Raw genomic sequence first — 144,179 nt, 5'->3', positions numbered from 1 at the left:
CTATCCCTCATTTGTCCATTGGGTTTTGAAATGCAAGTTCTGCTCTACTTAAAATTAACTGCGTTACCTAAATCACCATCCTAAAAAATACTTCTCCCAAAATAGTTTTCATTTCACCTAGTGCCATAGCCTCTGTGCTATGGTCTTCCGCTGTCTTGGGTTAGAGTTCTCTTGCTTGAGGGTACATTCGGGCATACTATTCAATCTAATTTCTCTTACTCTTGTTTTGTTAAGTTTTTATAGTTTATATAGGAAATATCTATTCCAATGTTACTGTTCTTAAATTATTTTATTTTTCCATGTTTCATTTCCTCACTGGGCTATTTTCCCTGTTGGGGCCCCTAGGGTTCTAGCTCAGCAAGTAATAATAATAATAATAAAATGTCTTTATTCTCCCTGTTGGGGCCCCTAGGGTTCTAGCTCAGCAAGTAATAATAATAATAAAAAAAATGTCTTTATTTTCCCTGTTGGGGCCCCTAGGGTTCTAGCTCAGCAAGTAATAATAATAATAAAAAAAATGTCTTTATTTTCCCTGTTGGGGCCCCTAGGGTTCTAGCTCAGCAAGTAATAATAATAATAATAAAATGTCTTTATTTTCCCTGTTGGGGCCCCTAGGGTTCTAGCTCAGCAAGTAATAATAATAATAAAAAAATGTCTTTATTTTCCCTGTTGGGGCCCCAAGGGTTCTAGCTCAGCAAGTAATAATAATAATAAAAAAATGTCTTTATTTTCCCTGTTGGGGCCCCTAGGGTTCTAGCTCAGCAAGTAATAATAATAATAAAAAAAATGTCTTTATTTTCCCTGTTGGGGCCCCTAGGGTTCTAGCTCAGCAAGTAATAATAATAATAAAAAAAATGTCTTTATTTTCCCTGCTGGGGCCCCTAGGGTTCTAGCTCAGCAAGTAATAATAATAATAAAAAAAATGTCTTTATTTTCCCTGCTGGGGCCCCTAGGGTTCTAGCTCAGCAAGTAATAATAATAATAAAAAAAATGTCTTTATTTTCCCTGCTGGGGCCCCTAGGGTTCTAGCTCAGCAAGTAATAATAATAATAAAAAAAATGTCTTTATTTTCCCTGCTGGGGCCCCTAGGGTTCTAGCTCAGCAAGTAATAATAATAATAAAAAAAATGTCTTTATTTTCCCTGCTGGGGCCCCTAGGGTTCTAGCTCAGCAAGTAATAATAATAATAAAAAAAATGTCTTTATTTTCCCTGCTGGGGCCCCTAGGGTTCTAGCTCAGCAAGTAATAATAATAATAAAAAAAATGTCTTTATTTTCCCTGCTGGGGCCCCTAGGGTTCTAGCTCAGCAAGTAATAATAATAATAATAAAATGTCTTTATTTTCCCTGTTGGGGCCCCTAGGGTTCTAGCTCAGCAAGTAATAATAATAATAATAAAATGTCTTTATTTTCCCTGTTGGGGCCCCTAGGGTTCTAGCTCACCAAGTAATAATAATAATAAAAAAAATGTCTTTATTTTCCCTGTTGGGGCCCCTAGGGTTCTAGCTCAGCAAGTAATAATAATAATAATAAAAAAATGTCTTTATTTTCCCTGTTGGGGCCCCTAGGGTTCTAGCTCAGCAAGTAATAATAATAATAAAAAAAAGTCTTTATTTTCCCTGTTGGGGCCCCTAGGGTTCTAGCTCAGCAAGTAATAATAATAATAAAAAAAGGTCTTATTTTGTTGTCAATTCTTGAAAATTCAGACCATGGCAAATACCATAAACCTTTATCCTTCTTGAAATGATAAAACATCTCTTTTTTTATTACAGATAGCCATGTTTCATTTCCTCACTGGGCTATTTTCCCTGTTGGGGCCCCTGGGCTTACAGCATACTACTTTTCCATCTAGGGTTCTAGTTAGCAAGTAATAATAATAATAAAAAAAGGTCTTATTTTGTTGTCAATTCTTGAAAATTCAGACCATGGCAAATACCATAAACTTTTATCCTTCTGGAAATGATAAAACATCTCTTTTTTTATTACAGATATTGTCGTGGGTGCTATTCACAGCTCTAATGACTTACGTACGAGTGGAAATAGCCAACTTAATGAGAGAAGAAGGGGCGCATGCGCTGTTCTGGTGTGGCGCTGTGACGCAGATTGGCTCGGCTGGAGGAGCCGTCATTGGATTTCTTCTCGTCAACGTCTTCCACTTATTCGCATATTACGATCCCTGTTCGTAGTTTCGCGTATTTCCAGTATTGATACAGGAGGATATATTTTTTCTGTAACGGTGGCGTCGGGAACAGATCGGCACTGTACAGTAATGGGTGATCTCACAATTAATACGAAAGCTGATTGTTAAGATAGTCGTGAATTTCAACTACTGATTTTAAGTTACAAGATTTTGTCCTATGAATATCGAAATGGTATATGAACTGTGTTAATAATATTAAAACATTACGGTTTTTATAGCCAGTATATATGAATTGTGTTAATAATATTAAAACATTACGGTTTTTATAGCCAGTATATATGTAATATTTAAACCCCAGGCTTCGAATCTGGGTAATATTCTAAAATTTCACATTTTTGTTTTCACGAGCAGAAAAAAAAAAACTTATGTTATGCACGTTATTATTTAACTTTTTCCGGATGGTGAAAATTTTCATGATTTTTTCTTTGTAGTTCATGTGATTGGTCATTTTAAAAGGCTCTGACAAGCTTTGATACGCGTCAGTAACTTATAAAGCTAATACCTTCCCAAATACATTTGAGTAGGCTTTGCAGTTACAACTTTATACGAATTTATAAATGCTTAAAAATCATAAAAAAGAATTCTAGAGTTTAAATGCCAGATAGCATAGCATTGCTACATGCTAAATGATGTTTCTCATAGAAAGCACTGAAGCTGTACTTTCTTCCTTAGAGATGACAATTTCAGAACAACAGATATTCAACTGTATTTCGGATCATTAGTCTTGTCAAGTTCCATATGCAAATAATCACAAGCTGTACTGTATAATTGCTGTTGAAATAGTGTCTGCGATGCTTTTACCCCCACCATAAGGTTAAATTTCGAGCACATTTTGCTATATATATTTTTTTTAAAATGCTCTAAAAAGCTTAATTTTTGTCCTAGAGAGGTCAGGTTGGTCTCATTCTTTTGAAAAATGCCTGAAGTTTCTCATAAAATTATCAAAAATATGTAATTAATAGTGTTTTGCAAGAACGTACCGGTACGTCCTTTGGGGGTGAAAGGGTTAAAAACAGATACGATGCCACAAAGTGAAATTGGTTCCATGTTAAATAAGGCCATGTGATAAACAGGGACTATAATGGGAACTGGACAGATAAAAAGGAATTTTCATTATGGTACATTGCATAAAAAACCCCGTGGTGGTCTGGCCATGTGGTCGTTTGCCAAAAATGAAAAGCTCAAACTGTTTTACTCAAGAAATTTGTATTAGTTAATAAATGCTTGTATTTTATATAAAAGATTATATCAATTAAAACGTTAGATTTTAATACACATTTCAAAAGTTGTAAAACATGAATTCATGTGGAAAAATACCTTCGTGTTGGTCAAAACAATTATCAATAATTTCCTACAATGAAAAAAGGAAAATTAGTCATATCATAAAAGCTAAGTTTCTTAGGTGTTAATACCCATCATAAAAGACAAAAATTGGGCGTATATCAAATAACCTCGGTGCTATGTAACAGTTGCTATCACTGAGCTGGGTTCCTGCATTAAGAAGCTAGTGTAGTTACTGCAATGAGTAATACTGTATATCTTTTGTTAATAACAGATACTTCCAAGAATTCGAGTAAAGCTCATTCTTTAAAGTGGATGTTGGCCTAATTGCTTCACATTTCGTCATTCCAAAGTTCAGGAACGAGGACCAAAATCAATGCACACCCAGATCCTTTGATTGTTGTGTGTATGAGAGAGAGAGAGAGAGAGAGAGAGAGAGAGAGAGAGAGAGAGAGAGAGAGAGAGAGAGAGTTTGGATAAATGCGTGTAACATTTTGAAAGAAATATATACTGTATATGAAAAGTTTGTTATTTTAGATGATATATAAATATATATGTCTATTTTATGGATACACTTTTAGCGAGTAGCAAATTTTTATGTAGATTGTGTTTAATAAAATTTGATGTAAAGAATCGTTTCCTTTTACCAGAACTTTTAATCGGTGCAGCACCAGTTGTATCGGCAAAGGATATGAAATTAATCGTAGAAGTGGCGTATCAATATGAAAATAGACAATTAACTGAAAGGTCTGGATCTCCTGAGCACAAATATCAATGTTAACATTGAAAATTTGGGGATGCAACCCAGTTTATGGTAAAAAAAAAAACTAAAACCAATCGGCATGGTTTTGAAAATATGGATGCTCGTTTTTTAGCTAATATGTCAATACTGAAAGTTTTTAATAGATCTTGTAATATACCAAATGAAAGCCCTGAATATTCTATATCAACACATATCAATCACAGATTTGCAGAACACAAAATAAGGATTTAATAATCAGCTCAAAGTGAATATACTAACATTTTCACTAAAAAACACCTTCTGTGCATTGTATTCCTATCATTCACAAGTATCATGCAGATAACTTTCATTTATGCATTTAATATTATTGTACATTTAAACAGCTTTAATTTGGTCCCAAAACACGGATATATTCTGACTAGAAGCTTATCTACATATTGGGTGTAGCATTATCAAAATTCCCAGAAACATAAAGAAATTAACATTGACAAAAGCAAGCTGAACTATTGACAAAGGTATATGTAATACCAAAGAAACATAACACAATAATGGAAAAAAAAAAACCACCATAAAAGTAACATCCAGAAATAAACAGCAAAAACTAAAAGTCACTCTCACTGTCTGAACTCTAGCCACTCTGTTCCCCTGTGACTGCAGCAGACTCGTCCTCATCATCTGATTCTCCAGAAGAATGATCAATATGTGTGAGCTGTTTTGGAAGCTTATCTCCATCATACCATAAGAGCTCCAGATTTTCATCAATTAATGTCCAGCCATGACTCTCAGTTGCAGCATGAATATCAGACTTTCCAACACGTGATCTCTTCCTGATCCAAACTTGATAATTCATATGTCTAATGTGTCGTTCCAAAGCTTTTCGACATGGCGGAATTGTGGCAATTTGTGTTGCGTGAAGTTTTGATAGGCGTGTCACTATCCTTGTTGCACAGTTCACTGATCTACAGGATGCACAATTCATCATCACTCCGTGTATGTGGTCTTCCATACAGGGCACATGTGAATCATCAAGTTTGTCCATCAGCTGTCTTGGGATGTGCCAAGTATTTCCCAGCTTCTTAAAAATGGGTGCAAATCTGGGCATTTGTAGAAGTTGTTTTTAAAGGGTTTCACCTTTCCAAATCTCTGAAAGCACTGCTTGAGTCACAACCTGTGTATGAGTGAAGTGCCATAAGAGCAGTGCAGTGCTATTTGGTGTATTGCTGCGCAGCTTCATTTACATTAATGAGTCTTTTCATATTTCCACTCCCTATGTCAAACAGAATGATAACATTGTACACTGATGGTGCATAATAAAGCAAAATAAAATACACATCAGTGTCAGGACTATTGATTTTGAGGTACTTGTAAATTTTGTTCCAATTGTGCTGGCAGTACAAGATGATTCTGGAATCTGTTTACTTTTACGACATATATAGTGCTGGTACTTCACTGGCTTAGGTTAACTGACCATCCGTAGAAGCCAAAAGGTGAGCTGACCCAACATAGACAACAGTAACTTCTCTATTTTGTAGTTTGCTGGCATGAGCATTTGTACTCCACAGCCATTTGATAAGTATGATGGACTGTTGCTTGTTTGAATCATTAGCCAAGAACCCTTTCTAGTCAGCAGGCTTTTTTTGTCTTTTTGCCATTGATGATCAGCTGCTCTCCAGATCCGCGGTGGACTCGTTCCATTGCTTTGATAGAGTTAGCAATGTAAGAATCTGTGCTGAAGGCATCTCCTGATTTTTGAAGCATTTCAAAAACCTTTGCACAAATCTGACTGAAGTTTCCAGGTACTTCTTTCATGGTATAAAAGACAGCATTATCATCAATGATGACAATAGTTTCTTGTACTGGAGGGAGACTGGTGTCTTTCAAATCTTTTGCCAGGTGATATAATGGTTTATACTTGACAATTTTGGCAAGAAAGCCATCCACAGTTCCAATACTATATGGTACAGGAGTTAGGGATTATGTCATCATTTCTTTGAGATCGAGTTGTATTCCTTGCCCCTGAGATTTCATGGGAAACTGGAAAGCAACATTCCCTTGCTGTTTATACCGGAGAACTTTGCTTAAGGGTACACTCGGGCACACTTCTATCTTGTTTCTATTTCTCTTGTTATTTTCAAGTTTTTTGTAGTTTATATATGAAATAATTATTTTGATGTTGTTATTGTTCTTAAGCTTCTTGCAGTTTTTCCTTATTTCCTTTCCTCACTGGGCTATATTCCCTGTTGGAGCCCTTGGGCTTATAGCATCCTGCTTTTCCTACTAGGTTTGTAGCTTAGCAAGTAATAATAATAATAATAATAATAATAATACTTTCATGACCTTAAATTTCTATACTCGTGTCTCCAAAGATCTTCAAGTATACATACTTCACAGACTCAAAGAAGTTTTTTCCTCTTTTCAGACATTGATCAATAAAAGCATCTCATGCTCCTTCACCAACTTGTTCTATTTTTATGACATCTGCTTGGACATCTGAAGAAGTAGCTGCACCAGATGAGAGAATGACTATAGTCCATTTCTTTTAGCGATGCATATTTGCACCGACTCGCAGCGGTGCCCTTTTAGCTTGGAAAAGTTTCCGGATCGCTGATTGGTTGGACAAGATAATTCTAACCAATCAGCGATCAGGAAACTTTTCCGAGCCAAAAGGGCACCGCCGCGAGTCGGTGCAAATATGCATCGCTAAAAGAAATGGACTATAGTTGGTTCTTTCTTTCCACAGCAAAAGGATTAACAAAAATTTCAACGGCTTCTTGTAATCTGGTTACAAGCTTTTCACTTTTGAGCACCTCAGTTGTTTTATTCCCTTTTTCTCTCCAGAGAACATGTCTGACATGTGTAGTGTCACGTTCACATACTGTGATCTGGCATGAGTTGTGCGGACCCCTCGTTGATAAGCATCATGGTTTTTTATGTAAGGACATCAGATACACCAGCACCACCATGGGATTTGGCGTGACGCAGGAAGGTCTCCTCTATTGTCTTGTCTATGTCACACCAGTCCCCAGGGATGAATGACCACGTAACACTTATTGCTACTTGCTTCAGCAGTTCTGTGGCTCCTGGATGAGAAGTGTCAACATTAGTAATGAAGAGTGAAAAGTATGTTAGGTACCTTGCATAGTTTTGCCCATTGAAGCTGAAGAACAAGGTGGCCATGCGGTGCAAGCAGTTTGTATAAAGAAGGAAATCACTGAATTCACTGCATGTGTTAGTGCCAGGGCCAGCTACACATGATCTATGTACAACTGCCAAAGTTGTGCCGTTTTTCCAAGACCTCCCATCTTTGCATCTTCATGATACTGAAGAAACTTCTCCAAATACTGCTTGAGATTCACATCAGATTGTGCCTTCATCAACGTTTTTGGTTTGTTCAGGTAGTGAAGCAATAACCTCAGTTTCGTTGTTTTGTGATCATTATAATTGGTTACTGTGTTGATTCTGGATTTAATGGGGGTCTGAAGGAAAATTGTCCAACTAAGGCGCAATTTTCATTCCACAACAGCACAAGACAACTGTGATTTATGGACTGTACATCCTGACTAAAAGCCAGGATATACCCATGATTTTAGGTATCAAATTAAAGCTTTTTAAATGTGCAATGATATAGAATGCATAAATGAAAGTTTTCTGCATAATATTTGTGAACAATATGAATACAATGCGCAGAAAGTGTTTGTTATTGATTGTTCGTTGAAAATGTTGGGGTACTCACTTTGAGCCAGTTATAAAATCCTTATTTTGTCTTCTACAAATCTGTGATTACTACTGTATGTGTTGATAACAAATATTCAGAGCTTTCATTTAGTATATTAAATAATATATCAAATACTTTCTGTATTGACATAATAGCTAAAAAAAAACATCCATATTTTCAAAATTGGCATTTTAGAGTATCGTTAGTTTTTAGACAATAACATGGATTGCATCCCTAAAGTTTCAAGGTTAACATAGATATTTGTACTCAGTAGATCGAGACTATTCAGAAAAACCTAAATTGGTTGAGTTGTGGGGGGGGGGGGGGGTGCATGGTACCCACAACTGCCAGTGGCCTATAAAACTTTCTCAGAAAATCAATAAAAGTATACTGTGATAATATAATCAAAAACAATTTATTTACGACATGGGCATACGGGAGCAATTTTCCCTATATATTAGAGCAAGTATCTGGTCACACACACACACACGTGTATACATATTATATAAATATATATATATACATACATATATATATATATATATATATATATATATATATATATATAAATCTGGTCACGCTCAGCTCTCCGTCCGCCAGGAAGGGGGAGAGTGAGTAGTCATACCCTGAAGAGAGAGGGGTGCATGACATGTGCATGTGTGTGTATATCTACCTAAATATTTAGTCGTTATTTATGACCGGTCGCGTACACTAATGTATAAACAGTATAACCATCAAACGATTATAATTAAGAAAAATAGCCTAACTAATGTGCAAAGTACAGTCAACTGGCCACTTCTTTTCTAAGTGAATATCTGATAGCCACAAAAGTATCACTTGGAGGTTAAAAACCACACCAAAACAAATTGACCAGCATTCCTATCTTTTATCACTGCACCTCGCGCATTGCACTGTAGGCATAACTCAAGGGTCTTTGCCGCAAACCTTCGGTCCCTAGCTACACCGACCTTTGAATCTTCTACTTTACCTTCGTTACCAATTCCCTTGTCTTCCTTGTTTGGCCTCACTAATCCAGCACCGGGACATGTAACTCAAATGTTATGAATCATATCAAAATATTGCTCTTGCATTGAATTGAATATAAAATTTAGGCCTTAAGCCAAGCTCTGGGGCATCAAAGGCCATTCAGCGCTATATAATGCAAATTAATCAATCATACCTGCACACTCACAAGATCTGGTTATAACTTTAACCTATGAAACCAATCACACAACTTTCAGACAATAACATCTAAATGCGAAATAAGAATGAATTAAAAGGATTAAAAAATATATTAATAAAATTAATTAGAGCTTGTGATATAAACCAATACTCGGTATAAATTTTTTTTCTAGTTCAGGGTATTACAATTTTCCTCCAGTATAGCTCTTTAAGGTTTTTCCGGGAGTAATTGCGTCCTCCTCTGAAGATTAAAAACAGGACAATCGACTAAAATATGTTTAATATCTATTGTCACTTGACAGGTATTACAAAGAGGGGCCTATCTCCCTTCCAATCTCTTTATTAAATAATTGTGGGATGTATGTGTATGGCCAATATGCAGTCTAGTTAAAATGAGGTCATCTCTCCAACTTGCAGCATTACAAGATGACCATTTATCCACCGAAGGGTGGATTTGTTTCCATTTTGTACTGGTGGTCAGTTCAGACCATTGAGTCTGCCACTTATTCTTACAATGAAAATACATCTTACTTTTAAGGTCTTTGTAAGGAATACTTATGGGGGATGGGTTAAATAGCACTGAAGTTTCCTTGGCTGCCTTGTCTACCCTTTCATTCTCATTCACCCCAACGTGGATAGGGACCCAAGAGAAGTGGACACTGACATTCTTCCTAGACTGCAGAAGTACTAACCAGTCCTGCATATCTTGTACTAGATAATGACCTGGCATAATTTGTTTAATTAAGAGTAAAATGCTATTGGAATCCTTAAAAATATATAAAAAAAACTATTTTGATTGCCATTTCTAAAAATAAGCCAGACTGCAAAAATTACTGCATACAGCTCAGGAGTGAATACTGAACAAGAGGGTGGAAGTTTCTTTCTAATAACAATATCCCCCACCACAACTGCACTTCCAATTCCTGCAGCCGATTTGGAACCATCCGTAAAAACATATTTCCCATGAAGTTGAATAGCATGATTTAAAAACTCACTTCTCATTACCTTACAGGGCAAGGTATTTTTCCATCCTGCCGTAAAACATACTTTAACAGGTGGATTACACCAAGGGGGAGACTTGGGATATCCTACTCTGCTATCTTTGCTGTTAACAAGCCTACATCTCTGGCATCATTTTTCAGCTGTACTTCCAAAGGCTTGGGGACTCTTGATCTGTGAGGGGCTTGATCTAAAGGAGTCCTAACATATTTACTGTTGGGCTTGTTTCTAATAGCGAGGGATCTAGCTAAAAATCTCAAACTTAAGTCCTCTCTGCCGATGGAAAGGGGAGACATGCCAGAATCCACATACGGACTATCAATGGGAGATGTTCTGTATCCACCAGAGCAGGAGCGAAGCCCCATATTATGAACAATATCAAGATTTTCAAGTAAAGTATTAGTAGTTGACCCATAAATTTGACATTTATAGTCTAACTTGCTCAGACACAAAGACGTATAAATTCTAAGCAAAGTTGCTCTATCAGCACCCCATTCAAAATGCGATACAACTTTCAGTGATTTTTTAACCCTGATTGATAGGTCATTTATATGGGGACCAAAGATTATTTTCATGTCGAAAATTACACCAAGAAAGATGACATTATCCTCATATTGCAAAATACTATCATTTAAGAAAAGGGTGGAGATCTCTTCTCTTTTACAAGCACTAGTAAAACAAATGGCTTTGGTCTTCTGAGGAGAGAACATAAATCCCCAAAAATTTGCCCAAGCAGAACCAGCATTTATATAAATTTGAAGCTTTTGTCATGCTTGCAGTGCAGATGATCCAGTACAATAAATTGCAAAATCCTCAAGAAATAGTGACCCTTGTATGCCAGATGGTAGGTGACTCATGAGACTATCAATAACAACAGAAAATGAGATCACACTCAGTACGCTGCCTTGGAGACACCTTCTTGCATATAGGATGATGATAGTTCTGACCCTATTCTTACTTTCATCGAGCAGTTTGATAAAAATTCTTTAATAAGAGAAAACATGTCCTCATATTTCCCACGAGGCCTCCTGCCTTAAAATAACGCCTTTCCATGTGGTGTCATATGCCTTTTTGAAGTAAAAAAAAAAAAAAAAAAAAAAAAAAAAAAAAAAAAAAAAAAAAAAAAAAAAAAAAAAAAGACACCCACCACCTGGTTTTAATTAGCAAAGGCATTTGAAATTTCCCTTGATAACATCAGCAAAGGGGCTAGCGTATTTCGGTTTTTCCTAAACCGAAAATGACAAATTCGGAGATAATTTGTATTTTTCCTAACCATACAAACCTTAGCTATTTACATTGGGTTTACTTTCGGCGTAGCTGAAATGACGAGCCAATAGTTTTTAACGAAGGTTAACTACCCGCGCGCTAGTTAGCGGGGGAAGGGTAAGGGGTAGCTTGCTCCCCCCCCCCCACACCGGTGATTTGCTTCACTTCACTTAGAGGTAGGACTTGACTTGGGGGACAGGGCTGGCAGGCAAATATGTGTAAATAGCTAAGGTTTGTATGGTTAGGAAAAATACAAATTATCTCCGAATTTGTCATTTGTTCCGTAACCGAAATACAAACCACGCTATTTACATTGGGTGACTTACCCCTTAGGAAGGGCGGAAAGTCCCCAGCCTTACTGACTTTGGCTTTTACCCGGGGGCTCCACCTCCCAGTGAGTAGCACTTGAGAAAAGGAGCCCCTGCACCTCACAAGTTCCTTGCTTCGCGAGGAACATGTGGCCTACATAAGTTGTGTGTGGAGGAAAGAGAGTGACTCGTCCTATGAAGTTGACCTTGAGACCTTTAGACAGGAATCCAGGATAGGACGTTCCCAATACCACCTCTTCAGGGTATGGGGGACGCAACAGTATTAAACTTGATACTAGGAGCACAAGGAAGCATGGGTTACCTGCAGAGGTTGAGGTCAGCTATGCGGAGACCAGGATGCTGCTTCCCCAAGAGACGGGAGGATGAAGAAAGAAGTAAGGGTCAGACATACTCTTTCATTCACGCAGGCTAAAACCAGGTAACAACGCCCTCAACCTACTGCCACTTGTCCATAAAGGAGCCTGAGGTTAGACCAGCTGTTGTGCAGCCACCACAGGGCCGATAGAAAAGGTATCGAAGCTCCTGTGGGTCACGTCCTGCAGGTAATGGGCTGTGAAGGTCGTCTGACGCTTCCAGACCCCAGCTTGAAGCACCTGCGTCACAGAGAAGTTTCTCTTGAAGGCCAGGGATGTAGCAATGCCCCTGACATCGTGTGCCCTAGGGCGACGTGACGGAGGAGGGTCTGGATTCAAGGCGTGATGGATAACCCTTCGAATCCAAGCCGAGATGGTATTCTTGGTGACCCTCCTCTTCGTCCTGCCTGTGCTAACAAACAATGCTCGCACTTGAGGATGAACTGCAGCTGTTCTCTTCAAGTAATACCTCAGACTCCTCACTGGACATAGTAGCAGCTGGTCTGGGTCGCTTATTACAGAACGGAGACTCGCGATCCTGAAAGAGTCGAATCGTGGATCCGGCACTCCAGGATTCTGAGTTTTGGCAACAAACTCAGGGACGAACCTGAACGTTACCTCTCCCCATCCCCTTGAATGGGCGATGTCGTACGAGAGACCATGAAGTTCACTAACCCGCTTGGCCGAGGCCAAAGCGAGCAGGAAAGCCGTCTTCCAAGACAGGTGGCGATCGGAGGCCTGGCGTAATGGTTCAAAGGGAGGTCTCTTAAGAGCCCTGAGAACCCGAACCACGTTCCAAGGAAGTCTCACTTCCGACTGAGGGCAGGTAAGCTCATAGCTACGTATGAGTAGAGAGTTCCAGCGAGGAAGAAATGTCCACTCCTTTCAGCCTAAAAGCCAAGCTTAAGGCTGAGCGATAGCCTTTCACCGCTGAGACCGAAAGGCGCATTTCCTCCCGCATATACACGAGGAACTCTGCTATTGCTGGAATAGTGGCATCGAGTGGAGAGATACCCCTCCCACGACACCAACCACAGAAGACTCTCCACTTTGCCTGGTAGACTCCCTCAGAGGACTTTCGCAGGTGCCGAGACATTCTCTCCTCAACCTGTTGCGAAAAGCCCTTCTCCATGAGGAGACGCTGGACAGTCTCCAGGCGTGAAGCCGAAGCAAGGCTACGACCTTGTGAAAGATGTTGCAGTGTGGTTGTCTGAGTAGCTCGTGTCGTGGAGGGAGTTCTCTTGGGAGCTCCGTCAGGAGCTGCAGAAGGTCCGGGAACCATTCCGCGTGATGCTATAGCGGAGCTATCAGAGTCATCGAACAGTTGACCGATAGTCTGGTCCCGTTGAGTACCCTTCTCATCAGACAGAACGGTGGGAAGGCGTACACGTCGATGTTGTCCCACCGTTACTGGAAAGCATCTTGCCAGAGTGCCTTGGGGTCCGGGACTGGGGAGCAGTACAGGGGCAGCTTGAAGTTCAAGGCTGTCGCGAACAGATCCACGGTCGGGGAACCCCACAAAGTCGGGACTTTGTTGGCTATCTGAGGATCCAAAGACCACTCGGTACTCACTATCTGCGAAGCCCTGCTCAGACTGTCCGCGAGCACATTCCTCTTGCCAGGAATGAAGCGAGCTGATAGTGTTATCGAATGGACTTCGGTCCACCTCAGAATCTCTACTGCAAGATGGGATAGCTGCTGCGAAAAAGTACCTCCCTGCTTGTTGATATAAGCCACTACCGTGGTGTTGTTGCTCATCACCACCATGGAGTGACCTGCCAGGGTCCGTTGGAACTGTTGAAGAGCCAAAAAGACGGCCTTCATCTCTAGCAGGTTGATGTGCAGGTACTTTTCTGATTCTGACCAAAGGCCTGAGGTCCTCTGGTTCAGAATGTGCGCCCCCCCCCCCCCCCCCCACCCACCCTTCTTTTGACGCGTCCGAAAACAGTGTCAACTCCAGGGGGAGGACGAGAAGATCTACTCCCTTTTGCAGGTTCTCGTCGACCAGCCACCACCGCAGGTCCGCCTGTTCCAAAGATCCTATCGGGACCTGCACATCCGGGGAATCGGATCCTTGATTCCACCGGGACTTGAGCCGCCACTGCAGGGATCTCATCCTGAGACGGCCGTTTGGAACCAGACGAGCCAGGGAGGACAGGTGACCTAAGAGACGCAACCACGATTGGGCGGGAAGCTCTTCTCGCCTGAGGAAGGGTTCTGCCACCCTCCTCAGCCTTGCTCTCCAGTCGTCTGATGGAAAGGCTTTAAGGAGATTGGTGTCTAACAACATGCCTAGATAAACCAGTCGTTGGGACGGCTGCAGAGAGGACTCCTCGAGATTTACCACAATCCCCAGATCCTGGGAAAGTCCCAGAAGCCTGTCTCGGTGTCGAAGAAGGGTCGACTCCGTATCTGCTAGGATCAGCCAGTCGTCCAGATAACGAAGGAGACGGATGCCGTTCCTGTGCGCCCAAGATGAAATCAGGGTGAACACTCTGGTGGACACCTGAGGTGCTGTGAAGAGACCGAAGCACAGCACCTTGAACTGGTAGGTCTTGCTGTCTACGCTGAATCTCAAGTACATCCTGGAAGACAGATGGATTGGGATCTGGAAGTACGCATCCTTTAGATCCAGTGTGCACATGAAGTCTTGTGGTCTCACTGCAAGTCTGACCGTGTCCGCTGTCTCCATGCTGAACGGAGTTTGCTTGACAAACTTGTTCAGAGCTGAGAGGTCGATGACAGGTCTCCAGCCTCCAGACGCCTTCTTTACAAGAAAGAGTCGACTGAAGAAGCCTGGGGAGCCGTCGACGACCTCCTGGAGAGCATCCTTCTTGAGCATGGTCTCGACATCTGCCCGAAGGGCTAGCCCCTTTACCGATCCCATGGCATAGGAGCTCAACGACACTGGATTCGCTGTCAGGGGAGGTAGAGATATCGTGAATGGGACGCGATAGCCTTGGCCGATCACAGAGACCGCCCAAGCATCGGCCCCTTGTTGCTGCCACCTGTGCACGCAACTTTGAAGGCACCCCCCCACAGGTGGACACGCGGGGGGACTGCCACTCCAAGCATTTGCGGCCGCGGCCGCTCCCTCTAGGAGTCTTGCCTCCCTGGAGGACTTACCGCCCGTCTTGACCTTGGCTGGAAAGGGCTGGGGCTTAGACACCACTTTCTTAGCTGCCGGTGCCTGCTTTGGTGTCTTGCGAGGCTGCTGCTGCGGTTGCTGCAGAGCTGGAGGCTTATAGGGCCGAGATGTAAGGGCCCTTTGGAGGAGGGAGTCCTGGCTCGACTGCCTCCACCTCTCAGCTGTGCGATCCATGTCCTGTGGCTCGAACAGATTCCCCCCAAGGAGGGAAGCGTGCCTGAGCCTGCAGAAATCCACGGCGGGGACCTTCGGGTGAATCTTCTCGGTCACCGTGCCAGGAACTCGATGGAGCGAGTGCCCGAGAGGAGGAAGGTCTCCAGGGCCTTCCTATTGGTCTCCTTAGACAGATCCTCGGAGCGCAATAGGATGACCAGAGTCCCTAGCCAGATATCTAGTCACGAAGTGGCCAGCATGGCGCACTTCGCGACTTTCTCATGGCTCAGGATCTCCGACGCCGAGAACGTCACCTGCCGGGCGGAGAGCTTCTCAAGGGGAACTCCCCTAGCGAGCTCTTCTACCGAATGATGTAGGGGAAGAGCGAGGTTAGACTCCCCCATGATCTCGAAGTACTCCTCTGCTGGAGACGAGGAGGTGGGAGGAGTTTGTTCCCGGCAGAGGAACGACTGGAGGAGGCGAGACCCGCGAGTTGAGCATTGGCCCTGGCTCTGGCACTCTTTAGACCCTGGGACCAGGGCAAAGCCGCGCTGGCCTTGGGGGGCTTCTGAGTACCGAACACCTGATCCTGCCCGTGTCCTTGCCTTCCCGAGGGGCGATCACAGGATCCATGAACCCGTCGAGTTGCCTCATCAGGCTCAGAACTTGCCAGAAGGCATGCTCCGACTCTTGCTGGTCTTCTCCCTGCGGACTCGCAGCTAAGTCTCCCGTCCCCGGAATCTCTTCCTGGGGAGATGCGTGGACGTTCTTCCGGGGTGCAGCTGGAACCTGACGAATTCGCGAAGAAGACTTCGGAACTGTCTTGGAGTATTTAGGTTCCCTCCTGGGCTGGATACACGACCCCAACAAAGAGGCCTGGAAGGTGCCTTCCACGCGAGACGATTCCCCTCCATGAGGAGACGACTCCCCCCTTGGTGCCGAGGGGGAGACCGCTACCTCACTGGATTCTCCTGAGGACGGAAAAGCCTCGTCTCCAGGAGAAGGAGAAAGCGCCTGCGAAGGGGATGGAGCCTTCCTAACGGACCTCTTAGGAACCAGCTTCTCCCTGGGAGAAGTCACCACGAAGTCCACTCCTCTCCTTCTCTTCAGCGGGGGCGAGGCCGTCGTTGGTTTGTGTCCTTGATCGGCGAGTGCAGGCTTCATAGCCTTCACTAACGCCAGCATCAGAGGACCAAACCAGGACTGCTGAGTCACAGACACAGAGTCCGAAATTCCCGCTGGAGGGAAGGGGATCGGGCGATCCTTCGGAGTGAACACCACTGGACCTGCCTGTGAAGAAAAAGGGAAAGAAAGTTGTTCTGAGCTCTCTGATGAGTCTTCCCTATCCTGACACAGATACCTGCGCTTAGGCGGGGGTGATCCTGATTGCGGTCTGGCGACACGCGTCCCTGCTGCTGTCGCGAGCTGCGGAACCCGATGCGAACGGGGGTCGCGCTGATGCTCGTGCATAGGCGACACTAAGGAGTCACGCGCGAGAGGCTGTTGAAGCGCGGGTGCGCAAACGCGCAGAGACAATCGAGCGCGGGAGCGATCACGCAGGCGTGTAGGGGAGTGAACGCGTGGGCGAGTAAGCACGTGAGCGTGAGGGCGAGCAAGCACGAGGGCGAGCTGGCGAGTGAGCACTTTGGCGCGTCGGCGAGGGAACGCATTGGCGCGCGGGCGAACGAGATCGCTCCAACGACTGCTGTTGATGGTGTCCAGGGGACCTGTAATGCGTGGGAGATCGATGGCGAGCAGGCGATCGATGGCGCGTTTGTGAAGGCTGGCGCGTAGGCGAGCGATGGCACATTGGCGCATGGTGGCGTGTTGGCGAGCGATGGCGCGTAGAACGCGCAGGCGAGCGACCGCGAGCGATTGAGCTGGAAGGAGACCCATGTCTCTCCAGATCCTCTGGGCGCCAACGCGTAGGAGAGCGCTTGCGCGCAGGCGAAAGATCATGCGGGCGGTCAGGAGATTGCTGACGCGCTGGGGATCGTTGACGCGCAGGAGATCGCTGACGAGCAGGCGAACGTTGACGCGTCTGTGGTCGCTGGCGAGCAGAAGGGCGACGCGTGGAATCCTGTGTGGAAGCTGCCGGCGCGTTGCACAAAGGCGACCGTTCACGAACGGCCTCAGGAACAGGAGGAGCGTGGGAGCGAGGGCGTACAGTAGCATTAGAACTACGCGCAGGCGACCGCGAGCGTTGCTGTGCTGGAACAGGCTGGCGAACAGGATCGCGAGGGCGAGGAGAAGAAGAGTCCTTGTCCAAGACCTGAACCGAAGTTCCAGGTCACGCGGGCGAACGTGGGCGCACAGGGCGTGTGTCAGGAACTGGGAGCGCAGGTGCGCTCTGACGAACAGGAGATCTAGAACGCTCAGGAGACCGATAGCACGCAGGGCGCACAACAGGAACAGCAGGATGTTCGGAGTACTCAGGAGAGCGCTGGCGATCAGGAGAACGCTGACGAGCAGGAAAGCGCCTGTGCGCTAACACTGCAGAAGGGCGCTCAGGAGACCGCTGGCGCGCAGGGCGAACAACAGGAACAGCAGGATGTTCGGAGCACTCAGGGGAGCGCTGGCGAGCAGTGGGGCGACGATCATCAGGAGAGCGCTGACGAACAGGAGAGCGCTGGCGATCAGGGGAACGCTGACGAGCAGGAGAGCGCCTGTGCGCTAACACTGCAGAAGTGCGCGCAGGGGAACCCTGACGCGCAAGGGAAGCCCCCACACCGTGGAAGGCAACCCTTTGCCCCGAAGGAACCGTTGCCCGTCGGATGACGAGGTTAGACTGCTGTCCATTTGCACCAGGGGCGGAAGGTCTGGAAGGCGTTGGAGATCGATCCCCGGAGAGGTCTAAGGAGGCAGGAGCTGCAGGCTGCTTACGGCGAGGAGAGTCCCCATCGGAGGAAGGAGGAGAAGATTCAAAAAGGCGCCTCTTAGCACCCTTATAGGGAGACGGGAGGCCCTTACGACGCAGCGGACAGTGAGCCTTACGGCGAAGGCGGCCACGAGGAGGGTCATCAGGATCATCCGTCCTCCGAAGGGGAGTCTCAGTCAATGCGCTCCCCTGAGAGGGAGGCTTGGCAGCAGAAGAGCCCGTGGGACTCCCCTCCCCCTTCGAAGGATGTACAGAAGGGGGAGGAGAGCCTGTACAGAAGGGGGAGGAGAGCCTTCAGCAACGTCATCCTCATCAGGAACCGCAGAGGTTTGCCCCGACCCGTCGGAAGCCTCTGCCACCACGACGTCGACGATAGACAGAGGATCTACCTCTGCTATCACCGGCGACTGCTTAACAGCGGCCCCCAACTGGACAAGATCAATCAGGGCTTCCTTGGAGGGCAGGCCCTTCAGCCCCAAGGAAGCCCAAAGCTGAAAGATATCATCATGAGACAACGAATCATTATCAATAACCTCCTCCGGGGGAAGAGGGGGAGCCCGCCCCGCTATGGGAGGCGACGCCCTCTCCCCCAACCCAAGGTCGGGAAACAGAACTAGGGCCTGCGCTCCCACTCGGCGGTCTCTCCTTAGGAGCCGGACGAGGGGGAGCTTCGGAGGAGGTTTGGGCGGCGAAAGAAGAGCCCCGAGAGCCTTCCTCCTTCAAGGCAACCCCAGAAGGAGAACGGTCTCTCTTGGATTTCTTCTTACGCCGGCGGCCAAACTTCTCCCACTGGGAGGCAGACCACTCCCTGCACTCACTACAAGTATTTTCTATATCACACCGTCGGCCTCGACACTGCGGGCAAAGGGTGTGAGGATCCGTATCCACCGCAGACATGAAAGTACCACAAGGGCGATCGGCAATACCAGGGCACTTGCGCATGATGGATATCCAAGGGTGAGGCCAACTTCAAACGCTCACAAGCTGAGGAAAAGCAAAAAAGATTAAGGCTGTCAAACAAGGACGATGGACAGACACGTCTGTTCATCGCCGGAGCCAAAAATGAAGTGAAGCAAATCACCGGTGTGTGGGGGGGGAGGGGTAGCAAGCTACCCCTTCGCCTACCCCCGCTAACTAGCGCGGGGGTAGTTAACCCTCGTTAAAAACTATTGGCTTGTCATTTCAGCTACGCCGAAAGTAAACCCAATGTAAATAGCGTGGTTTGTATTTCGGTTACGGAACAAATACATTTAATATTACAAAAACTCCCCTTAAATGTCCTATCTACTTTTACCTACAGACTCAAAAAATTTCTTCTGTTATCATCTTGGTCTTCTCAACCGAGTTAGATGAAATTTTCTAAATTTCAGAGTTTATCATACAGTAATTTTACAAAAAGTGCCTTCTTCCCACTTATAACATACATAATTGGGCATCTAAGGGGTTTCCGTGTACCCACCCTTCGGACTAAATGAAATATGGTTTCTAGCTTCTTTTTGATATCCTGAATCACATTTCAGATGTTACCAGGAACAAAACTAAGGCCAAGTGGTAGATATTGAGCTTTATATCAAAGATCATCAAGAAAGCTAAACAATTGAAAGATTTGGATATTGATGGGAAAATATGTGAAAAATCTTTGAAAATAGCATATACAACAAACCTAATTAAAGCATTATACAACAATGTTATTACTCTAATTCAATTTTGCATACACCTATCAGCTGTCGGATCCACTAATTTTAGATATAAGTCATTTATGCTTCTAATACATAATCATGTAATTTTCCTTTTCTGGTTGATGCTGAATTTTCTTTTTAAGAAATAATAAACTAATTAAAAGAACTTAAACTCCAAAACAAAGCTCTCAAACTTGAAATGGAGCAAGCAAAGGAATTCAAGCCCCCCAGCAAGCAAATCTACTGCTAAACAACAGATATTGTATATCATCATACTCTGAAAATAAAACATGGACCATTTACTGCCTTTTAGATGTTAGTAATACCAGTAGCCCATTTACACGAGGTTTGAAATCATTGCCTGGCAGAACCTAAGGAGTTTGTTTCCAGAATGACTGAAATATGTCAATGAATTCCGAATGAAGTTCAGGAAAAACAAGAATACCACCGTGGATACTACAAGCAATTCAAAATGAATTTGCAACGCTTACAGCCATCCTCACCCTCAACCAGTCATCTATATCTGTTGGGAAAGCAGAACTCAAAGGAAGAGTAAATAATTGTTTTCTCCTAACTGCTTTTTCTGCAATGTCGGATATAATTTCCAATGTAAAGGCTGGTATTTCTACTAAGCAGGGCACAGTCTCCTTTGAGCGAGATGAGTAGCAGTGTATTCAACAGATAGCAGAAAAAAATAAACATGAGGTGCATCTCCCTTGTATAAGAAGTTATGACCTGCTTGCATGTGAAGCAAGGTATCAAGTCCAAAAAGAAACATACATCTGATCCAAAGTGTTGGAAAAGCAATGATACGGTAATATTATCATGTGTATTTTAAAGAATTTTTCCATATACCCTTTACACAATATATAAGAAAAGTACAAAAAGGGTACAGAACCTAACAAACCCACCTAACCTAACCTAGAAGTTCCCAGGTCACAAACCCAATATAATGTTCTTTGTTATATCACTTCACTCACGTTACGATAACGTAAGTACTGTTACAATAACATCATATATAATGGTTCTTGTTCCGCCATTAGCTCGCTTTGCTCACATGAAAATAAAACATCAAGCTCGTATGTACTGGCAAGCGGTAATGTTGAGCTTCGCACTCTAACAAAATATAGTAAAACTAACACATTAAAGTTAAAGAAATTAATGAATTACTTTTATAACCGTGACGACGTAACTTGTGGGTCACGGGGGCGAGGGGGGGGTGTTGAGACTGAGTCTGTGGCGTCTTAACTGTTTTACCTTAGTTTAGTACTGCACTTGGAACACTGTAAAAGTTGGTATATTACATTACGTGATTTAAGAAATTTATCAACAATGGAATTCGCCAAAATACTTTCAAGTCTGGATTACTGAAGTCGTTACAATTTTCTAAAAATTCGATCGTAAAATACGCAAAAAGACGTCACTTGAACTAACAAAGACCTGACTTGGGCAAAGGTTTCCACGGAAAAGGGATTGTTGGAAGGTGGGGGTTCGGAAATATTAACCCCCCTGTGCAAACTTTACATACGTATGGGTTTGTGATTAGTTAACAGAAAAGCAACGGAGTCTAGAGAGTAAACATGAATGACGAGAATGGGAAACTTGTCCAGAGCAAGTATTTATGTGAAATCTGGGAGTGACAAGGTAATAACAAAATGTATAAAAGTAATATATGAAGATAAAATGGAATGTATGATAAATAATATTTGATGGGTATATAAAATGAGGTGATTTTATAAGGTATAGGATAATACGAGTAATACTGGGGTCAAACGTAATATGTATTACATAACTAATCGAGTAATAGACTTGAACAGAGCTGGTAGAGAGACAGATAGTTACATTTGCCGATTAGAGAAGAAAAAATCCTATTGGTGGAGGAAAAGTCTCTGCGCAGGGAGGCGGGGTTTTTGCGCAGAAGGTCAAAACCTGCAATGTACAAACGAACGAACAAGAGCGACTACAACTGGCAAGTAGAATGAGAAAAATTAAATGAAAAACACTGCTAATGTTAGCATAATATGCTAACATTTTATCTACATCACACATTGGCAGCTCTGGTTACTGTATTTTTTCATGAGACATAACCTTTGCAACAGCGCCTCCAAAGTTTATCGTTATACTCTTTTGTCTTTTCCTCCGTTTATTATACATCCAAGAAGGTAATGTATAGAGAAGAAAAGGCTTGTTTTAAATTTATATATCGTTTCCCCAGTATGTTTTACCCACCCAAAACCCCGAGTTCCCACTGGGGGTCCCCAATTATCGTAGGATATAGATATATATATATATTTCTGAAACTCTTCATTTGCGACAGGAACAAGTGTCATTTTCGAAGAAAGCGTAATTTTTTTCTATAAGAAAAAGTAGTTTTTTTCCTAAGTTATACTCCCCTGTAATACAGTAAAATAATACCAAATAATCATGTTTGGCCGGTTTTCAGCCATTTACATGAACCATATATTTTTCCAATTGGTTATCTTGGGCTTATTTTACATTTCTGACCATTATTATTGCTGAAAATCACTCGGTTATGTCATTTCCCCACCCCCCCCCAAAAAAAAACAAAACAAAACGGGAGACCCATAATTATCTTTATATATGGGGTTTCCAAAAACAAGGTTCATGTATTTGGCTAGAAATTAAAGTATCATATATTTACCAAATGGTGTTTTCTTTTTTCACTACCATTGTTATGTATTTACAAAAACAAAAGTCCCTTAACCAATTCATAACTAGAAAATGTGCCTAAAACCATATTTCGCCAGATACATAGGCCTAGCAACGCTTGAGAGAGTGGGAAATTTAATCTACTTCTATGGCGAATACGGTGAAGTTTTTAGGGTATTATGGATATTTACAGTAGCCTATCCCACAGTCTTACCAAAAGCCATGTCCTCCTTCAACTATCAAAGTGTACTTACATTATTAGAAGCCGATGAAGCTTGTCTTCTGCCGATAAACACCTTTGGTTCACATACAAAAGATCATCACTGATACACGATTTTCTTAAGACGTTAACAACCAGAACATTTCTTATAAAGAGAACTAATACACGCAATTACTCGCGATCTTATTATAAATTACTAAGAGCTGTTTTTATTACTAAAACTCGTATAAATAAACCATTAATTACACTATTACGGACACCATCCACCGACGTGAAAATGGAGGAGGTGTAACTGATTGAAGGACAATGTCTAGACCTCGAATACTAAATAAAGATTAGTGATTGACTATGTCTAGACCTCGAATACTAAATAAAGATTAGTGATTGACTATGTCTAGACCTCGACTACTAAATAAAGATTAGTGATTGACTATGTCTAGACCTCGAATACTAAATCAAGATTAGTGATTGACTATGTCTAGACCTCGACTACTAAATAAAGATTAGTGATTGACTATGTCTAGACCTCGAATACTAAATCAAGATTAGTGATTGACTATGTCTAGACCTCGAATACTAAATCAAGATTAGTGATTGACTATGTCTAGACCTCGAATACTAAATCAAGATTAGTGATTGACTATGTCTAGACCTCGAATACTAAATCAAGATTAGTGATTGACTATGTCTAGACCTCGAATACTAAATCAAGATTAGTGATTGACTATGTCTAGACCTCGAATACTAAATCAAGATTAGTGATTGACTATGTCTAGACCTCGAATACTAAATAAAGATTAGTGATTGACTATGTCTAGACCTCGAATACTAAATAAAGATTAGTGATTGACTATGTCTAGACCTCGAATACTAAATAAAGATTAGTGATTGACTATGTCTAGACCTCGAATACTAAATGAAGATTAGTGATTGGCAAAGAGAGATCACTTGGTCAATCATTCAATTATAACCATGAAACACACACACACACACACACACACATATATATATATATATATATATATATATATATATATATATATATATATATATATATATATATATATATATATATATATATATATATGGTTAAAGATTCTTTAGGAGTTCAATATCTTTTTATTTTGTAATTCGCTCTGGTCGTTCATTAATACTGGAACCGACCCAAAATGTTTGATTATGTATTTCCCTCGTATTAAATAATTATTTTTGTAATAAACCTGTTAAAATATAGCTGTATTTTGTTGATTCCTGGAAGGTTTTGGGAGTCTTATCTCTTCAAGGTCTTGCTATCCGCCCAGAACATCGGGCAGATGTAATTAACTGGTGAAAATCACGACATTGATAGATATATTCCACAAAAAAAAAATGTCTGTGAAAGTATGCATAACTAAGGAGAAGGAGAATACTGGACCATATCATGATTAAAAGAAGACAAAATAAACAGATACATTCTGAAGTGGTCGAGAATGACGTCGCCGTATGACTAGATTTATAAATATATCGGACAATTGCATTGGCTTGTTCTATTGGGGATATTAAGTAAACTAATCTTTTTTTTTTCCAGGATAAGTTTCTTGTGAAAAAAAAAATCAATTGCTAAGAGATTGTACAAATAAAAATGTGTAGTTTTATTCATGTTCGGTTATGTTGTATGTCCCTGGCATTGAGCCTTGTCACAACCTTTGTATTGTCTACATTAGTTGGAATACTAGTTTCATTTTGATGGCATAGAGACTTATTGTTTAAATATTTGGTATAATTCTGGTTTTTATGGATATACGGTGGTGCTGAAGATATGCAATTTGCCAGTGGGCCCAGGCCTACATTGATCATTATATCTTGCATCACGGATTTTTCAATTTTAGTTGTAAAAATTTGCAGTCCCCAACAGAAAAATATATTTCTTCTCAACCAACTATAGCTATAACCTTGTTTTATGAATTTGGGCCCCATTTCCCTTAGCCAATTAGGCCTGGGAGGCCTGCTAGCATAAAATAGGCCTACAACTAAACTACTGTTGCACAGCAAAGCAAGTTATGTTATAACCTATTGCAAGGTGAAAGAAAGCAAGACCAGGCAATAAAAAAATAAAACAGGCAATGGTATCAGAGGTTTAGCTATGCCTACTGACAGCATTATCCGTATGATATATATTTCTGACTTGACACTGATTATTATACTGACCATGTATTCGAAATACAAATCTGATAAAACAATTCGGGTAATATTTCACCAACAGATTAATTTTCTATTGTTGTGGAATTATTGTCATGCATCGATGTAGCCTAACCTTGTCGAGTCTTTAGATATTTTTTTCCCACTATCAGTTATCAGTAATTAACCAGAATCAATTGAATTATGATTGGGTTTAAATTCAGTTTTCACACTCCTCAAGGGAAATTAACGTTGGTAGCCTCATTACTGAGTTTTTGTCATCTTCATATAAATTGGAGATTAGACATCTCTTCAAAGTTTATCAGCAGTCATATTTTTTTTTGGGGGGGAGGGGGGCAAAGTTAGTTCGAACAATCAAATGTTCTAAAAGTACATTATCCTTCATGAATTGAAAATTAACCAATTTCTACAGATAGAATACAACCATTTTTAACGCTGTTCTAACAACTTGGTAGCATATTTATTATTCTTATTGTGAAAAGAAGTTTCTAGATCTAGCAATAAATTTTCATGAAATCTAACTTCATGATATAACTGGAAAACCCTACGTGACTATAAATGATGAATAAAGGGTAGCAGAGTGCAAAAATGAATGTAAGTAAAAAAAAAAATTAAAAGAAAATGAATGAACCGTCTACAGAAGGGATGCTCAGTCCTTTGTCATCTAATATTTACTTTGTGCCACCTGAAGTATCATACCCACTATCCTCAAATGAGGAATTCAAAGTTGCTATCATCAATACCCGGGATAATCGACTTATAATAGAAAAATAAAAAAGTTGGCTTGGATATAATTTCATCTACTCTTTGCCAGTCACCCAAGCTCAGTTGTCAGTTTGGTTTGGGTATTCACAAAACATGAAACCAACCTATGCAAATACCTAATATCCCCTTATTAAGGAGCTAAAGATTAAAAACTTTCTTGAAACAGGTTTTAAAATTAAATATTACCCAAAAAAAAACAGCCAACAAATGTAAATGCGAAAACAGAAACAAATTAATACTAAGATGTATCAATGAAAGGTTTACTTAAGGAAACCACTAAGAAGAAAGTAGCACTTCTTGAGATTCAATTTCGTCACATTACGGTATTAGGTCACATCAAAAGGTTTAAGTGAAGCAAAAGAATATTGTAGCAATTTATTTCAAATTCTCTTATACTATTGTACTTATATCATAAGGTTACTGTACCTTGTAACTTCTTACGCAAAACCATTTTGTAAAGTAGCCTTCATGTGTACGATACAGTATTGTACATAAATTTTACAATCAAAATAAGAGAAAACAGGAACGAGAAAGAAAAGGTTAAGTAATTTTCTCAGGTAATTTTGTCTTATTTCGTGACTACTATAATGGTGTCCAAAAGATCTGTTCTTGAAAGATCAAAATCATTGGAGCAAGACAAAGTTATAGGAGGTAGATAATGAGGATGAAAAGAACAAAGATAATGAATCGAGATTAAAATTTTTAGGCAGAAAGCAATACAGTTGAATGACTATAGTCCATTTCTTTTATCGAGGCAGATTTGCACCAACTCGCAGCGGTGCCCTTTTAGCTCGGAAAAGTTTCCTGATCGCTGATTGGTTAGAATTATCTCGTCCAACCAATCAGCGATCAGGAAACTTTTCCGAGTTAAAAGGGAACCGCTGCGAGTCGGTGCAAACCTGCATCGCTAAAAGAAATTGACTTTAGGGAATGATGCAAGGGAGCAACAGTAATATCTACATTGCACCGCTCAAGGCATACTGTTAGCACTCCCCTTCTAAAAAAGGCTGTTAATTGCTATTTAGTAAGCTACCATATTTTCACATGAAATTGAAAGTAAAATTGTATTTGAATCAGATAATTTGGATAGTTAACTTCCCTCAACTAATGGTCTTTAATTCAAAACAGGTGTTCAAGAGAATGCCTAGCTTGTCAAGGAACCATTGAACTACGTAAAGTAATTATTTACGTGCAGGGAGTATCCGTTACCACGCACAGCACGGCTAGAGCAGTAAATTGTACAACATACCATGGCTTTCGCCAAGGGTCCTTAGTACCCACTGTTAACCCTTTTACCCCCAAAAGGACGTACTGGTACGTTTCACAAAACACATCCCTTTACCCCCTGGACGTACTGGTACGTTTCACAAAACACATCCCTTTACCCCCTTGGATGTACCAGTACGTCCTTACAAAAAACTGCTATTTACAATTTTTTTTTTTCATATTTTTGATAATTTTTTGAGAAACTTCAGGCATTTTCCAAGAGAATGAGACCAACCTGACCTCTCTATGGCGAAAATTAAGGCTGTTAGAGTAATTTAAAAAAAAAATGTGCTTGAAAAAAAATAACCCCTGGGGGTTAAGGGTTGGAAAGTTCCATATAGCCTGGGGGTAAAAGGGTTAATTTCCCTACACCTCTGTTCAATTTAACCTTGCTCTAATTCCATCTTTCATTCAAGAATTAAGTGCTAGCAAGGTTCAAGAATCTACTTCTGGTCTAATTATTAAGACAACATACCAACGATTCCTCACGAAATCAAGAATTTGAGTCTTAAGAGATAAAACAATATCATCATTAACAAGACACATTTACCAAGACATGACAACCTGAAAGGATCGGGGTATGTCTTGAGGGCCTTAAATTTCATTTTCAAAATGAGATACCAGTAAACAGTACTTTCCATGGGTCCCTTCTCACCTCACTATCAAACTTCTTTTAATTTTTTACCAGTTTTTACCTACAATTAAAGAACAGATCCTTTGAATGCTCCCTAGAGAAACAAAAGTGATTTATTTATCTCAATAAAATTATTTACAATTAATTATAACTATAATGCCATTAATAAAAACAGTATAAAGATGACAAGCACTCTCACAATAGTGTGGACAGCTCAGTAGTTAACACTTAAGTTCACAAGACTGTCTTTACTTGTTTCAACAAGGTTAGGAATGTAATATAATGCACACTTTAATCCTGTGCGTTTAGTAAAGAAAATAATGTTGGTAATGATAAATAACAGATCAAATTCCAGTATACAAGAGATGAGACCAGCGACTTCATACAATTTGTCTACATATGGTATAAAGAAATTTTGAAATAAAGCACTACAGTGATAAATGAGGATACAAGATACAAGGCTTTACAAATTACTGTAACAGATGATAAACTCTTGCAAGGTGAGTAATAATGGGCGATTATTAAGCAAGTGCTTTAGACGAGGAAAAATATGACAGTATGGTTGCACACAGAGTCAATGTGTTGAACGGGTAGTACAGTTTACCATAGCCTGATTTAGATTTCACCGTTGGATAAAAATGGGCGATTATTAAGAAAGTGCTTTAGACGAGGAGAAATATAACAATATGGTTGCACACAGAGTCAATGTGTTGAACGGGTAGTACGGTTTATCATAGCCTGATTTAGATTTCACCGTTGGATAAAACAAAATAGGAATTACATATAGTGTGAGCACTTTCTAAAAATGTAAATTCAACATTCTCAACCCTTCACGATGTTCAAATCTAAATTAGATGGCTTAGTTCTTTTTAATGTCACATATAGTGTTGTCTAATGTCTTTGAAAGCACCTTCATGCGGTACTGTGACTAGGTCAAGTAATTAAGCAAGTTCTTTTCGTTTATCATTTATAAATTGCTGTAGAAATGTGATTCACATCAATCAGCAACCAAATCAAATGAATTAATGTACTGCACTTGATTTCCAGTAACATTTCACATTCAATTAATTTAGATTTTCCTATTTTGATGGACTTGATCAAAGGAGGTGCCAACCATTGTGAACTTCTAGCAAAGGAAAATCCTCCGAAAAAAAAGTCATCACAGGAGACACTGGGTATTTATCATGACTGAGAGGCCTAAAAGGCCTATTATCACATCAAGTGGATTAATGATAGGTTATAGAGTAGCTATCAATGAAGTTCAGGATTTTCATTATTGTCCTAAAGAGAATTTTGAATAACATCCTAAACCTATTAGTATATTTTTATACCTTGCATCAATTTTCACATCCACTGACTTTATTACAGTACCAAATTAGTTTTTGGACAAACCTACAATAAATTCTTTACTCTTTGTCTTATATCTTTTCTTTTATTTCACAAGCAAAGTATTAAAAAGTGACTTAAATCTCTCTCACTTCTGCATAAACATAACTTTCTTTTTTCATATGAAAAGCTATAACTTTGGTTGATAATGTACGTACATTTGCTCTTGTCAAACCAGATAGAGTACAATACCTGACTAAGAAATTTTTAAGGTAGTGAAATCAAATGACAATGTTAACAGTGAGATTTATGTTACACATCATCTACAGTGCTATAAAACAAAAGCAAGTATTACACTCTACCTCTTACATTACAAAATACACTGTAACAGAAGATATGACTAAATCATAAATGCATAACCTCCTCAACTACATAATATAAAGGGTGTCTACGTAACACCAGTAAACATATTCTTTCTACACAGATCTATTAACAAAAGCTTTACAACTTTGCAAGCATATTTTCTGCTAAAGAGCAAGTGAGACCTTTTCCATCAGGTTCCACATTCAACTGTGTAACTTTGCCATCTTCAACAACCATAGAATAACGCTTTGATCTTAGTCCACCAAGGACTGCCAACTCTTGTTCCAGTCCTATGGCTTTAGTGAACTCAGCATTAGTATCTGCCAACATTCGAATCTGTGGAAACAATAAAAAAAAAAATAACGAAAATAATAAAGAGTGAAAGCAATGTCATGTGATTATTGATTAATGCTGCTAAAAATGTACCAATAATTCTATATAGTCCCATCCATCCATATACCAAGGCACTTCCCCCAATTTTGGGGGGTAGCCGACACCAACAATGAAACAAAACAAAAAGGGGACCTCTACTCTCTATGTTCCTTCAGCCTAATCAGGGACTCAACCGAGTTCAGCTGGTACTGCTAGGGTGCCACAGCCCAACCTCCAACATTTCCACCACAGATGAAGCTTCATAATGCTGACTCCCCTACTGCTGCTACCTCCGCGGTCATCTAAGGCACCGGAGGAAGCAGCAGGGCCTACTGGAACTGCGTCACAATCGCTCGCCATTCATTCCTATTTCTAGCACGCTCTCTTGCCTCTCTCACATCTATCCTCCTATCACCCAGAGCTTTCTTCACACCATCCATCCACCCAAACCTTGGCCCTCCTCTCGTACTTCTCCCATCAACTCTTGCATTCATCATCACCTTTAGCAGACAACCATTTTCCATTCTCTCGACATGGCCAAACCACCTCAACACATTCATATCCACTCTAGCCGCTAACTCATTTCTTACACCCGTTCTCTCCCTCACCACTTCGTTCCTAACCCTATCTACTCGAGATACACCAGCCATACTCCTTAGACACTTCATCTCAAACACATTCAATTTCTGTCTCTCCATCACTTTCATTCCCCACAACTCCGATCCATACATCACAGTTGGTACAATCACTTTCTCTTATAGAACTCTCTTTACATTCATGCCCAACCCTCTATTTTTTACTACTCCCTTAACTGCCCCCAACACTTTGCAACCTTCATTCACTCTCTGACGTACATCTGCTTCCACTCCACCATTTGCTGCAACAATAGACCCCAAGTACTTAAACTGATCCACCTCCTCAAGTAACTCTCCATTCAACATGACATTCAACCTTGCACCACCTTCCCTTCTCGTACATCTCATAACCTTACTCTTACCCACATTAACTCTCAACTTCCTTCTCTCACACACCCTTCCAAATTCTGTCACTAGTCGGTCAAGCTTCTGTTCTGTGTCTGCTACCAGTACAGTATCATCCGCAAACAACAACTGATTTACCTCCCATTCATGGTCATTCTCGCCTACCAGTTTTAATCCTCGTCCAAGCACTCGAGCATTCACCTCTCTCACCACTCCATCAACATACAAGTTAAACAACCACGGCGACATCACACATCCCTGTCTCAGCCCCACTCTCACCGGAAACCAATCACTCACTTCATTTCCTATTCTAACACATGCTTTACTACCTTTGTAGAAACTTTTCACTGCTTGCAACAACCTTCCACCAACTCCATATAACCTCATCACATTCCACATTGCTTCCCTATCAACTCTATCATATGCTTTCTCCAGATCCATAAACGCAACATACACCTCCTTACCTTTTGCTAAATATTTCTCGCATATCTGCCTAACTGTAAAAATCTGATTCATACAACCCCTACCTCTTCTAAAACCACCCTGTACTTCCAAGATTGCATTCTCTGTTTTATCCTTAATCCTATTAATCAATACTCTACCATACACTTTTCCAACTACACTCAACAAACTAATACCTCTTGAATTACAACACTCATGCACATCTCCCTTACCCTTATATAGTGGTACAATACATGCACAAACCCAATCTACTGGTACCATTGACAACACAAAACACATATTAAACAATCTCACCAACCATTCAAGTACAGTCACACCCCCTTCCTTCAACATCTCGGCTTTCACACCGTCCATACCAGATGCTTTTCCTACTCTTGTTTCATCTAGTGCTCTCCTCACTTCATCTATTGTTATCTCTCTCTCATTCTCATCTCCCATCACTGGCACCTCAACACCTGGAACAGCAATTATATCTGCCTCCCTATTATCCTCAACATTCAGCAAACTTTCAAAATATTCCGCCCACCTTTTCCTTGCCTCCTCTCCTTTTAACAACCTTCCATTTCCATCTTTCACTGTCTCTTCAATTCTTGCGCCAGCCTTCCTTACTCTCTTCACTTCTTTCCAAAACTTCTTCTTACTCTCTTCATATGACTGACCCAATCCCTGACCCCACCTCAGGTCAGCTGCCCTCTTTGCCTCACGTACCTTGCGCTTTACTTCCACCTTTTTCTCTCTATATTTTTCATACTTCTCTATACTATTACTCTGCAGCCATTCTTCAAAAGCCCTCTTTTTCTCTTCCACTTTCACCTTCACTCCTTCATTCCACCATTCACTGCCCTTCCTCATGCTGCCTCCAACAACCTTCTTGCCACATACATCACTTGCAATCCCAACAAAATTTTCTTTTACTAACTTCCACTCCTCCTCTAAATTACCAGTTTCTCTTACTCTCACCTCATCATATGCCATTTTCAACCTTTCCTGATATTTACTTTTTACCCCCGGTTTTATTAGCTCTTCAATCCTCACTACCTCCCTTTTACATCCACCTACTCTATTCCCCCACTCTTTTGCTACAACTAATTTTCCTTCCACCAAAAAATGATCAGACATACCGTTAGCCATACCCCTAAACACGTGCACGTCTTTCAATCTTCCAAACATTCTTTTAGTTACCAACACATAATCCAATAACGCCCTTTCTACTACTCTTCCATTTGCCACTCTTACCCATGTATACTTATTTTTATCTTTCTTTTTAAAGAAGCTAGCACTTATTACCATCTCTTGTTCAACACACATGTCTACCAGTCTCTCACCACTCTCATTTTCACCTGGTACGCCATACTTACCAATGACACCTTCTACCTCTCCAGCGCCCACTCTAGCATTTAAGTCACCCATAACAACTACATAATTCCTTCTACCCAGTCCTTCTACACACCTAGTTAAATCATTCCAGAACTCATTCCGCTCTTCTTCACTTTTCTCACTACCTGGCCCATACGCACTGACAAACGCCCAACATTCCCTACCCAACCTAACCCTTACCCACATTAACCTAGATGATATCTCCTTCCATTCCACTACTTTACCTGTCATCCATTCACTCAGCAATAACGCCACACCCTCTCTCGCTCTTCCCCTTTCAATCCCAGACACTCTACCAGACATTTCACCAAACATCACTTCACCCTTTCCTTTCATCTTTGTCTCACACAAGGCCAATACATCCATCCTTCTACTTCTAAACATACTTCCAATCTCACATCTTTTACTCTCTATCGTACTACATCCACGCACATTTAAACACCCCAAAACTAGAGTGCGGGGAGCAGTCACTCTCCCCCCAGCTCCATCTCCTTGTCGATGTCTCGCAGGAATTTTTTACAGGAGAGGGGGTTCCCAGCCCCCTCGTCCCGTCCCTTTTAGTCGCCTCTTACGACACGCAGGGATAACGTTGGCGCAATTCTAATTTTTATATGCCCCCGCGGCCACAGTACTGTACAGTATATATATTTTTGGGAGTGAAAGAGATTGATAAAGAAATGTGAAAAGAATTTTTATTCTAATGGGCTTGTGTGTAGGAGCAAAAGATCTCTAATCTTGTTTTTGCTGTTTTAATTCTCATAAACTAACTTGTACTTTGCCAACTGTTGGTCTCCTATTTCATTTCTGAGTTTAGCTTTACTTTATTCTCCTTTATTTTACCAAGTACTGAAAAACTGCCAATTAGTATTTTGTATCTGTCTGCTAATGTAATATACATGAACTGAAGCCTTGAAAAAAAATTACAATATGTATGAGACAAACCTATTATTGTAAGGTTAACCTTAATAAAGGAATTAAGATGACAGGAGAAACCAATATACAGTAAATGAAATACAACAAACTTAGTTTCAAAGTATATGGAAGACATACAACTAAGTTAGTCTGCAATGTCTGACACATATTACTAAACTCCTTCATGTGGGAAAGTTGAAAAATAAGGTTCTGAGAAACAGCAATATCCATATTTGAAACTGCACAAGAAGATAAATGAAAGATTACTGTAAACTTCTCCTTCTAGCGCAGTGGTTCCCGTACCACTAGTGGTATGCGAGAGCCTTCCAGGTGGTCATGAACGATTTTTAGTTATATTTTACTTCACAAAGATGTGTACTGCCTCGTATCCGACGCTAGCCCGTCACGCTGTTCCCCAGCCACTGATTTTCCCCTCGACGTGGGAGTGCAAGCAGGGGTTCTCAGCCTTCATGGCCATCAAGTCGAAAAGCCGGAACCGTCTTGCTGCGCCCGGGCATGATTTCCGATGTGCTGTGAGCAAAGTCATGCCCCGCATTGACCAGCTGGTGAAGAAGAAGCAGATACAGCCCTCGCATTGAGTTGTTGTTTTCTTAGTTAATTTGCGTGTTCTACTTTTACAATTATAGAAATAAAGTGGTATCTGATCGAATTTAGTTTCTCCGGAACCAGGTGGTACACGGCGACTGTACGGGACCTCCAAGTGGTACTCGAACACAAAAAAGTTGGGAATCACTGTGAATCTAGCGCTTGCACTATCTTATAGTGAAGGCTACCCTAGAAAATGTCTCTGCCTGCAAAATCTATAGATGTTGTTTTAATGGGAAACTGCCTATGTGGACCAACTTTTAAAAATGGTATTTTCATTTTAAAATAAATTTTTGAACATACTTACCCCGTAGTTATATATAATTAAAGTCCCATCCTCCTCCCCTCTAAGAGACTAGAGGCATGGAATATATGAGGGTTCCTGGAATGGTTCCTAGGTACCTCGCTAGGGTGCAGGGGTGGTACACCTGGCTATCCAATCGGCGATTGGCGCGAGATTCGAATTTTCTGCCGTGACGTCAGGGATGTAAGCTATATATATAACTACCGGGTAAGTCTTATGTTTAAAATACAAGAAGGCTACTTATACAAGGAAGAAAGCAAAGACGAAGTCAAAGTACAGTAATCAGTTACATGAGAGAAAATCAAGAGGTTATTGTGACATTGGTCTAATGTACTGAAAGATACAAATCAATACCTATCACGTCGTGAGCTCTTACTCATGTGCCTTCCGTGGAAGGTCAAGTGAAGCCTTGAGAGAGAACCCCTCTCAACCAAAACAAGATCGTATTTCTGGAAGTCTTCAACGTCAACCTTCCCATGCACCTCGTACGCTTGAGACAGCACCTCAGTGCTCTTACAGGACACAGTAAAAGCTGGTCAGGATCATAATTTAAAACTATAGAAATCTGAAATCAGGCACTGAAGGGTTCTGAGCTTTAGTGATGAAATCGGGGATGATGGAGAGCGGGACCAGCCTCCACACCCTTGAATGAAAGTCCATGGAGCTTGCTAACCTCTTTAGTCTAGGCTAAGCAAGCAGGAAAATTGATATCAGGGCAAGGTCCATGTCCGAGGATTGCCTCAACGGTTCATAGGCTGCCCCTTTCAGAGAACACACACTTCCACTAAATACCAGGATGGTGGACCCACCTCAACTGGAGGGCAAGTCGGTCAAAAAACCCTACCCCCCTGCTAACTAGCGCAGGGGGTAATATACCCTCGTTAAATTCTAATGGCTCGCCATTTCAGCTACGCTAAAAGGTAAACCCAAAGTAAATAGCATGGTTTGTATTTCGGTTACGGAACAAACCATAAGATGGCCCACTTGGTCTGGTAGACTACTGCCGAGGATCTGCGGAGGCATCCAGAGATCTACTGTGTGGTCTCTAGAGAAAAGCCTTTCTCAGAAAGATTACTGTAAACTTCTCCTTCTAGCGATTGCACTATCTTGTAATTATCGTGAAGGCTACCCTAGAAAATGTCTCTGCCTGCAAGATAGTGTAAGCGCTAGAAGGAGAAGTTTACAGTAATCTTTCTGAGAAAGGCTTTTCTCTAGAGACCACACGATAGATCTCTGGATGCCTCAAGCTCAATGAAGATAAAAGTGAATGTATTATTTTTGGAAATGAAAAAGATATAAAAAGAATGGAATGCTTCCAAAGAATTAAAATAGGTCAATCGATCATTGACCTAAAGAAATCTGTCAGGAATCTTGGAGTAATCATGGATGATAGACTGACAATGAATGAACATATAAATAATATGGTAAGAAATTGTAACTATCATATTAGAAACATAGCATTTATTAGTAAATACTTAGATGAAAAATCTATGGCCATACTCATTAATCACCACATATTTTCAAGAATTGATTACTGCAACTCACTGTTCTATGGCTTACCAAATTATCAGCTGAAGAAAATTCAGAGTACAAAACAGAGCCGCTAGATTATTAAAAGGACTACACAAGAGGGAAAGAGTTACCCCTGCACTAATTAAATTACACTGGCTACCGGTAAAAGCGAGAATTGAATACAAGCTACTCTTACTAACGTTTAAGATACTGAACCAAAATATCTAAAAGAATGCCTGAATAAACTAGAACTAGAAACAAATGTTAACACAATACACATGAGTGACAAACATAGGCTATCTGAACCAAGAACAAATAGTAAATTTGGTGAAAGGGCTTTTAGCTACTGTGCGCCTAGACATTATAATAACCTGCCAACTGAAATGAAGGACCTAAAGGGAGCAATTGAATTTAAGAAGAAACTAAAGACATTACTTTTCACAAGATCATATGATTTGGAAGATGCTACAATCAAAGAATTGTATAAGTTATAATGAAAATGTTTCGTTACATGATTAATATGGACCCGGTCGAGAAGTAGTTCACTCGACTTCAGTGGAGGGTTGGATTTAAACCCAAAACAAGTAAACAAGTAAGAAAGGAGATGCTGGATAACCTCCATGAGGGGATCCCAGTGCACTATGGTAGATCCTGGTGTAAGGCCGATGTAAAAGGTAGGGGAGAGCTCTTGGGGGGTCTGTTAGGAGGAGCAGCAGATCTGGGTACCACCCCATATGCTACCAAAGTAAACACTAGGTTTGGAGTGCAGAAAATAGTGGAAAAGCATGTGTTGGGACCATCCCATGGGTGCTGGAATGTGTCCTCAAACGCTGATTCTGGGTCTGGAACATGAGAGCAGATCGGCTGTTAGTGGTTCAGCGACGTAGTGAAGAGATACACCGTCAAGAGAATTTCACAAAGTCACAAGTGGTGTCATGATGGAGATTACCTTCACTAGTATGGACTTAGCCTACCCTGACTCCTCCTATTGGATTGTCCACGACAATGAAATGGATAGTTCTAGGCACCTCACCCAACTTATTCAGTTTTCATATGACCAACCCTTGGGAAAGACTTCCTCTCCTGGTTCCAAAGACAAGGACTCTAAGGGATCTATCCCCATCGGATCTGATGAATCACAATCAGTGGCATGCTTAACGGGAACAGGGGAGGGGTGAGCTGAATATGGCCCTCGAACGTGCTTGCTCGATGATGAAGCAGCAGTATCCTACTACTTGACAGGACTCTGACGATTCTTACACCGTTCCGAGATATCTTTCCTTTCTCACTAGACCTGTGGGACAGGAACATGAGGAGGAGACAGGGGGTCATCCTGCAGAATCACTTTATCAGGAGAAGCTGGGTCATGATATTGGACTGTGGACATACAGTATGGCTTCACATCCTCCATAACCTAAATGTAGATCTGGGGTTGCTGAAAACTTTAATAAGAGATCTAACTAAAATTATTGTATGGTGCAAATTATGGGGCATGAAGCTGAATCATAACAAAACTTAAAAGTATGATTGTAAGTAGGTTGAGGACAGTGGCTCCTCAACATCCGGATCTCAGCACTGATAATGTTTCTTTAACTCTGTATGTCCCTCTTAAAATTTTAGGTGTGATTCTCGACAGCAAATTTACTTTTGAGAAACACATTAGGTCTGTGTCTTCTTCAATTGAACAAAAAACTGGCTTATTGAGAAAGTCATTCAAGATTTTCGGTGATCAATCTATTCTGAAGTGGTTTAATTCTATCATTCTACCTTATTTTGATTATTGTTCTCCTGTCTGGTCTTCAGCTGCTGATTCTAATCTTAATTTGTTGGAAAGGAACTCACAACCAATTAAATTTCTTATTCCTGATCGAGATATTTATCTCTGGCACCGTCACTCAATTAGCTCGTTAGGCGTGTTGCACAAGATTCTTCATAATTCTGACCATCCTTTACATTCAGATCTTCCAGGACAGTTCCATACAGTCCATAATACTAGGCAAGCAGTTAATTCTAATAGTCAGGCCTTCTCCATCATGAGGCTCAATACTACAGTCATTTTAATAAGGCCTTCTTATCAAGGTCTAGGAGGTTTAATAAAGAAGCCCTCTTCAAGATGAAGGATGCTATTCCAGCTGTGATCAGTAGAACTTCCAAAGTTCAAACTTACAGCAAATGTTTTTATGTTGAACAGACTGGCATGTCTTTTTATAATTTATATATGAAATATCTGTTTTATTGCTGTTACTGTTTTTAAAATATTTCATTTCAATTGTTCATTATTTCTCATATCGTTTATTTATTTCCTTATTTCCCTTCTTCACTAGGCATTTTTCCCTGTTTGGAGCCCTTGGGCTTTAGCATCTTGTTTTTCCAATTAGGGTTATAACTTAGCTAGTAATACAGTAATAGGTAGAAGGTTGGCCAAGACACCAGCCACTCGTTGAGAAACTACCGCTATAGTTATTAGGTCCTTTGACTGGCCAGACAGTACTAACTTGGATCCCTCTCTCTGGTTACAGCTCATTTCATCTTTGTCGACACATACACAGAATAGCCTGGCCTCTTTCTTTACACATTCTGCTCTTTCCTCATATACAGTGAACCCTCGCTACTTCGCGGTTCGACCATCGCGGATTCACCACTTCGCGGATTCTTTCCATAACCCATATATATACAGTAATATATATATATATATATATATGTATGCATGTATTTATGTATATATGTAGGTATGTATATGTGTATACATATAAATATATATATATATATATATACACACACACACACACACATATATATATATATATATATATATATATATATATATATATATATCTAAAGTAGGAAGATGTGATGTAGTTCTAAGGGAAAAGTATGGGAAATATGTCTGGGTAATAAGCAAAGCTCTACCTCCAGTTTGTTTCTACATTATGATCAGAGATAAATGTAAACAAAACATTGGTTGCCATTTTTTATCGTGCTTTTTAGCATGTTTAGGAAATGCATGATATAAAATAACCTTTAATATTTGTGCCTGTTTTAGTTTAGGGTACTGTAGTACATGCATTAAGTGTTCTGTACATTAAAGGGTAGTTTGTTAACAGTACTATGGTAAGCAGCTCTTCTACGAGAAGGACACTCCAAAATCAAACCATTGTTCCCTAGTCTTATGGTAATGCCATAGCCTCTGTACCATGGCCTACCACTGTCTCGGGTTAGAGATCTCTTGCTTGAGGGTACATTTAGGCAGACTATTCTATCTTATTTCTCCTCTTGATATTTTGAAGTTTTTATAGTTTATATATGAAATATTTTAATGTCATTATTCTTAAACTTCCCTTGTTGGTTATTTCCTTTCCTTACTGGGCTATTTTCCCTGTTGCAGACCTTGGACTTACAGCATCTTGCTTTTCCATCTAGGGATGTAGCTTAGCAAATAATAATAAAAATAATAATAAATAATAATAAATAATAATAAATAATACCAACAATAATAACTGACGTGTTATCCAAATCAATGGGAATATGCCGATATTCCCCAGTGATACAAGAAGTTCTCGAAGATGAAATACCAGAATGTCTCATCCGAGGATCATAAAAACACATATTTCTGTCGGCTTCTAACGGTCTTGGGGGAGTAAGAGACATTAGGTCTACAATAACATCACAAATTTTTAAGTAATTTGTATTTTTAACATACTTACCTAGAACTACCTTCTTAGGAGTTACTGGTTAACTCTACCTAACCAACCAGCTTTTTGTATAGTTTATCTCCCTCTTCCCGTTTTCTACGGGGTCTACCTCTGGCAGTGTGGTATATGCCCCGAGGCGACCCCGGGGTCAGGCAGCGTGCTAGCTCAGGTTGAATCGCCAGTAAGTTTCTGGTCGCGACGCGATACACATCTCGCCGCGCTCTCTCTTACCTATGCGACTCTCGTGTCCCCCGAACATGAAGATTACCTGCTGAATTCTGAGGCTGGGGGACCACCCTTAGAAAAAAAAGAGTAAAGGGCACAGGTCACTGCCTGTCACAGCGCTGTTTCAAGGCTACAACCTCCAAGCAGGAGGTACAGCCACATCCACAGTCTGTTGGGCTCATTACTGTGGAGTCCATTCCCGAACATCATCCTCCTCAATAAAAACGACAGGAGAAATATCTTGATGGAATGAAGGATGCTCTTTGGAACAGGACATGAGTATAAAGAGCAAAAGCAAGAATTGGGAGAGAAAGCAGCGCTATCCCCTGAACTACTGTTTGGCAGACGTGCCTTGTGCTCCCCAAAACTGTGTAATGGCAGTTGCACATTGTGCTCCCTTAACTTGTGGGACAGCGGACATACCACCCTTCGAGCAACTCACTGCTGGCACTCCATCCTAACTGGCACTTCGACAATACTGATCCTGTTGAGCAGTGTACACCCTGTCCTTAGTCTACAACTTAGGATTAGGTGAAGACACCCTTAGGCCTTCTCTTCTTTGAATCGCCCACATAAAAGATATGTGAACCTTTAAGGTAAAGGGAAGCTCTCATGTTCCAGACCCAGAATCAGCGTTTGAGGACGCATTCCAGCACCCATGGGATGGTCCCAACACATGCTTTTCCACTATTTTCTGCACTCCAAACCTAGTGTTTACTTTGGTAGCATATGGGGTGGTACCCAGACCTGCTGCTGCTCCTAACAGATCCCCCAAGAGCTCTCCCCTACCTTTTACATCGGCCTTACACCAGTAAAGGGAAGCGTAGACTTCCTCGCTAAAGATAGCGAATATAACGGCTAGGGTAGGTGCTCAGCCAAGTTACTTGCCTACTGTGTGGGCAATACAGATGTTCAACCAGAAAACTTACTGTTTGACCCCTGATCAGATCAAATAAGAAAAGCTGATTGTAGGAGTCCAGCAAGGTAGTAGGAAGGGAAGGCAATGGCACAAGATGGCACTTTTACGCCGGTGTGCAGCGAGCTACAGTTGGAATGCGTTTAACATCTTGTAATAAAGATGCAGCAAATGGATTAACCTCTAGCAAAGGATCTCCTGCCTTGCTATCAAAGGCAGAGGAATCTATGTCTTCAGGAAAAACCTGATAAAACACTTGGGTGCCATCCTTTGTCGTCTAGTCCTGTGAAAAACTTGACGACGAAGGAGCATCACGGGAGAATTTCAGGAGTCAGAAGAGGAGATCTTTGACTTTTACTCGCTTTAAAAGCCGAAGCAGTTAAAGGAGAGCGATCCCTCCTATATTTCTTTTGATTTCTGCCGTGAAATTCCTTCTACTGGGAGAGCGGCCACTCCTTGCACATAATACAAGGAGACTCCGACATGAAGCCATGTATTCCACACACCAGCCACAAAGGATGGAGATCGACTTCCAAACAATTCATGTACGTCCCACAATGACATCCATCTACACCTGGACAAGTTCTCATCACACAAACAATTTTCCTTTACACTCAAGCTGAAATAAGACAAAGCCCTCAATGCAAAGAAGAAAAACTGCAAAGCCCAGATGCAACAATACACATCCTAACAGGAGAAAGGCCAGATACAACAATGCACGTCTTAAAAGGGGCAAAGGCCAGAGTAGGCATGTCTTGCCAAGTTCGATTCAGAGCCTCTCCACTCTACGCACTGGGAGAGTGACTGCCAGATCCTTGATGATTCTTTATCAGACATATCCAGCTCGTGCCAGTGTAACCCCTTTTAAATTATGAAGGTTTGTTTCACATAGGAATAAAAAGTAACTAAAAACCAAAAACTTCTGCCAATGGCAGAAGGTCTATTCTCACTGACAGCTGAAATCAGATATTAAAATTATCATCATTAAAAACATTATTACTAAAATTATTATTATTAAAATAATAACGGCCATCTATTTACACCTAATTATATTTGTATTTGTGGCAGAACAATTGTGTATTACTTAGGGTTAACATTAAAAAGATATACATGTACTGTAGTCTCACCTTATTAGATACTTTGTTATTTTCACCCCAAGCATTCATGACGAAGGGATCATTGACGGCAACACAAATAATTTCGTTGATACCTTTAGACTTCAGTTCCTCTGCTTGTTTTATGTATCCAGGTAGGTGAGTCTGAAAGAATGTTCCAGCAATATATCAGGCATTACAGCAGTATCAATTTTTTTTGCCAATTCAGAACATAGATTGAAATTAAATATGCTGTAATGTACAAGTACTGTACAGTAGAGTCATTCAATACCAGCTTATTACTTAACCCTTTTACCCCCAGGCTATTTGGAAATTTACAATCCTTAACCCCCAGGGGGTTATTTTTTTCCCAGCACATTTTGCAGTATATTTTTTTTTAAATTGCTCTAAAAGCCTTAATTTTTGTCATAGAGAGGTCAGGTTGGTCTCATTCTCTTGGAAAATGTCTGAATTTTCTCAAAAAATTATAAAAAATATGAAAAAAAAAAAATTTATAGCATTTTTTTGCAAGGACGTACCGGTACGTCCATGGGGGTAAAGGGATGACTTTTGTGAAACGTACCAGTACGTCCTTTGGGGGTAAAAGGGTTAACTGTACTCTGATTAGCAAAATTTAGTGCACCTGTATATGGATCAAATTTTAGTTACTGACTTTTGATAAAATGAATAACACTTCTACAAGACAGACATGTTAAAATGTATCATTTTCATTGCCCATTGCTGATTATTGCGTACAATATTTAAGAATAAAATGGTTTTGACTAAGATGCAAACACACTTTAAATTTGGAAGCAATGATAAGCATTGATCAGTCACTTCCTTTGTGATGGTTCTTTGCAGCTGTAAAAAAAAATTACTAGTCAATCACTAGCCTACTCTTACCAATTACTGTAGAGTACTTTACCATCTTTGATAAAAGAAAATTGCAAGTTTTAATTTACTGTTAAAATTAGGTAAAAATAAAAATATTCCTATACTGTATTTGTTTTCATGCAGAAATTTTAGTGATACATACATACATACATATACCAAGGCACTTCCCCCAATTTTGGGGGGTAGCCGACATCAACAAAGAAACAAAAACAAAAAGGGGACCTCTACTCTCTACGTTCCTCCCAGCCTAACAAGGGACTCAACCGAGTTCAGCTGGTACTGCTAGGGTGCCAAAGCCCAACCTCCCACATTATCCACCACAGATGAAGCTTCATAATGCTGAATCCCCTACTGCTGCTACCTCCGCGGTCATCTAAGGCATCGGAGGCAGCAGCAGGGCCTACCGGAACTGCGTCACAATCGCTCGCCATTCATTCCTATTTCTAGCACGCTCTTAAAATCTATCTTAGCTAAGGAAAGAAAACTACACAACACTACTAGTGTGCTCTCCTTGTGAAATTATACCCAATGACCTGCTGTTTATGTTCATGAATAAAAGACCCAATATATACTGTATTGGTTTTTTAACCCTTTCACCCCCAAAGGACGTACCGGTACGTTCTTGCAAAACACAGTTAATTACATATTTTTATATATTTTTGATAATTTTATGAGAAACTTCAGGCATTTTCCAAAAGAATGAGACCAACCTGACCTCTCTAGGACAAAAATTAAGCCTGTTAGAGCAATTTTAAAAAAATATATAGCAAAATGTGCTCGAAATTTAAGGGTTAAGTATTTTAAGTAATCAGAAAAAAACAAATTAAATAATTTTTCATATAATAAATGACATAACCATATTATTCAAGCACTAATTAAAAAGATGTAAAAAGCTTGGAATCTTTTAGTAAAACAAGAGATATACCTTAGAACATCCAGGAGTGAAGGCCCCTGGGACAGCAAATACCAATACTTTGCGTCCTGCTGACACATCTCGAAGGTTGACTGTGTTGGCAGGGGTCTCTTCATATAAATCTACACTAGGAATCTCATCCCCTACCTGAAATAAAAAGTTAAATACAACTGGTTAAAATGACAAATTTGGAGATGATTTTTATTTATCCAAACTATACAAACCCGAGTCCTTTACAGAGGAAAGATAACAGTGAAGCTGGAGTACATGACAGTTAGAACAAGGGGCTGGATATTACCAGCTGGGAGCGAGTTCGATTCCCCATGTAATGGAGATGAGAACTGCAGGATTGCATTATTTTGGTGTAAATGGAGAGCGTGGTGTTGTAAACAATTACCATGAAAACTATAAATACATCAGGAACACCTTTCACTTTCTTCAGAGAGGTTACTGCTTAGGTATTATTATAGTAAAACACAGAAAAAGCTCTACTAATAAAGGGATGTAGTTTTATATAAAAAAATTCCTGCTTTCTTCGAAAATGACCTTTACTTTCGTTGCAAATAAATAGTTAATAAGATATACCCTAAAATATACTACGGTAATGGAGGCCACCTATAGGGAACCGATGAGGGGGGAGTTTGAGTGGGGGAAATTTACTGGGGAATTGATAAATAATGGTAAAACTAACCTTTTCTTCTTTATACATTATTCCCTACGACGCATAATAAATCCACAAAAAATTACACGAAATATGGTCATCCTCTTTAGCAGAAATATTCATTTCACTCGTTTACATTGTACAAACCACACGTATCTACTCTTGTTCGTACTTTTGTGCATAGCTTCTTGTGCAATTACTTTCTATGTCCTGCACACTAGCCCTCCTTCCACTTTCTTTTTGCCCATGGAATTACTCCTGTTTGTTCGTTTTGTATGTAGCTCCTCCTCCTACCTTTCCCTGCCATGTGGTAAAGTTTACCATATTTGGGCATGTTTGTACACTTGAGTGTGACATTTTGGGTGTATGTATGATAGCGGCCACCTGTGTGTATTATTATGTCTAACTTAGAATACGGCAGTGTAAGGAGGGCCACAGGGGGCATTAGGCCCCCGTTAGGTAAGGACAGGGCTTGTAGGTTAGGTTAGGGGGAAAGTTTAGGTTAGTTGATGTCCATTTTTAATGAAAATGTGAGGAACTGGCCACTGATGTACAAAGGCTCCTGACATTTTCTTAGGAAGACTCCTCAGTTCCTTTGTAGATGCATTACGTGTTGGTTGTGCATTATGGAGCCCAACGTAACAAAGTGTAATGGCAGCCATTATGGGTGTAAGGATGCTATAGGCAATTTTCACGATAAATAATACTGAACACCTAGTGTAGTAAACAGTTTTTAAAAGCTCCTTGTGTTAAACCTCAACATTTAAAATGTCCCAAGTGCAATCCTGAGTTAGCTTTTAGGGAACACCACCAAATTTTCTACAATAACTCTTCAGTAAAGATTGCTAGGACAAAGTAAGACATAGGTGTCAATCATAAAGTAAGGAATTTGTGACCTAGGTAGGCATCTGGTGGGCTTGCTCCCCAGATAGGTCTGTGACCTGAGTAGGTTTGTGACCTGGGGGGGGGGGGGATGGGGGGGCTAGGTCTGTGACCTGGGAGGGGTCCAGGGGGCTAGGTCTGCGACCTGGGAGGGGGTACAGGGGGCTAGGTCTGTGACCTGGGAGGGGGGCATAGGGGATTAAGTACATGACCTGGGAACTGCTAGGTTAGGTTAGGTTAGGTGGGTATGTTAGGTTCTGTGACCTTTTACGAATCTCGATTGTTGAATAATCACACGATTTTCTCCTTTCAACCATAAAAGTCCCAGGTTCCCACCTGCCCCCCCCCCCCCCCACCCAAAGGGGAGGAGAACGGCTTATTATCGGTGAAAGTAAAGGTCAAATTCGTTAAAAGCACATTATTTACTGTAGTAAGAGTTGTTTTATCTCATGGAAATGTAGTTCTATGTTCTATAATTCTCCCCTTGTTTACTTCTTCAATATTAACCCCTGACCTACCCTAACACCTGAAGGTGAAGGTATGGCCTTGCCCTCCCTCGACGGCTCAATCTAACCTAACCAAAGATACAATTAGTCATAAAATGAAGAGTATGCTATTCCAACCTAACTTGGTAAGTGACAAATAAGGTCTACGGTAAAGTACCAAACCGGACGGTACCTGGTACCCTAGCTATGTTACTACGGTGTACCCACGGTAGTCCATAATTTCAGTCTCGGTTTTTCATACCAGTGGGGTATTATTCATTCTTAGTATTGACAATAAAATTCAAATATCTTTCGGCTACTCAAGACGTGGTACATCCCACCGGCTAAAATATAAGTTGCGTTTATGTTGGGTAACTTACTCTTAGACTATAACGTTTTAAAGTGCAGTTAAAATAACGTTTAAAAGATGGTTCTCTACTCTTACCAATATATCTGAATAGATAAAAGACTCACCTTAATAGACATGGCTCGACTGAGAGCTGTAAATATTCCTAAAGGCGACTTAGCACAAAACCGTGGAACAATCTGCGTCACTTGCGCACTGAGAATGGTCGCCATTGTTGGTACAGTGTTACCAAATCTAAGAATGCAGCAAACTCTTCTTTTTCTTCATATTCTTATTCTATCTTAGTAAGAGATCTGGGCCCTTCTTGGAGCCAATGTACTCCCCTGTAAATATGATACAAGATAAAATATTAGATCTGATCAATACAGTTGATAAATTTCAAGTGTTAGTCTGTTAGTAAACGTTAACTCCTTCACCGAATGTAATGAATGATATGTTCACTCACCCACATGAGGCTTAGTACCTTTAGTTCAAACAATATCCATGCTCCCCCCCTTCCATTGATATTGTTTTTATAGTGCAAAATATATATATATCACACTTTATTAAAACCATTTCCATTTAAATACATTTATTTATAGTCAAAACAACCTCCTGTGGTTTGTCTATGACAAAATCGTTGCATTAAATGTAGTCTCTTTACAAAAGAACATGTATGTGGGTTTAGAGACTAAATTTAATCCTAATTCCTCTGTTGGATAATTAATTCTTTTTCTCCATATTCTTCTATTTTAGTAGGAGATCTGGCCCCTTCTTGGAGCCAATGTACTCCCTTGTAAATATGAAATTCAATGAATTCAGTGAATTGTCTCAACTAAATTGTAAGACAGCCAGACTAAAGGTAAAATCCAGCCTTCAGGAAGCAGGGTGATTTGTTTTAACTTGTGCAAGAATGAAGAAAACAACAGAGAATAATCATCTGCAACTAATAAGCAGCTAAAATATAGCTGTAAAAACTAGTATTGACTAAAATAAACCTAGTTAATTATATTAGACAAACAATGAGCATTTGGTATCCCCCTGTGAAACACTAAGGATATTTAAAAATGTCTTTGGTTCAATACAAGGAAGACTTAACTTATCTTTGGTTGTAGCTTGGATAATAATAATAATAATAATAATAATAATAATAATAATAATAATAATAATAATAATAATAATAATAATAATAATAATAATAATAATACGCACTCGATATCTTCGAAGAGTAATCGGTTGCCTGTAAATGATAGGAAATAAAACACTCGGAAGAATATGAAAAATAGTCTAATACCGTGGTTTTATATATATATATATATATATATATATATATATATATATATATATATATATATATATATATATATATATATATATATATATGTGTGTGTGTGTGTGTGTGTGTGTGTGTTATGAGAAAGTTTCTCATTCTGTCAAGATTCAGCAGTAATGAAAGCCCATAAAGGAATGATTTAATCGTATATTAGAACGCCTGAGGATATATGTGTACGGAAAGTGAAGTAATCCTAAAATTAGCTTACATTAAAATAGTAATAAAATTCCAATTAAGAAATTAGTTAACAAGAACACCCCATCTCTCCTTAACTATTCACGCTCTGCCTAGAAACAGTTTTTTAAGAATTTATATTGGGAAAATGTAGAAATTAATATTAATGGGGAATACTTTAACAACTTGAGATTATACGTTTTCGCTCTGTATTTTCATTGGACATTATCTTAGTTTTACTCATATTCGTTTTCAGTCCTGCGTTTCTGCTTTCTCGTCCTATCATCTTTTGCAATTCTTCCTGTGATTCACTAAACACAACTATATGCATGGCTGATGATATACAGTATATATATATATATATATATATATATATATATATATATATATATATATATATATATATATACATATATATATATATATATATATATATATATATATATATATATATATATATATATATATATATATATATGTATATATATATATATATATTTATATGTGTGTGTGTGTGTGTATATATATATATATATATATATATATATATATATATATATATATATATATATATATATATATATATATATATATATATATATATTTCATATATATATATATATATATATATATATATATATATATATATATATATATATATATATATATATATATGTGTGTGTGTGTGTGTGTGTGTGTGTGTGTGTGTGTGTGTGTGTGCCCTGTCTGAGTGGGGATACCTCAACGTGGTGAAAGAGTTTGTGTACCGCCATGATCAGCAAAATTGTACTAGTTGGGGACACACATACTAGATTGGTTTGCTGTGAGCGATCACCACCTTCACCAATCAGCACTGGCCAGCGTGGTGATGAAAACTTGGCAAACACCTTACATCATGTCGGAGACTTTTATCCTACATTTCGTGGCCAAGTGGCTTAGTCACTGTCTATACAAGCTTGCCGACCAGGGTTCGATTCCCGGCCGGACCCAAGCTCTTGTCTTTGTGTGATTTCGCCTGGGGCTCTGATCCCGAGGTCGTTAAGAGAATCCAGACATTAATGTATCAAAAATATATATGGCTTATTTGAATATGAAAAACACGTAAAAAATGTGCAAAATTTATCATATATATATATATATATATATATATATATATATATATATATATATATATATATATATATATATATGTGTGTGTGTGTGTGTGTGTGTGTGTGTGTGTGTGTGTGTGTGTGTGTGTGTGTGTGGTTTTAGAGCTATTTTCTAAACTTATATGACAAGGTAAAAATCTAAAATTGAAAATATGTATGAAAGCACTCAACTGAGATATCAAAACAATTACAAATAGCAGAAAAAAATATTGTTGGGCGGAGGGATTCTCCTCTCCATCGGCACCTTGGTTTTCTTCTTTATTCTAATTCTTTTATTTTCTTCTCTCTTTTTTCCACATTTGATGGATATATTCTTTTCTTTTCTCTATTCCTTCTTTCTTGAACAGCACGTTTCCTATTATTTTCTTCTTTTCTTCTTCATACGGCTGTTGCAATTCCACTATTTTTCTTCTTTCGTCGCTGAGGTCTGGACACTCGAGAATAAAGAGCTGAATAATTGGCAACTGTCTTTTGGGTCCTGGGTAGGGGGAGATCGAAAATAAACAAGAACTATGACTCGTTATCAAGCTCTGCAGTTATAACCAGTCTGCAGTGACGTAGATAGAGTGAGCAACGATTAAACAGGAAGTGAATAATAATTAGAAATGACATTTTTTCAGTTTTAGAGCAACTTAAGTTACTGTAGATCATTTTCAAGTATAAATCTACTCTTATAAATTCCCTCTACAATTGTTCCACATTATTTCCTTTAACTATAGGTAGTAGGTTGGCCAGGGCACCAGCCCCCCATTGAGATACTACCGCTAGAGAATTATGAGGTCTTTTGACTGGCCAGGCAGTACTACATTGGACCCTTCTCTCTGGTTACGGTTCATTTTCCCTTTGTCTACACACACACACAACCACACATCGAATAGCCTGGCCTATTCTTTATATAGTATCCTCTGTCCTCTTACAATTGACAACACTGAGATTACCAAACAATTCTTCTTCATCCAAGTGGTTACTGCACAGTAATTGTCCAGTGGTCACTTTCCTCTCGGTAAGGGTAGAAGAGACCCTTTAGCTATTGTAAGCAGCTCTTCTAGGAGGACACTCCAAAATCAAACCATTGTTTTCTGGTCTTGGATAGTGCCATAGCCTCTACCATGGTCTTCTACTGCCTTGGGTTAGAGTTCTCTTGCTTGTGGGTACACTCGGGCACACTATGCTATCTTATTTCTCTTCCTCTTGTTTCGTTAAAGTTTTGATAATTTATATAAGAGATATTTATTTCAATGTTGTTATTCTTCTTAGAATATTTTTTCTTTCCTTGTTTCCTTTCCTCACTGGGCTATTTTCCCTGTTGGAGCCCCTGGGCATAAATATAGCATCCTGCTTTTTCCAACTAGAGTTGTTATGGAAGTTGAAAATAAAAGTAAGCAAGTTATGCTGCATGTGTAGGGGAGATAAAACTAATGACATTAACCCTTTTACCCCCAGGCTATTTGGAAATTTCCAACCCTTAACCCCCAGGGAGTTATTTTTTCCCCAGCATATTTTGCAGCATATTTTTTTTTTAAATGCTCTAACAGACTTAATTTTTGTCATAGAGAGGTCAAGTTGGTCTCATTCTCTTGGAAAATGCCCGAATTTTCTCAAAAAATTATCAAAAATATGAAAAAAAAAAAATTATAGCATTTTTTTGCAAGGACGTACCGGTACGTCCATGGGGGTAAAGGGATGGCTTTTGTGAAATGTACCAGTATTTAACATATTTCTTTGCAGATAGTAGTGCTTTGCACTTGCAGTAGCCTGCACTTGCAATAATTTCCCAACAGTACTATCATAGTGCTGTGAAATGAGCGACGAAGAACCTGGAACCTGCGAGGGTTAGTGTGATTGTCATATCTATGATAATATAACAGGAAATATGAAAGGGTTCAGTTTCTTCTTGAAAGACTTCATATAATTAACCCGCCCTATAAAAAGTAAGACTTTATTCTTTACTTGTACTACTACCATAATTAAGATAAATGATAATCATAACAGCAATAATAATTCGAAAAGGTGCTTTACATATTTAATCCATGCTTACAGGAGAGGATAAGGATAGTATATCAGAAGACGGTAATGTAAATTAAAAAATTAAGGTAGAGTAGGCCTACTGGTGACCATGATAAAAATATACTTCGAAATTCATTAACTTTATGAACTAAGGAAACTCAAGACATTGATCATCGAGCAAATTCGAATTAGAACCAAATTTAAGACAATAGAGACTAGCCTAAATTATTAATAATTGATAGAAATGTTAATGTTTTATAGTATAAGGCGAATTCTTCATTTGCGAAGTTTTGGATGTGGATATTAAGTAATCGTAAATGTTGATCATCTATCCTATGTTAATGTTTAAAACTGTTAAAACCATAACAAAATATCTATAGTTTAGATTCAGAAGTCTTTTGATATTATTGTTCTCCATGGTTATGTTACATACCCTAGTTGGAAAAGCAGAATGCTATAAGCCCAGGGGCTCCAACAGGGAAAATAGCCCAGAGAGGAAAGGAAAAAAGGAAAATAAAACATTTTAAGAACAGCAACATTTAAATAAATATCTATATAAACTATAAAATCTTTAACAAAACAAGAGGAAGAGAAATAAGATAGAATAGAGTGCTCGAGTGTACCCTCAAGCAAGAGAACTCTACTCCAAGACAGTGGAAGACCATGGTACAGAGGCTATGGCACCACTCAAGACTAGAGAACAATGGTTTGATTCTGGAGTGTCCTTCTCCTAGAAGAGCTGCTTACCATAGCTAAAGAGTCCCTTCTATCCTTACTAAGAGGAAAGTGGCCACTCAATTACAGTGCAGTAACCCCCTGGGTGAAGAAGAAAGCTTCCTGCAGTAAGCCAGTTTCGTAGGGAATGGTATCAGATAAGATAAACAGACCACAAAATAAACACCAATACAATGCTTGAAATTTTACGAGCATTCACACAGAATTTCACGTATTACTTACTGTTGTAAAATAAAAGAAATTTCAGGGTTGGCATGGAAATGTGTCTAACTTTAGTAAATGATAAGAGACGAAATACTAATCAAATTAATTAAGTATTGTGAAGTATATTTCGTTCTTTTTAAATTAAATGAATAATTAATAAATAAATAGATCTTATATGTAAATAATCGATTGTTACCGTTTAGCTCTTCCGAAAAACTAGTTAAAATGGGGCGAGTATTTTTCCTTCAGAGAAGTAGAACTAAAACCTCCGCCAGATAAACAGTACTTTCTCTAAAAAATTAAGTGATTTAAAGAATAAGAAGGAACCAACTTCTACAATTCCAAGGAGCCACCAATTTGGAAAGTTCAAAGTCGCTAAGTATATTTTATATTTTTGTTAACATGTAATAGTGAATAGAAACTGTGCGTCTTTGAAACCTTAGCTCAAACATGTTGATTTTTTGAAGGTTGGTTCTTAAATAGGTTCCTTTTATTAATTACGGTATAATTTTCTTTTATTACGCACTTGAAAGCGATAATCTATTGCACTTAAAATTACAAGAACCACATGGCACTGCAAACTTTAAAATGCCGTGAAAGAATCAATAATTATGTTTATTAGTTAAAGGGGTTAGTTTTTCTGTATTGTAATCACGATTATTACCAATGAAATTTCTGCCTCTGTTCGTAATACTAGGCAGGCAGTTAATTCTAATAGCCAGGCCTTCTCCATCACGAGGCTCAATACTACGCAGTACTCTAGAAGTTTTATTCCAGCTGTGACCAAGTTGTGGAATGATCTTCCTAATCGGGTGGTTGAATCAGTAGAACTTCAAAAGTTCAAAGTTGGAGCAAATGCTTTTTTGTTGACCAGGCGGACATGAGTCTTTTTATAGTTTATTTATGACATATTTGTTTTTGATGTTGTTAATAGTTTATATATGTCATGACTGTTTTGACGTTGTTACTGTTTTTAGAATGATTTATTGTTAATTTGTTCTCTTCATTTATTTATTTCCTTATTTCCTTTCCTCACTGGGCTATTTTTCCCTGTTGGAGCCCCTGGGCTTATAGCACCTTGCTTTTCCAACTAGGGTTGTAGCTTGGATAGTAATAATAATAATAATAATAATAATAATAATAATAAAGAAAGTTGGTAACAATGTTTGTGTTTGTTCTGCGCCTGCGTAAAAATCAGCTGATAGAATGTAAACAAGGTCGGCGCTTCAATGTCAAAAGGTATCTTCGTGGTATTCATAATTTGGGATACATATTTGTTATTTAACCATACAGTTTTATGGACATTTGCTAAAATTTCTAAATATTTTGATTACAAAAATATATCTTTGTAATATTTTAGCTTTAATTGCATTTCAATGTAATATCTCGACAGGTATTTAGATATCTACTTACACAGTAGAGTAGAGTTTTATGGACATTTGCTAAAATTTCGAAATAATTTGATTACAAAAATATATCTTTGAAATATTTTAGCTTTAATTGCATTTCAATGTAATATCTCGACCGGTATTTAGATATCTACTTACACAGTAGAGTAGAGTTTTATGGACATTTGCTAAAATTTCGAAATAATTTGATTACAAAAATATATCTTTGAAATATTTTAGCTTTAATTGCATTTCAATGTAATATCTCGACAGGTATTTAGATATCTACTTACACAGTAGAGTAGAGTTTTATGGACATTTGCTAAAATTTCGAAATAATTTGATTACAAAAATATATCTTTGAAATATTTTAGCTTTAATTGCATTTCAATGTAATATCTCGACCGGTATTTAGATATCTACTTACACAGAAAAGCCCTCGTAGAGAATGAAACGAATAACGGGAGCCTTTGTATAATAGCGGCCAGTTCCTCCCGCTTGCATTAAAAAATGGTCACCAACTAACCTAAACTTCCCCCCTAACCTAATCTACGAGCCGTGTCCTTACCTACTTACCTAACGGAGGTGCTAATGCCCCCTTGCGACCCCCCCCTACACTGCCGTATTCTTAGTTGGCTGTCACCATATATGCAGGTGGCCGCTATCATACACCCCAAGAAACGTTTTGTTCATCTGATTGGAGTTTCCGCTTTTGTGCTTAAAACCTATAAGGTGAAGAGATAACTTATTTTCCTATCTCAAATACATAGGTTAGTCCAACTCCGTGTAGAACTAAAATTTTGTAGACAATCTTAAAATAGCAAATCATGCAGACTTGTAAGCTACCGGTAGAATGGAAGGACTCGTCCAATCCCAAACTATAAATTTATTTGGAGCCTTTGTATATCAGCGGCCAGTTCCTCCCGTGTGGATTAAAAATGGACATCAACTAGCCTAAACTTTCCCCCCTAACCTAACCTACAAGCTCTGTCCTTAATTACTGATCTAACGGGGGCCTTACCTCCCGCCCTACACTGCCGTATTCTAAGTTAACCGTAATCAAACATACAGGTGGCCGCTATTATGCATACACCCCCTATAAATTTATTTTTAGGATGACTGTCGCCGTTAGGTTTACTTACTATACCCAATCATTTAATGAGGCACATTTGCACTGACTCGTGGCGATGCTCATTTAACTCGGAAATAGTGTCATTTTCAATGAGAACAGATTTTTTTCTACAGAAAGTAGTTACAATAATACTGGAATAATTTCTGTTCTCCCCTTATCCTCATCATCATCATCATCATTATCATCTCCTCCTACGCCTATTGACGCAAAAGGCCTCCGTTAGATTTCATCAGTCGTCTCTATCTTTGGCTTTTAAATCAAGGGGTGTATTTATGATAGCGGCCACCTCTATGTATTATTATGACTAACTTAGAATACGGCAGTGTAAGGAGGGTCGCAGGAGGGCGTCAGCCCCCCCCCCCTCCCCTTGTTAGGTACATAGGTAAGGGCACAACTTGTAGGTTAGGTTAGGGGGGAAGTTTAGGTTAGTAGGTGTCCATTTTTTATGTACTAGTGAGGAACTGGCCGCTGACATACAAAGTACCCAAATACTTCTCTATTCATCATCTTCATGCATTCAACATTTAGACATGAGTAAAATGCAATATTTCAAATGAAATACAGAAAAAATACTTGAAACTTTATTTTGAATTTCACAATTAGGATTAATGTTCGTCTACCTTTCTTAATAGTATTATGAGCATGGCTTTGGATCTAAATTGCCTTATAGTACTGTACTTTAAGTTTCTTTTTTCTAATTCTTGATGTTACAATAGTTACCTTTTTTCCACTATATCTTTGTATTTTATTTTTGTACCCCATTGTATTTTGTACTGTCATTTGCTGGCACCAAGTAGTGTAATTCTTTTTTCCTTTACAGATCCTCAAATCACTGTAGTTTGGGTATGTAGTGTCTTGAAGGCCCCTCATTTAGGCATCGTAGCTTCTTGGCATCTAAAGTTATGAGTTTCCTTCCCTCTACTGCAGTAACAAAGTTGGGACTAGCTTCAACTTTTATCTTGTGCGTATCTTTTTATCTAGGTATTTTTTTGTAAAAGTACTGTAGTGTGGAATGTGATTGAGAACATTATTAGAAAATAATTGTTCAAAAACTATTATTTGAAAACATGTATTTGAAAAACATTTATTTGAATGGAAAATTATTAGAATGAAAGTTATTCGGAGTGACAGTTATATGAAATGGTAAGTATTTGAAATGCAAAATTCTTTATAAAAACAAAAATATAAAAATAATTAAAAACAAATACACAAAAGATAAGACAATTATTTGTAATACAAATATCTGTATTGAAACATATTCATGGTAAGAAAATTTTTTTTTATAAATTCAAGTTGTGTTACAACTCACAAATTATCTACTACTGAATACTCGTTAAAGGTTGCCGCTAGTAAAAAAAAGACATCCATAACGAGAAGCTTTGTTGAATTCTTTAACAGCAGTTATAGTTACAAGTACAAAATCTGACGTTACAGTTGAAACTTATAAATTTGGAACCATAAGACCTAATTTAAGCAAAGAATTGTCTACAAATTTCTGCCCTTTTATCTGAAAGTAAGGCATAAACAACCAGAATGATTAACCCTTTTACCCCCCAGCTATTTGGAAATTTCCAACCCTTAACCCCCAGGGGGTTATTTTTTTCCCAGCACATTTTGCAGTATATTTTTTTTAAATTGCTCTAGCAGCCTTAATTTTTGTCATAGAGAGGTCAGGTTGGTCTCATTCTCTTGGAAAATGCCTGAATTTTCTCAAAAAATTATCAAAAATATAAAAAAAAAAAATTTTATAGCATTTTTTTTTGCAAGAACGTACCGGTACGTCCATGGGGGTAAAGGGATGGCTTTTGTGAAACGTACCAGTACGTCCTTTGGGGGTAAAAGGGTTAAGTTATTCATCACAACACGTACTATACTGTATATAATTGTTCAAAAAGCTGAGGTACAGTTTTAAATGTCCCATCTACTTGTAAATGTTCACTGTTCTCAAGTATTCAAATTATTTTGACTCAAAAAAGTTAGTATCCTAGCATTGTAAGGGCCTGAATCATATTGTATTGTAAAATTGCTCCCCTTTTCTGGGCTCCGACCTGTGCCGCCCAGTGAAATGCTCCTTTTACATCATTTCTAAGGTAAGAAATGATGTAAAAGGAGCATTTCTCTGGGCGGCACGGGTCTCTCGCCCAGAAATAGATTTTTCCTACGTCAAAATCCCTTTATTAATTTTAATCTGCTCATTAGTGAAAATAATTTCCCTCCTTTGAATAGGATTAATTACATTATGAATACAGTAGTTCTTCCATAGGCCTTATTGCTGGTAAAGAATGCGCAGGACTTTCCCTTGAATGCGAGGCAGCAATAGAAATGAGATAATGAGGACAGTCACAGGCTTCTTAAGCATCATTTTTCACTCTGTTCATAAAACTATGCACTTCGACATTTATGGCATCGCCAGAGTGATTATGTTCACAAGAAACTCTAATCACTTCACTGTCATGAGTAATAGTGTAGCTTTTTCAATACGATGCGAACTTTCAATATATCTTGTATTAACCCTTTTACTCCCAAAGGACGTACTGGTACGTTTCACAAAAGCCATCCCTTTACCCCCATGGACGTACCGGTACGTCCTTGCAAAGAAATGCTATAAAAAATTTTATTTCATATTTTTGATCATTTTTTTTTTTTTTAGGAAATTCAGGCATTTTCCAAGAGAATGAGACCAACCTGACTTCTCTATGACAAAAATTAAGGCTGTTAGAGCAATTTAAAAAATATATACTGCAAAATGTGCTGGGAAAAAAAATAACCTCATGGGGGTTAAGGGTTGGAAATTTCCAAATAGCCTGGGGGTAAAAGGGTTAACGTGTGTCTTTCATGAATGAGAAACCATGAATTTAAAGAATAGGCTTGCATTTTTCATCTAAAGTGTATTTAGCCATCTTTGAAGGGATGAAATATTCTGAGGAAATATTGTTTCGAAAAACTTTCTATTTGAATAACTTTTTTGAATGATTGTTTTAGAAAATCTGTTTTCAAATAATTATTGTCGAATGATATTCATGATACAGGTACGTGAAATCTATCAATAGTGCTGAATAGTGAACCATACATTGTAGATGCTTTTAGAAAACAGTACTGTAATGCCATTATGCTGTAAAGTAATTTGTTGTTGTAAAGTAATTTGTTGTTGTAAAGTAATTTGTTGTTATCCAAGTATAGATAGTAATTTTGCTCTGCCCTACTGCTCATTTGTTCCTATACATAATAAAAACATTTGACCTTTTATAGGAGTTTGACTTCAGTGAAGCTGGAACAGCTATCAAGCTTTTCTACTAGGTAAACACGGCTTACCCGACAGGTAGTGATACCTTTACTTTGACTGAGGCTTTGGTGGTGTATTGATGTACTCTTCCCCGTTTCCTGCTTTGGCTCAATTGATGCATTTTACATTTTACTTTCAGGTTACTTTTTTTTTTACTTGTGCTTTGATGATGTCTTCTCCATGGGCAGACATGTGGCTGTGTGGGACATTTATTTACATTGATCACCATGCTGGCCACTGCCCATCTCCCCTGATCCAAGATGGTGGCAGTCTTACTTTCAGGTTGCTTTTTTTTTTTACTAGTGCTATGATGATGTTTTTCCCATGGGCAGACATGTGGCTGTGTGCGACGTTTATTTACATTGATCACCATGCTAGCCATTGCCCATCTCCACCGCCTCAAGATGGCAGCGGTCTTCACGTATGCAGTACCATAGGCCGGTACGGGTCTCGCGGCATCTAGTGGTAGGATATCTATGATTGGCATCACCCTAACCTTCAATAAAAATCTGTCTGTAGTGCAAGTGTTGAAGGCAGGAGTCTGGAAGTGCCAGACAAGCTTCACCTCCTACTACCTACGGGAGTATGCCCCAATGTCCATGGATACCTTTACCTTCAGACCCTTGGTAGTAGTCGAGATCTAAGTTCAAGGATGAAAGGTAAGAATGACTGGCCTTTTTCTTTTCTTCTTCCTCTCTCTTGGGGTATAGCAGTCTTGCCTTTATGGAGGTAAACAAGATGATCAACAGGGTACCTTTATCTTTCATCATCATCATCTCCTCCTACGTCTATTGATGCAAAGGGCCTTGGTTAGATTTTCCTAGTCGTCTATATCTTGAGCTTTTAAATCAATTTTTCTCCATTCATCATTTTCTTAACACTTCTTAGTCCTCAGTCATGTAGGCCTGGAGCTTCCAACTATTCTAGTGCCTTGCTGAGCCCAGTTAAAAGTTTGGTGAACTAATCTCTCTTGGGAAGTGCAAAGAGCATGCCCAAACCATCTTCATCTACCCCTCATCATGATCTCATAACATAAGGTACTCGTGTAATCTTTCTTTTAGTTCCATTTCTAATCCTATCCCACTATTTAACTCCCCATATTCCTCTGAGGGGTTTGTTCTCAAATCCACAAAATCTGTTGGATATTGTTTCATTGTCATACCATGACTCATGCCCATACAGTAACACCGATCTCACTAAACAGATGTATAGCCTGAATTTTACATGTAATTTCAGGCAATTTGATTTCCAAATTTTACTCAACCTAGCCGTTGTTTGATTATCTTTTTTTTTTTAATCTTTCATTAAACTCAAATTCTAAAGATCCTGTTAAAGAGATCATAGTTCTCAAATATTTAAGTGATTCTACATCATTAATTAATTGAACCATGGGGTCAGAGATTAATATCAAGATCAGGATTAAGAAATTTAATAGACTACAAGTTTTTGTTCAAGAAATTAAGAGGGTAGTCAGGAACTGAAGACCATGAGAACAATGATTTTGTTTGAGTGTACCCTCAAGCAAGAGAACTCTTAACCCAAGACAGTGGAAGACCATGGTACAGAGGCTATGGCACTACCCAAGACTAGAGAACAATGGTTTGATTTTGGAGTGTCCATCTCTCAGAAGAGCTGCTTACCATAGCTAAAGAGTCTCTTCTACCCGTACCAAGAGGAAAGTAGCCATTGAACAATTGCAGTGCAGTAGAGGTCTACTGGTGGGCAGCATTCGACCCAATCACTCTAACAGCCCTCCTAATTCCAGGTGGCAAAAAAACATTGGGAGCAGACAAACTGAGCTGGAGGATGCAGATCATTGACCGGGAATGGTCTTTACATCCTTAGATAGCAATCATGACCCTGACTTGAGGGGTTCTCCTATAGTCAACCTGTTAGCAACCTCACTAATTGGAAACTTCCAATATTCCACTCGCCAATGTCAGACTGGGAAGCAGTGTTCAAGGATACCTTCTAACATTCCTGGAATTTCCTTGACGTCTTAAGCTTTCTCGTTGTTCTGCTTGATAAGGAATCTCTTGAATCGAGTCTTAGCCACTCAAAACTCAGTATGACTCTAACAGCGTCAAGAGGACCATGAGTAGAATGGTACCTGTGCCTTTTACCCCTTCTGGATAGAGACTGAGGGTATTGCCTCTTCAGCCTAACATGTTCCACCAGCCACACACCCAGATATCCCATGACTGTGGAATCACTTAAAATTTGCTAGGGGAGGTTATCTAGCATCTCTCAGAAGAGAGACTTTTTGCGCAACGTTGCACGAGATAAGTCAGGAGATTGCTGGGAATCACCTATTTCATTGTGCCAAACCATGTGCACTAACTGCACAGCTTACGTTTACAATGCCTCCAGAACGCTACAATAACCAACTACACTGCCAATTGCGCTTACTGCACAACCTTTACGCTGAAAACGCTTTCAACAGGCTAAGATCGTCTATCATCTATGATTAGGAAGTGGGCTTTTTTCTCGTATCCTCTATGGCAGAGTTATCCGAATATTTACTTTACCTCCAAAGACAAAAGCTCTTCTCGGGACTAGTGGTGAGAGCCCATCACTCAACCTTAAAGTCAGGTCTTTAGGCCAAAAGAAGTTGATATTGCCGCCTCGGCAGAGCTCTCCATACTCATATGGAGGTTTGAATAGACTTTTCCTCTGAGAGATCACCATCCTTGGATGGTAATAAGGTCTAGTGATCCTTGAAAAGTATCCCTTTGAGCTGTTTGAGTCTTACCTCACATAGAAACCTTCCCTTGAATGGGTTTCTTGCTCGACTTAACCTCTGACAAGTGAGTTAGTGAGCTTCATGGGCTCTCATGTAGCGTTGTTCATACTGAATGTTTGTCCCCTTTTTTCCTGAGCTTAGCAAAACCCAGAATCTGTCTCTTCTCAATGCCAGGATTCCTTCTTCTCAGACTAGCCACCCATAGAGATGTAACCAACGATCTTAATCAGATACTTTTGGATTTTTAAGGGTGCTTGACCACTACCTTAAATGTACCCAAGCAACTCAACCTTACCTGCAGTTCCTCTCCTTTAACACAAGGAGAGGGAAGAAGGTGGTGACTAAATAGGATCATTTCTTGGCTGAGAGAGAAGTCATTGACAGTATCCATTTGCCATTCTCACCACCTGCTCCAGTTAGAGCTCGAGATGAAAACTCATGATGTCAAGGGTCATAGGTACTCCTATAACCCTGTCATACCGTAAGAATTCCTCCCTGGTGCAGGTACTCTAGGCAGATACTTGGAAACATCAGATGATATTTACAGCCTGATCCTTTCCTTTCACTGTCATCTTCCCCTCTACTGGGGCACAGTATCAATAACCCTGTCAATTGGAATTGATTCGTTTGCAGGTAAATCCCACTTTATTTGTATCTTTTCTATTACATGATATAGAAGTGTCATTTCACACACTCCTTACTAGGGGGAGTGTGTAGTAACCAGGCAAACCCATTACTATACGTATGCCACATGGTGTGATGCAAGAAAACCTATTAGAATACGTATGCTACTTTGTTGGAACTAGACAAACCTATTAGTATACTGTACACATGCCTCAGCATTACAAAACAGAGACTTTCTACTCAGTGTCCTGTATTGCACAGGCCATAGACTTGATGGTATAGTCATACCCACTGGTGCATGAGGTGTAAGGAATCTGACCTCTCACTACCTAACAAGGTCTGAGTTTAGGAATCCTGGGATTAGTTTTTCATTGAGTTGAAACAGGAACTTCCTCCCACTCAAGAATGAGTCTTCTATGTAATGAATGAAGGTTTGTATTTTTACTGGAACAAATGAGAAATTTGGAGATAATTTGTATTTTCCTCTACACAAACCTGAGTCCTTTACTCATACTTCCACGCTATCACCTACCCCTTAGAAACTCCCTGTTGCAGTCAAAGTAGCTACTTAGTGAGAAAGCAGAGGTGCAGGGATACCCCACTCCCAGTCAGGTAATTGCCGGCCACCTGTTTACACCTCGATATAAAAGTGTTAACTTCTGTATTCTCCAGCTTGCTGTTATCTCTCATATGTAAATGATTCGTTTGTATAGCTAGGAAAAATACAATAATCTCCAAATTCATCATTTACTGCTCCTAGAAGGTTGTTGAAAATTTGTTGACTAACTTTCTCATATCTTTGTGAATGTGTTGAATTATTAGAAGCCTACTATCATCCCTAAACTTTTAGATTGTTCAGGATGTGCAAGAAGGCTTTGTGGAAGTAGTGGCTGTGTACTGAAAACATTCATTAAGACTTTTAAACTTTTTTCAGGGGTGTTGCTGTAGGAAATAAGCTGAAGAATCACATGAATACTTCATCTCATTTCATACATAAAGGTAGGAAGCCAATCAGAAGTTGTTGCCTTATGCTTCCATTAGAACAAATTTATGGTTCAGAATTATAACTTTAGTAAGGTAGCAGTACCTGCATTATTAGCTCACTTCACACAACAGGAATACATATTTGTTCCTAAACGAATTCAAACTTTCGTCCTTGAATTGATTGATTCAAGTGCAGTTGGAACTCTGCAGTTAAAGCTTATAGAAGTGTTGGCAGTAGCTGGCAATTACAGGCTGGTGGTTGGGAAAACATTCCCCCATGCCTGTACACTGAACAGTCACTTTCATTTCTACTGCTGAATAAGACATGCTTTTAAACTTGTCTTTTAGAATTTTGTTTCTTTAATTCTTGATCAAGTCTTGAGGCCAGGAGATTCACCCATTCCTTTAGTGAAACAAGTGAACCTCTCCTTCAGGAGGAGTCAGTAAGTTTTCATATCTGGTTCCCATTGATGACGCTGTACTGTGACTTTGGATTTAATCCCTCGAAGGGGAATAAAACTTCAACGTCATATGACTGAGCGGCCGGCTGATATTATATCCTTGAGTTAGACTTCCCCTTGTTTGTCCAACCCCCAACGAGTCCGAAAAGAAGATGGTATTGGGAGGAAAAAGTTCTTCTTGAAAGAGAGGCTGTTCTTCCTCTATATATGATGGGCACACTCATGAGAAATATGTCTTCGAGTGGCCAGTGTTTGGACTCTGAATCATTGTTTACGGATGAATGCCCTACACCAACTACCAGGAGCACACAACAACAGCGCACTCTCGTACTAGCATGCTTAACATTAATGAGCCTGTGGCGCACACAAAAACAGTGCGGTCCCACACTAGCGATCTCAACTCTAGTTTAAAGGTTTAAAGCCCACTCATGAATGACATGGGCAAAAGACAGTGACATTGCCCTATCAAGCAGGACAATGCCCTAGAGACTAACCATACACACATATGATCAGCACCCAATCCCCCTCTCCACGCAACCTAGGACCAAGGATGGCCAGGCAATGGCTGTTGATGACTTGGCTCCCCCTATAGGTTGCAGCGACCAAAGAAACTAACGAGTTTGAACAGGATTCAAACCCCAGTCGGGCGTTCACTAGTCAGGGACATTACCACATCGGCCACCCCAATGCTTCAGGCTATCCCATGGATCAAGGTGCAGCTCCTTTAATGGATTCTCCTCAAGGGGAGATATTTACTTACTTCTTGAACATGCCATTGCTATTACTCACACCCGTTCATCAATTCCAAGGGTAGCGATGATAACAAATTTGCTCATTTGAAGCACTTGCTTTGGCGCACAGTGTGAAAACATGCTAGAAATGCGTGCTCTCTTATTCCCTTCCCAGAATGACAGGAGATAGCTGATAAAGAACCATGCCAAGGCACAACTTCCACATGCATTCAGTTGGATCATGACGTCGCTGAATGGAAGGAAACTACTACTGTACGAGTATATGGTCTTATCATTAAGTGTGCTCGGTCTAGGCATGTAATTAGGTGTTTTTGTACATACTGTCGGTTGAAAGAAAACTGGCTGCCGCCCTTCCTTTTCGTCTATTGGACGACTAATCCTTTAAGACTGATCGATAAGAGTTTCATGTAAGTTACTCCTACTGTTACTCTCCCTGTGGGAGAGACAATGTTGTCAAATCCTTCTCTGAGGATGAAGAAAGAGACTACGAGATTATGCACATCTAGGCAAGCTCCATCTCGCATGCTTGCGATTGTTTGCTCCTAAGGGAGTGCCATCTCACCTATTCTCTCACCCATTAGAGTGATACTAGGAAGGCTCCTAGGTGTTCGCGCACTTTTAATAGAGCGGCATCTCACCTGTTCGCATTCACACACTGCAATATTAACTACTCGCCATTAACCAAATACCATCTAACCTGCTCGTGATCAATCATGCACCATCTCATATACTCGTGATCGATTGTGCACTATCTTACTTACTTACAATTGACTGTGTACCATCTTAACTGCTTGCTAGATCATGCTCTTATGACAGAACCTCTGCTGGCACTCTTATTTTTATTTTTGGGTTTATAGCACTCATTCATCTAACCTAGAGCAATCACATGCATGTGCTCTCCTATTTATTCACACACAAGTCTGCTTACTGGTTGGCACGCAAGGTTCAGATCACAATTACTTCATCATGCGGTACACACTCATCGATTTTTGGTCACACCTCTGCACTTAAGTTCTCCCTACTGAGGTGCACGTTTTCTAGATCAGCTACCCTATACTGGGCAACATTTGCCCTTTTGAAAGCTACTCTCATCTGATAAGAGCTCACATTCAACTTCTAGTAAGGCAAGAAACTTGATAATTCCTGGCTCACCAGTAAATTATCTGAGGGGAGAGAATACTCCTTCGAGTATAAAAATTGATAGGTGATACAAGTGTTTACACACCTACCTGTTCTCTCACAGAAATTAATGTGCACACTACGAGTAGGAGTAAGACCCTCGCCCTTATCTTCTTTCCATACAAAGTATCCTCTAGCTTTCAGGAGAGTGAGGCAAAAGATGCGTACAGTAGGGTCCCGAATTATGCGAGAATTTGGTCGATTAATGACCTCGTGTAAATGGAAAATCGCGAATTTCGAAACACAACTAACAGAAATAATTCCATTGTGGCCATGGCAACCAGCAATTTGCCTATTCAAATGTGTTTACTACCCATTTCCAATACTTTCTTTGTACTATACTGTATTTCTTTATAATATCAAATTGTTTTTGTAAATAAATAAAACATTTAATATACTTTAAAGTTCTAATAACTTGAAAAATGGTCAAAATTACAACCAGGATAGGTGTAAACACCATATATTTCCCGTTACAACACAACCCAAAATACAGACAAATTTTAATGTTTGTCATATCTATTGTATAATACAACTGGTGAATAGCAAAACCATCACTCTATAGACTAGCTTGTTGTATGATTGAAAATCCAGAATTATCAAAATAAAGGCGATTTTATATCATGCGTTTCCTAAACACGCTAAAAAGCACAATAGAAAACGACAACCAATGTTTTGTTTACGTTTAACTCTGATCACAACGAAGAAACAGACGCATTTATACATCTGTGTTTTTGAATTGACAGCAATTTTACCAAGTATAGATTATATGTTGAATTTGTTATTACCAATGTTCTAATTATTTTTTATTAGAACTTTCAAATAAATGAAATGAATGCCATTTATGAAATGTTTTTCTTTATGATGCCGCCTGAAACGGAAACCTTCCATTTGTTTACGCTCCATCTTCGATCATAATAAACAAACGAATGCATTAAACACACATGATCTAAGTCATAACTAATGATATTACAAACATTTAGTAAACATTATGTTATTACAAATATTTTACTTACCGTATCCATATAAATTCCTAAATTCGTAGCAAAGCTGGAATTTTTTTTTTCCTTATGCGTTTAATCCACAACAGCAAACTGCCGCTAATGACAGAGTGATAACTTACGATAATTCTAAACTGTTACGAAAGATAATTGTCCTTTCCATATCCAAAATACTTTTCCTTACTTCAGTTATAAGTCAACTTGTACCCACCTCAATTATGGATCTATATGCAAAAAAGGTAAAAGAAGAAAGTACTAGGCCTATTTTTAAAGTCACCGAACAATTAGGTTACCGCTATAACGTTCGATGTGAGAGAGAGAGAGAGAGAGAGAGAGAGAGAGAGAGAGAGAGAGAGAGATGGTTTTAAAGTACTAAACAATAAATATGATAGGTTATAACACATTGGTGTTTATGTAATATTAACTGTATAGATGGTTTGAATAAGTTAAGAAATGGTGTAAACAATTCTTTGTTATTGTATTCGCGCGGAAGCTAGACATCAGCTGATGTGATCACAGCCAAAAGTAAAACAAAAATAAGTTAGCAATACTCGATTTTTAAAACACACCCGAAATTTAACAACATAAGTACATGTTTTATTATAGCGCAATTGACATTTAAAGAGTAAAGATTTTCTGGAATAGAATGGTGTTTCCTAAAAAATAGTGGTTTGCGGACGAAATCGGTTACCGTATTTTAAGCTATGATTGAAATGGATGTATACACGGTATAATTTTTTCGTTTTGTATTTAATTGACACTTCAAGAAAACCAATTTTGGTTTCTTCATCTATTTGTAAGTATTGTATAACGAGAGAGAGAGAGAGAGAGAGAGAGAGAGAGAGAGAGAGAGAGAGATTATGACGCAGAAGGTTACAGACCTAGAACAGGGGAGTGATGAGATAGGCTGGGTGGACTGGCAGGGGAGACGGTAGGAGACGGGGGAAGGGGGGATTTGGTTGCCAGTGGCTAAAAATAGATTCTGAAAGACGGTAAAGGGAAAAACGAATCCCATCGAATAAACAGAATAAGGAAAGGGAATAAGATTCAGAGGAATAATAGATATAATGGAATGGAAATGACTAGATGGTGTTAGTTGTGATAAGAATAATTTAGATATTTGAAATAAGAGTGTCTGAGGAGGTATAGAAGGAATTCGTGATAAATATAGAGGAATATCAAAGGATACAGTTAGTTTGCATTAAAGGGTTTGTTATCGTTTATCGGCAGTGAATAGCCTAAACTTCGGTAACGAGTCGTCAATATTTTGTCATATTTTAAACAGTAGGCTATACATTTGATTTGCAAACATTGGTTTTGTAGAGTAGACGGTAAAATAAACTCTAGAGAGAGAGAGAGAGAGAGAGAGAGAGAGAGAGAGAGAGAGAGAGGAGAGAGAGAGAGAGAGAGAGAGAGATTTGATGGCAGAAATCTCTCTCTCTCTCTCTCTCTCTCTCTCTCTCTCTCTCTCTCTCTCTCTCTAGAGTTTATTTTACCGTCTACTCTACAAAACCAATGTTTGCAAATCAAATGTATAGCCTACTGTTTAAAATATGACAAAATATTGACGACTCGTTACCGAAGTTTAGGCTATTCACTGCCGATAAACGAACCCAGTCTACTCGTGAAAACCTTGAACGCCCAGAGGGAAAAATAAGGCTTTTAAATATACTGTACTAAACAAAAATAATGCTTTAATATACCATCATTAACACTACCATTACAATTATCGTAAGGTTAGAGAAAGATAAAGATTGCCGAGAACGTAACCACATTTCTGTTTACATTTTGTCAGCTGGACTCGCACAGTTAACAGTTGATTTCATTGTTGTGGAATTTTATCCTTAAATAGGCTATTCATCATGAAATTATGTTAATGAAATGTAATGTTAATATTGTTTTGTAACATTTATTATAAATCACCGTATTTAGGGCTACCAATATACTTAAAAAGACTATAGATTTGATACATTTTGTAGTGCTTGACTCGCGAACTTTGAACAGCCTCGTGGATACAGAAAATTTATTTTTGAAAAATAGCGATCGTGGAAAAGGGGAATCGTGTAATTCGAACACGCTTAATTCGGGACCCTACTGTACTAAAAATCGTTCCCATAGCAACCACTCGTTGGCCTCATACTGAAGGAGTTGCCCTTAACCGAATGCTAGTACTGCCGGGCTTTTCAAGGCAGAACCATTATTACATAACGCAGGCCTCTCATCTAGCTCCCTTGCCTCTGGACCAAGCCATTGGTACCCTGTGGCATGCACAATCAATAATGAGTGGTGGGGAAAGTAAATGACTTTTACATTGTAAAAGGGCTTTATTTTCTAAGTTACTTGATATAGAATGAGCATAAATTTTCTTGCAATTAGAGTCTTCAAGTACATATTTACCTGTACTTGATATATGAATCTTTTGTTCAATTTCAAATTACTTCGATGATCTTAATTTTTCACAAGTTGTAGATAACAGTTGAACAGTTTTACAGTTTGTCAGGACATGCTCGGAGAGAAAGGGCACAGAGGAGAAGGGCTATGTTAATCACAATACTGTACTAAGTTACAATGAGATAGCTTTTGGGTGTCTTGTCGAATGTCAATGCCAGCCATGTCTGAAGATCTATCAAGGCTGTGGTCCCACTGACTTCTGCCTACTGCTTACTCTTCTTATGGGCTGCTCATTCATGGGGGCTGTGGGTACCTCCCTGAACTCTAGGTCGCAGTGGCGGGTGATACAACTGTATCTGGTTGTTACTAGCCTCCGTCCATCCCCTCTCCCCGGGTACTACCTGTAAACATACAAAATGGACTCAGAACATTTTACGCTCTGTTAGCAGATTAATGACGCCAGCAAGATATTGATTCAAGCTTGCTTTCCTTGCCCGGCTCGTGGAGACGAGGTCACAGGTTGACAATCGTCTGCCCTGTTTTCTAAGAATTTATATTATTGTAGATGGCTAAGTTAGAATTTACTAAAATTCCCTTTTAATTTGTGACAAAATCCCCCTTTACCAAACTCCAGACTCCTCTAAGTATGTGGTATTTTAATGTTACTCTAAGTCAAAGAAAATGCTGTAAATTTTCAAGAAAAAGCACAACCCCACTGCACATTAGTGTGTGCAAAATAAGGCTCTTCTCCACCCCTATTCGAGAAGACTTTACGGTGCGAGGTGTGGTTTCCCTTAATGGTGTGATTGGGGAAAGTCTCACCTCCCGTGACTCTTCTGAGGGCGGGAAAACTTCGTCCGAAGGTGAGGGAGAAAAGTCTGAGGGGGAAGAATGCCTGCCTTGAAGATTTACGAGGAGACAGCTACGACCTCGTAGAAGTTACCTCGTCTGAAACTCCTCTTTTCCTCATCGGGGGAGTGGATGTAGCCAAGGATTTGTGGCTCAACTCAGAGAGAACAGCTTAAAAGCCTGTGCTACCGCTCTGATTAGAGTCCTAAACTAGGCTGCCGGCTGACGGCTGCGCTGTCAGACACTCCCTCTGGCGGGGAAATCGTCTGTAAAAAGATAAGGAAGGCATGTCCCTGCGCTGTTCTGTGCTTGGGGGTGGGGGGGTGGGGAATGTGGTGATGGCGCCCTTACCGTGCGATGTCCGGCAGCCTCGCGCGGGGGAGGGTATTGGTGATTGCGCTAGGGAGCGCGCTGGGGAATACCCGGGGGTCGCGCGCGAGAGACTGTCGAAGCGCTGATGCGGGTGCGCCGGAATACCCTGGGCTCGCGCGCGGGAGATTGCTGAAAAGGCTCGCACGCTCGCGGGCGCGCGGGGCGAGACTTCATAGAGTGCGCAGGAATTATATTGATGTGCAGGATCAGAAAGAAGAGCCCGTGTGGACCAGAATGTTGGAGCGTGCTGCAGCATGTAGGAGTTTGTTGGCGCGCGCGCGCAGAAGACCATCTGTGCGCGCGAGCACGCAAGACTATTGGCGCGCGTGCGGGAGACCATCGGTACCCGCGCGCGAAAAGGATTGTCGGCGCTTGCGCGCGTAAGAAGATCGTTGGCGCTTGAAGATCATCGGCGCTTGCGCGCTTAAGAAGATCGTCGGCGCTCGCGTGCGTTAGAAGATTGGCGAGCGCGAGCGTTAGAAGATTGGCGATCCCGCGCGGGAAACCATAGGTGCCCGCGCGCGGACGATCGTCGGCGCTTACGCGCGTAGGAAGATCGTCAGCGCTTGCACACGAAAGAAGATCGTTGGTCAAGAAGATCGTCGGCACTGGAGCGCGTAAGAAGATCGTCGGCGCTCGAAGATCGTTGGTGCTTCCGCGCGAAAGAAGATCGTCGGCGCTTGCGCGCGCGTACGAACATCGTTGGCGTAAGAAGATCATCGGTGAGCACGCGCGCGCGCGTTTATGCAGGGTCAGCTGACAGGACGATCAGGAACTGGGATGTGTCCTTAAAAAGGGGCGGTCATCCCCCGATGAGGACCGTAGGCAGGACTGCTTCAGAGTCCAGAGCCGAAGTCCTTCGTTGCAGTGCAAGGAAGCGCTGGAAGAACGGTAGGTCAGCTGGCTCAACACTGGAAGATCTGCTTGATACTCTGAGGAAGGGTCTCTCTGAGAGACCTTTTCTGCGAACGGGAGAGATGCCCTTCGTAGAAGAGACTAGGAGACACTCGCAGGCTGAATCACTGGTGAGCGCCTGTGTGCTATCTCAGGAAACTCCAACGATGTGCGCTGATGCGTAGGTAAACGTTGGCGCGCAGTCCCTGGAACAGGATGTCTCTGGATGGCAGTCTCAGGAAAAGCAGGAAGAGCAGGCGAGCGCTTGCGCGCAATTGCGTACGAGCGCGCCGGAGAACGTTGGCGCGCAGGGGATACCTGGCGCTTAAGGGACTTACTCACAATGTGAGAAAGCCCCTTTTGTCCCGAAGGGACCGGTGCCCGTTGGATAACGGGGTGTGTGGTCGCCCACAGCGTCAGCAGCCAGGAACGGAGACGGCAGGACAGCAGGTCTAGGAGATGGCTGGTCTAATCAGGAACAATCCTCTGCAGAGGGGTCTCTATGAGTGGCCTCTCGCGCGAACAAGAGGGGTGAACACTTCGTAGAAGAGACTTGAAGACACTGGTGATGGTGCCCCTTAGGGCCGTTGGATCAGCATGCTGACCTATAAGGAGCAATCCTCCGAAGAGGAGTCCTTAAGAGTGGCCTCCCTCGCGAACGAGAGAGATCACCAGAATGATCCTGCAGCTGCTCAGCCCCTTGAGCAAAGCTGCAGGTGCGACCGCTCAGCTCCAAGAGCATAGCCACCTGAAGTTTTCATGCGCCCAGCCTTGCAACCGCACAGCTCCTTGAGCATGGTTACAAGTGCGGTCGCTCAGCACCAAGAGCATAACCACCTGAGGACTAGGAAAACCCATCCAGATATTATTAAGGTATGAGAAGTTCCCCCTCTACAGGGGGAAGCTTTCACACCTGGGAAGCGAACCACCCTCTAAGATGAACTGAAGAGTTGACAGTTGTCACGGGAGGACTTCTAAGAGAAGGGATAACGCCTATGACGATGTCCTAGAGAGACGGCAGCGACAGCAGATTCCCCAGGCACAAACAGGACAGCTCTGCCTCATTGGCACACTTTAGTCAAACGAAGAAAAACTGCATAGTTAACTGAGAAAATAAAGTTAAATAATTATTTAACAGAAATTCCCCCGGGAGGATCTCCGAAGAGTAACCCCGAGGGAAAAGCAAAACATAAGAATTAAAAATTAAGTATGCGCCCTCCTCCCCCACTGACATTCACAGGAGAAGGGGGAGGGCGGAGAACTGTAACAAAAAGAGAATTATAATTATGTAATTCATCTAAGAATGATCACAAATAGTAAGAACCACTGACCCCCGAAGGGAAGTGTTCTCCACAGAGAAGCTGAAAAGTTAAAAATACAATTACATTTCATTAAAAATAATTGAGACAAATAAACGGAATAGCAACCCAACCCGCAACGGGAAAGAAGCTTCCGTAATAGTACTTAGTAATAGTAAGAGGTGAACGACCTGGAGTAGAGAGACCGTAGTTAATCTAAACTCCCACATTCCCTTCGCTGAGAATCCAAGTTCCCCGTAGGAAAGGAGGAACAGCGAAGATAATAGATGAACGAAGAAAGTCCAGCGATGACGATTCCCCACTGCGGCTGAGTTAACGGAAAGCCGAAGGAACTACCGAAGGACCAAGAGGGAGAGGCCGTACCCCATGACATGAAACTGCGGTGGCCTAGCACTACGGCGGTGACGTTGTCGTACACTACACACACAGCACAAACACTGAAAAGAAAACTTACTACATTTCTATACACAAATATATACATAAACATAAAGAATGTTTATATATATATTACAAGTATAAGAAAAAGTAAGTAAAAAGACAAAAAGCATTAATGGCTGTCAAAGAGGCGAGGGTGAAAGCGGACACGTCCGATCACCACCCGAGCCAAAGTAAAAGTGAGCTCAGCACACAGGTGTGTGAGGGGGGAGGGGTAGCAAGCTACCCCTCCCTACCCCTCGCTAACTAGCGATGGGGGTAGTAAACCCTCGTTAAAATTCTAATGGCTCGTCTTTTCAGCTATGCCGAAAGTAATACCCATATTAAATAGCGTGGTTTGTATTTCAGTTACGGAACAAATCAATTAGACACGCCCTGAAAATGCACAGTAGTTAAAAGTTTAAACTGCAGTTCCGGCATTGGTGAAATCATACTTCTGTTAAAGGTCAAAGGTTTGTATGGTTAGGATAAATACAAATTACTTTTAAAATTTGTGATACTAATGAGAAAACTGTTTTTACATTTAATAATTTTGAGGGCATTATTTATGTAATTTTCACGTACTGTATTTTATTTGCAAAATTGCATTGAATAACAAAAGAATTCATACAATTTAGTCTGTCCAGTCATTAAACACTTTGGAGAGAATTTGTCATAAAACTATTTGATAATTTTAATGCATAGTTTTGTTTTTATGTTTGATTTTTTCCAACCTTGGAATTTGGCAGGGCTGTGGCCTTAAAAAGATTTTGGTTAAAGAGACGACTTCTAAAACTCTCATGTGCATTTATTTCTAGAGAGACGACATTTACATATTTCTTCTATACACAAGAAAGATTTCAATTTGAAGAAGGTAAGCTTTTTTTAATCATTAGCGTCTAGGTTTGGTATTTAAAATTCACAAAAAGTATGTGGGCTTTTTTAGTCATTAATGACAAAAAGGAATTTGAATGTTGATGAAGATTTTCATTTTTCATAATACAGGTCTAAACAGAAAGCTATTTTTTCAAATTTAATAAAAAAAAATTCTTTTTTCTTTAGCAATGTGATATCATATCTGTGGTCCACAATACTCTACAAAATTATTGGAGAAGAATTTCTACAGAAGAATCAGTTACAAATTTTTATGTGGATGTAAGTACTGTACTGTAGAATTCTTTGTTATCCCCAATATATTTTTTTCTTACGGTACACTATGATACAAAATTGTAAATGGCATTTATACTCCATAGATAAAAATCTTTTTGATAATACCTGGTGCCTGTTTATGTGGAGGCAGAGAGAGCAATCCAAAATGTTGATTAATCAGAGAGTCTGGGAAGAGCTTTCTAGGTGAATATAGAGCTGATATCTCTGGAGTATATAATCATGTAGAATTTTGTGTGCCCTCACAAACAGAAAATATTTTGTACCACAAACATATGACTTATAATTGTCCTATATCTATAATTTTGAATATCTAGAATACTTTATACATTTCTTTGATAATCACTGAAATGGGACATTAGTATTTACCAGTAGGATAGCCATCTCTCTCCATTTCGTTCATACTGCAACTACTTTCTCTTACTGTTCCCCCAACTACAATTTCACAGTCCAGTGTATTTCCAAAATTACAGAAATGTTATACCTCCCTAAGACCTCATTATTCATAATAAGGTTTTCATTTTGTCTCTATTCCTCCTGTGCTATTGAAATACATTTCAGATTTAAAGGCTTAAGGAGTGGTACAGACCAACCATATATATATATATATATATATATATATATATATATATATATATATATGTGTGTGTGTGTGTATATATATATATCCCCGTGAGCAGGGAGCAGGCCCAGACAGCCGCGCACTTGACCCGCATGACTCGGGCCCGGCATGGAGCCACCTCGCTGCTCAGCCCGCGACATGGGGTCCGGTCCTGCTCGACCAGGCTAGCTCTCGCGCATACCAGCCGTGCGAGGTGCAGCCAACCCCCATGCTTTCTGGCCGTGTAACAGGTGAGGCTGCGCACACCGCTCGCGTGACTAACCCGTCTACACCTCTTGGCGTGAGCGCTGCAGTTCCCAGCAACCCCGCTTGCGCTCGAGCTCCTTCGGGAGCTTCTTGGGGCTCGCAGCGATCAGTCACTCACTCGGTTGCAGTGGGAACCTCAATGCATTCCGTCGGGGGTTAACCCTGACAGGGTCCTTCCTCGACTCCTGAATACACGCCTGATTCAGTCTTAGGACCAGAGCGAGTGTATTCATGGGGATGTCATCATTCGTGTAGCATGTCGCTTCCCCTACACCTCCGGATGTAGCGGGACCGAGGGATCAGCCACCTCCACAACCTTCACCTGCCTTGGAGACATAAGATCCCGAGGTGGGGTCGCCGTTTCTAGAGGTCATTAACCTCATGCAGGAGATTAATGGCCTCAGGGCTCCTCCTGCGGTAGTGTCTGAGGATGAGTGTACAGCCTTGGAGATCCTATGGGGAGCTCCCGTAGGCAGTTCATGGCCCATCACACTACCCTGGTCGAGACAGGCTGCTTGAGCATTAGACTGAGTGAGAGACCAGATCGCAGGACCTGGTGACTCACTTAGGAGCTATGGTTCGAACAAGCTTCTCCCTCAACCACTCCAGTGACAGAAGAGGTACTATATCACAGAGTCTTCTGTGCTTTGTCCTCTCCCTCTCGACCCCGTGGTCGGAGCGCTTGCTGGGGGCTCATCGGTCGAGAGTTTGAAATCTCAGTGTGTCTCCTTCTCGTCCTCTGAGATTTCAACTATGGAGTCCATCTCTGTAGGTGCTCTCCAGGCTGCTTCGTGGCTCGACCACTGGTGTGGTACGGCCACAGTGTTCGCGCGGGACACCAAGCTCGCTACCCCCGAACACATGGTGCAGTACAGGAACCTAGCTTTGTCTGGTGGGAAAGCTGTAACTTTTCTCTTGGACCAGCTTGCTACCCAGTATGCTAATCTGATCCTCAAAAAGCGCGAGGCAGTAGTCGCTCGTTTGGGGAGACAGATTGGTTCAGGAGAGGCCCTGGTACACAGGAACGCTCCTATTAGAGCTGCAACTTCTCTCTTTCCATCAGAGGAAGTTCGGGCCGTGCGGGATAAATGGCGCGCCTCGACTTAAAGGACTCCATTATCCACCAGGCGCAGGCTGCGAGTTTCAAGGGACCTGGTCCCGCGAAACCGTCCGCGGGCAGGCCGAGTCAGGCCAAGCCCATGGGTATTAGCAAGGGTACCGCTGGCCGTGCTCCTGATGCTCCTGAGCAGCCGATACCTGCTCTTGTTCAGAAGGGTTCTGCTCCCAAACAGACCTTTCAGCCTCCCTCCGGAGCTCCTCCACGTCGTGGAAAGAACAGGGGGAAGCGAGGGAAAGGGAAATGCTGAGAGTGGCTTTCCCCTTCCCATGCTGATGAAGGTAGGGGGATGCCAATCGCGCCATTGGGCGATGTGGCAGCTCCTCTGGGCCCAGGAATGGGTAGTGTTGACCCTTCGTGAAGGGTACAAGCTTCCATTCGTGCTTCATCGCCTCCCCATATCCTCCACACCAATATTGTTCCACATGTATGCTCCAACATCTCCGAAGTCTCTGGCCTTGTAGGCGAAGGTCCAGGAAATGTTGGAGAAGGATGCGCTAGATGTCGTGCACCATCAGTCACCAGGGTTCTACTGTCGTCTCTTCCTTGTCGTCTCTTCCTTGTCGAGAAGGCGACAGGAGGTTGGAGACAGATCATCGACCTTTTGCCATTGAACAAGTTTGCTCAGCAAACTGCATTCAAGATGCTGACAGTTTGCACTGTGCTGTTAGCCATCAGGCAGTACAATTTCATGCTTTTGATAGACTTGAAGGACGCGTACTTTTAAGTACCAGTTCATCAGTCGTCTCGAAAGTGCCTCCGATTCACCTTCCAGGGGACAGTGTATCAGTTCAAAGTCGTGCGCTTCGGACTGTGCATAGCTCCCCAAGTGTTCACGCGAGTGTTCACGAATTCCTATATTAAATGATTACGGGTTTGTATAGCTAGGAAAAATACAATTTAGGACAAATTGTCATTTTATCGTTATTATACAGATAAAATCTCCCAAGTTTATCGCTAAGGTATATCTCTGTAATGTTTAACCCTTTTACCCCCAAAGGACGTACTGATACGTTTCACAAAAGCCATCCCTTTACCCCCATGGACGTACCGGTACGTCCTTGCAAAAAAATGCTATAAAAATTTGTTTTTCATATTTTTTGATAATTTTTTGAGAAAATTCAGGCATTTTCCAAGAGAATGAGACCAACCTGACCTCTCTATGACAAAAATTAAGGCTGTTAGAGCAATTTAAAAAAAATATACTGCAAAATGTGCTGGGAAAAAGATAACCCCCTGGGGGTTGAGGGTTGGAAATTTCCAAAAACCCCGGGGGTAAAAGGGTTAAGTGTAGAATGTAAGGCTTAACATTTTATCTTTTCATTGGTGTCTCAGTAAAACCAATAACATTTATAAATTTTACCTGTTGATACTGTATCTGATTTGTAATTTGTTTTTCTGTTACAGAAACTTTTCTTGTATGTTCTTGTGTTTACTTAGTGTTTTTATTTTGTGTGAATTTTTCTTTTGTTTGGTCCATTGTAGTACTGTATATATACAGTAAATGGGTTCATAAGGTAAAACTTACAAAATGACTCAATTTAGATTCAAAATGATGATGAAGTTCGGTAGTGATTAGTCCCTCTTTGTCACATCATTGTCACATCCTATTTTCTTTCAGAGAGCAAGAAAGTTATGCCATGTATATTTAAGCAGTATGGGAGTAATTGAAATATCAACTGAAATCGTTCTCGAAAAATGGTTTGAAGCTTCCGAGGGGATTGACAATACCGATTATTGGGCTCCGTTGCCATCTCTGCATCAAGACCCACCATCATATGAGTCGGCTTTGTTTTCCGCTGCTATAGCACTTTGGCATATTAGCTGCATCAATGAGCTATGTAGAGCAGAAGGTGAGAGTTATACTGTATTTAGTTTTGCTGCGTAGATTGAAGGACAGCCATACCTGAAAGTCAGGTATTTTTCAGCAATGTAAGATATATACAAAATTATATTTCATGTTACTGCCTAATATAAACTATTTTGCTAAAAAAAAGAAAACAACTTTTCATATCTTAGTTCAAGAGTGTTTTTATATCCATCCAGTAATACATAATTATGTTTGTAACACAGGGTATGATTGTAAAATGACCCAAGCTGACGTAATAGAATTTAGTTTAGCCTACTCTACTTTAACAGAAAAAAATCTTTTGGAAAGTCTTGACAACTGGTAGGCCTATACCGAAACTAGAATTCAATAGGTCTTTCAAATTGTTTAGTTGGTTTCATGTACTATTCATAGTATTACAATGTGTTTTTCTTATTTTTGAGAGGTAAAGGGCTAGTTCATGGATCAGCATAATTTTGTGGTGTTAGTATTGTTGTGAAATCTAGATGTTTTTTTAATCTTGTACCTTACATGCATACATATACAGAACTGCAGTATTGTTATATAGCCTTTTCATATGAAAGTTGTTCTTGATTTATTCTCTGCAAATTCATTTTATACTTTTTCTTTATTACAGAATTTGTGGATAGCAACCTTTTGAGAATACTAAAGCAAGTAATAGAAGAAAAGGACATGATTACTACTCCAGTTGTCTTGAAGATCTTAGCCAATTTATCAGCAGTAAAGGATAATCATAAAGATTTTACTAAAACAGGTACTGTTATAAATACACTGTACTGTATATTGTTTTTTTAGAAAAGAATCAAGTTTTTCAAACAAACTTACTACACAGAATTAGTCAACACTCATGGTCTTCGCTAATCCTGATTCAAAAGAAAGTTGCTGGCTGAGAGTACTGTCCTGAGGTCCAGGTTAGCAAAGAATCTAACATTTATTGTAATGGATACAATTAACCGAGAAAAACTGTGGTTGAGAGACTGGAATTTTGATTAAAAGTACTGTACTGGCAAGTCCCACTTTATGATTGGGATAGGTTAATTGTAAACCAATCATTAGATAATTTATTGTCTGTTTACAGCATTATTAGATGTTTTGAATGCCAAACATTTCTAGACAATTGGAAATGACAAGGAAGCAATCATGAAAGAGCCTCCATCCTTCTACAGTGAGCTTATTTGCAATAAGTCCAGTGTATGGGTGATTACCCAGTTATATGAAATCATCTAGGCCAAGAAAAAATACACGAAAACAGAAATTAAGTGGGAAATCCAAATGAAAAATAGACAGAATTTAAAAAGTATTATTTGTCACTTGCCAAAAACCCCGACCCAATCAGGAGCACTTACATATCTGGAATATAAGTGTAGTACTGTATGCACACATAATTAATTAATCAAAATATGGGATCATTTGATGATAAGAAAATGCTCCTAATGAAATTGAAATGATAGAAAGGAAAAGGTACAGAGTAGGAAGAAATAATTGGGATTGTGCTCTCAGTGAACCTCTAACAATTAAGGACTTGTATATCATATACAGTAAGTGTTTTACTTTATACATACAGTATGTGTACAGTATTATTATTAAAAAAAGCGTAGAATGTGTTTCAAGATAAAAAAATCCTAAAATGAAATAGATAAAAAAAAACATAATCAAATTATTCAGCACTTTGAGGGGACAAAAAGAATCAAGCATATTAACCCTTTTACCCCCAAAGGACGTACTGGTACGTTTCACAAAAGCCATCCCTTTACCCCCATGGACGTACCGGTACGTCCTTGCAAAAAAATGCTATAAATTTTTTTTTTTCATATTTTTGATGATTTTATGAGAAAATTTAGGCATTTTCCAAGAGAATGAGACCAACCTGACCTCTCTATGACAAAAATTAAGGCTGTTAGAGCAATTTAAAATAAATATACTGCAAAATGTGCTGGGAAAAAAATAACCCCCTGGGGGTTAAGGGTTGGAAATTTCCAAATAGCCTGGGGGTAAAAGGGTTAAGTTATGGGGATGTGAGTGACCTATTTCTCGTAGAGAATTCAGGATTTGCTATTTTATTTTGTAAAGGTTTAGATTCTATTAATAGCACTTTTTTTATTTGAGGATACTGTAGTGTTGTGTAAATTGCATAAAAATCACAATTAAACCATTTCATAATTTCACCACCAAGTTACAACTGCGATACCTCTCCTCCTCCCTTCCATCCCCTCTTCCCTGTTTGACAGTAGGCTGTTCCTTTTACCTCCTCAAGTTTTTACCAATAACGAGTTTTATTGATTCCATTTTTTTCGTAGATTTTTGGTATTCGAAGAAAGTTTTCAACAACATGGTTTTTTTATGCTTAGAATATTTTATCACATTTTTTTTTTAAATGTGCGAAAAATTACAAAATTATACTACGTGCATCCGAAAACAAGTTCCAGTCATTGACTTTGGCAAGTGTTGTTATTAGATTTAGACTTACAACCACAATACTTTATAATCTCCTTATTCGTTAACATAATTTGTTGACAAAACATATATCTGATGGAGAAATTTTGGTTAGTAAATAAGTTTCGATTCACATTACTCAGTAATTATTTGAAAACAATGATGCTATTTGTACAAAATACTTCCAACCAATCAGCTTGTAGGAAACTTTTCCGAGCTTAAAGGGCACCCCTGCGAATGGGTGCAAGTCTGCCTCATTAAAAAAAATTGAGTGTAAAACCTGTATTCCCCCACCTCTCAAGCTTACATGAGCCATGTAACCAATTCTTTGCTCATCCGGTCAAGTACTCTATTCCTCACACCAGTGAGGTACTGGCTTGTTGAGTTTCTAAGCCTTGTGGCATGTACAATTAGCTTCCATTATTTCATAATATCTCTTGGGATTTTTAGTGTTTGATATTGAAGCAGTGAATGTTCATGGTCCTGTCTTATGATAATTGGAGGCCTGAAAGATACAGTACCTTGATAAGAGATTCCGAGTCTTCATCATCTTGGAGAGTTTTAAGGGCTTGAGAAATATTACTAAAACACTTTCCCTTAAACACAAAAAGGGTTTTTCTCTAGATGTGTTCAGTATGTGAATGGGGCGTCGTTATTTTTTATCAAGTGAGTAATGCTCTCAAACTATTGAATAAATATAGTAAATAATTTTGTTTCTGCTTTTTGTTGGTTTGATTTTTCTTTTAAAGAACCATTGAATGTACTTGCAGGGTTGGTAGATGTCCTTAATGTATTTTCTGAAAGCCCCCATCCTGAACTTTTCCTTCCTGCATGGCGGGGCCTACATAATCTTAAGCAATCAAATGAAGAAATGGTAGATGGACAGGAAGTCTACGTTGAAGGTGTCTATGTTTTCAACCCTCCGTACTTGGATAAGGTATGGTATTTAGCAATGGTTAGATTTTGATGTAAGTATTTTATTTTAGTCATAATGAATACAGTACTAGACTTCATAGCAAAAATGTATTAGGAGTAATAATGTCCAATCCTACTTTGCATTTAAGAAGCCATCGTTATGGGTTATATGGCTCCTGAGATTTATTTCAAGTTATTTTCCTCATGGATGTGAATACCGAAAGGCTAGGCAAATGGTCCCGTGGCTACAAAAATCTGGAAAAGAAAAATAGCAGTAGAAGAGTTCTTTAGTCTAGCAAGCTTGGGATCACCATCTTTGTAAGGAATGTATGTGGAAAGCCTAGATTTGCAATAAGTAAAAATGGAATACCATAGCCTTGCTATGCTCGGTGGCAGCTCAAGAGGAATGGCCTATAATTCTTCAGCTTAGGGGAAATGGGCAGAATATTAACTTAATATGACAAATTCGAAGATAATTTGTATTTTTCCTAACCATACAAACCTTAGCTATTTACATTGGGTTCGCCATTTCAGCTGTGCTATAAGGTAAACCCAATGTAAATAGCGTGGTTTGTATTTCGGTTATGGAACAACATAAAGAAACAGTAAGGTAATTGCTTTTTGTACCGCAAGTAATTTTAGAGAAAGGGTAGGGACATGTCATCTATCAGACAAAATGTCTCATTTAGTCCTCTTCAAAAGGGGAATCAAATAAGGTAATATTATTGTAAAAATTAGGAGATAGAGGACACTTATATACAGCTTTAGTGAGTGGAATCATAAAATGAATCAAAGATATCTTAGAGAAATTTACTGTATTGTACTATGTTTTTGAAATTAGATTTACGAGTTTGAGTCTTATGATTTTTCCTGAATAAAGTAGATTTGAAGCAGTTTTAGGACCAGATCTTGTAATGAGTATTTATAATGCAAAATTAGTATGTTAATACACAAATGCAAACTCTTGTCCTTTAATAGGAAGTATGCTTTCAGTGTAGCTGGAATTCAGCTGTTGAAATTTATAACAAGGTATCAGTAGTTCCTAGCAGGTGGTGGGTCCACCAGCACTCAAAGAGTAGCCACTTTTTTTTTTTTATTTGACGGAGAATGCAGATAGATTCCCGGTGCCATCAATTAGCTGTTTTAATCTTTCTTTTTTTAGATATTTGTTGGGGGTTCATTGTGTGCGAAGAATCTTTGACAGTATTCCTGTTGTTGTTTATTCCTTCACAAGTGGCAAAAATTGTCTGCTTCCACTTAGTTGATGGGAAGGGGCATTGCCCTTCTACTCAGCATCATCTTGTACCTGAAAAGGCACTAGAGATGTATCTCCTGGAGGTGCTGTTTCTTTCCTGAGTTCCTAGGATCTTTTCACTCATCAGTGTCATTACCGGTGCCCTGGAAGCCACACTAGAAAGAAAATTTCAACTTCCTCCTCCACTTCTGCCTCTGCCTCTCCTTTGTCTCTTCACACGCTGTTGAACACGATGGGGACTCTGCCCTTCTTTTCCCCTATATGGATGAAAAAGTCCTAAAGTCATATCGATAGGAGTTGCATTTGCATGACTCTTACTGGTTCCACTGCTTCAGGAGCCCCTTGATTCCTTTTACGAAGAACGAGGAAAAGTCAACCTGTGTGTGGGCTCACTTACTCGCTACTATGTGCACTCTTTAGTGCATTACTATGCACGAACCCCCACAACTGCTTCAGTGCTCTGCTCCTACAGGATTGGAGGCCTCGGCCCTTATGTTCATGCGCATATACAGTAGCACATTACTATGCGAGCTTGTGCTCCTACACGAACGCGCCCTCAACTTTTCTTGCACTCTCTAGCATACTACTATGTTCATGTGTCGGATATCTTTTCCGTATGCGCGTCATTTTTTGCTGGTCATAGTTAGGACAGAAATGGAGGGTGGGATTAATTAGTTCATTTATAGAGAAATTTAACATAAAGTAACTTTCTGGGCTCGAACCTGTGCCGCCCAGTGAATAAGCTCCATTTAAGCACTTATTCTTAGGTAATTTACTGCTAAATATACCAGAGAAAAAATGTAAAGGAGTGCTAGGTTAACTAGCTCGCTCACCTATTGGTGTCGGTATAAAATTGGGCGTATATTCCAGAGGTCCCGCACTATTTAGATTAATCCACGACAGAGAACCCCAATAGAGGAGAGCCGTTCAACCTCACTCGGTACTACTACAATGCATCCGCTCAGAACCCAACTCCTTTTAGCACAACGTTCAAAGTAACCCGCTTTTTTTCTGGTGCTCTCGCTTTTGGATATTTTCTAGTGAATTATGGCTTCTTCGTCGGTTTCCCAGGAGACACCGTCTAAGTTAAGTACCAAGCTGGATTTTACTGTGTTTTGAGCAACCTAGATCGTTTAATATTTATATTATAGGAGTTTATTCTCTTCGTTCATACCGATCTTGCTTGATTTCACTACAGTTGGTACTCCTGTTTTTGAGAGCTTTTAATTTTCACTTGCGGTGTTACTATGTGTATTATTTTTATTATCAAATATTATTTGTTATTGTGAATATTCATTATTTAGCGTTTAGAATCCTCGTGGTTCAAATTTTGGGCCGATATCATTTACGTATCGCTATGGCTGCCGACCGTGCTAAGGCGGCAATGTTATTTTAGCCATCAGGTGTGTCTTTTGTGATTTAATTATTTATGTTGCATGCCTTGCCCAAAAATTTTCAATGTGTTTATTCATATATTTAACGCTATTATTATTATTATAATGAATATTTGTGCCATTACTCCGTTTGATCTGTCTGATTGGGGATCGTCAGTTGGTAGCCCTGCTGCCTCGTATCACGTGATCCTCCCCCACGCTCCCCCTCTAGCTAGGTGGGAGGCTAGACTTCTCCCCCCTCCACTAAGGGACCGTTGCCTTCCCTCCTTTTAGAGGGGGTAGTTAAGTGTTTATGGACTTTGTCCTCCGGGTGGCCCGGCGGTTTAGTCTCTGTCTAGTCTGGTTGGCCACCGGTCTACAGAGTTGGATCCCGGTGTACCCTATTTTATATTCACTTTTCATTCTGGCTTATGTTATACGAAACCCTCCGGGTTCGATTGGCAGTTCTTAGTTACAGTTCCGCCCCCCTATTATTTTATAACATTTCCTATGATGATTATATATGACAGATCACTACCCCGGAGTCCCTAAAGGAATTGGTATTGAATATACCTTTATTTCCCGGCCCGGGGTCTACCCCACCCCGGGAAATCAGACACTATGTGTCTTAATTCCTTGTTTTTGCATCCTTTTTTATGCTCCCGGCTTGACCGGAATGGATGGCTATACTTTAGTTTCAAGTTAGACTTATGTTTAGGCCCGGGACCCCCGGTCCCGCCCCTATGTAAGAATATTATAGTTAAGCTCTAACCTTGCGTTAGACCTATGTTAGGCCCGGGTCCTCCGGACCCGCCCTAAAAAAAAAAAAAAAAAAAAAAAAAAAAAAAAAAAAAAAAAAAAAAAAAAAATTTATTTTATTTTTTACAGTCTAATCTTGTGTTAGACCTATTTTAGGCCCTACTTAAAAGAATAGTATAGTTAAACTCTATTCTTGTGTTAGACCTATGTTAGGCCACTTATAGAATAGTAGTTAGGCTCTAATCTTGTGTTAGACCTATGTTAGGCCCGGGTCCTCCAGACCCGCCCCTAATTAAGAGAATTACAGTTTCTCATATACTATTCTTTTTACAGATGGTGCATTGTCTGACGCCGGCCTGTGCAGCTGTTCTGCACCAGCCTTGTGGCCACTCCGTCTGCCGATCTCACGCCCCTTGTGGGGTTCAACTGGAAGACGTTGTGGTATGGCACCCGGATAACTGTGTGATTTGCTTCGACCTCATCACTACCCTTGGTTCTGACTCGGTGAGTCCCGTTGGCTATATTGCCTTCTTATTTTATTTACTATTAGTAAGATATCTATGGTCTTGAAGGACCATTGGGAGTTTCCCTTTTATAATTCCCACTATTATTTCAGGCATCCCCGGAGCAAAAGTCTGCGGCTCGGGCCACACTGAAGGTGTGGGTTGGTGGTTTTGCCCGGAATGTAAAGTCTAAACGGCCGTACGTCCTATCTGAGGACTACTGCACCATGGTTTACCCCAACGCCAAGTCTTCAGCTGCTGTGGCTAGGCATGTGGCAGCTCCCATCATTGCCCACATTGATGCCACTATAACGGGTCTCATCGACCCAGAGCAAGATCCATCGGACGCCCCCGGAGGTCTGGAGGACAATGTTGCCTCCATGAACCTGGACGTCGAACCAATGTTGCTAGACGAGCCGGATACAGGTAGGGTGGTAAGTGAGGCAGGTGTGTCCGGCGCTGAGATTCCTATCCTCAGCCCCGCTCTTTCTTCTTCTTCTGATCGCTCTTCCTTTCTTGGATTTTCTGGGGACCGTGATTCGTCTCAACGTTCATACCCGGTTCCCCCTAAGGATAAGTCTACTTCAAGGACCTTACCCAAAGCTCGCAAGCCTCACAAGACTTCTCATGGCTCTAAACCTGGTACAAACCCGTCTTCAAAGACCTCTGGTTCCTCCTCTAAGTCTCACGACCCGGGAGTTCCTTCCGCCCCTCCTGCTGCTAGCCCGGGCCTTTCCGAATCAGCTATGCTTCGCATCGTGTCGGAGATGCAGGAAAAGTTGGTTTCGGAGATGCAGTCGAGGATGGACACGATGTTCTCTAACTTCGGTCAGAGAATTGGGGCTTTAGAGCAAGGAGCTCCGGAGAGAGTCCAAAGCTCTCTCATACCGGATGCCTCTAAGCTCCCGCCGTTTGCCAAGAACAACCCCTGGCGGATGGCTCTTCATTCCCCGTTCTCAGACGGAATGTTGACTCTGGAGGGCCTTGGCACTCGCCCTCTAGAGGACTTTGAATTCTTTCCTCCGGGTCTGGCATTTCCATTTCATGGTTATGCCAGACTTACCGAGGAAGCTTTAGTCCGATTAGACAAGGTCCCCAAAGAGACGGTCATCTTCCCGAAGGAGCAAGCCCAATCTGTTTGGGCCAGATTTTTGAATGACATCGGCTGCACTAACACCATGCTGACGCCTCATAAAAGCTCCTTTACGATGTTCTTAATGGACAAGAACACCTTGACTCCATGCGTCAATAAGGTGGCAGAGCTTGCCTTTCAATATGCTCTGGAGGAGAAGCCCTTGCCTCCCATCCGAGAGGTGGATCCAATCTCCCTCCTTCTTCCCTCAGGTATTGAGTGTTGGGACAACGTCCATACCACCTTTACCTCCGGCAAGCTTGCAGCAGACTGTGCCTCAGTCTTGTTTAGTGAGAAGCTTCCCCGTCTCCCGGAATCTCTCATTAAACAGGAATATGATTCCCGCCTACGTGTGGGCCGTACTCTAAACCTGGCCACATCCACGGAGTCGATAGCCTTGACTTACGATACGGAGAGTATTTTTAAGTCTCTCAACAAGGCTACGCTACAGTCGTTATATTATGACTTATATGACTTTGCTACTGCTAAACGCAGATGTCGCAAGCATGTTCTAGCTGAGGCGACGATTAGGCATGAACCTAATAAACTCATCCGGTCCTCCTGTTGGGGTTCAAATCTCTTCCCCGAGGATCTCGTAGAGGAAGTCTTGGCGGAGGCCACTAGGGTTAATCAGAGCCTTAAAGCCCGTTGGGGTTTGACCCCTAAACGCAAGTATGACCCCGCAAATTATCAAGCCCGGGGTAGGAAGAAGCTTAGACCATATACCTCCACCCAGTTCAGGCAACAACAGAGTGCTTCATCCAACTTCCGGCTGCCTCTTCCTCCATCTTCTGTTGCCCCTGCACAGCCTTCCACCTCTCGGGCTCCTTCGGATGACTATGTCACCGTTCTGCTACCTAAGAGCCAGCTTTCTGGTGCCTCCGCCACTTCCCCTGCCTTTAACCAGTCCTACGAGGCTCATAGCTCTTCCCAGAGTTATGGTAGAGGTAGAGGCTACCACCGTGGCTCTAACCAGAACAAAGGCAGGGGAAGAGCCTTTCGCAGAGGAAAGAACTTCCGAGGCGGACGTGGAGGCAACTCCTCAAACCAATACTGAGGTGCAGCAGGTAGGGGGGAGGCTCTATGCCTTCCGCAACAAATGGAGGTTCAGTCCCTGGGCGTTCAGTATCATCTCCAAGGGACTAGGGTGGAGTTGGATTCAAGGACCTCCTCCTCCGAACAAATTTCGTCAACATTCCACTCCGGACCTGGTCGAATTTGTCCAGGAACTTTTACAAAAGAATGCCATACAAGAAACGAAACATCTGAAGTTTCAAGGTCGGCTGTTCAGTGTTCCGAAGAAGGATTCAGACAAGAGAAGAGTGATTCTAGATCTATCCCTTCTCAACTTGTCCATTCAATGCGACAAGTTTCGAATGCTTACCGTCTCGCAGGTGCGGACCTTACTTCCCCGTGGGGCCGTCACCACCTCTATCGATCTTACAGACGCCTACTATCACGTCCCGATAGCGAGACACTTCCGTCCGTACCTAGGCTTTCGCTTAGGGGACAAAAGTTACTCCTTCAAGGTGATGCCTTTCGGGCTCAACATTGCCCCAAGGATCTTCACAAAGCTAGCAGAAGTCGCTGTTCAGGAACTCAGGAATCAAGGGATTCAAGTAGTAGCCTATCTGGACGACTGGCTTATTTGGTCAGACACCTCCCAAAATTGCCTAAAAGCCACTCACAAAGTCATCCATTATCTTCAATCTCTAGGCTTCCAGATCAACTTCAAGAAGTCCCGTCTTCTTCCAAAATCGAAGTTCCAATGGCTCGGCCTGCAATGGGATCTCATATCTCATACTCTGTGTCTTCCCAGACCCAAGAGGTTAGAGATTGCAAGAAACACCAAACGCTTTCTCAAAGACAAAGTAAGTTCCAGACGGCTTCAAGAGAAGATTCTGGGTTCCCTTCAGTTTGCCTCAGTGACGGATCTTCTTCTGAAGGCAAAATTGAAAGATATCAATCGTGTCTGGCGTTCGAGGGCGAACCGGAAGCTCCGGGACAGGAAAGTCCGCCTTCCTCCCATTCTACGGGAAAGACTTCTTCCTTGGACAAGAGCAAACAGTCTGTCAAAGTCAGTTCCCCTTCGATTTCCGCCCCCGGAATTAATCATTCACACAGACGCATCCCTATCAGGTTGGGGCGGCTATTCTCAGCTCAAGAAAGTTCAAGGTCTTTGGACTCCCTTGTTCCGCCATTTTCACATCAATGTGCTAGAGGCCATGGCAGTTCTTCTAACCCTGAAACGTCTCGCTCTTCCCAAGAAACAACACCTTCGTCTGGTCCTCGACAGCGAAGTGGTGGTCCGCTGCCTCAACAGAGGCGGGTCAAAGTCAGGGCCTCTGAACCATGTTCTAATAGCCATATTCTCCCTAGCAGCCTCGAACCGTTGGCATCTTTCAGCTGTCCACCTGGCGGGAGTCCGGAATGTAGTGGCAGACGCCCTGTCCCGGACCTCCCCTCTAGAATCGGAATGGTCACTCGATCTAAAGTCATTTCGGTGGATTCTCTCTCAGGTTCCCGGTCTCCAAGTGGACCTCTTCGCCACGGAATCCAACCACAAATTGAGAGTATATGTGGCTCCCAATCTAGACCCTCAGGCTTACGCCACAGACGCCATGTCACAGAATTGGGACAACTGGGAAAAGATTTATCTCTTTCCCCCGGTGAATCTTTTGCTGAAAGTTCTAGACAAACTGAGATCCTTCAAGGGACGAGTAGCCTTGGTCGCACCCAACTGGCCCAAGAGCAACTGGTATCCTCTCCTGCGGGAGTTGAGACTATACCCTCACCCGATACCCAATCCGGTTCTGTCTCAGATAGTACAAACACGCGTTGTGTACGCTTTCTCAAACATTCAGAGCGCCCTAACTTTATGGACTTTATGAAGTTTGCGGCTATGCATGGTGCCAATATTGATCCTCAAAACACCTTGTTCCTAGAATCAGATAAACGGGATTCCACCATCCGTCAGTATGACTCTGCAGTTAAAAAGTTGGCAAAATTTTTAATAGACTCAGACGTGAACTGTATGAACTTGAACCTTACAGTCACTTTCTTTAGATCTTTATTAGAATCAGGTCTGGCAGCCAATACTATCACCACTATTAAATCGGCTCTGAAAAAGATCTTCCTAGTGGGTTTTAACATAGACTTAACCGACTCTTTGTTAGCTTCAATTCCGAAAGCTTGTGCCAGACTGAAACCGGTTACTCGTCCTACCCCGGTGACCTGGTTCCTTAATGACGTACTCAAATTGGCTTCTGATACCATTAACAGTTCTTGTGATTACATGCCCCTTCTCAGGAAAACACTTTTCCTAGTGAGCTTGGCTTCCGGGGCAAGAATTTCTGAATTGGCAGCCTTGTCGAGAGACCCGGGTCATATTGACTTTCTGCCTTCAGGAGAGGTCCTTCTTTCTCCTAACAAATTCTTTTTGGCTAAGAATGAAGACCCTCAAAACAGATGGACCTCCTGGAAAATTGTTCCCCTCACGCAAGATCCGTCGCTGTGCCCTGTCACTACTCTTAGGTCTTATCTATCCCGGACCTCCTCTAACTCCTCGGGGCCTCTATTCGTTAGAGAACAAGGCGGTACCATTACTATTAAAGGGATCAGGCAACAAATTTTGTACTTTATTAAACAAGCTAACCCTGACTCTTTTCCTCTTGCACATGATATCAGGGCGGTTGCCACCTCGGTGAACTTCTTTCACCACATGAATTTTACAGACCTTTCCAGGTATACAGGGTGGAAATCACCGTCAGTGTTCAAGAAACACTACCTTAAACATTTGGAAGCCCTAAAATTTTCTACAGTAGCCGCAGGGAGCGTAGTTACTCCCGAGTAACTCACAGGTTAATGCCTTGACTCTTTATCTCTCCCTCTTACCTGCCTCATTTATACCCTATTGTATTCGTTGGTCTCGCACCTGAATACTGTTATTATATTTGTAAATTTTTATGCTTCTGAGTATCTGTATATATTATCACTCACGGCATTATTATACCTACCTTATTGGATTTATGTTCATATTTAAGATACCCTTATAATTGTTTTTTGGTACTCATCTCTGATTAAAGCATCCTGTATTTCTCTTACGCTTATGTTTTTTCCTTTATTTTGCAAGTTTGGTGACATTTTTCTCTTGTATAGATTCACTGGGCGGCACAGGTTCGAGCCCAGAAAAGGGATTTTGACGTAGGAAAAATCTATTTCTGGGCGAGGGACCTGTGCCGCCCAGTGAACCCTCCCAGCTCCTCTCCCTTGGAGTCCCCAAACTTTGGGTGCTAAGGAGTTGGGTTCTGAGCGGATGCATTGTAGTAGTACCGAGTGAGGTTGAACGGCTCTCCTCTATTGGGGTTCTCTGTCGTGGATTAATCTAAATAGTGCGGGACCTCTGGAATATACGCCCAATTTTATACCGACACCAATAGGTGAGCGAGCTAGTTAACCTAGCACTCCTTTACATTTTTTCTCTGGTATATTTAGCAGTAAATTACCTAAGAATAAGTGCTTAAATGGAGCTTATTCACTGGGCGGCACAGGTCCCTCGCCCAGAAATAGATTTTTCCTACGTCAAAATCCCTTTTTTGAGCAGGAAACTAGTAGGAAATATTTACATCTAAAAAGGTACTATACATGATTACAGTCCATGGTGGCAGATTGTAAATGCTTGAATATATTTTATTTACAGGAACAAAATCATTTGAAACATATGAATTGAAAGCTTACAATATTCCTTACTAGATGTTACTTTCTGTTTTAAAGATAAAGGGCCATTGTTCCTGAAATGAAAAGAAACAGTTTTGGTATCATCTTGTGTTTCTTATAAGTACGCTTTTATGCTGTCCATGCAAGGTTGTATTCTGGTGAACAGAATCTCTGTGAGATGCTGTACTGTAGTATGCATTGATGTCCTGAGTATGCGGGTGACAGGGATGTCGATGGGAATCTTTTCTGACAAATGCATATTTTGTATGTTTTAATTCTGTGAAGATGTAGGATTTCTTAGCCAAGCTTTATTTTTTTTTTTCTCAAAGAATTTCTTTTATTACTTTACGGATGTCAGAGGGGATGGTGGGTTCATTTGGATCCTGAAATATGCCTGCGGGTATTGCTGATGATTGTTCGTAGAGTACCTACACCTGCTAAGCTTTGAGGGCTGCGTTTGGTGCTGTTTTCAGTCTTAACCCTTTTAACCCCCAAAAGGACGTACTGGTACGTTTCACAAAAGCCATCCCTTTACCCCCATGGACGTACCGGTACGTCCTTGCAAAAAAAATGCTATAAAATTTTTTTTTTTTATATTTTTGATAATTTTTCGAGAATATACAGGCATTTTCCAAGAGAATGAGACCAACCTGACCTCTCTATGACAAAAATTAAGGCTGTTAGAGCAATTTAAAAAAATTATACTGCAAAATGTGCTGGGAAAAAAATAACCCCTTGGGGGTTAAGGGTTGGAAATTTCCAAAGAGCCTGGGGGTAAAAGGCTTAGTAGGATTTGTGGTAAGCTCTTTTTCCTTCCATCTGTTTTGACATTTGGCGGTGAGCGCTGATATAGGGGAACGATGGAAACACATGAGAGTGCCATTGGCTTCTGGGTTGGCACACTGTTGTATGGTTTAATTTTGTCCCTAGACTTGCTATGAGGACACCCCATAGGGCTAATGTGAAATTAGTCCCCCCCTATCGCTGGTTATGTATTGTGGAATTCTGTATTTGCTCGCCCAATTGATTAGAGGTTTTGCGCAGCTATCCACCATCTACTGTTTGACAGGTGTAGCCTTGGGTCGTCTGGTATCATGGTAGGAGTCCCACAATGTCGATGTGAATATGAGCGAGACAGGGATCTGTCGTCTTGAATTGTCCTATCCCGTATTCTGTGTGCTGAGTGTTTGTATGTCAGTGTAGGAACAAATGAAAAATTTTGAAATTAATTTGTATTTTTACTTGCCATACAAACCTGAATCCTTTAATATAACTTCCCTCCTCAAACCACCTCTTTAAGTCCTTGGCGTAAGTATTAAAAGTGAGTGATGAGCTAAGTGGAAGGAGCTGAGCTTCTCACCCTGCACCCTCTTCAGTGGGATAACTGATCATTATCCATTTCAATGACTGATTCCAGCTCACGATGAAACAATCTCCCTAAATAAAAGATTCAGGCTTGTAAGGCTAGGAATAATGCAAATTACTTTCGAAATTTGTTATGTTCTCATGCATGCCCACTCTTCTCCCCACTAACTAATAATGTCAAGAGAATAGGATATTAGATGTGACTTTCAGATTGAATTAGGTTGCCATTAGCCAGCAAATGTCTTCTTGGTGTGCAAGAGGTGTGTCCCCTCTTGAAGGGAAGAATATGGATAATTTTAGTTTGTTCCAACACGGAGTACTTACCTCGAACTACAGTACTTTCTTAGGAGTATCTGGGATCTCCTCCCAACCAACCAGAATTTTGTATAGTTTACCCTACTCCCCTTTTCTATGCGGGGTAACCTCTGGCGGAGTGATACGCGCCATGAGGCGACCCGGGGTCAGAGAGCATGCTTGCTCAGGTCTCGATCTCCAGTAAGTTTTCTGGTCGCGTCGCGATAGCATCCCGACGCGTTCTCCTTACCCAGTGCGACCCTTTGTGTCCCCGACCCCTTTGTGTCTCGCGCGGTCCCCACGTGGTCCCATTGTGTTCATTCCATAACCTTTCCTACCGTTTCCCTCTGTGTTCCTGTGTCTCACGGTGCCTTACTAGTGCGTTATGGAGCATCCCTGTCGTTGTCCCAGGCCTATAGCAGTCAGCTTCTATAGACAAAGCAATATGAACATCAATTGAGCATAAAAATGACAAAATTTATTATTGAATTTCAATGTTTTTACGGTTAAGATTGAAGTTTGTGGTTTGAAATTACCTAGCTTTGTGACTCAAATTTAGTTGATATGTTACTTCCTTTGTGCTTCATTCCTGTTTTTAGAACACTTTGTCAAGGTTTAACCCCTTTACCCCCCAAGGACGTACTGGTACGTTTCACAAAACTCACCCCTTTACCCCCATGGACGTACCGGTACGTCCTTGCAAAAAAATGCTATAAAAATTATTTTTTCATATTTTTTATAATTTTTTGAAAAAATTCAGGCATTTTCCAAGAGAATGAGACCAACCTGACCTCTCTATGACAAAAATTAAGGCTGTTAGAGCAATTTAAAAAAAATATACTGCAAAATGTGCTGGGAAAAAAATAACCCCCTGGGGGTTAAGGGTTGGAAATTTCCAAATAGGCTGGGGGTTAAAGGTTTAATGGATAATTTGTGTAATCAGGTTAGGTTTAGGCTACAGTATAATTGAGTTTTGCAATAACCATCCTTATAGTAAGTATGTCAGATTTGCTCGTTGAAGCTTTTATGCTTATTTATTGTACCAAATAAAGACTGACACCAAAGTGAGATTTTATATTCATTAATTTTTTTGTAAATTCTTTTTGGGAATTTTGGTAACAATATCATATATTACTTTATTGAATTTCCTTTCACTATTCTCATTATTTTAACCCTTTTACCCCCAAGCTCTTTGGAAATTTCCAACCCTTAACTCCCAAGGGGTTATTTTTTTCCCAGCACATTTTCCAGTATATTTTTTTTAAATTGATCTAACAGCCTTAATTTTTGTCATAGAGAGGTCAGGTTGGTCTCATTCTCTTGGAAAATGCCTGAATTTTTAAAAAAATTATCAAAAATATGAAAAAAAAAAATTTGTATAGCATTTTTTTGCAAGGACGTACCGGTACGTCCATGGGGGTAAAGGGATGGGTTTTGTGAAACGTACCAGTACGTCCTTTGGGGGTAAAAGGGTTAATGAATACTTTATCATCAGAGGAATACAGTACTGTATGCATAAACACCTATTATTCACCTTTTTCCAGAATGAGAATCCTTTGTTAGATATCGTTCTTGTACATGGCATAAAGGGTTCTGCATCTTGGACTTGGCGTGAACATGACCAAGGAAAATCCAAACGACTAATATCGCAAGAGCAGCGTCGGAATATGTTAAATGGAAACCCGGAAGGTATTTCACAAAAAATCTTCTATCTTCCAATTGCATGCGCTGATATATGAAGAGGTATAAAAGAATTGTTTTATAAATTTCTTGTATCTAATAATAATGTGTGCTGTACTGTAATCAATATGGGTCTGTTTTATAAGGAGAAATTAATTATAATTTCATATATACATATGTTTAAAACAATCCTGATATCCATGACAAATACATTTTAAAAGACTATTACTGTAGTGTTTTCAACTCATTAAAAAACTAGTGGTATATTTACCGGTAGTTAAAAAAAAATATCAGAAAAAGAAGTATAATGTAAAGAGTGGGAAATTTGTGTACATTGATTATGGAATTTCTAACAGGAGAGAAACTAGTTTTGTTAGTAAGTGGTGTGTTCCAAGGATTAGTAATATATAAACCTGTGCGGACAATGCAAAATTAATGAAAGTGCTGAAATATGAATGCAGAAATTTCAGGAAAGGCAATAGGATTAACAAGACTGTAGGCAGTTCAGTAGTTGGGAAGACAAAAAGAAATTGTTCTTACGTGGCATACAAACCTTTGTCCTTTAATTAAGGAGGTTGATTCAGCACGAGCTATAGTCGGTTGTTAAACTTGGATAAGAAGCAGTTGTCCACCCAGAGCACGTTCACTTTTTTTGTTTGGCCACTGCCGTATACGATAGCTCCTGTCAAAACTTTTTATTTTCTTTCACTTTTCAGGATGTGAACAGTCGTTGTTAAAGATACAATGAAAGCAAGAAATTCGTGTTTGTTAGGGTAAGAGTGGATGCTGCCTCCGTGCAGCTTGTATGGGGCATGACTGCTTGCAAGGATCTCCGAGTGCTGAGTGTAGGTTGTGGCCTTTGTGCATTGGCGCCCATATGTCCTGAAGGGGAAGAAGCAAGCAAAGCTTTCATCGAGGTCGGTCTTGGCAACGCCCATGAAGACTCCTGAGAAATCTTTCGCTATTCGTGTCTCCTCAGGGGATGTGACTGCTGTTGCTGGCCTTGTGCATATGCCCCTTTTTCGATCCCTGGGGGAGTATGCTACAGGGACTTGGAGCCCTCTGATCTACATCAGCGAGCTTTTCAAGTTTTGCTATAGCATGGAAAACCCAGAGTGTTCTCGCCATCTCGTTGGAGGCCCGAAGCTCTTCACCCATGACTATGCATTTCCAGGCTGTTGATGACGAGTTTGACCCAAGGAAGTCTTTGGCTTCTGTAGATCTTTCATGTAGACCCTCCTTGACTTTGTCGAGGGAGATGGTAGCTAAGGCTATATCTGCCCTGGTACCCCCTGTTCAAGTGTCTCAAGGTCCCCAGTAGTGCCAGTGATGAAGGACATGGTGGTTCCATTAGTGTCAAGGACCCCGGTGTTTCTGCCCATTAGCCTAAGCCTTAGAAGGCGGGAAAGTGTAGTAAGGTGCTTCCAGCCCAAAAGGTAAGGTGCTCCCAGCCTGGCAGGTAAGGTGCTTCCAGCCCGGCAGGTAAGGTGCCAGGGTTGGAACCATGGCCCCAGTAGGAAGCTAAAATGGCAAAAAGGCCTAGGTAAGAGTTGCCCCACTGTTCCTTGGGTTACCCCGATTCCTGACCCTATCCCAGTGACTCTCACCTCTCCCCCTGTGTCTATCATCCCAACCGTTGTGCCAGTGGGGCCGTGGCTTGTTCCTCCTCCCTTAGTGTCAGTGTGTGTGCCTCTGGTCCCTCTTGTGGGGTCATGGGGCCTTGTGAGTGTGTCTCCCCCTTCACCTGTAATAGTGAGCCCCAGTGTTGTGGCTCCTGTTGGAGCAGCCTGTGTGGTATATCTCCCATGTGGAGCGTTGTCGTCAATGATCGCTCATACCTCAACCGCTCTGCTTGCAGAGCCAGGAGTGAAAGCCAGGAAGAGGAATAAGCATGCACACTGTTTTTCCTCATTCTCCTCCTTTGAATTGGGTTCTGACTCTTCTTCTAAGAGGAAGAATAGGAAGAGGTCGAAGAAGTCCTAGAAGGCCAGCCATAGTCGTGGAGAAAGGGGTCCCTGTGACGCTACCTCTCTTTCGAGGCAGGGCCTCCTGGGGCTGGGACCTGGTTGTCCCGGCTACCTTGGTTGCCAGCCCCGTACACTTTCTGTTCTCAATAGATCAAGCGTTGATCACGTCTAGGATAGAAAATGAACCTTCCAGTTTGGGTAACAGGGGACTTCCAACCCACCAAGTAGTGAGTCTCCCTAATTAAAGAATGAGGGTTTTTATGTAACGTAGAAGCAAATGACATAATTTTTAAAGTAATTTGTATATTTCCTTGCCATGCAAACCTGAGTCCTTTAATCCAGCTTCCCTCCTTAACCACCCCTCACCAGTTGTATAACTACTTGTTATCTAAGTTTAACGACTGATTTCAGCTTGCGCCGAAGTAATCTCCCTAATTAAAGGACCCAGATTTGTATAGCTAGGAAAAATACAAATTACTTTTCAAAAATTTCATATTTAAAGAAAAATTAATCTTTATATTTTGTATTGGTATCTATTTATTGAGAAAAATACTCTTTTTCTATATTTTTAGAAAAATATTTAGGGAAAATCTTATTTTCAGATGTGGATGCTTTGTATACCTGTTGTTGGCCTATTGATTGGTTAATGCCATCACTCTCCATACCTGTAAGAATTCTTGCTGTCGACTTTGATGCAGAGTGGCAAGTATCAGGAAGCAAGTATCCTGTAGAAGCACGTGGGTAAGTCAGGATAGTAGGCATTACATTAGATTATATTAGAATTCAGTTAATATATGTTTGAAATTAATGAAAGAGTTTTGACAAAGGAAAAACTTATTTTTTGGGAGGTGCTATGAGGTCTCTAAGGACTTTCCTGTGAAAGGCTAGAACATGGAATCCCATGCGACATAGATACCAAAGAAATATTGTCTCCCCTGCGATAAAGCTAGTGTAGCAATGTGCAAGGCATGGAATTATTGTGTATAGGGAAGACTTTGCAAGTCCAGGCTCATTTGAAATGCAAAAGCACCACAGTAGCTGAAAAGGGTCTGCTGTGAGTGATGTCATGCATAGCATCCCAGAAAGTAACTATCATTCAAGTCCTCACCACCATGCCTATATCACAAAAAACTCTCAACCATCATTCACAGTTGAAAGTATGTAAACAATGATCCACTCTCCTAATCGAGGGTAGGGAGGAGGGAGGGGTTTAGAGAACACAGCAATTCCCCAAGAATAAGTTTTTCCTTCATCAAAACTTCTTTTTTTAGGGTTAAAGTGCTGTGTGGTCTCCAAGAGGTAAGTACCAGAGTATTAATACTGTAAGTAGACTCGTGCCCATTCCAGGACAACTGTCTGCTACCAGTACAACCTAAAACTCATGTGGATGTTTCCAAGAGTAAGAAGAAACACTTATAAGTCTGATTCTTACCTCACAAGGATGACTGAAGAAAACTGGCTGCATGAAGGGCCTGGTTATTTGGTCCTTCCCTCTGGAATACCCTTGCAGGGGTTCCAAATGCTCCAAGTACCATGCATGAATGATTTATTACTTGGATTTTCTTCAGACATTGTTTAATCAACACCCTATGCCCAGAACAACCTGTAAAACTCTAGGTATCCTGAAATTGTCTACAGTATTCGCAAAGAACGTAGATGTAGGGAGTTTTTCTCCCATTGTGTGTTTTACTGATGGAGACAGGATCAGGTTTTTTAAAAAGGGAGTTCATCAAGATATGGATATCCTCTGTTGAAAGGGCTTATTGATCTGGGTGTTTTTAAAAAGACTTCCTTCTGAAGACATGGATCTTTGTAAATATGATTTTACGGTCAAACCCAGACAGAGGTTGGTATCTAACGACTCAAGAGCCGAGATATAAAGTAGATCCTGTCTCTGAAGAGGCTGTTCATTTTAGCTAGAAAAATGAGCCTCTGAGTCAGGATTAGAAGAATACCTGGGATGTTGTAATGAATTTCCAGTCCCTTTGAAAGGCCGGCAGTTGCTGGCTCTTGCTTCTGAGGCTAAAGCTATTAAAAATGTAGCTTTTGTAAGGGTTCTTAAGAGAAATGGTAAAGTTATCCTACCCAACCAAAAATTCAAGATCCCTATCCAGAGACCAAGAAACTACAGGAATTGGTAGAGATAGTCTATGCAAAGCAAAAAACTAGGTGATCTTATGAAACATGTCCGAGTTGAAATCCATGTTGGAGGTACGCTTGAGAGATTCTGTTAAAACAGATTTATATGACACTATAGCTGATGCATGGAGCTTCCTTTCCTCAAAAAGGTGGACCATAAATGAAGCCAAGAAATCCAGGGCTATCTGACAGGGGTACTGACTTCGCAGAAATGCAGTTCATGTCTTCCACACAGATTAGTATTGTCTCAGTGACAAAAGCATGAATAATGCTTGAGGGTTTGTTGTGACGTAGGTACGCTTGCAAGGACATGGATGATGGTTCCTCTTGCAGCTCATCAAAAGAATTAAACTGTGTTTTGAGAAATCTTCCTTGAAAATACGGGAAAGAAAATCCAAACATGAAGGTTTTGGGTCTGAAAAGAGGAAGCAAATGTAGTCCACCTTTCTACTTTCTGATAGAACTGTGCAGACTGAAGCGATTATATTCTTGGTCTCAGACACTGAAGCAGTTGATACCATGGGCTGTTGAGCCAATGTGGTGCAGTTAGCAGTAGGTAGTAGGTTGGTCAGGCCACCAGCTGCCCGTTGAGATACTACCACTAGAGAGTTAATGGATCTTTTGACTGGCCAGACAGTAATGTATTGGATCCCTCTCTCTGGTAAACGGCTTATTTTTTCTTTGCCTACCCATACACAGAATAGTCTGGCCTATTCTTTACATACTCTTGTCTTTCCTCATACACCTGACAACAATGAGATACTAAACACTTCTTCACCCAAGGGGTTAATTACTGTACTGTAATTGTTCAGTGTACTTTCCTCTTGGTAAGGGTAGAAGAGACTCTTTAGCTATGGTAAGCAGCTCTTCTGGGAGAAGGACACTCCAAAATTAAACCATTGTTTTCTAGTCTTGGGTAGTGCCTTAGCCTCTGTACCATGGTCTTCCACTGTCTTGGGTTAGAGTTCTCTTGCTTGAGGGTACGTTCGGCACACTTTTCTATCTTATTATTTCTTTTTTCTTCCTCTTGTTTTTTTTAAATGGTGTGTTTGACGGGCTTAATAGAAGGACCATGGATGCCTGGTGGTTTATCAAGAGGTCGTCTTTTCCTTTTCTGATTCTTTTTCTTCTCAAAACCATCCTTACTGTCCTCCCTTCGGTTGAAGTGGCTATCCTGGAGTGTATTTAGCCTTGCATGGTGTATCGGCTTCTCCATGTTGACCAGTTTTTCCGACTTTTACTATAGTCTATGGGTTTCATCAATCACTTTATATATAATTCTGTACATATTGTTTTTGTTATAATTCTTGTTAATCTAGTTTCAGTGAGTGGAGTGATATTAGGATCCATACAACCAACTCTATCTTATGCCTCACAATCTAGTCATCAAAGAGAGTGGCTGGGATTGTGGGAAGGTAAGGGTTTCACAGAAGGGGCAAAGGTAGATAAAGAATTTGAGGCTGTATGAGAGGATCTCAAAGCTGTAACATACTTTGCACCATCAGAACCCTTACTGAAGGGTATACTAGAACCCTTAGACCCAGCATAAGAAGTCAGGTTTAGGTTTGTATTACAGAGGACTGGTTAGTTCAGATTTATGCTGCATTTTATTGAAGACTCACTGGCTTACTGAGATTTCATAAAGAATCTAAAAAAAGTTAAGAACTTTGTAGCTTATCAGTATCAAAACTAGATTCATTAAGTGCTGTATTGGAGTTTGGTGCTAGCGTGTCATTATGGTCATCATGTGGCAATAATAAACTAGCCTACTTTTCTTTGGACTGAAAGCAAGTTTTGTTTAGCTCCTTTTACTTGTAATTGGTTCAGAAACCATAGACCCATACTTTTCTATAAGGGGAACAATGAAGCCTTTGCACTCCTCACAACGGTTATTTAGGTCACAATACTAATACTGTCCCCGACACGAGACACAAAGCGAATGTGGATCATGATCACTCGGAAACTATTCCCTTAAACAATCTACACTGTAGTTACTAATAAATCAGAAGAAGAGTTACTAATAAATCAGAAGACATCTCTAAATGCACTGAAAACCTAAATCTAAACAATCTGGAACTCATGGCTGTCGTTAAGCTGAAGATGACACGGGGACTGAAAGACAAAGACTGTGTGGTTTGCACAAGCCATCAGTTAGGCTATTGCTATTAACTGCTAGATTGTCTCATAGCTTTACTAGATGCATAAGTCTATTCAAAGAAAAGAAAACAGGAATGATTTTAGTTTTAGGGGTAAATATCTATAAACCAAACTATCAGAGAGAAGCAATATGAACATTAGGGAGGTCCATAGAAATAAACCTGATTTTTAAGTGGAAATGTGTTGTGTATCATGAAGATTGGAATGATTTTAATAACTTTCATGTTTACTATTAAAGACTTTTCTTTTTTTTTCATCTCAGCAAAACTGTATCACAGCATGCAGAACATATTGCAGAATCTTTAAAAGCTGCAAGAGTAGGAGATCGTCCAATTGTTTGGATTACTCACTCGATGGGAGGCCTTATTGTCAAGCAGATGATCGTTAATCATTTCAAGCAGGTATGTACCATGTGGGATTTCAGTCCTGTTGCGATTCATTTTATTGGTTGTCATTTGATGTAATTTGTCCTGGGCAGAAAATATTTAGCTCTTAACCCTTTTACCCCCAAAGGACGTACTGGTACGTTTCACAAAACTCATCCCTTTACCCCCATGGACGTACCGGTACGTCCTTGCAAAAAAATGCTATAAAATTTTATTTTTCATACTTTTGATAATATTTTGAAAAAATTCAGGCATTTTCCAAGATAATGAGACCAACCTGACCTCTCTATGACAAAAATTAAGGCTGTTAGAGCAATTTGAAAAATGTATACTGCAAAATGTGCTTGAATAAAAAATAACCCTTGGGGGTTAAGTGTTGGAAATTTCCAAATAGCCTGGGGGTAAAAGGGTTAAAAGATGTATTTTTCTCAGAATAGTACCATATATGTTTTTTTACTTAATTGTATGCATTTTATTGACTTGTTATTCAACATACATCCTGGAAGTTGTGATGAGAGTAGGATTAGATGCTACATCCAATTAGATATGTGTGAGGGTGATATTCTCATGGGTTTTTTGTAACAGCATCTTCTATTACTGTTGTTATTGGATTACAAGAGTTAGTAATATTGTATTACAATTTTCAATCTTCAGCTTTGCTATAGTGAAATAGATCGTTACAGTAAAATTTTTATTTCATTGCAATCTTGTCAATCACATTTATACAGATATGTATAATATAAGTAGGCAAAACCTTTCACCCTTTAAAATAGGGAATGTCTTCATCAGAGCTTTAACACCCATCAAAATCATGAATGAGATAGTTAATAACAGGTGGTGAGGCAGGCTTATAGCCCCACTCATTCTTTTGTCTTCGGCTGCAGTGAGTATGGTCCTAGTGTTGCGTTCATCCAGGGCTGGTTAATCTTTTTCTCATACTGTTTAGTTTGAATGTTTGATTTTGGCTTTGTGTTAGATTATGAATGAAGGATGGACACTGCATCGGCATAGGGCTAAACTGAGGATAGATGCGCTCACTCTGTGCCTTGATGGCATGGTTGTTCGCAATCATCTCAAATGCCAAGTGTAGATCTTGGCTTCCAGTCAAAAGCGGGCATATTCTTTGAAGAGCAGGAAGGCTAATTCTTCTCCGGCATCATTCTTGACAATACCCACAACAATGGCGGAGAGACTAGCATTTTGTTCTCCTTATCACATTTTTCATTCACTTAAGCTTCTGGTATACACCCCTTGCTTGGTCCCAGGGATTATGTTTCAGGAGCAGGGAGAACATCTACATCAGGAAGTTTTTTCAGTGATGGTGGAGTGTGAGGTGATTGCTGCACTCCATGTGCTGGAACCTCTACCATGGAGACTGTCGACGAGTAATCTAAGGAATGCTTGGCCTACCTTAGGTTTTACATGTAGGTCTTTAATATCATTTTGAAGGTGCTTGTAGGTAAGACCACTTTACCCCTGGCCTCCCCAGTGCCAGTACTCCAGTGGTGACATGAGGGATATGCAATCCCAGTGTCATCAGTGTGGCCTAAGCCAAGAAAGCAGCTAAGAAGGCTACAAATACTGTAAAGCTTCCACTCCTGTAGAAGTGCCAAAGTACCTTTCCTGGACCCCAAGCCTCCCATCTTACAAAACGATAGCTTTCGAAGTATTCTCTAATATCACTGAAAGCCCTAACTTTGTTGCAGTGGTGGAAGGGATGTTAGAGTATATTGTGCTTGAAGACTTTCAAGACAGATCTATAGGCATTTACAGTCAACTCTTCCTGGTGAAAACGTCAACCAAGGGCAAGAGACCGATCATTAACCTCTCTCTCTGGAACCAGATTGTTCAGCAATCAGGTTCAAGATGGAATGATTTTAACTGTACTGAATTCCAACAGAGGAAGAGACTTGTTGCTGTCAGTGGATCTGAAGAATGCATACTTCTAAGTGCTCATTCATGAGCCCCTTCAGAACTACCCCTGCTTTTTCCTCAATGGAGCTGCATATTCAGTATCCTGTGTTCAGACTGTGCAATGCTCTCTAGGTGTTTACTCAAGTATTCACACTTATTGCAGCTTGGATCTGTCTCGTACGTTATGTCGTTTGGTGTATCCTGACGATTGATTGATCCTGGCATCTATAGAGAGACAGTTGCTACAGGATCGAGATAACCTTCTCGCCTTTGGTTGTGATCTTGGGATTGGGATAAATTAGGAGAAGTCAAATTTCACACCCAAGCAGATGTTGAAGTATCTGGGTATACTGATGGGCACAACAGCGGTGAGAGTCTTTTCATTAGACAATCACATCAGAAGTACTGTGGCTTGACCATTTTATCAAAATGGTATTTCAAGCTTGACATTGGCAAGTCTTCTCGACCACCTTTTCTCGTTAGAAAACTTCGTTCCTTGAGAGTCACTGGCATTTCCACCAGAGGTTCCCTCAGTTGGACAGGAGGTACAGGCCAATACAGTATTCCTGGTGGCTGGACATAGGAAGCTTCCAAACATTTGGCTGTTATCAGATACATCAAGGAATGGGTGGCGCTTTCATGTTTGAGGAAGTACTGTACTCGGTAGTGTTGAGGAATAACAACACCGCCATAATAGCTTATATCATTAAGCAAGGAGGCATGTTTTCTCTAAATCTTTGTAAGTTAACAAAGCAAATGCATATCTGGATGGCATATCATGTTGTAGAGTTGTCAGCCAGATACATGTGGGGAAGCCTGATGCCTTTCCCCAATTCAGTTGCTGGCTGAACAACCAAGTGTTGATTACGTCAGGTCTCACATAAAGCTGGTTGTTCTCAGATGACCCCAAACTGAGTGGTAACCCAATCTGTTAGCACCTTTGGAGCAGATTGGTAATTTATTTGACGATCTTCTCTAAGAAGTGCCTCTCAGTCAAGACTGTGGAACTCTACTGCTCAATCTTGAGCCTTGTCTTCCAACTGAAGAACATAAACCTCTCCCCTCATCGGAGTTGTTTATGCTTGTGAAGAACCTCAAGCATTCTTACCCTCCTCAAGACCTACTGGTTGTGACCCAGGTTTTCAAGTCTTATGCGTGTCCTGTATGAGCCTTTAAGGTCATCGGTCTCGGTTCTAAATATCAAGACACTCTTTTACTAGCAAAAGCTTTGGTGAAGAGAGATGGTGAATTGCACAGACACTTGTTTTTCCAAGCAGGTTGGAAGAAGGTCTCTTAGTTTTGTGCCAAAATTCATAATTAAACCGAGGACTTGTTCACACACGACCCAGTTTTGAGACCTTCTCCCTCCCCTTGCTTGATGAAGTGCCAGGTGATAATTAAGAGGAGATACTTTTGTGTGTCGTGAGGGCTCTTCAGGGCTATCTGAAGAGGACTCAACATCTCAGGCTTGAGTGTCAGCAGTACTGGCATAATCATGCAATAGGTGCCAATGGTAGTCTCTTTCTGGCTTTTTGGGACAGTCAAGACCATATACTTTGACCTTTGAGGAGTTCGAGGTACCATCTCATGCTAGAGCTCATGAAATCACGGGTATTGATCCCATTTTAGAATCCGAAGAATCTTTCGGGGTGGGGGGGGACAGGTGATGAAGAAATTTAGAGGCACCACACAACCTTCACAGCCTTTTGTTCAAAGGATCATACCCACAAGTTCTTCAATAGTTTTGTTCTTGGCCCTGTGGTAATTGTTTTGATAGTTTTCTAACCACCCCATATCCAATACGGGACAGGAAGTTATCTTGTCAAAGGTAACGTGTTTGATGTAAGCCTGGAGGAAAGGAAGAATGACTGGTTCTTCTGCATCTTCTATCCTTCCTTTCCTATAGGTATGAAGCATATGTACAGTTAAATGCTAGATCTAGTATTGATGCTGGTAAGCTATGTTTCTGAGCACCATTCTTATGAGACTGGATCCGTGAGAAGTGGTTTTTATCCATTCCCCATTAATGATAGTGAGGATGGTGGAACAAATACATACCGATTGTCCTTCTTGCACTGGTATTTCATTCCAGACTGTGCCTCCACTTTGGAGGAGCAACAGTCCTTCATCACCTGAGTACGAGGTATATAACTAAAGTACTAGCCATGCCCTATCAGCATACTCATCCCTATATTGGGCTGATAACTGGTTGCTGAAGTCATTTGCCTCACTCCTGTATAGGACCAGGGAGACTGGCATTTTCCAGGGAAGAAAAAGAAGCAACCAGTTCAGTTCTAGGGGACTTAATATCCACCAATAAGCGAGTCAACCTATTTCAGAGGACAAAAGGTTTCTATATTTGCAGAAATAAAGAAAAAAAAATCATTTTTTTTCTCATAGCTATACAAACCTTGGTCCTTTAAAGTTGAAATTCCCACCAAACCCAACCTTCTCAGTTTTGAACTGAAAGTCAAAAGTTAAGCCTGATAGGAAAGTGGGGTCCACATTAAGGGTCCACATTAGACAGACTTACCATGTATTTTTATGGGAAAAATTTATTTTGTATGCATGAATTTGGTGTAAATGGCTATTTTCATAAACTCATTAATCATGGATAGCAAGAGTTGACTGTTTGTAGTTTTCAGTGAAATACTTTCCTCATTTTATTTTTTGTCAATTTTAATGGGATATAGAAGTTTAGGGGTGTTTCATCTCTGTTTCGGATCCACAAAAATCTTATAGTCGTTCCCTGCTTTTTGCAGATTCGCTCTTTGTGAATTAATTTTGTGCTGAGTTTTTCTGGTGAGCCATGGTCCAGAATTTAGTGGCAATCCTTGAAATATGGCAAATTTCACTGAAAAAAAAAAAATTATTTTAATAGTTTTAATGATTAAATAAGGATTTTCTCCTTTAACAAATTAAACCAATTACCTGTTCAAAACCAAGGAGTTCTGTGATACAGAACAGGGAATCGATGTCCGTCTTCCTGCTTTCTTGAACCCTGACTGTCGAGTTCTTTATCTACAACGTCCTCAATCAGTGGGTCAACTGGATTTTGAGGCGACGCAACACAACGCCCCGGTGGATGGCCTCTCCCTCTTTAATATGGAGGACATTGAAGCGGTTGCGAAGAGTTGGAGGAAAGCGAGCCACGACTCCCTCCTCCAATGGACTATGATGTCTTGTTCTTACTCTGCGGCACCCCCACAGCAGCGTCCTCCTCCGGAGAAAAAGGGTTCTCAACAACCACAGGAGGCAGCAGTGAGGAACCAGGGCCAAAGACAACAGTTTTGGCCCAGTGGATCCAGAAGAGGTAAAAGAGGGCAATGCAGACGTAGTGGGGGCATTCCTCCGACCAGACCACTGGTGGAAGGATGCCCACAGAGCAGATGGCAGAGATGGATGCTCCATGGGGCCGAAACTTAGTCGGTCACTGTCCTCAAGGCAAGAGACCATGTCCCATTCATGCACACACTCACTCCTCTAACCTCTTATGGAACATGAGTTTCTACGTGAAGGAATCTATAAAGGAACTAGACCTTCAGGCCAAAGTCCAGACCATGCTGGAAAAGAACACTACAAAAGGTCTGAGACAAGTCTACAGTCTTGTACAGTTGCCTCTTTCTCATAGAAAAGGCATCTGGAGGCTGGAGACCGGTCATAGACCTGAATGAGTTTGTCCAACAAACTCTGTTCTAGATGGAGATGTCCCAGACAGCCAGACAGGCCGTCAAACCAAACTACTTCATGATCACACACTATCTCAAAGATATACATTTCCAGATCCTATTTCATCCATCCTCAAGAAAGTACCTAAGGTTCCCCTTCAACAACAGAATACTGTATCCCAGTTCAAGGTGCTGTGCTTCGGCCTGTCCACAGCACTAAGTTTTCATTTGAGTGTTTTCCCTAGTGTCAAATTGGGTGAACAAGAAAGGAATCCACCTGTTTTGTTACCCAGATGACTGGCTGATTCTAACAGACTCGATGGAAACTCTTCTCTTTCATCGAGACAGGCTTCTCAATTTTTGCCAAGATCTGGGGGTCATGGTAAAGCTCGAGAAGTCCTCTCTGTAGCCAACTCAAAATCTGGTACAGTATACTTAGAGATGAACATCGACACAAATCTAGGCCAAGTCTTCCCCTCCATAGCAAGATTGGAGAGAATGAAACAAGTAGCAGAACCTTTTCTAACAAGAGACAAACTGCCAGCATATCTTTGGGAAAAGTTGCTAGAATACCTCGCTTCTTTAGAAACCCTGGTACCCAACAGCTGTCTGTGCACTAAAAGACTTCAGTGGCAGCTGAAGACCTTCTGGTCTCAGCACAAGGATCCTCCAGACCTGGTCCAGATGTGGTCGTAGCAGAAGAGGGACCTGGAGTAGTGGGTATCAGATGCCAACCTACTCTGGGGAGTAGACCTTCTCTCTCCTCCCCCAGAATTGATGCTCTTTATGGATGCATCAAAAGAAGGGTGAGGGGCTCATCTTTTCCAGCACACCACCTCCAGACTTTGGTTCGAAGCTGAGCAACTCTGCCACATAAACCTCATAGAAATGAGAGCAGTCTTTCTAGCTTTCAAGCTTTTCAAGCAGTTCCTTTCTGGACACTCTGTGGTGCTGATGAGCGACAACACCACGGTGGTGGCTTGAATAAACAAGCAAGGAAGTACTCTTTCACAGCCTCTCTGCCATTTGACTTTTGAGATAATCAGACGGACGGAAGACAACTCAGTAGCCCTCTCAGCCCACTTCATTCCAGGCAAAAGAAACATCTTGGCAGACAAACTGAGCTGTAAGACTCAAATAGTTGGCTCCAAGTGGTCTATGAATCATCAGATAGCCAAAAAAGTTTTGACTATGTGGGTTTGCCAACAATAGACCTCTTTGTGACATCTCTCAAATGGTAACTTCCGGTGTACTGCTCCCCAGTACCAGATCCCCAGGCATTCTGGCAAGATGCCTTCCAATACCCGAGGGGCAACTTAGGCGTCTATGCGTTCTCCCCTTTCTGCCTAGTAAGGAGGCTTATGAACAAGGTAAGGACATAGCAAGATCTATCAATGACCTTAATTGCTCCGATGTGGCAACTTGCAGAATGGTTTCTGGACATTCTACATCTGCTCGCAGAGGCACTGAGAAAGCTCCCTCCACTATCCAATCTACTCAAACAACCACACATACAGATATTTCACAGAGCAGTAGCTTCACTATGTCTTCTCGCTTGGAGGCTATCCAGCATCTCCTTGCGGCATGATGATTTTCACAACCACTTGGGAGAAGGATGGTTAGATACCTTTGAGAGTCATCTCACGCTGTCTATCAGGCGAAGTGGTCTATCTTCTGTGGTTGGTGTCGTGGTAAGACTATCATTCCTCTCAGTGTCACTATTCCAATAATAGTGGAGTTTTTGTTATACCTCAGGGAGGAAAAATTTTGTTCAGTGTTGGCGGTGAAAGAATATTGCTGAGCCTTAAGCCTTGCCTTTAAGCTGAATGGAGATAACATTTCCTCCTCGACGGAATTTTCTCTCTTCTGCGAAGTTTCGAGCTAACGTGCCCTCTATTAGAAATCAGACCGCCTCTGTGGAATGTAGTACGTCTACTGCAATCCAGAAAGGAGTGCCTTACGAACCTCCTAGTCGGTCCTCAGATCATGACCTGATACTAAAGACTGTTTTACTATTAGTCCTGACCTCTGCTAAAAGAGTCAATGAGCTACACGGTCTGTTCTATGACATCGCCCATTCAAGGGGATGGGGCAAGTACACTTAACTTCATCCCTGAGTTTATTGCTAAGGCTAAAAATCCGGATTGAAAGTCTTCGTACTGTAACAAGTGATCCAGAGGAACTGTTACTACTGTATGCCCTGTAAGGGCAAATACCTAAAACGGAATGTTCAAGGCCGACCACAGATCAATAGTGTTCATCAGTACGGGCAGGGTCAAGAGGAGAGTTACAAAGAACTCAATCTCTTCTTGGATCAGGAAGATGGACGAACGAGCCCTCCAAGCAGACTCGACCCCTCTTGACTGCAGACCTAGAGCTCCTGATGTCAGAGTTGTTAGCACTTCCATGGCATTCAAAAATAACTTCAGTGTGACTCAGGTTTTACAAGCTGGTGTGTGGAAATGTCAAATTACGTTCACTGCCCACTACCTGCAAGATGTATCCCAGGAGCCTTGACATGTATTCCATAGATCCTGTGGTGGCTACACAAAATGTGATCAATAACACCTCAGTTTCCTCGTAGGACAAGTAGTAGTCGGTTGTGGGCAGATGCTACCCAGTTGTAAGTCTAGTATGAATGTGCATAAGACTGGCCTTTTCATCTTTCATTCTCCCCTCTCTTGGCACTTGATTAAGCTGAGGAGCTCTGCTAACTGATCTCTCACAGCAGGTGGATATCATCATCCCTTGTGTAACCTGATGTACTGTATGCATGTATATTTGTTATGTCCCTGATCTCCCAGTGAGGTAGGAATTGGGTAACGACCAGATAAAGAGGAGCCTAGCTCCAGGTTATATTTTACCTAGCCGGGCCACATTGCTTAGTTTCACACTTCACACAATTGCTCAGGCTTTAATCTCTCATTGATAGTTAGCGAGGTGATAAGGTGCACTCTTCCATGGCTTATGCTGAGCATAAGAGTCCCGTCCCAGGTTAGTGACCAGATAGTTGGTCTTGAACTTCCACCCACCTAATTATGAGTCTCTATAGTAAAGAGCTGAAAGGTATGTATTTGGTGCCGAAACAAATGGCAAATTTGGAAATAATTTGTATTTTTCCTAACCATTTAAACGTAAAACTCTTTACACATACTGGCCAGCCATCACCTACTCCCAGAAATCTTGCCTGTAATTGCAAAGTGGCTTTTGTTGTGTTCTGCGTGTGTGGTTGGTCTACCCCCTCCCCCCGCAAACTAGCAAAGGGTGGTAGCATAGTAAAGAGCTTCAGGTTTGTGTGGTTAGGAAAAATACAAATTATTTCCAAATTTGACATTTTTGCAGTTAGAGAGTTCTGAAATGTAACCCTTGTAAAATGCAGGTAAAGTTTGTACTGTATAGTCTTTTGTTTAGTGGTGCTTGATTACAAAGCTTAGGAAATTATTCAATTTTTGTTTTTATTCTTTACGTATATTTTGTGCAATTTGGTTTATCTTATCATAAACCAAAAAATGAATAAATTAATAATATATCAGTCATATTCTACTTAATATCCTTTGTAACAACTACGGTAATTGTTTACAGTACTATCGTACAAAAGTTGAAATGTTGGCAAAACGGGTGCTGTTATTTGAATCGGTTGTTCATAACAACTGTTTTCTGTTTGGTTGTTTATAGCTGTATACATTACTGATAATAAATACTTTATCATTCTCTTTTGCTTTTCAAATTATTGAACTAGAAGTTGAGAAAAAGAGGTTAGTTTATTTTATTATGGTCTCAGAAATGAACTCGCATGATGCACAAGATACACGATAAAGGGATTTTGACGAAGGAAAAATCTATTTCTGGGAAGAGGCCTGTGACGCCCGGTGAAAGTCATGCCCTTCGGCCTCAACATTGCACCCAGGATATTCAGTGGTCTGATGGTAGTAGGCGGGATTTTTGGAGATTGACCCGAAATCCCAGGTTGGCGAGAAAACGAAGTACTTTCTTCGTAGCTTTGTTGCATTCCAGGGCTGACTGAGCCCAAATGAGCCAATCGTTCAGATAAGCAACGATCTGAATCCCTTGGTTCCTGAGTTGTTCTAACACTGTCTCTCCCAGTTTCGTGAATATCCTGGGTGCAACGTTGAGGCCGAAGGGCATGACTTTCACCGGCCGTCACAGGCCGCCCCAGAAAAATAATTTTTATGGGTGAAAATTTTGGGGTCGTGTTTGCAAGATTGTAAGTGATACACGAGTATATACGGTATTACTGTAATTTATTTTATTAATTTTTAGGGTCAGAAATTACTATTTACAATAAAAATAATGAAGATAAGAAAAATTCAAAATTCATATGCCCTCAGAAACCCTCACTATAAAGAGGAGTCCGCAATATAGATTTAATGTACGTATGATATATTTATAAATCCAAGATGGACTAAGGGAGTGATAGCGGAACCATAATATGGCGAAGTATTACAGAACTATACAGTAATATTGGATTTTTTTCACATTGTGTATAGAAAATTAAGAAAGTTTAGTATTAAAAGATAAGCATATTCAATGGGATTGGTTTAACTGAAATATTTAATTTGTGTTCTGATAAATCTACAGTGATAATATCCTAAATATAATTTCTTATAATTTCCAGTTTCCACTAGATAAAGAATTAGTAAAAGATCAAAGCATTCTTCAAGATCGACTAAGTTGTAACAAACTGGCAAAGCAGACATTGGGTGTGGTATTTTACAGTGTTCCTCATCATGGAACCCCCTTAGCTTCATACGTATCTAAACCTATTCTGCGTCAGCTGTTGCAACCGACGGTAGAAGTCTGTGAAATGGAAGAAGGTTTGTACAGTACAAGTTATGTCATAGTGCATTGTATTCTCTTCAATATATTGAGGTTGTATGTGGGTAAAGTTTGTAGAATTTTCTTTATTCCCCTTTTCAAAATGTAAAACTCTATGTACAGTAGTCATAGTGAACCCTATCTTTGGTGGCCATATTTTGACCTTTTGAAGATTTACCTGTATGCCTCTACCTTTCATTTAGATATAGAAGTACTTTGCCATAGTTTTTCTTACTATCTAGACTATGTTTGTATGTAAAATTTCCATACATTTATCAGATTTTACTTTATTTTATTGTATTTCTTACCGAGGATTGTGTTTCATAATGGATCCATTACTTATAGCCATTTTTATGTGTCAACAAAATCTCAAGTTTATCAGTCTTTCTTTGATAAAGAAGATTGACGGTTGACAGCAACCCTGAACATGTACCCCAGGATTTTTTGCAGCCTCAGTTTTTGTGTGTCTGGTGAGTCTTCAGTAGATCAGAGCACATTTCAATGATAAATTGAATACTCTTTTGTGCTCAGTCATTATGACATGTCTATATATTTTTCAAAGTTTCTTGGTCACCAGGAAGATCTGGAATAACCATTTCTTCCCTCTGGCAATACAAAGAATTAAGTGTCAGGGGTACATATTTTCTTTGACCCAGCAAAGGTTGCTACCCTTATTGATGAAGATGAAATCCACCCATGTAGCAACAAGCTGAGGTAAATATTCATGGATTTGGAGGTATTCTATCTTTCTCCTAATGAAATCTTGTTTTCAGCATTACGTCTGACCAGGTATGAGACACTCATGAGGTTAAACTAATTTTCTTTTTTGTCAAACAGACTGTTACAATCAACAAACGTTAAAGTGAATCTTATCCAACCATCTTTATTTCCCCCACCTTGGATTATGACAAGGACAAGAATCTGTTCTCATCTGTTTTATTTATCAAAAAAATTCATTTATACTCCGAATCACCACAAGCAAATTACCATAGAACATATTCAAAGGAAAGGTCCTCGCTATGCAATATATACTGATGGTTCTAAATCCCCAATGGGTACTGGATGTGCTGCAGTATCTTTAGATAGAACACAACAATTATCGTTGCCAAAAGAATCATCAGTATTTACATCAGTTATATGCCATTTTACAAGCAGTCAATATGATTAAAACAATTGAAGACAGGAAGAATTTTAAATTTGTCATGTATTCAGATTCTCAAAGTGCCATAGTAGCCCTTAAAAACTATACTCATATGAACCACTTGATCCTAAGAATTAAAGACCTTATAAGTAAATTATCATCTCAGTGTGTAAGTGTCGAGTTATGCTGGATACCGGCTCATGTTGGAGTTGTTGGTAATGAAAAGGCGGATGCTGCTGCTAAAGAAGCCATGAAATTACCCCAACAAAACATTGACCTCCCAGTTGGAGATTTGATTACATTATTAAGGCATTTCATATTGGAAAAATGGCAGAATATTTGGAATGATGTGCCAGAAAATAATGAATTAAGGCAAATTAAACCGAAGGTTGCTCCTTGGGATTCCTCAACACAAAATAACAAAAGAACAGAAGTAATTTTAACCAGATTACGAATTGGGCACTCAAGATTGACCCATGAATTTTTAATGAGTACACCTCACGGCACTGTTCCAATATGCAGTGAGTGTGATACTTTTTTATCTATTAAACATGTATTTTCAATATTTAACTTAGCCGGTGATTATAATAGCTGCAACTCTGTTGCTCGACAGAAAACTCTAAGGTAAAACTCGCCAGCGATCGCTACACAGGTTGCGGGTGTGCCCAACAGCGCCATCTGTCGTCCAGATACCCAGTACTCAATGTAAACAAAGAACTCAATTTTCTCTCTGTCGAGCTATCGACAAGACGTACTTACTCGCTGTTGTTAAACTGGAGTTTTTTCACAACTAATTGGTGAAGTACTTTATTCTAGTTTTGAGCTTTCGCTATGCAGGTGTTTTATCTTCATCTTAAATCTTGAACTCGTTTTGGATAGATTTAATTATGGTGACAAAGAGAGTATGGACTTTCTTTCACTTTTAAATGGCCGACCCTTCCCTTAGACGGAAGTGTGTTTAGGCTTTTAGTAATTATATCACGTTATAGATTTTCCTCTATATATTTTATATCTCTCCGCCTTTATTAGGCCTCTTCGATTAACTTTCCATTTATTATAAACATATAAAAATAATTTTAATGTTTTGTTTATATAGACCTTTCCTGAGAGTAGGCGGTCCTAACTTGGAAACCGAAGTTAATCAACGTTGAGCCCTTTATATCGTAATTAGCTTTTAAAGAGCTAAGGATTTAAAACTTTTTAAATGTAATATTTTATGAAAGAATTTCTTTGATAGTCTTCGTACTGTTTTCAAAGATGAACTAACGTTTAGTTTATTTATGCTACGCAGTTGTTGACGTTCAGGACGTTCAACATGCGCTCTATCGTTACGATAGAGAGAGAGTGTATCACGGTTTCACTTTGCAGTAAGAGTAAATCGATTCTGACGTTTTGTTCATTCTTTCTTAGCTTAAATGTTTTAAATTCTATTTTAAAGGAACTTTTTATTTGAAAAACCTTTCAGTTTTTTCCTTTAGTCAAATAACATGTTTTTTTGACGAAATATAATTGGGCTCTTCTCTTAGGTGCGAAATCAAGAGAGAAAGAGAGAGAGAGATAGAGACGGAGGGAGAGAGAGGAGAGAAAACGTTCGGTTCAAGCGGGTAACGTTGTTCTTGAGTTACTCTCGTCCCTAGTCGCTGTACGGGGAGGAAGGATAAAACGTTTTAGTTTTTTATTCTCGTCCCCAGGCTATGTGCGGTGAGAGATTGAAAACGTAGTTATATGAACTAGTGTTTAGTCTCTTTCCCAGCCACTGATTTTTTTTTTTATCTTAAAATATGTTTTCTGTTTTTTGCTGGTATTAATGAGCTTGCATTATACGACTGATTTCGCAATTACTACCTTTTAATGAAGGGTAGAATTGCGTGTTTCAGGTAGAAATCAGTAAAAGTTTCGATTTCAGTGAAATAAGTGCAAAACAGAAAATCGAAGTGATAAAGTGATATGCGCAAAGTGTTACAGTGTTGCGTCCGAGGGTTCGTCTGTTCGTGCCTGTCGTTCACCTAGTCCGGGACCTCTTACATGCTCCCAAGCCCAGGGGAGAAGTAATGTCAAACGACTTATGGGTTCGAGAGGCCTTGACCAACGAACAGACGTTTTCCCTCTATGGTATCGGGTGTATCTTACCAAGATCTCCCCTACCATAAGACGAGAGAGACGTTGTTTCTCCTCGTCATCCGAAGGCTTTTCGCATAAGAAACCTGTCACAAGGTTTCGAAGCCCTTAAGCGAAAGTCAGTCCTTTCAGGACAGGTCCAGCGTCCTGGTTACAACCATTAGGACAGCTCTGACCCTATGCAGTCATCGGATAACTGCTCGCCGCCTAACAAAAGCGTAACACAGACTCCGAGAGTCTTTTTTTTGTAGGCAAAGTGTTGCGGTCACAGACGTTACCCTCGTCTCTTACCACAACCATTTCTGTTGATCCTTAATGGGTTGTATGGCAAGACATGCAGTATATGCTTGCCTCCCTTATGGAAGACTATTCTGCTGATTAGTCCGTTGAGTCTAGCCGTTTATCTCATCGATATCCTGGCTTTCAGCCAACCTAACGTTCCTTTGTGCTTACTGTTGACGTTGGCGTAGCTTAGTCACGTCAGTCAGGTTGTTTAGAACCACACTCGATGCGGTCTCGTGTGGTTTTTCAGCCGCATTTGGACGTTAGGCCACTTGCTGATGCTCCTGTTGACGTTCAAGACGTTCACTAACAATCGGAGTTGACTTGTTTTGACGCTGTGCGTCAACCTCCGCATTCTAGAGTTGTTTTGACTGCTCAGTCTAGGCAGTCAAAGCAGTCTCGAGTTGACGCTGTGTGTCCTCACGCACCTGTTGTGGTTGACAGTTCAGTTGTTGACAGTTCACAGACTGTCAAGCAGTTACATGACGTTGCGTTCTGGTCCGCTACTAATGCACCAGTGAGTGTGGACTCTGCTTGTAAAGCATTGCCACCACGGTAGGTCTCTCCCTTGCTTGAGACTCAGCTTTTATCGGACAAGGTTCCTGTAGATGAGGAAGTTGCTGTTCCCCCTCCTACTGATATTCCCTTGAGGACTCTGTCAGATGGAGAGGAGCCTAAAGCTGCTTAGCCTCCTATGGACTTTAATTAAATCATGATGATTTTTTTAAGGATCTTTGTCCGGATCTTTTTGTAACTGCAGCTCCTCGTTCGCCTAAACGTCAGAGCTTACACTAGGCCTAGCTACTTCGAAGCCGTTGTTTTTAAGCTAGTGCTCTCTCGCTCTCCTAGAGAGCTTTACGTTGGCTAGGCGACTGGTTTTTCACCAGGAGGAGTTTGGGGGATACAGCCTTTGCTTTCCCTTCTTTTAAACTGGTTTAAAGAGCGAGAGTCTGATATGACACGAGAGAAGTTCTCGGCTTGGGAGTTCATGCCTCTGCCCAGATAGACTTCTCAATTCTCGTAGACTCTCCCTGGCGCCTGGCCAGGAGACGCTCCAAGTTGTTTACAGGTCAACTGCACAGCTGTTTTCGAGCCTTTGAAGTTTTGCTGTACAATTATGTCACGCATAACAAGGCTTTCAGGGATGGTAAACGTTACCGCCTCAGTCGCTAACCCCGTCTGTTGCCACACCTGCTCCCGTAGACCCTAAATGGGCTTTGCTGCAAGACATGCAGTCCAAGCTTGCGTCCTTGATAGAGGACTTTAATGCGGAGAAGGTTGCTACTGAACCTTCTGGCCAACAACCCTCCAACCGGTCGGTTGTGCGCCCTGTTGACGCTGAGGTAACCTACTCGCGTCTGCCAGTTGAGGTGGTTCCTCCACCGATGCGACCCAGTGTGGGTTGCCAGCCGCACGTTGACGTTAAGCGACGCTCGGAGGTGGTTGTTGACGTTCAGGACGTTCAACAACCAGCAGAGGTGACTTGTTTTGACGCAGTGCGTCAACCTCAGCAACCCGGTAGGGTGTTGACTGCACAACCCAGACGGTCTAGACAGTCTCGGGTTGACGCTGTGCTTCCTCGCGCACCCATGGTTGTTGACAGTTCACAGACTGTGCAGCAGTTCCATGATATTGCGTCCGGCTCCGTCACGCATCCACCAGTGCGACCGGACTCAGCGAGCCAGACGTTGCCCACTCCGTTGCCGTTTCCTCATCAGTTTTCGGATGAGAAACCCTCTGATGAGGACGTTGCTGAACAACAAGACGATCAGCCCCCAGAATAGATCAAGCCCTGCTATCCATCCAGAAGATGCTGAAGAAGGAACGCTGCTCAGTCAGGCTGTGGATGAGTCTGGTAGGGACGCTGTCATCCGTGGAACAATTTGTGTCACTAGGAAGACTACACCTCCGTCCTCTTCAATACCATCTAGCTTTTCACTGGAAAAAGGACAAGACGCTAGAAGCGGTCTCGATCCCGGTTTCCGAAAAGATAAAGTCTTGTCTGACATGGTGGAAGGACAATATCAACCTACGAGAGGGTCTTCCCCTGGCTGTTCAGACTCCCAACCACGTTCTCTTCTCGGACGCATCGGACGTGGGCTGGGGCGCGACACTAGACGGTCGGGAATGCTCAGGACTGTGGAACTCGAGTCAGAGGAGCATGCATATCAACTGCAAGGAGCTGTTGGCAGTACATCTGGCCTTGAAAAGCTTCAAGTCTCTCCTTCGAGGCAAAGTGGTGGAAGTTAACTCGGACATCACCACGGCCTTGGCGTACTTCTCCAAACAAGGAGGTACCCACTCACTGACATTGTACGAGATCGCAAGGAACCTGCTCACCTGGTCAAAAGGTCTAAACATATCGCTAGTAACGAGGTTCATCCAAGGCAACTTGAATGTCATGGCAGATTGTCTCAGTCGGAAGGGACAAGTCATTCCAACAGAATGGACCCTCCACAAGGATGTATGCAAGAGACTTTGGGCCACTTGGGGCCAGCCAACCATAGATCTCTTTGCAACCTCGATGACCAAGAGGCTCCCAATATATTGTTCACCAATCCCGGACCCAGCAGCAGTTCATATAGATGCCTTTCTCCTAGATTGGTCACATCTAGATCTATACGCATTCCCACCGTTCAAGATTGTCAACAAGGTACTGCAGAAGTTCGCCTCTCACGAAGGGACAAGGTTGACGCTAGTTGCTCCCCTCTGGCCCGCGAGAGAATGGTTCACCGAGGTACTTCGATGGCTAGTAGACGTTCCCAGAACTCTTCCTCTAAGGGTGGACCTTCTACGTCAGCCACACGTAAAGAAGGTACACCAAAGCCTCCACGCTCTTCGTCTGACTGCCTTCAGACTATCGAAAGACTCTCGAGAGCTAGAGGCTTTTCGAAGGAGGCAGCCAGGGCGATTGCTAGAGCAAGGAGAACATCCACCCTTAGAGTCTACCAATCGAAGTGGGAAGTCTTCCGAAACTGGTGCAAGTCAGTATCTGTATCCTCGACCAGTACCTCTGTAACTCAAATAGCTGACTTCCTCTTATACCTGAGGAAAGAACGATCTCTTTCAGCTCCCACTATCAAGGGTTACAGAAGCATGTTGGCATCAGTCTTCCGTCACAGAGGCTTAGATCTTTCCAACAATAAAGATCTACAGGACCTCCTTAAGTCTTTTGAGACCACGAAGGAGCGTCGTTTGGTTACACCTGGTTGGAATTTAGACGTGGTACTAAGATTCCTTATGTCAGACAGGTTCGAGCCGCTACAATCAGCCTCCCTGAAAGATCTCACCTTAAAGACTCTTTTCCTGGTATGCTTAGCCACAGCTAAAAGAGTCAGTGAGATTCATGCCTTCAGCAAGAACATCGGATTTTCGTCAGAAAAAGCTACATGTTCACTACAACTTGGTTTTCTAGCCAAAAACGAGTTGCCTTCTCGACCTTGGCCGAAATCGTTCGATATTCCAAGCTTATCGAATATGGTTGGCAATGAACTAGAAAGAGTCTTATGCCTTGTGAGAGCTCTTAAGTTCTATTTAAAACGAACTACAGTAAACCTTTACGAGGCCTGTCTGAAGCTTTATGGTGTTCAGTTAAGAAACCATCTTTGCCTATGTCAAAGAATGCTTTATCCTATTTTATCAGACTGTTAATACGAGAAGCTCATTCCCATCTGAGTGAGGAAGACCAAGCTTTGCTGAAGGTAAGGACACATGAAGTTAGAGCTGTCGCAACTTCCGTGGCCTTTAAACAAAATAGATCTCTGCGAAGTATAATGGACGCAACCTATTGGAGAAGCAAGTCAGTGTTCGCGTCTTTTTATCTTAAGGATGTCCAGTCTCTTTACGAGAACTGCTACACACTGGGACCATTCGTAGCAGCGAGTGCAGTAGTGGGTGAGGGCTCAACCACTACAATTCCCTAATTCCATAACCTTTTTAATCTTTCTCTTGAAATGTTTTTATTGTTGTTTTTTGGGTTGTCCGGAAGGCTAAGAAGCCTTTCGCATCCTAGTTGATTTGGCGGGTGGTCAAAGTCATTTCTTGAGAGCGCCTAGATTAGAGGTTTTGATGAGGTCCTGTTGTATGGGTTGCAACCCTTGATACTTCAGATCCTAGGGGTCGATCAGCATCCTAAGAGGATCGCGAGGCTCCGTAAGGAAGACGTACTTAAAAAGGCAGAGTAATTGTTCAAGTCGACTTCCTTACCAGGTACCTATTTATTTTGTTTTTGTTATTTTGATAACTTCTAAAATGAAATAAAAACTCTTAGCTCATAATAATGTAAACATATTTTGCTGGTCTCTACCCACCCCCCTGGGTGTGAATCAGCTATTATAATCACCGGCTAAGTTAAATATTGAAAAATGTTATTTTGATAATAAAATAAATTTTTGAATATACTTACCCGGTGATTATAAATTAAAGGACCCTCCCTTCCTCCCCAATAGAGACGCAGTGGAACGAGGAGAAAATTGAGTTCTTTGTTTACATTGAGTACTGGGTATCTGGACGACAGATGGCGCTGTTGGGCACACCCGCAACCTGTGTAGCGATCGCTGGCGAGTTTTACCTTAGAGTTTTCTGTCGAGCAACAGAGTTGCAGCTATTATAATCACCGGGTAAGTATATTCAAAAATTTATTTTATTATCAAAATAACATTTTTCGGTTTGTTAGTTTTTCAGCGAGAGAGAGAGATATGTTTTGGTCAGAAAACGTTTTCTGACATTTTAACTGAATCAAGTAATTTTTCTATCTCTAGAATTTTAACTTTTTTTAAGGAATTCACGTATTATTGATAGAATCTAAATTTTTACCTAAGATTTTTTACTAACCTTTTCAAATTACATAGATTTAATATATAGTTGATTATTTTTATCACTCAGATTTCATATATATATAGCTATTCATCCATCTATTCACCCATTTTTAGAATATTCAAAGATTATAAGTATATAGTGTATATACATATAATTATTTTTTTTTCCTTATCAATTGAATTTTGATAATCTTATAATTCTTTATATCCCGATTTTATTTCGGGCCAGCCCTGTGGGAGTCAAGCTTGACTCATTGGGCTGGTAAAACTCCTTCCTTTAATAATAATATATATATATGTGTGTGTGTGTATAGAAACTGAGATTTCTTGAGCTTATGCACAGTGCTGCTGTTAATGCCAGTCTTCTTTTCCTATAGAAGACTCGTCTATCTTTGTTTGTACTGACACTTGAAATGGTTAAAATTATAAGAAGTGGGTCTATATAGAAATACATTTTCAAACATTCTTGGATTTGATTTATATCTAATGGTGTAAAAATTTAACCTAATAAAACATGAGTTTTTTTTTTTTTTCGTAGCTTCAGCAAAGGTGAAAGGTAGCATTCATTTGTTGCTACAGGATAACTCACTTTTTTAATGTTATATTTTTAAGACCATACAACTATCACTGATAAGTCCACTTTATTATGGCAAAATTCTTCAGCTTTACAATTATTTTTAAAAACTTTGTAATATGGACCTATAAATTTTAGTTAGCAATGATAAATAATTATTATTTGAATTACTAGAGGCTAATGTTTATCCTTTTATATGATTGTACCCTTTAATTGTGTAGATATGTGGCATGTTATTTCCATTCTGAATGTACAGTGTTTATGTTTTTGTTACTTAAAACTGAAAGTTAATATACTGTTTGTACTTATAGCATATTCATGGAGAATTCCATCAGTGAGAGCTTTATTCTGTTTTCCTTGATGTTATAGTATATGACATAGTACAGTAAGTAAAATAATTTCTGTATTATGGCATCATCAATTAATTTTATTCATGATAGAATATTTTTTACAGAGTCTTCAGTATTGTCAGAAGTTCATAATTTCTTTGTAAATATTATGAAAGCTCAAGGCACTGGTGTTTTGACTCTCAATGAGACCCGACCCATACATAATAATTTTCTTGGTTTACCTGTTTATTTTGTGCCTTCAAAGCATGGAGGTAAGGCTTTTTATATTTTTATCCTATAATTTTTTTTTTCAGTAATGATGTCCTTGCTTTAATGAATTTATAATAATAAACTTATATGTATGTGCCTGAAGTACAAACAACCACCTTTCCAAAGCCTATCTCTTTATACAGTGATGCCTCAGGATACGAAAGTAATCCGTTCAGGATACGGTTTCGTATCCTGATTTTTTCGTATCCTGAGTCGCGTTTTACATGTAAATAGCCTAATCCGTTCCAAGTCTTACAAAAAGTCACCTTTTCTTTCATAAACACGCTAAACTGTAGTAATAAACATGCAATGCAGCCATTTCTATCATTCAATAATTAACCCAACCGTTAAAAACAGCCTAATCCATTCCAGAAACCACCATGAGATTATTCAATAATGTAGTTATAGCCTAGTTATCCCCTCCAAGCCCTAAGAAAACGGTCCATTTTCTTTACTACTGTATAAAAGTTACGGTACTGTATGTAAAGCATTTGGATCAGTGAAGGTGTATTGTTACCTGTACACCTAAATTAAGGGTTGATACCCTGAAAAAAAAGGTACTGTACTCTCGGCGACGAGTTGGGATCTCGTAAGCTTTTCGTATCCTGAAAATTTTTTCGTATACTGGGGCATAAAAATCTTTGTATCGCTTTTCGTATCCTGAATTTTTCGTAAGCAGAAACTTTCGTATCCAGAGGTATCACTGTACTTGAAAAACAAGAAGTTACTAAGATTATATTACTTCTCAAGAGCTGTTATATGTATGTGACCTATCTTTACAACATGATCTGAGTAAGTGGTCTAACCTATGTTCATATAGTGAAAAGTATGATAGAGAGGAAAGGGGAGTATTAAAAGTCAAACTAATGCAATCAAACTAATTTTGATCAAGAAAGAAACCTTGTGGTTGTTGTGGAAAAGCTGTTGGACTCTCTACTGTGTATCAAATTGAACAAATAGTCTTAAAAGATGTATTGCTGATTATGAAATATAATGAAAAATTATTGCCCAGTAAGTTTACTCTCATTAATAGATAATTTTTTTTACAAATCTCATATTATGCCAAATAGAAGCACATTAGACTATAACCTTTTTATCCCCAGGCTATTTGGAAATTTCCAACCCTTAACCCCCAGGGGGTTATTTTTTCCCAGCACATTTTGCAGTATATTTTTTTTAAATTGCTCTAACAGCCTTAATTTTTGTCATAGAGAGGTCTGGTTGGTCTCATTCTCTTGGAAAATGCCTGAATTTTCTCAAAAAATTATCAAAAAAATGAAAAAAAAAAAATTTTATAGCATTTTTTTGCAAGGACGTACGTCCATGGGGGTAAAGGGATGGGTTTTCTGAAACGTACCAGTACGTCCTTTGGGGGTAAAAGGGTTAATCAACCAAGAGAGTAGGCAGGTTTTAGAAGCGGGAATTCGACAACTGAACGTATCCATGTAATTAACCAGCTAATGAAGAAATCAACAGAGTATGACAAACCACTATGTATGGTATTATAGACTATGAGAAAGCTTTTGATTCTGTCAATACTCCAGCAGTAATGAAAGCCCTTTAAAGATAAGGAACAAATTCATCTTATGTTAGATCACTGGAAGATATCTATTCAGGAAGCATAGCCATCTCGAAACTACGTAACGATAGTTAGAAAATTCCAGTTGAGAAAGGAATGAGACAGGGAGACACCATCTCTCCTAAATTATTCACAGCGAGCCTAGAAGTAGTTTTTAAAAATGTAGATTGTAAAATGTAAGAATTAACATTAAGGGGGAATATCTTAACACCTAAAGGTTTGCAAATGACATACCTGCAGTTCTGTTTAGTGAATTATAGAGGGAATTGCAAAAGATTGTAGAAGATTTGAATAGAGAAAGAAAAAAATGTAGGACTTCAAATGAATATGAATAAAACAAAGATAATGTTCAATGAAATTGCAGAGACAACAAATAAGGTTATGGACAAACCTCTAGAGATTGTTAATGAATATACATACTGTACTTAGGACAGACAGTAAGTGCTTCCCCAAGACATGAGACCAAAAGAGTAACATAGATATGAGAGGAAACTAAATTAGATGATATTCTAACATGTAAGAGAAGGAAATGGACATAGGCAGGACATATAATAAGAATGAAAGACAATAGATGGAAATTAGAAAATAACAGAATGGGTCTCTAGGGATTGCAAAAGCAGGGGAAGGAATCGAAGACAATGGGTTGATAAACTAAGGAAGTTTGCTGGTGTGAACTAGCATAGAAAGACCATAAACAGATGGGAGTGGAAGGACATGTCTGAGGCATTTGCCCTGCAGTTGATATATATATATATATATATATATATATATATATATATATATATATATATATATATATATATATATATATATACAGTATATAAATACTGTATATATACATATCTCATCATCATCATCTCCTATTGGTGCAAAGGGTTTCAATTAGATTTTGCAAATTGTTTCTATCTGGAGTTTGGAATTCAATAATATATATATATACATATATATATATATATATATATATATATATATATATATATATATATATGATAAATTTTGCACATTTAGACGTGTTTTTCATATTCAAATAAGCCATATATATTTTTGATACATTTCGTGTGATTTCGCCTGGGGCTCTGATCCCAAGGTCGTTAAGAGAATCCAGACATTAATGTATCAAAAATATATATGGCTTATTTGAATATATATATATGATATATATATATATATATATATATGATATATATATATATATATATATATATATATGTATATATATATATATATATATATATATATATATATATATATATATATATATATATATATATATATATATATATATATATATATAATAGTAACACTCCAATTCTTTTAATGCCTACTCAAATATCACGCTAGTGGTGTTAAAAATTCTATATTCCCCATTTGCTTGTGTTATAGATATTGGGCATCTAAAATTTCTTGCATTTAGATTTCATAATTCAGTGCATCTCTTGTGGTACCATTTTCTACTTTCAATACATAATAAGGAACTCACATATTTTCCATGGCAACCATATGGTTAAATACCTGATTTTAAATTTTCCTTTACTTTTGGAAGCATTTTAAACTTTACAAATGCTGTGTGAGCAAAGATCTCTTAGTAATTTTCATCATCTGGATGCATTTTAAGTGTTATATGAAAATTACAAGGTAGAGCATGCTAAGTATTCTAGTATTGATAATGAGGTCAAAAGAAAAGCTAGGAATGACTGGGGAGAACATTTAGACAGTAAAGCAGAGGAGGCTGACAAAGCTATGAATTCAGGAAGTGGCTGTGGTGTAAGAATGGCTCATAGAATTATTAATGAAATTTCTGTCATCATTGTACCTACTTTTGATACCAATAAGGGCAAATTAGCATTAGGAGAAACATAAGCATTCATTGTTTGTATTCAACTTGCCTGAAATACAAGAAATTTCTTCAAGTTATCAATATACTGTGCCTAAACAGGTCTAGAATATATAGATGATGCTCAAATGAGTTACTGTTTGTTTATTGGCCAACCATGTATACTTTTACACTTATTTTGTTAGCGACAAAGGAATTATAGATTAAGATTTATTAAAAGTTTTATTTCTTTATCAGAATTAAATATGACAGAACATTGCTGTATATTAAGATATTATCAAGTTTTTAAACTAGACAAGTTAAATCTTTATTATAAAGGAACTTGTTTATAAACAGCACTTATGACTTATGAACAGATAACTCCCTATAGTTACTAATTTTTATAATAAAGTAAAATGCAGGAGGTCTTTTTACTTTCAAATTATAATCTTTCTATATCATAAATCCTTGTTAACCCTTTTACCCCTAGGCTATTTGGAAATTTCCAACACTTAACCCCCAAGGGGTTATATTTTCCCCAGCTCATTTTGCAGTATATTTTCTTTAAATTGCTCTAACAGCCTTAATTTTTGTCGTAGAGAGGTCAGGTTGGTCTCATTCTCTTGGAAAATGCCTGAATTTTTTCAAAAAATTATTAAAAATATGAAAAAAAAAATTTATAGCATTTTTTTGCAAGGACGTACCGGTACGTCCATGGGGGTAAAGGGATGGCTTTTGTGAAACGTACCAGTACGTCCTTTTTGGGGTAAAAGGGTTAATCTCAAATAATACCTAATTATTGTATTTATTAGATATTTATTATATTAGATTGTCAATAAATCTAATGGTTTAGCAGTATCATAATTAGCAATTAAAGTGAGTAATACTTAAAAATTTAGATTCATAAAATATTAAACATAAATTAGCAATACAGTATTGGAACTATAATTAGCACCCTTATAGATATCTATCACTTGTCTATTTTATTACTGAATTTAATATTAATAATACAAAACTTGCATACAGAGATCATTTTTACTATATTTTTCTATTGTGGTATACAGTAACTGTATTTTATAAATATAAACTAAAGTAGGCATTTAAGGCTACGGTTCATTATGTGATATCCTCTTGGGGTAAATTTATATAGAGTACTGAAATCAAAATTTTACAGCATAAAATTTCATGGACCCTTGGGTTTATCATTGTATATTATCCCTTTAACCCCCAGGCTATTTGGAAATTTCCAACCCTTAACTCCCAGGGGGTTATTTTTTTCCAGCACATTTTGCAGTATATTTTTTTAAATTGCTCTAACAGCCTTAATTTTTGTCATAGAGAGGTCAGGTTGGTCTCATTCTCTTGGAAAATGCCTGAATTTTCTAAAAATATAAAAAATATGAAAAAAATAATTTTTATAGCATTTTTTTTGCAAGAACGTACCGGTACGTCCATGGGGGTAAAGGGATGGCTTTTGTGAAACGTACCAGTATGTCCTTTGGGGGTAAAAGGGTTAAAATATATTCTAATGTTTGCTATTCTTTAACGATTCCATTATATTCTGCCTCATTTCCTATTTCATCATTAGGTTTGTCTGAAATTAAGTCAGGAATTAATATCATATCAGAAAAAGGCACCATTTTATATCACTGAAGTATGCTAACACAGATTTTTGTATGGAAGATTCTTATAAATCTTTGAATTATGGGATTAATAGAGGTCAGTTTCTGAGATTAGAACTTGTGCATTGATTTTTTGTTTGAATCCAAAAATGTTAACTCTTTTACCCCCAGGCTCTTTGGAAATTTCCAACCCTTAACCCCCAAGGGGTTATTTTTTCCCCAGCACATTTTGCAGTATATTTTTTTCAAATTGCTTTTACAGCCTTAATTTTTGTCATAGGGAGGTCAGGTTGGTCTCATTCTCTTGGAAAATGCCTGAATTTTCTCAAAAAATTATCAAAAATATGATAAAAAAAAATTTTATAGCATTTTTTTGCAAGGACGTACCGGTACGTCCATGGGGGTAAAGGGATGAGTTTTGTGAAACGTACCAGTACGTCCTTTGGGGGTAAAAGGGTTAATAGCAGAAACTTGATTTAATGTTGAATAGCATAAACCTAAAATTAGTTTCTTTAAAGTGATTAGATTGAGTCAAGTTTTCATTTTCAGATCCATGTATTGGAACTTTTCATGAGGTTGATGCAAGTCATCGTGATATATGCAAACCTATTAGTAGGTAAGTTTTTTATCTTATTTTATTTACCAAGAATATGTAGCTTCATAAGAAAGTATTATACTTTTAAAGTATTGTAGCCTCTTCATGTAGTTATGCAAAGGCTTTATCAGTAAAGGCATTCTCAATTTCACATACAGTAGAGTATGCTACCATTTCTGTTGCTTTTCATCTTTTGCTTTATTGACGTTGAAAGTTATTTTATTCTAAGATTTTTAATAAAAAGAATAGTCCCTTTTTATCATTAGCTTGGTTCATCTTTTAATAATATTTCGGATTATCTTTGCTATTCTGATGAACATGTGTGATGGTAAGAATTTGGAAACAGGGGACAGGGTCACCTCCTTGTACCAGATAGCAGAAATGCTATTGACTTGGATGAATTTGAGAGGAATAAGCCTTCTTCCTAAGCTCCTTCTGGGAAAATTTAAGATCTTTGCAAAACATATAAGCTGGAAAAATCAGATTTGTCTAAATGAATGGACTGTACACCCATCAATATGTGTAAAAATATTGGCAATGATGGGGCCAACCAAACATAGACACTCGCAACATCGGTGAACAAAATGATAGAAGTGTTTTGTTCAGCATTTATGGATCCCTTAGGATGGAAAGTAGATGCCCTTTTACAAGACTGGGTGAATCTAGGTCTTTACATTCCCACCATTCTCCATGATTCAGCAAGTGATGAAAAAAGTTTAAAATTTCTTAAAACAGCACGATGATGCTTGTAGTCTCATTCTGGCCATAAAAGGAATGGTTTGCATCTGCAGCCTCTGTTATCAGAGTGCCATACAGAACCAATCTTCTTAGACAACTAATTTTTGGGGTGGCTCATCCAAACTAATATGTGATACATCAAACTGCATGGAGACTATGCACTGAATTCCCAGAAAAAAAAAAGGGGTTTTCATGGCCATTTAGATCATCTATCATAGTTTCCTAAGGACAGTCTACCAATATTCTTTATTAAAGGGAGTGGAATGTTTATTTGGATTTGTACAATTATAGAAATCAATAACTAGAACTAGTTTGGATAATATAGTTAAATTTTTCTGTTTACTTTTTTTATGTAAAGAAACTTTCAATAGCATCCATTAAGAGATATAGAGCCATGTTTAATTCTGTACTCAAGCATCTTGAATTAGAGCTGTCTGTTTCAGGTATAGCTGTTACGTTTAGGGTTTTTTAGTATTGAACGACCTCCAGTATTCAAGTCTATTTTATAGACTTTAAAGGTTAAAGGTGTCTGGTTTCAGTTCCAGTTTCATCATAATAGATGCTCCCCAGAACGTCAGCCAGGCAAGCCCAACCCCCAACTGTGGTTCTAACCACAGCAGTGGCCTCCCCAGTAAACAGCTTAAACTCACGGTCCTGGGACAGGATTGATCTGCCCCCATGCGAATGCTAGGCAAACACGTTACCACTGTTACTAACCAGGAGGTTTGGATATAGGTTTACAGTATTCAAAAGGTTTGAGATTTGAACCTCTGAAAATCGTTTGATTAAAGATCTCAAAGCTAAAACATCTTTTTTTGTCAGTATTGGTTTCAGGTAAACTCATAAGTGAACTATAAGCACTATCTTCTAAGGTAGCCTATAGGCTTTGGGTAACATAGGATGATGATATCTCTTGTTTCTATGAACCTCTCCTTATGTTCATATTGCTTTTATTTCCAGAAGTTTGATATATCTTTGCTACCCCATAAAAAAGTTAAAAATAATTGCCTGTTTTCTCGTTCCAATATACTAATGTCTTAAGTAAGCAATGATGAATGGAGTAATGGCATCTACTGACAATAACATGCTGTGTATGTTGTATTGTCTTCTTCAATCTTTAAGTCGACTTTGTTGTATGCAGATGTATGCTCCAAATTGTCACTTTTTTAGTGGTCTAAGATGTTTTGTCAAAGACTTGTTAGCAATGGGAAGGTAGATTGTGCAAGGGAATTGTCTATGGCCAATCATGATCCACATTCTCTTTGTGTCTTGTGCTGGGGACTATTTTGTGAGTTAGAGATTGGTTTTAAGGAGTACAAAGGCTTCATTGTTCCTCTTTGAAAGTAAGTTTCATGGTTACAGATCAGAATGAAGTTCAAAGCATAAAAAAAAGCTCACTTTTAGTTCAAGGAGAAATCCAGAGAAGATTAGAATAGTATATTATAGTGGAGATAATGATGATAATGCCACTTCAGTCTTTGACTCTGCTACTGTCCTAATGAGTCTAGTTTTGATAGTCTAAAGATTTTAGTATCAGTAACTTCTTTTGTGGAAGCTCATTTGCCAAGAAGTCTTTGTTTAAGGGTAATATTTTAGGCCTAACTTGCCATGTTTCAAAATATAGCCTAACTCTTCAAGTTGTAGCAAGTGTTTAAAGTGCACCATTCAGTAAGGTTTCTGTCCCTCCTCCTGTTAAATATCCTCTGCTTTCTCCTCATCATGCACCTTATATAGCCCCAATGCCATTGCATTTATACAAATGATGTTTTCCGTAATAACATCACCTGCTAACTGCTTCTCATTAATCCATATAAGAGGAAACTTCTCATCGCAAAGAACACATGACTGTTGATACCTTCTTTTTTGTTGAGATTTGTGACTATTCTAATTGTGGATGTTGTAGGATTGTACAATTTAGCAGGTCAACTGCACACATACCATATTCATGCTTTGGTTATCATCTCCTTACCACCTTTCTTAATTATCTTGTTACTGTTAACTTTACAATGCAGCACAAAGTGTCTTTATGATAAAAAATAGAGATCACAACTTGACAAAAAAGAGACTGAAAGACACACTGTCACATGTGAACAAAGAAGTTCCAAAGACCCTGCCTAATGTATGTTTCCGAAGGTGGAACAACATTGGTGAGGTTTTCATTGTTCAGCCACCAGGAAAGCACCCGTTGAAGGTGATTCCTTTACGAGTTCTTCTCAGAGAGTGGAAGAGTCTGAAGCTCTGATCAAGGGGTAATGCGAGTTATAAGAGACAAAATAGGGTAAAAATTACAGGGACATGAGATAGTCTAGTTAAAACTTGTCTCCAAAAAATGCCCGTCCAGTGCAAAATTTTTTGCTTGCAAACTAATTCAATACTCTTTTTGGTGCACGACTGAGTCCCATTAAAACAATGTTAGTTTTGGGTCACTTCAAACTGTTTCTATTTTGTTTCTCAACCTTTTTGTCATTTAAAAACCATTTGAAAGATAATTTTTTGCACAAAAGATGTACATGTGAAATTCTATTTTGCCAGTCTTCTCTATCTTGAGCTTTTAAATCAATATTTCTCCATTCATCATCTCCTACTTCATGCTTCATAGTCCTCAGTCATGTAGGTCTGGGTCTTCCATCTCTTATAGTACCTTGTGGAGCCCAGTTAAATATCTGGTGAACTAATCTCTCTTGGGGAGTGTGAAGAGCATGCCCAAACCATTTCCTTCTACCCCTCACCTTGATCTCCTCCACTTGAACTTAAGACACTATTGAAAATAAGAGGTTGGCATTTATGGGTATTGATTATTAAAAAGGGTTATTTTATTTTCAAGATGCTAAAGAAATTCATATTCTGTTTCTCAGCACAGTTTATGCACAATGGTGTAATTTTACATTACATACTGTAAAGTTACATACAATGAATGTTGTTTGTAGAATATGCAGATATTATACCTTTCAAGTGTTAAATACCGACAGTATTTTTTGTATACATGCATAGAATGTTGTTGTAAAATTGATGGTCAGATACTCTCATACTTTGCCTTTTTTTTTTTTAGGAAATCTGAATCTTACCAGAAAGTAGAAGATTTCATTCAAGATATCATCAAGAAATTATGATCAATATCTATTCACGTCGAACAGTCTGCAACATACTACCAAAATAGATTATGTATTTATGATGCTGTTCTGTGATCCAGAGGTCATTTAATAGGTATTTACCGCATTGAAATGTTACAAGTTTGATATAGTTTTGCCAAATTTAATATAATCTATTTTAGGAATACTGCATGTAATTTTTATAGAAAGAATTATTTTTCCACATATATGAAAAACACCTTTTTATATATTTATATGATACTGTGAAAACCTAAGTGCTGTGAATCCATTAATAATAATCCTTTCACCCCAAATTAGGAAGGGAAATTAGAAAAATCGATCGTAAGAAATAGGTAAGCAGAATCCTGCATTTTAAGGCAGCAGGTGGATATTTGTTACCTCTTTGTTCTTTTTCACCAAGTCATCAAGGTACTGAGATTGGAATTAGCAAAGACACTCAAGTAACCATTTTGTTAAACATAATGGAATGAGCAAACATGCCACTGTGAAATTAGCAATATTAAGAACTTGCTAGATGGAAAGAACAATTACAACTTTCTTTTCATGGCCAGATTTTAAACCTTGCAAGATGGAGTCATTTTGTTTAACTTTAGTCAATTAAAGTTTTATCATCTATAATCTTTTATCGGCTACTAGAATGAGTGAAATTTAGGAGCATATTGTCTAGAAATTGGCTAGTAAATCTCTGTCATAAACTTTGCCTGAAGAAGCATCAAATCTCATTTGTTTTATGCCATCTGCATTTCTCTTCCTGTAAAGAATCTTGTGGTTAGCTTATTTGATAGGAAGCATGCTTGATTACTGGTACTCACTACTGGGTGATCTCCATTGAGTTTCCCATGGTTATAAGAGTGACTTGCATCAAGATAATTATCAATCCTAATGGTCTTCAAAAGATAATAAAAAAGAATTTTATGGTTTTTCACACTATATTTCAAATAGGGATGATAGAGATTTTGCAAAAATGTGCAGAAGATGGGATGACTTCAAGACTACTAGTGGGGAAGTTCCTTGTATTGAGAAGAAATAAGTATATTGCCAAGAAAATTACACTTATTTTGTGTTGGAATCATTATAAACAACATAGGTGGGGAAAATATTGAAGTAATTACATCTTTTCTGTCAGGTGCAAAGTGCATTTGACACTACCTATATCAATACAGCAAGCATTGGGTGATAGTGTAGCACACCTTATTTTAAACATTCTCCCACTGGTGCTGCATCCTCACAGATCACTAGTTTTCCTTCTTTCTTCAACCCCACTCCACCTCCTTATCCTCTGTCTATGTCTTTCTTTCTGTTTCAATATGAATTGAGATTTGTCTGAAATTATTTCCAGAATCATTTTAACTTTTGTTTGTCACCACCTGAGGTAAAATTCAAGTTTTTTTTTTTTATATTTCCCCCATCTTAAATAGCCACAGGGACCCTTCCACACTCATATGCCAGACACTAACCCTACATAATCTGTGACAGTAACTTCTATTTATATGAAAGCAGATATAGAAAGAGTGAGGAGGATGGGTTGGAGAGTTGGCTAGTGATCTGTGGAGACATGGCAACAGTTAGGGAGTTTGTTCAATACCAAGAGCCCTTGCCCTATTGTCCATTTCTTGCTGCGCTGACTATAATATTGAATTATTGAAAAGGATAAAAAAGAAATCATGTACAAAACCAAAGAAACTGACTTTTTACTAAAGGGATGAGCCTCTTAGAAGGAATACAAGAATTTTCCCCTTAGATCAGTGTTTCCCAACCCTGGGGTAAATTACCCCAGTGGGGTAATGGACCCGTATTTTTGGGGTAATCAAGATGTTCTGAAATTGAGTTATTCACATTCCCATAATTTTGATATCCATTAAAATGGAAAAGTTTGCATTTGTTTTGGATCCTTAACTATAAGCAGCCAATAGCGGGCTACATGATCCATACAGTTCATCAGGTGGCTGCAAAAAAACATCCGATGATACCGGGTATATGTTCAATGGGGTAATTGATTAGTTGGAAATAAAATTTTGGGGTAATCATTTAAAAAAGGTTGGGAAACACTGCCTTAGATAATAGTGAGGGTATCTTTGTGTGAGGATTTACTGGTGAGATTATAAATATTGGCTTATTCATCTAAAATTTTGCCTCCTGAAGTTAGGAATAGTCGTCTTTTCCCAGTTATTGAATTCACATTGTTGTACCTTAGAGATTAGTTATCTTTTTAGTCAGGGATTCCATGGCACTTTTTCCAGGATATCACCGAGTACCCTGGAGGCATTAAATAAGTTTTAAGTGACTTATCGTAGGCCTTTTTGTATTAGCTATTAATGAGGCTTACTCAGAACAGTTTAGAGAGTGTACTTTTATCCATAATATTAATCCCAATTAATTGTTTGATATGGAAACTGTATATCTTGAAATATTGAGAGTGAATTTTAAAATAGGATAAGTTGTAGAAGCATGCAATGTAGTATATTTCAGTGAATTTTCTTATGGAAATAGAGTACTGGTTTTGTAAATTACTAAGTGCCTTATTGTTGTAGATGTTTAAGTTGCACATCAGGAAGATAATTGACAACCTTTAACTTTTCAACATTGTTATTGAAAATGAGAAAAAGCTTGTTATAGAATAATTTGACAAGTTATGATAATGATCACCTAAAGTCAGCTCAAAAATAGTAAATGAGTTATATGGAAATGTATTTAGCATGGGTTTGGTGGCTTAAAATCCATGGTTTTCAATGAGGATTATTAATCTTATAGATATGATTGGAAAAGAAAATAGTGAGGAAAAGTTTGTTAGATTGTGTTGCTAAAGAGTAGATGGAAGAGTTGATGGCGAAGAGGAAAGGCAGGTAGCAGGTCAAATTTATGATTTGCTTAGAGTAAAGTTAATTCAAGAAATAGAAGAATTTTTAAAAAGTGTAATTTAGAAAAAATGAGAAGTGCATATAATGAGAAAATGGATGAACTTATTGGATATGTTTAAAGATACCGTGAAGGGCAAAGTTAATAAGGTCTACGTAAAATTATAGGATTAAGTCAAATATTCAATATTATTATTACAAGCTAAGCTACAACCCTAGTTGGAAAAGCAAATTGCTATAAGCTCAAGCAGTAAGCATTTATGAATATAGGAAGATAGAAGGAAGGAATTGAAAATGTAACTAACTACTGTACAGTACTACATTATGGATACAAGTATATTTGTTAGCAAGATGGTTGGTTTGTAGCTTTTGGTAAGAGAGGACCTCCTGCCAGATGTTTAAGGTCCTTTTGCTTGGTTCGACTTCTTAGTCTCTTAAATTTAGAGCAAGTAAGTTAAGGTTCATGACAGTTCCCTAATTTAAAGCAGTGTTTTATTTTGAAAGAAGTTAAGGGTTAAGAGTTTCATAGTGAGATCTTTATTTTATCAAATTGATGATATTTTTGTTAGGAAGCCATGACAATTTATGATTTTATGCATTGGCTTATTGTACACCTTTTCCTCCTACCAGATGTACTGTACACTGCATGTTAATTCATTTTATATTGATAAACTTATGTTGGTGCAAGCTTACTGCAAACTAAAGGGTAGACATATTCCTACTTGTACTAACTTCTAAATAAGTTAGGATTATAGCAGTATCCAGTAGTTTTATCACAAGAACAGTTGTTAAGCTGGTTGGTTACAAGATATCTCCTTGACATAGTGATGTTGTTCAATTATTTATAGTTCTGTATATAGATAAGTTGTTTTGTTTATTTTGGAATGTTGGGCAATTGTAGAATCTAGTTTTTCATGTTGATATAGCATTTGCAGTGTATCAATAGACTAGGTAGTCTTTTGGTTACTTACCAAACTTTGTAGCTCTGCTCCCACTGCTATACTCAATGCAGCAAAATAGGAGATATGGAAGAGCACCTGGTTTTGAGTGGATTCCCCACTCATGCCATATCTCTACAGATCACTGTTTTGCCTTCTCTCTCCAAATCTGCACCACCTTCTGATGCACTCTTTGTTTCTAAATAAATTGGTGTACAGGTACTATATTTCCAAAATTTTATCCAAAATTATTTTAATTTTTGGGGTAGTTTGTAACGCTACGGCCAAGCGTCCTAATTTGCTTATTATCGCTCCGACTGTTATCTTGTATAGAATAAAAACGTTTGGAAATGGTCTACGGATCTTAAATATGTTGTGTAAGGGGGGGGTCCAGGGGGGCGCAGCCCCCCTGGGTAAGGACACGGCTTTTAGCATAGGTTAGGTGGTTTTTTAAGTTAGCTTCTCCCGTCGTACTCGTAGGTAAGGAAACTGTTGTGTAAGGGGGGGAGGGGGTCCGGGGGGGTGAAGCCCCCCTGCGTAAGGATACGGCTTTTAGCATAGGTTATGTGGGTTTTTTAAGTTAGCTTCTCCCGCCAAAATCGTTTTTAGAACGACGGCCACAGTTCAGAATATTCCCGTTTTCTACGGGATCTGGCCGTCACCCTACAAAGGCTCAAATTTTTGCTTCACACCACCATTGAGGTAAAATTCGAGGCATGTTCTATATAAAGGTCATGGGTAGGATGAAGGGAACTTCATCCTACCCATGACATATGAGCGGGGGCCCTCCCACACGCATGTGCCAGACATTGCTGTTACACACACACTGTGTCAACACTCTTATCATAATAAATCAAGGAATTGGAAGGTTTCCCATCAAGTAAATACAGTATGTTATGTGTTGAGATAAAATACCCAAGAAAAAGAGTATGATGAAAGGTAAAAGTGAACCCCATGTCTAGTCAGTTGGAATTGTGTGAAGGGGGAGGTAGATGACAGGGAGGGGAAAGGTGGAAATGGAATGACATCATGAATAAAGAGCATAATAATGAAGGAAAGGGAATTTGAATAATATTAGTCTTAAAAATACTAATATGAAAATGTGGATGAATGAGTGTTTGAAGAGATAAGCAGAGAGAATCGGCTTTAAATTGGAGAAGGAGAATAATAGAAAGACAGAAGAAGAGGGAGGGGTTGGAGAGCTACCTGGTTATATGTAGAGATGTTGCATCAGTGAGGAAATCTGTTTCAAGCAAGTGCCCTTTCCTCTCAGTCACTTTATGCTGTGTTGAGTATACTGTAGTTGCAGATGGTTACTAATATAGGATGGTATCCATCAGAAGTTGTTTTATACACTTGAAAACATCAATTCTTCTGTCGCCACCGTTGTGAAAAGTAATTTTACCCTAGCTAATGGATTTATATAAAGCTCTAGTTTCATTGGCTTTGTGATAGTGTCATAGCAGTTGGTAGAGCTTCTTGATAGCTACATCAACAGGTGCTGTTTAGAGATAATCGGATAATCTTGGTTTGAACAGTTAACTCAAGTTTACTACAAAAGTTTAGTACACCATTATGCTTACAAGTTAGGTTATCAATACAGAGTAAAATTTTGCTTCATACAGTAAACCACCACCCTTTTTTTTTTTGCTTAAACATTTTCCACTGACCTTAAAAGTTAGAAAGACCTTTTACTTTAATTGATTTAGAAGATATTTCTAGGGTGCTTGAGTTTCTTTTATATCTTGTTTTCAGTATTAAATTCCAAGTTCCCAAATGCAATTGGAATCTGAAATAGTTGAACAGGTCTACTCTGGCACCTGATTCTCTTCTTGACGAGCATTTTTGGACCAAAAAACTGTTCTATGAATCAGTCAGTAACTTTGAGTCATTCTAAGGTTTTTTCTTTTTGGCTGTGAAAACTGCATGGTGTTTTAGTAGGTATTTTATTAAGATTTTTATCTCTCTTTCACATATTCACCTTCAATGTGAGTTTGGGAATCAACATAATATGACTACCAGGTAAGTTTCATTTAAATAAATGAAATTTTGATAATAAAATCTAATAATCAAATACTTCCCTGGTAGTCATTGATTTCGTACCCTCATCCCTACTTCTAATGATGTCTAGAATGATTAGATATACAGGTCTATGACAATTTGGATTATATGAAGATATTTCTTATGAATTGGTCAGTTGTGTGTCTGCTCAGGGACACCACCTATTGGGTTTACTGGACATCACAAAGGAAGGGGAGATAGAAAAACGCAGAAAATATTTTATTGGTAAGGGTCTGTATCTCGGTAACTTTGATGGTTAAAGCCTAATGGCTATCTGGTAAGTATTTGAAAACAGGTTTTATTATTAAGATTATTTTTTTAAATATTTCACAAAATACTTCAAACTGTTTAGTAAATTTGGTTTCCCATCATAGCTTTAAAATTCCTCTAATTAGGAGGTTGTGTAGGATACATATTTTACATAGACATTTTATGGTATAGGCTACATGCTGCCTTATAGATTATATATATTTTATGCAAACACATATTGATAGTTCCTGACAGTGAGCTCTGACAATTTCAAGTGTTTATTCACAACTATAAGTGAGTGAAATATGTTTATCAGAACTTGTTAAGTTTAGCGAATGGTGGTAGAATATAATGTATTTCTTCCTATTACAACTTTACTGGTGCTAAAATATTTGTGGATTGTTATTTGTGTTGGCTATTAAGTTGATATATAACTATAGTGATGTCTAGGAACTGGAGAAAAAAATTACACATTGTAGTACAAATGCACCATCTCAGATCCTTCTCCTTAGTTACTAGGAAAAGTGGATTGTGTTTTATTTAATGTTCAGAGCACATATTGTATTATAAAATGTTGAAAATAAATGAGAAAAAATCCAGAGTCCCTAGTTTGTGTTATAGCAAAAGTGATTTATTGGTAATATAACTGTTCACAAATGATACACAACCCTTGTCCCTTAATTATGGAGATTGATTCAGCACAAGCTGCAGACGGTTATTAAAACTTGGATAATGAGTGATTAACTAGCCGGAGAAGGGTGCGGGCAAGCAGCCGTACCCCCTTCTCAGCTGGAATAGTTTCACTTTTGACTCGGCCATTGTCAGGTATGCAAGTACTGCCAGCTCCTAACCAAACCTTTTCATTTTCTTTTCCTATTGTAGGAAATATATGCATCATTGACTTAAAACTTCTGTAAAGAGTGGGGTTCCCCTGCTGTATGGGACTGGAAAAGCAGCCATCAAAGTAAGTAAAATGTTTGTACTTGGTGGGGGAAGGGTGGCCAATGAATCTGGTTTATGAGTAAACCAACTGTAGATCCACATTTCCTCTGTTCGTCTGTAGGGGGCTTGATTGTTCGCAGTCATCCCCTATGCCGAATGCAGGTCATGGTCTCCTGTGCAGTGGCAGGCATATACCCTGATGGGAAAAAGCAAGCTAAGCCTTCACTGGGGTCTGTTTTGACAATACCCAAGAAGACACCGAAGACATTTTGCTGCTCAAATTTGCTTTAGCAGGCTTTTCAGGTTTTGGTGTTGTGGATTACCCCCACTGTTCACTGCACCCTGTTGTAAGCTGGTAGCTCTTCACCTGTTATCATGCACTCTGCTGACAACAAGTTTAACCTAAGAAAGTATTGGGCTTCTTTATGTTTTTTAGGTAGTCCCTGTATGACTTTTTTGACGGAGCTTGTAGCTAAGGATACTTCTCCCTCAGTTCCCCCAGTTCTAGTGTCCTCTATGATCCCAGTGACACCAGTGGTGAAAAGCTTGGTGTCTGCAGTGTCAGGGACTCCAGTGGTCCTCCACCAAGCACAAAGGACTCGGAAGGCCCATAAAGTAATTCCCGTGCCAGGAAAAATGCTGCTGGCACTGGGAGATGTTGGTTCCAAAGTTAGGCATAAGAAAGTCACCAAGGCAAAAGTGCACATTGCCCCTGTGCCTAGGTTACTTCAATTCCTGACCAAGCCTTTATGTATCTGACTCCATCCCCTGTGTCCATCACCCCAACCTGAGGTTCTAGGGCCAGTATTAGCTGCTCCCTTTGTGTCTTTGGTTGTACCTCTGGCTCCGGTCATTGCCGGCTCATGGGGCCCTGTAAGTGTGCCTTACCTCTCCCCAGTGACAGTGTCCCAGTGTTGTGACTTCTGACGGAGCATCTCATATGGTTTCTTCCCCCGGGGAGGTGTCGTCGTTGCTGGTCACATAAATGAAATTAAAACACTTTTGATGACCCTTCGTGCTTATAGAGGTATAGAACCAAATGGTATTTTTTAAAAACTTATTTTCTGCAAGTTAGAGAGAAGAGGTTCTTTTAGAATTTGATGGAGAATTAGGTATGTTACTCCATTAGGTAAATGTGTTTGTGTTAACTCTAGCCCTGCTGATATAGCCAAATTTTCTTAACTCCCATTCTGGCAAAACGTCTAAATAGGTATGCAGAAGGTAATCATCTCCTATAGTTTTCAATTTGCTCTCCACAAAAGCCTTGGAGCATGTGATTGTCTTCTTGCAATCTGCAATGATGTACAGAAATTCTTTGATTGTGCTCAGGAAGTTCATATGATTGGCCTTGATTTTAGTGATACCTTTGACCATATTAATTATGAGGCCCTTGTTTTTAAACTCAAACAGTTGGGAGTAGGTGGACCTTTTCTTAGCATTATTATTGAATTTTTGATTAATATACTGCAGAGTTGTTGTTGATGGCCACCATAGTGACTATAGGAATGTGATTTTTGATGTTCCTTAAGGTGTAGTGACTTAAGGATTGCATCATTCCACAAAATTTTACTGCATAGAAGTCTGAGGATGGCATCATGCATCCAACATTTTACTGCATAGAACTTTGTAAAGGTTAGTGATGTTTTACAGTAATTTTTTGTTATCATATTTTTTCCACTTGTGGTAAGATAAATATTCATACATTCATTGAAAAAACTACCAATAGTGTATATATAGTATAACTGTATACGAAATACCGTAGGTTAAGGCTTAAAACACAGCATTCAATTTTGTCAGCTGAATGACTAATTTAAGCAAACAACATTAGCACATTCTCAAATCATGATTTTTTAAAAGATAATTGTGCTTCATTAAAGAATTTTTGTACTTTTTTGTTTTCAATTTCTGGTGCATTTCAACCTTGAACAATTAGTGAACTTTTTACTCTACAGTATCAGCGAGTGTTGTTAGATACGAACAAGTGTTTATCTGTTACTTATACATAGGGGGAGTGTGGTGATGACTTTTGTGTTATGAGTCTTCTTACTTTGTACTGAAGCTGTGGTAATAATGTACAATTACATCTGAAAGGTAGCATGAACTTCAATACTGATAGAAGCCATGTAAACACAATGTAGTGCAGTACAGTTGATTACCTAGTGTGTAAGTCAACCCTGTCTAGGCAAAGGGTTTGTATTTTTGGGGAATTATGAATAATCCACCCTAGGGTACCAAGTATTTGTGAATTATCATTCTTCTAGGGTGTCTATTACTTAACTTACCTAAACCCTCTGAATAAGGACGGCCACCCGACTGTACACTCTAAAGGACTCAGCTTTGTATAGCTAAGAAAAATAGGACTCAGGTTTGTATAGCTAGGAAAAATACAATTTACTTCAAATTTTTTTTATTTATTCATACATGGATACAAACCATCGTCTCTTAGGTTGGGATATTCACTGCTTGGTGGGTTGAAAGTACTTTGAGAACCAAACTGGTAGGTTTTGTTTCTTCCCTAGAAATGGCAGTCTACTTTGTCCCATATAGGAATGAATGATATGACTCCAGCAACCTCCTATCTATCATTGGGATGAATAGGCTGATAGGGTCTGGCCTGTCCAAAACGATTGGTACGTGGTCAAAGGAGGGATCCATTTCTCCCAAAGTGGGGTTGCAGTGTGGAATACCTTGTAATATACCTGGCATACGATGGACAAAGGGTCGGTATATATTCCACTATTCTCCCCCTCATCTAGGGAGGATAAAGAACTTCTTTAGGTTGCAAAGAATTGAGGTTATAAGTGTAGTTTACCAGCATCAAGTCAGATCCTGGTTTGGGACTTCAAATGTCCTCGCACATATATTGGGTGAGAATCATCCAGAGCGTTCTACAAACACTATGCTAAGCAAGTCCATGATCTGAAGCAGTATGTGGTGACGTCGGGTAGGGTGTTTAACCCGCCGTCTAATTCTACGATGAACAGCTAATTGACTGGGACTGTCAATTAAAGGGAGAAGAGGTCTTCCCTCTTAGGGTGTGACCTCCTTTGATCAAGTGTTACCATGGTGACACTAGCTCTGTTCAAAATCCCAGGTGTGGAATTATACAGATAGCACTAGTGCCGGTGTACGTAGTACACAGTGCCGATAAAAGTAACCAGTACAGGAATTATGGAGAGAATTTGTTTTATAATTTTCTTCAATCTGAGAGTGGCACTTATCATTTCTTGCTTTCCAAGAAAGAAAGATAATCTCTGTTCAGGTTACATGTATAGTTCCGTTATCATGCTACATTCGTTTTACTTACTAATAAACGTCTATAGAATGTAATTGCGTCCTAACCCGCCCGACAATTGCATGATTGTAGTCCAGAGTATGTACTTTTATATATTTGTATGCTCACAAACAATGGATTTAAGAAGCACTGTTAAGTATTTGGTAATTTTCACAAACTACGAGACGGTTTGTTCATCTGGTGTATTCTTATGTTTGTCCATACAATATATGCTTACCTTGAGACCCCCCTTTCTACCGTCTAGAATGACTCTTCCCTGTAGGGGGCAGGCACTAACATCGGAGATGATTAGTGATAATGACGGATAACGGTAACGTCATTTGTCTCGATTGATCCAAATGATCATAGAAAGGTTGTCCCAAGGTTAAGGCACTGATGAAAACCCACAGATACATTAATGCTCTGGTATACTTCCATCAGGACGACATGGCTTGAGCCTAAAAAACGGATTTTAAGTGAAGCGAAAAATCTATTTTTGGGTGAGATCGCCATGTCGTCCTGATGGACCCACCCTTCTTTCTTAAAAGAAAAGATCTTCACAGTTCCCTTCCTGACGTACTGTATCTGTAGCACCACGCTCAATGCTACAAGGGATGTCCGCCATCCTGGGAATGGCGCTGGGGTGGTGGTCAATAGTAGTACGGGAACGGGGGTAACCTTGTTACGGCCCCCATCTATTCTTTTGCCACGTCCCCCTCGAAGCGTTATCGCTATTTGGGGTGGAGATTACTATGTGACGTGTCAAGAATGCGTCCTCTGATTTTATGCAATATCCTTGAGAAAATTTTAAGGATATTCGCTCCAGGAGTTAGAATTCTGGAACCTGAAGGTTAATTCTCTGGGAATATCACTGTAGTATATAATATATCCTTTTGAAGTTACCTTAGGAACTTCCATCAGGACGACATGGCGATCTCACCCAAAAATAGATTTTTCGCGTCGCTCAAAATCCGTTTTATAGCTTACAAATCTGTACATTCACTTTTCTAAAAAACAAAAAATCCATAGGAAAAATAGTCATTTTTTAAAATAACTTCTAAATATTGATAGAATAATGTATATAAAAAATAAGAAAGCTAGGAAAAGTAATCTACAACTCTTATGGCATAAAATTTTCTTTCAAATAGTTTTTGAATGGAATAAATCAATCAAGAAACAAAAAAGTAGTAGGAGTTTGAAGTAAACCCAAAACAGCAGTGTTTTAATGGGGTTGATTCACGCCCCTTAACTCTGAAAGATTGTGTTGAATCACTAATCCCACCAATGAAGTACTCTTATTTGATGGCATCTGACACATTTTGTCCACAAATTCCTGATTCAATAGTAATTCTAGCCATGTGCAGTGAGGTTTAACATGCTGCAGGTGAGCTTTCTTTGTGTGTGTTAAGTGGCAAATGTTGTGGAAGTTTTCTATAAATGAGGATCATCTACAATTTAGCAGTTACAGTGATTGCAGCAATAATTGTTTTTTAATCTATTATCTCTCTCTCTTTACTTAGGAAATGGTACTGTCTGCAAGGTTCTCTTCATATACATAGAAAAAGTATTACTGTACTGTACTCTGATTATATCAGAGGCCTGTATTGTACTTGAACTTTTACAATTAGATGCAGTACAGTATGTATACTGCACTTACTGATCAGTTAGGCCAATGTTTGTAAATGTTTAGAATAATAATACTACATGGGTTAATGAAATGATCAACCATTTTTTGGGCTCGAGCCATGTTGTCCTGATGGAAGTTCCTCATTGGCAGCTTCTACTTGGGATATTTCTGCGAGTGATATACCAGAGAAATTTTACCTTAGAGGTATCAACAGAGTTCTGACCTCTGGAGCGAATATCCCGAGAGATATCGTGTATAGATCAGGGACATGTTAATACCAAGCCATGGCTATCCTACCCCGAATAGAGTTAACCTTGTCTCGAAGGATAAGGAAGAGGGAAGGACATATGCAAGTGAGCCGTTACAACTCCCGATCTCAATGTGCTACAACTAACACATTTCCTGTTTATCCATTCCCCTTTGCAGCGCCATCTTTGCCGTTTGCTTGGAGGATTTTCTGCTAGTTTTTTTGGCTTTTTGAGTTTTTTAATCATGGATGCTTCAACTTCTTCCTCATCGTCAAGTTGAGTATCTACCCTTTCGTGTGTTGGAGAATTTCGCGTCTCCACCCATTTTTTTTTTTTATTATGCTGCATGCTTTTATTATTCCGAAGCCGGCAGGCTTTCGGCGCCATTTTATCATGTCGTCAAACACTCAGAAATTTTTAGTTATTAAGTCATTTACTTTAGGAATGTTATTTTATTATTCTAAAGTGTGGTATTCATATGGTATCCCCCCCATCCTTCCTTGGTGTTTTATTGTGTCTTTTATCAGCATTAGCTTAGGCTAGCCTACCCTAGCCGGCGACCATACTTGGTAAATGTTCACTAGTGCACCACTCGTCTCTTTCACCAAACCTTACGGGTTGGGTGTGGCCGTCTAGCCTCCCATGCTGTCGATTTGTCACCGGGTGGGGGTGGGGGGGGGAGCTGCGGTCTTGAAGGTCCTTTTGGGAGTTGGATATTGTTCTCAATTACCCTAGGGTAACTGCTTTTCACTTTCCACTTAGCCTATACGTTTGGTGAGGCAGCACAGGTCTCGGGATCCTGTTCCCTGTGTCTACTTATGTTTACTCATTAGAACATCTTACCCCAGTTTTGATGCTGACTAGTAGACCTCCTTGTGTCACCTTAACCATCATTAGGCTTCTCTCTCAGTCTTTAGTAGGCTATGCCTGGCTGTGAGGACTTGTCCTCTGTGTCCTATCACAGCAACCCCTTTGGGACTCTATTGCTGTTCCATGTTGCTGTTGGGCCTTCCTACCATGCTGCCTGACCATTTTCTGAGTCTCCCATCACCACCCCTCCTTCCCCTTTTCTTGTGCCTGTTAGTGTGCCTACTTGTAGGTTATCTTTCGTTGCCGAGGTATATGAGATTTTCTCCCATGGTTGAAATCTCTTTGCCACCTTAGAGACCACCCTTGGGTGTTTCTCTGCCCCTTGCCCTTCCTAGTCAGGCCATAACCTGACTGTACCAGAACTATGTTCCTCTTGTCTAGCCATCTCACCCTAGCTTTTGAGCTTTCCCTCACCTGCTAGGAGGCTAGGCTTGCCTACACAATTCTCTCATGGCCTAACCCTAACCCTAACCAGGCCAGAAATATGTTCCTCTTGTCTAGTCATCTCACCCTAGCTTTAGAGCTTTCCCTCACCCGCTAGGAGGCTAGGCTTGCCTACATAGTTCTGCCATAGCCTAACCCTATCTAGGCACAGAGTTGCTACCCCTTTCTGCCTTTGTCAGGAAACTGGCCACTTTTGTGGCCACCAAAGATACTGTCTTCCCCTTTGCCTCTAAAAGCCTAGAGGCTGTATTGAAAGCAGTAAGGGAGAACAGACCCTTCCCAGTGCTAGAGGAATGTAAACCTGTCTCTCTAGCCCTTCCTTACGATTCGAACAATTAGGATGACGCCCAACATACACTCACAGTTGGAAAACTATCTAAAGACGCCGGAGGCAAACAGTTTAATGTGAAACTGCTGAGGATTCCTGAATCCTTATTGAAGGGAGAACTGGAAGTTAAAGAGAGACTTTCTGCTCTATATTCTTCCAATCTTTTCTAGAGATGCTTATTGGAAGTTATTCCAAATCTGATCTTTTCCCTGTCTTGGCTAAAACTCACCTAATCATGTTTCATAGGAATCTCCATGCTTTCGTCCTAGCCAGAAGAGCATGTAGAGAACATGTCCTAGCCGGTGCTACGATCAGACATGAACCTAGAAAACTGATCGACTCCAATATCTGGGAGAAGGATCTCTTCTCTGAGAAGCTGGTTAAAGAAGTCATAGACAAAATGGCTCAGAAGAATAAGAGCCTTATTGACAAGTGGGGATATCCTCTAAATTAAAATTTACCCCCAATGAAGGACCTCAACCCAAGGGAAAGAAGCCCAGAAGTCACTTAAAAGGAAGGAAATCGTTTCCTGTAGTGACAGCCTCAGTTGCCACCATCCCTCGGACTGTGTACATGGTCCCCCAGCAGTACTTTTAACAGTCTCCAGCCTTGAACCCGGTGTACGAGAGAGCTACCACCACGTTTCACCCTGCCAAAGCTCATGGGAAGGTCCCCAGTAACGGGAAGGTCTGGAAGAGACGGTCAATCTAGAGGATGAGGAAATAGAGACAAGACGTCTAAAGTTGCAGGTCCTTCGCAACAACAATGAGGAGCTTCCGGTAGGGGGGACGACTTCAGCTGTTAAGGGATCAATGAGAGTTCGATTCCTGGGCTCACAGCATAGTCTCAAAAGGGCTAGGCTAGAAATGGAGACAAACCACCCCAGTTCAAGAGGTTCTTTCAACCCACAACCCCCTTTTTGGAGGATTACGTTCAGGACCTTCTCCGGAAGGGAGTCATCCGTAGCACAAAATCCATGAACTTTCAAGGGCAGCTATTCTGCGTGCCCAAGAAAGATTTGAACACTTCGAACTATTCTGGACTTTTCACCACTAAACAAATTCATTCTGAACGACAAGTTCCAGATGCTGAATATCTCGCAAATACGGACCCTACTACCCCAGACGGCCTACACCGTCTCCATAGATCTTACAGATGCCTATTGGTATCTTCCGATAGGTTGGCACTTCTCCCCCTACCTTGGTTTAAGACGGTCAAGAAAGGCCTACATACAGTATTCAAAGCTATGCCCTTCGGGCTCAGTATACCTCCAAGGATTTTCACGAAACTAGTCGAGGCTATTGTCAAACAACTTCGGAATAGATGCCTTCAGGTGATGGTGTACCTGGACGACTGGTTAGTCTGGGGTGCAACAAAGTCAGAATGTTTTCAAACAGCCTAAGAGGTTATAAACTTCCTACAACCTCTGGGCTTCCAAATCAAACTCGAGAAGTCCAGGCTATCTCCAGCTCGGAAATTCATGTGGCTAGGAGTTCAC

The 144,179-nt window shown here is 39.9% G+C and overlaps 3 protein-coding genes across 7 annotated transcripts in view; 2 read left to right on the top strand and 1 right to left on the bottom strand.

Annotated features, from left to right (window-relative positions):
* Rift (Riboflavin transporter) overlaps positions 1–2,832 on the top strand; it is a 49,048-nt gene extending 46,216 nt beyond the window's left edge. For both annotated transcript variants that reach the window (XM_068349638.1, XM_068349637.1), the window contains exon 4: positions 1,986–2,832. In XM_068349638.1, the coding sequence (XP_068205739.1) occupies positions 1,986–2,183 (198 nt within the window). In that variant the 3' untranslated portion in view covers positions 2,184–2,832. The remainder of the gene's footprint in view (positions 1–1,985) is intronic.
* A 26,443-nt stretch (positions 2,833–29,275) lies between these two features.
* Prx5 (Peroxiredoxin 5) lies at positions 29,276–46,262 on the bottom strand. Its single transcript, XM_068349636.1, has 4 exons — positions 46,106–46,262; positions 43,616–43,750; positions 41,830–41,961; positions 29,276–29,680 (listed from the first exon to the last, which is right to left on the bottom strand). The coding sequence occupies exons 1-4, from the start codon at positions 46,208–46,210 to the stop codon at positions 29,483–29,485; spliced, it is 570 nt and encodes a 189-aa protein (XP_068205737.1). The 5' UTR covers positions 46,211–46,262; the 3' UTR covers positions 29,276–29,482.
* Positions 46,263–54,898: 8,636 nt separating this feature from the next.
* On the top strand, positions 54,899–129,827 carry LOC137619541 (protein SERAC1-like). 4 transcript variants are annotated; one of them, XR_011039927.1, is made up of 15 exons: positions 54,899–55,062; positions 61,686–61,750; positions 72,183–72,238; positions 72,427–72,519; positions 76,138–76,369; positions 76,982–77,119; positions 79,569–79,735; positions 92,655–92,799; positions 95,360–95,498; positions 99,316–99,454; positions 109,658–109,856; positions 119,244–119,390; positions 124,952–125,018; positions 128,785–128,939; positions 129,143–129,827. XR_011039927.1 is itself a non-coding variant. In XM_068349633.1 (14 exons), the coding sequence occupies exons 1-14, from the start codon at positions 55,004–55,006 to the stop codon at positions 128,843–128,845; spliced, it is 1,707 nt and encodes a 568-aa protein (XP_068205734.1). In that variant the 5' UTR covers positions 54,899–55,003; the 3' UTR covers positions 128,846–129,827. The 4 variants fall into 4 exon arrangements, 3 of the variants coding, with proteins under 3 accessions (XP_068205734.1, XP_068205735.1, XP_068205736.1); XM_068349633.1 differs by having other exon boundaries at positions 128,785–129,827; XM_068349634.1 differs by lacking the exon at positions 119,244–119,390 and having other exon boundaries at positions 128,785–129,827.
* Positions 129,828–144,179: the final 14,352 nt, after the last annotated feature.

The sequence above is a fragment of the Palaemon carinicauda genome, chromosome 26 (assembly GCF_036898095.1).
Source record: "Palaemon carinicauda isolate YSFRI2023 chromosome 26, ASM3689809v2, whole genome shotgun sequence".
Lineage (NCBI taxonomy): Eukaryota > Metazoa > Arthropoda > Malacostraca > Decapoda > Palaemonidae > Palaemon > Palaemon carinicauda.
The sequence above is the reverse complement of the archived record's forward strand: the minus strand, read 5'-3'. Positions and strand labels throughout refer to the sequence as shown.

Bases quoted from the DNA above. Each gene is read 5' to 3' on its own strand.
- Prx5 (XM_068349636.1), bottom strand. From the start codon at position 46,210: ATGGCGACCATTCTCAGTGCGCAAGTGACGCAGATTGTTCCACGGTTT. The intron at 41,962-43,615 runs GTATATCTCTTG...ACATTCTTTCAG, and splicing joins TCACTCCTGGATGTTCTAAG to ACTCACCTACCTGGATACAT. The intron at 29,681-41,829 runs GTGAGACTACAG...TTGTTTCCACAG, and splicing joins ATAACAAAGTATCTAATAAG to ATTCGAATGTTGGCAGATAC.
- LOC137619541 (XM_068349633.1), top strand. From the start codon at position 55,004: ATGAGTTTCCTTCCCTCTACTGCAGTAACAAAGTTGGGACTAGCTTCA. The intron at 76,370-76,981 runs GTGAGAGTTATA...TCTTTATTACAG, and splicing joins TGAGCTATGTAGAGCAGAAG to AATTTGTGGATAGCAACCTT. The intron at 92,800-95,359 runs GTATTTCACAAA...TCTTATTTTCAG, and splicing joins GTTAAATGGAAACCCGGAAG to ATGTGGATGCTTTGTATACC.